Here is a 121,896-nt window from a genome sequence, read left to right on the forward strand (position 1 = left end):
TTCCTTTGAGAATCAAGAGATGGAAACTCCCATGGACTAGCACTTTGAGAGAAGCACAAGAGCCTTTAGTAGTCTGTGTACAAGAAAGGCCAAGTTTCTTACAGTTTCATTCTAAATGATGATCATATTGTAGAAATACTTCATATAAATTCTATTACTTTAATTCAGAACTAATTATACTGTAATGCAACTTTTTCATTTGCGCTGTTTCCTGCAATCCAGGTGTTTTCTAAGCAAAGCACATCTTATGTTGACCGAATTTGTGAAAACTACTAAGCAATATTTTAATGCCCTTGATTAAAGGTCTTACAATTGGTCAGCCAAGGCTATAGCTTGCATTGACTTTAGAAATGCTCCTGGACTCTCAAGAGCAACTCCTACATATCAAGTGCTGTGGATATTAATAACATAGAGAGACATCTTCAGCTAGAGCGCTGCAGGGGCTCCTCACCTGGTGTGGTGGAGCTCTCTACAGTGAGGGTAAAATTCACCTACATTGGCAGCAAATCTTCTTTGCAGGTCACTCCAGCTCCTGATGATTCCCAAAGGAGCTGGGAACCACCCTAAATGTCACAATCTTCCAAACAAAGTGCAGGAAACTTGTCTTGCATGTTGATATTTCTCTAATTTGCTCTGCGTGCCTTCAAATACATGTCGGTGAGCACATGTATATATTATAAAACATACTCCACTGTCCGTTCTTCTCCCACTGGGAAGAAGATGTGAGAGCCAGCCCATGGCAGATGTTAGTCTTGCTGCTTGAACCCTGCTGAAGGGCATTCAGATAAAGGAGTAGTGAACGCTTATAAGAGTCTACGGAAAAGACATATTTCTATCCGTGAGATCAGAACCTATGATGTGATGAATCCCACTAGTGCCGCTGACTCACACTCCCAGGCAGAAGCTCTTCAGAAGGAAAATGAGAAAGAAGAGACCTCAGAGGGAAATGTCAGGGTAGTCATTTTCTCATAGGACTCTTTTTGGCAGCTGGAGATAGTGACTCCGTAATAACATGTTGAAGTTTGGAAGGGGGATTCCTCCGGAACGGAAATGTCCTTAGAAGGACCATTTCCTTAACTGAATTCAAGCCTGTGGGAAACTCTTACCCTATGACAAGTTCTTCTAAACTAGATAGGATTTATATTTATTCTTAAATCGTGTTTTATTTTCGGCAACTCCCCCACTGTGACTAGACATCTCAGAAACAAGACCCTTCTGATTCTCAGAAGCCAGAAACACTGCTAACAAAACTTACTCAGAATTGTCTTCATCAGCTCTACTCACTTGATAACATTTTCTTTCCATTCAGCTATTCCTTTCTCTACTAATTCTGGAACAGCTGTTGTGTATATGAAAATTTAAGACCATCTTGCTGGAGATATATAATCCAAATCAAGAGAAGCAAAGAGAAGAGTTTTCTCCCTAACCTGATTATATTTCTGTTTTATGAGGTTTGGATTTTGCATAGTGAGACTTAGAGACAGGTGCTGAATAAATGCTGTCTTGGAAGAGAGCCCCAATTTTGAGGTTTAATTCTGAGTGTATGTTGTGAGTGTTGGGGTACCTTAGTTTTGTGTCTAGAAGATTTTATTCACTCTACTAAATTCCCATTGTAATTTTTCTCAGCTACATGACTGCAACAGCTCATATTACATTGGGTTGACTGTTTTAGTTTTTTTGCTTCCTCTGCAGACCTTGCAATCTCAGTCTGAGATCTAAGAATGAGACTGGATTCATTCCTAATTGCACACCCTCACAAGAAACAACAGATTTGCCAGTTTGCCCAGTGCCTTCGGTGATATTTCTTAATCTCATTAACTCCTGGAACTCTATTAATGTGAAGTGTACTCATATAATAGACCATTCTGCTGATGATGTGCAATGTACAGACAGCTTCTAGATCAATATTTGACTTTTACTGGTTGTTCAGATTTGGCAGTAATGATGAATGGTAAAATCTGCTGCTAATAGCTGAAGTGTGATTCCACACACGCACAGCAAGGAGCTGACACTTTCCCAGATATTTAAAGCAGAAGCACAATCTAATATTTTGTTCTGTACTTGCCCTAGAAGTCTTCCAGTTTGCACGAAAGGGTGAGAATTCAGTGACTTCTGGTGTTACATTTCCCACGAGACTTCGTTGCGTACACTGACAGCTCTTGGAAAAGCTGCTGAAAATTCAGGAGTCTTTTAACTGATGAAGTGAAATTCTCTCCCAAGCAAGAGACACGCTGGGTCAGCTGCTGTTTTACGCCTCCTTTGAGGACTAAGCAGCAACAAGAGAGAGTTGTTAATACTTTGCCAGCCCTCTGCCAAGGGAGAGGAAAAGCGCCAGCAAGACGCTCCGTGGATGGTGTGTTCTGATGCCAGAGACTGCCAGAGCCTTGGATTGGCAATTTGGCTTGACTCTTACAATGTAATGGGCACAAATCCTAGAGGAAAATGCTCCCACGCTTCAGGTTTTGCACCTGAATTCAAATATTCCCATTGTCTGTGTTAGAAGTCAGCAAGGACGCGATGACGTCCTGTGCTGCACATCGCCACGTCAAATAATTACATTTCAGTGACTTTTCTTTTCAGAAACAAAACTAAAAAAGTCTTTCTGACATGCAACCAAACCACTCTTCAGTGCTTGCATTCAGCTCAGAGTCTAGAGTTCAAATTTATGCTAGTAGACAGGTAATCTGGAGATAGATTGCCTGTAAGCTGGCAAGAACTATTAAAGCAAGTTAAAATCACTGAACTCCCTTTGTTATTGTAGTTGAACTTGGAAAAAAAAATGCTGAATTTTAGATTTGCAGAAAGGTATCTCTGTTTCACTTTTAAGGTTGTTGCTGTTTTTCATAACAAACTTGAATTACTTGCCTGGTAGTAACACAGGCACTTACAGAGGCAGGTAATGTCAAGTATTATTAATAACGATCTCTTGCCAGACTTAATCCCATAGCCAAAGCAGCAAAATACCTACAAGTTTCAAGGGAAAAGACAGTCTACACTTGGTCAGAGCGTGCCACAATGGATATTCTCTGTATGGTTAGTATTTTTTGTGATCCCAGATCATCTGGGAGGGGAAAAAGGGAGTAAAGCTCAGATGCCAGTGCCTTAGTGCTTGGGACTGACAATTGTGCATTTCCTCCTCTCACAGTGCATTTGTACAGGCAGACAACCCCCTTCCCCCCAGTTTGTGCTGTAAAACTCCAGTAAAAATCATGCTGGTGGGTTTTTACAGCACCTCAAATACCTTGCTTTGTATGAGTCTTGGATGAGCAAAGTCTTCTTCGGTAAATTTTCTCTCCTCAATCTTCCACAATAATTGCTTTTATTACACTTAAAACATTTCTGATATGTTCATATAAATATAGTCATACTTTTCTTTTTTTTTTTTTTTTGTAATTTAACGCCTCTAGAAACCAGACTTGGCACCCAACACACGGGCAAGCATTGACATGTGTCTTGTGAGAGCAACTTCTTCCTCTTGAATAAATGCCATTAATGTGCTGGGAAGTTCTGTGGTGATTCATGTCTGAACACTGCAGACCAGGACAGAGATTTAAATGCTACATCTATGCTTAGGCATAGATTGCAACAGGTAACTAACCTGGAAAATGGGATGCAGAGCAATGCGAAAATTCTTGCACAGACTAGACTTCAGTCACTGAATATTGTGTAATAATCTAAGATAAATAGAAATCTTCATTACGGAGCTTAAAAAAGCCTCAGGATGGAATGCACGTTGAACATGATCCTGTCTAATTTCTACTTCGTCAGCTGTAAAATTCATCTCCTCATTTAAAAAAAAAAAATCAAATAAACCAAAGTTTCTGAAATGTATGTTTGCATTTAAAACTGTTTTGCTGTTCATTCTCAGATGACTCTGGAGACATGGCCTGTGTTATAATACCACTTCCATTAAACATTGGAAGCTCAACTTTTTGCAAAAAAATTCACACAAACATTCTGCTCTTAATCTAAACAGAAGGGTTATGAACTGAACCTTCAAACAGAAACTCTCAATATTTGGCTTCTCAGCTCAGTAGCACCAATATGGTATGCCAACTATCATGCACTGTAATTAATAATTGTTGTAAAAAATGATCTTTAAGGCAGAATACCCACTGCATATAGCTTGTCTGGTTTTTTAACCAAATAAGGTAATAGGGCATTTCACTGTTTATAATAGCAACATGAAATACGATGTTTCAAACTGTTAAAGAAAACACATTTAAACTTTTCCTGGCCATTTCCAAGTTTCTTCAACTTCTAAACCAAAACTGGCTACGATTTTCTAGCAGATTTATAGAACCCTCCATTTTTCACTTTTCAAAACACTTTAACAAAACTTCGGAGATGAACAACATATCACCCAAGTTCTGGCATTTGTGCAAGGGCTGTACACACAGTTCAGAAAGAGTAAACATGCAAAAATCAATTCCAGAGAATGACAGAAAGCGGAACTAATTAAAGACGCCCAAGCAAAAGAGATCATTTTCTAAGACAAACACATCAGTGTTTACCACATAAATAAAGCTGGTGCTGTAGTGAATCTGGTGGTATTTATAAATATAGATCTGGCACAATAACGTCTTGGTAATCATAAAATGAATGCTAATAAAATATATATAAAAACTTAAGCCCTACACTAGATGACTCTCAAACTACTGCTTTAGCCTCTTATCAAAATTGAAACATTATTTCATCTCACATCATCCTAAAGCTCTTTAACGATGAAACATTTATTGCCGTTCCCACTTACCACTGTAACTTTATTGACTTAACCAGAGTTGCTTTTAATTACACCAGCCAAAGCGGACAGATTCAGATCATGTAGTCCTCATTAAACATTTCTGGTTTTTTTCTTACGTTTTTCTTACCCCGCAAGTCCAGTAGCTATTCCACAGATGCCAGGTCAGGTTTTTCGCATCAGCTGAGTGTTTGATATTCAACAACAGCAAAGCTACGTGCCCCCAGAATGCTGAAACTACCACCAGCACCCCCCATTTTTCACAACCAGGTTCTTTTAAGGCAAGGAGCACATGTTTATTAGTACTTTGCTTTGTTTCTAGCCTGGTGTGCCACCGAAATAAAGCCACGTGAAGGGAGCAACTGTCGCCTCTGGCACTGGAAATAGACTCCTGTGCACTGGTGCCAAACACAGAGGGTAGAAAACGGTGAGGAGAGATGAATATATGGATGTATAAGAGATTTGTGAGCTCTGTGCGTTCAGATTAATTGTCTTTTTCTGATTCCCTGGTGTATTTCGTTATCTGGTATATCTGAGATTTCTGACTGCTTTTGAGTTTTACACATATCAAATGCATTCAGGAAACACTGGCTCCTTTTAAGCTACAGCTCTAGAGCTCATGAATGAAATTCAGCTGTGCAGAGCAAAGTTTCTTCTGTCATCAATACAAATTCAATATGCAAAACAAAGGGGAAATCTGCAGCAAACCTGCCCAGCACAGGTAAGGAAGAGCACTGTGGCTGGAAAGATTTACTTTTGAGTGTAAGGTTTTGGGTTTGGAAAGTTTAAGGTGCTTTGCTTTGGTAGCATTGTCTCTATCACACCAAGAGTGTCTTTTTATTTTTTAAATTGTCTTGAGTGGAAGTTTAAATGCAACAGCAAGAAAACCAGGTTGTATTCATCATCTGACTTTATTTCTGCTTGGCTGGTTAGTAAGAGAATTTCCTGCCTGCAGGAAAGTTCCGTGCTTTGGAAAGAACACTTTATTTCAAGTTGATTGAAACATTATATGTCGTAGCTGACACAGCGAATGAAATAAAATTCAGGAAGTTTGCATTGCTGCCTGAAATGAAATTTTATCGGACCTGACATCCATGATGTCAGAAGTTTGAGTATTCACAATGGGGCATTTTCCAACTTTTCTGTGACTGATTCCAGTTCAGGCTCTAGTGTCACATTTGGCACCGCGGTTATTTAAGATGTTACAAGGAGCCCTTTGCTCTTTCCCCCTTTCAGAGCTGCCTCCTGCTCTGGACCATCAGCAGCATGGGTGCTGTCATGTTGTGAAATGGTTTGAGGAACTGATTCAACTGAAAACAAAACAAAACTTTTTTTTCCCCCTCCATTTGACTAAGTTGCGTGAGTAGTTTCTCATACGCTTGCAGAGCCACAGTGCAAAGGAAGGAGTAAGGGCAGCGATAAAAGGCCCAGCATGGATTAAGCCAGTGCTGCCACCAAAATGTATTCCTGTGGAACCATAATCACTGTATAATTTCATTATCATGTATGGACTACCATGCTTCCCTAAACCAATGCATCCAAATCCCCAAAGACTTGATTCATCTGTCTGAGGGAGATATATTAAGTACCATGCGTGGATGAGAAACAGATGTTTTGTGTGAGTGTTAAAAATTCCAGGACAGTTTTTACAGTGATAAAGATTGCTCTGGTGTCCTTGGCCACCTTCCCTGGTGTTGTCACTTGTATATTGTTTGGATCCACTGCAGAGATGGATGTTGCAGCCATGTTTAGTGTAAGGCATCTATCAAAGGCATCCCAGAAGTCTAGGGCACATGTGTAAAATACCTGTAGAGAAAAGAGGGAAAGAACATAAATGAAAGGAAGGTAAAAAGGATCAAATATACTTATCGAAGGGAAAAAGAGGAGGTAAACATGAAGGCAACTGTAGAATAATGATTCGTGAAAAGTGAGCAAAACACGAGGATGTCAGGGAATGTTGATTACTGAAGCCCTGAACGAAGCCTCAGGTGATGATGTTCTGCTGGCAATCGTGGAACAGGAACAGTTCTGCTGGAAGTGATGCTGTGTGGTTCAACACAAGAAAAGCTTGAGCTTTTGCAAGTGCAGGAATTACCACTGCTACCAGCACACGAGCAAAAAAATGCCTGTGTCATAAACAGCTGGAGACACGTGGCATAATGCAAGAAAACCCGCAAGTATTTTGGGAATTAAGTAAAAAGAAAGGGGGAAAAAGTTGTCTTAGGCAGCCGTCGGACACTCCTAAACCAACCTGCTCTTCTCAACTCCATTCCACCAACTATTTAAGTGATTGAAGAAAAAGCCCCTCTCACACACCTACAAACTTCATGAAGCCGGAGACTTTTCTGATTTCAAGGGCTGGGAAGTGCAGCTGGAAGCCACTGTTGCTGAGGTTGGAAAAGCCAGGCTTTGGTCTCAGGTTTGCAGGAGGGATGGTCTTTTTTTTGTAGTAACAGTGCCTGTTGTCAGTGATGTACAAGGTAAACATTTAGACATGAGAACTAAAGCACAGACAAGTTAGCTGACTCATATTCACAAGCAAGGTAGTTAATGGTGTGAAAAGGATTCGCATCTCTTGACTCCCTCTTCTGTGTTTTATCCACAAAACCATTGTTAAGTCACAGGATACTTCTGAGTTTATGATGAGTTTAAAGAATACATTACATCTTCAACACATATAAATTTACAAAGGCAAAAGTGTTTTCTCAGTCTGGAAACAATTAGTTAATTAGCAGTTCTGCCTACGTGAAATAGGTAAGAAATACGAAACAATATTTTAATGGCTACAAGCAATTATATTTTCATGTCTACAAATTGGAGGGTATCTGAGCAAAGAAACTTAACAGCTGTGATTACAGAGCAGTCAAATTTATATTTGAATGCAATTAATGCAGAGGGATTTCTAATCCAGCAGTGCCCTGCTCCTGCTTTCCCCAGCCTCCCCAGAGACCTTCTGCCTTTTTTTCTGCACAACCGCCTCTTATCTTTGTTCTGGGACAGATAAATTGAGAATAGAGGGTTACCCCTGCTGCAGGTTTCATGATTTGAAATCCACCAATAAATCCTTCTTAAACGTGGCAGACAGACAGACGAGCACAAAAGTGAACAGGCAGTTCACAACCTATGTGAACACAAAGGATGGGAAAGGCAATTCTGTGCAGGTCCAAACAGGGCAAATTAGCAGGAAAATCTTAACAGTGAGATCTGTGTCACTGTAGAACCATTTTCCCAAGCAGAATAATAGAAGCTTGAAACTTTCATACTTGGATCATCTTCATATGAATGGTAAAATAATCCTCTGCACGGCATGACTACATGGCTAAGCCATTTTAACTCTATACAGGCTTGTGCAGGGCTCAGCTGTGATTTTAAATGAGTGAATATAGTTCAGCACTTGCAAAAAATATATTTCCTCCTTGTGATTGTTATCTGCTGATTTAGGGTCCCATTCAAATGACCTCTCAGTTAGGAGAGTCTGGTTTGCGACCTCAAGTTCACCTGGAAAGTGTTAATTCCTTTGAAAACTAAGTTCTACCGGTGTTTGTTTAGGCTGGGAAGAGGGAAAGGCTAGATGGATAATTACCTTGAGAATAAGAAGAACATAAAAAATCCAGGAAAAAGGAGAGTGCGCCTCAGAAAGCAGGAAAAACCCAGGGAGGAAACTCACAGTGCCCGAAATCAAAGACGAGAAAAATAGAGAAGCTAGAAAGAAAAGTATTCTGTCAAAACCGCTCACTGAAGTCCCCAGAGTGACTCATTTTCATTCATTGCACAAGAACACTGTGTTCCTTTGAATTCGGTTATCTTTTATGAGCAGCAGTGGGAAAACGAATAACAACAGGTCTTTCACATATGTAACCTTACAACCTGACCCGGGATCTTGCAAGGGGAGTAGAGAAGCACAGCAGAAAGTCAGCAGTTAGGAAGGTGAGCAGTTGGAGCTCAAAATATAATAACAAATTGTCCTTCCACCACAGCTCTGCTCTCGGGATTTACATGGTGCTGGGTCCCACGCTCACCCTCTGCACGGGGGCAAATTCCACTTGTTCGTATGTGCAGATGCCCATATTGCAATAGATGGGATCGTGCTGCATTAGGAACTTTTAGATCTTAATTTATATTTCAAGACTTCCTTTTTAGCCAGCTTCACTATGGAAGTGCAAAGAAATTGAAAAGGGACTGGAAATTTGAGTAACATAAACATCGCTGATATTTCTATGGTTTTTTTTTAAAAAAAAAAAAAAAAAGTTAATGGTCCTTTAGCTTAACTTTGCATTTTGGGGGGTATTTGGTATTTTTTTACTTAAAAGCTGGATTGCCTCTTTACAAAGCCAACGAAACAGGATTCTGCCTTCCAAGAGAACCATCTGCGGTCAGAAATAATCCAAATTCTAGCTAGTAAAAGAAATGAGGCAGCATAATATGCACATGCCAGGGATTACTTTCCCAGTCATTTCAGATGAAGGAATGATAAAGCACTGCATTGTTTTCCTTTCTTTTCAAAATCCGTCTCACTTGAGAAGACTATCAAGACTTGGAACAGATTTTTTTCTGATTTACTGTATGTGAACAGTTTCTTGCTCCACTAGCTTGTTGGTGCCCCCTTGTGTTTAGAAGAATATGATAAAGATCAATTGCGTCTGTGACTCTTTTAAGATACAAGATTCACAGAGACAAACTTAAATAATCATACTTGAGAAAGGTATGAAAATTAGGGCAGAGGAAAAAATATTTTTAAAAGCTTTTTGAAGAATTGAAACCAGATTTTTAGCTTGTAATTTTTCAGAATTCTTTTTACATAATATTTCCAAATGTTACCACGACCACTGATAAATTAAAGGTATTTATAAGTTTATAGTAAGTGTATTTTTTAAAGTATTTAAACAAATATTCAAAAATATGGAGATTTATTCTCTTAATTCTGTTCAGGTTTATTGTTCCCATGCATATTATCAATAATCAAATATTACCGTAGGTATCCAAGGACTTGTTTTCAGGTACCATTATTTAAGGTGTGTGGGTTGTCGTGTGCAGGTTATAGAGGTGCAAAGGGAGTTGGGGCAGAATCAGCCCCTGGAAATTCTCTTACTGTGTCACCAATCCCCATTCAGACCTTGTGCCGAGTACATCACTTCGGAGCTGTCGAAATCCTCGTCTTCAAGCGTACGTGTTGGCACCTTCCCATAGAAATTCAACCTGCTGTTAAGATAAAAGAACTGTGTATAGGTACCCAGGTTTTAATTTCTTGTTGGAATAACTGATAAAATAGGTCAAATTTCAAAAGTTACACATGTGGTACCAATGACCAGATCTCCCCCTTATTCTTCCGCAGCAAGACAGAATAGGAAAAAAATCTCATGCTTTTCGGTCCCAGAATGAACACAGAAGGATTTGGGTCAGTGAACATGTTGCCAAACACAAATTTTACTGTGGTCCTGCTTAATGGCAGAAAATTGCATCCATCACTTCTGTTGTGACTTAGGAGCACAGGATGAAGTGTGTCAGTTGAAAAAGAACTGCCAGACTATGGCATCAAGTTTGAGAAGAGCAAGAACCAGACATGGGTTGGGTGGGTGGCAACCACCCCAGCACAATGCAAGAATCCAGCAAGGGAACATTCAAGAGCTGATTTTGTGAAGAAACGCCAGAAATTTGTGTGAACGGATCTATTTCCCACTTTGATCTACCTAAACGATACACACAAACCTTCTCAAAACCCCTCAAATTCAGTTTGCATCTGTGGCCAGCGAGAGGCTGCTGTGAATTGCATTCTCCTTCATCTGGTACCTTTTGGATCACAGTCCTGCCAAAAGTAGTAGTGAAACACTCTTTCTTCTGTTCTTGCAGAGATGTCTCTTTGACAGCCTCTAAGGTGAGCTACAAAAAACTCTCAAATAACAGATTGACACCCAAGTGGTGCAGTTAGAGAGATTTATTAAGATTAGGTGGAGAAGGTGACATTAAAGCTGAATAAACGGTCTGGAAGTCACACCTACCCGGACATGCGGCAACAACTAATTGCAGAAGTTCTACCTTGGCTTAGTCACAGTGAAAAAGATGCCACGAGTTTCCATTTTGGGGTTTTGTACAAACATTTTTATCCCTTCTTGTCCAACCCTCTCCTCTTGTCACTCAGCCTGGCCCACAATTTTGTGGCTTTTGCATCACCTTGGTTTTGTCACCCCTTCCTGCTTTGCCTGACTTCCCACCCTGATTTACACCGGTGATGCTTTGAAGAAAGCAGAGACCTGGGATACGAGAACACACTGGTCCCAGCATCAGCCATTTGCTTTTAAAACGTCAGCACTTTTTTAGTGCATTTGTGTACAATAACAATAGACGTGGTTTGTTACTCTTAATTACCCGGCTGGATATAGACAAGCTAGCTGTATTTACAGATATATTGCTGGCAGGTATGCGGTGTTCAATCTGACCAGGAAACAATCACGGCTGCATTATTTTATTTGTATAGATTCAAAGCACAATGTAAAAATGTCTATATTCTTTCTTGCATCCATTTGATATGCAAAAATATGAGCACGAGGCAGTTCTCCAGGATCAATTGAAACTCGTATCAGCGATACAGACAACCGGGTCTGAGCATCAAGACCGGCACTTATCGACTGCAGGTGATGCTCTGTCTTCCTGAGATCTGCAAACCCTGTCCCATATGGATGATTGCACATTAAATAATTCTTCTTCCAAATCTTCTATATTTCTTCCTTTCTTTCAATACCTGTCCTGCAGAAACACAGAGATTTGAGGCTGGAAAAGTGAAGACAACTGGTTCTTTAACCAGCCCAATCATCCTCAAAATTTCTCATGCAGGTCCTTGGATATTCATGCTTTGGAAAATATTGGTGAATCGCTCTGAACTTGCTCCTGACTCACAGCCCAGGGCCGGATTCTCAGCTCATTGTTCCCTTGTTTCCAGGGAGTCTTTACAAAGATCCTGACTGAATTCATGATTCACGTGTTTAAACCACAAACACCTTGGAGATAAATTGTGGATATTAAAATAGATAATGTAACCAGTTTAAAACAGAAAAAAAAGAAAACCACACCAAAAAAAAACCCTAGCAAACAGCTCTTACCAGCACTTGTAACTGAGTATATGAAAGCAGAGAATTTAAACCTATAATTCGGTGACAGTCATATGTCTAATTTCACTGCTAATGCCTAATGTCCATGGAAAGACCTTGTAATATTTTTGTGTTACCTGGGAAATAATTGCTGGATGTAGACCACTGAGACTTGCACTATCATAATTAAATTAAAAAAAAAGAAGACTACGATCATGTATAATAGAACCCAAATATTAGTGCAATAGGTTATCTGATGTTATACTACAATCTGGTGCAGTTATAACTTCAGGTCTTCACTTATTTATGCAAGTCCTAACTTAAAACTTTCAAATCTCTTTACTACTATCGAGTCTCTGAGCTTTGCAGAACTTAATCTCTAGTGAATATCAAATATTGAGCTGTTTTAGTGGCATATCTGCTGATAACTACTGAGGATATCAGAGTATTTGGGTCCTGGCATGTGAAAACCATTGCTGTTCATGGCAAAACTCCTATTCCTGTTGACGCAGTGTTTAAAAACTTGTCTCTTAGCTGGCTGCTGGTCCATGAAAGATGCTATTTCTGCTGTCTGTCTGCCCTGTAGATGTCTTCTAGATGACTGTAGCATATGGGTAACAGCCTTCCAGTAACCAAGCCACTTAAAGGGTATTTGTGGGAGTCATTGTTAGTTCGTATCTTACAAGAAAAGGCTTTGCTGCTTCCTTTATAAATGGTGCAACAATCGCAGGTTCAAAAAAGAAGTTACAGTGAACACCTGGACTAAATGTCTGTGCAGGGAGATGCTGGCTTCTATAAATGCAAAGGGTGGCAAGTTGAATCACAGGTAAATACTTCGCCCTTTTTTCCTCTGTATGATTCAAATGGTGGTAAAGCTATAAGAGTCACTTCTAGTAAGCAATTTTCTTTTTTTAGACTTCATTGCTTAAGACCCAAGATGCAGAGGCAGGTCAGAGCGTGCAGCTGCAGTTTGCACATGGAAGCACTGTGGGCTGACTTTTGCTTTGGACTGTACACTATGAAAAAAAGAAAAACAAAGATGCATGAAAACTGTTCTTATTTTTCTGATCCTGGTTACCTGAAGCTTCAGTTCAAGAGGATAATTAACAGCTTCTGCTGTTAGCCACGTAGATCAAAGAGAAGGGAACATACGCTTTCACGTCTATGTGGAAATGTCTGTGGACCGACAGACTTGCTCTATAGCAAGAAGGGATTGAGATTAGGAAAAACTTTTTTTTAAGTGCAAGGATAACTGTAAGCACAGCACCAGACTAGTACAGAAGTTTAAAACTGATGATGGAGATCTCATAAAAATAAGGCAGGAAAACTCAGATCAGCAGTAGCCTGGGTCAAATTGAATCTGATAGATCTATCTCTGAGAGAGAAGGATACATGATCCAAAGACAGAGGGTTAAAAAAAAACCTGAAGTGGGCTCAGTTTCAGTCCCCCACCCCTCTGGCCAGTGCAGCTGGGCTGTCATAATTTCCTTCCATGAGTAGTGAGGGGAGAATCAGAGACCAACTGTGACTCACATGGTCTGAGTCAAATCTTCTCTCTTGCCTTTCCTGTGAACAGTTTACAGCATCTTCTAATTTAATTTCAAAGTCCTGGCTGGGCTGTTGGGTGGTGTTACTTCCAACTGTAAATTGCTGAGGGAAGAAGTGGGAGGTGCCTCTAACTTTTGTAAAACGACACTTGGAAACTTCAGCAGCATTAATGGGAATCCCCTGTGCATATACATAGTGGCTGATCATAACTAGCAAAGGCATTTCATGGGCACATGAGAAAGGGAATAGTCTTCGCACAAGCAGAAGTAGGGGGGGTTGTCTTCTGATTTTTTTCTGCTCTTATGCAAAACTTCATTTTTCACTTCTCTTACGTTGTCTAAACTTGTGGAAAATCAGTCATCCTAAATATTTATTCTTAATTTAGGGAACATGTGGTGACCCCCAATCTGCTTCTGCCATTGGCACAGGCAAAGACCTGCAAAGTAGTGGATGTTTTTCACTATAGACATTGTTTGATTTGGTCCTTAAACTGCCTGCAGCTTTGAGTATATATTTGGCATACTAGACGTTACTATTTACAAACAGTAACATTTTTCTCACTCAACTTTGGCAAAACCTTAAATCATAAAAAAAAGAGACTGTTCAGAGAAGTAATATTTAATATAAGCATGAAGAGAAGCACTTGCAAGATTGGAGCACTGATGAAATAATGTTTTTAGCAGTATCTGCTTAATAATTCCAACCCAGAATGAGGCTTGACCTGAATGTACATAACAAACAAAATATTCTGTGCTTTAGCGTTTATGTAGAGCTCATGTAAATAAGTTTATGCAGCCAAAAGTCTTGCCACACTCTGAGGTCCATCTAGCCCAGGACCCAGTGTCTGTCAGGGCTAAGTAGCAAGAAAAAGAGATAAGAAACAGAACATTCTTCCCCACAAATGCCTTTCCAACAACCAGAGGCTTAAGAGCTTACTGAGCTGAAAATTATAGCCAGACTACTTTGTGCAGTAGACACCATTGGACCCATTTTTCATAAATGCTTCTCAAGCTTTTTTAAAAAAAAGCTATGCTTCTGGCTTCGCTTGTATTGCGTGAAAATGCAATGATGCTCTGTATCTATAGTTTTGTTGTATTTACTATTATATATTAATTTATGTAATAATCTTGTGGTTTCAGCATATATGTAGAAAAAATATCTCTCCCTGGTTATATTAATCCTGCCACCTGCTAATTTCTCTGGCTATGCCCCAGTTTCTATATTGTGACATATTCCCTGTTTATCTTTACCACGCTGCCTGTGATTTTAGGGCTCTCTGGAACCCGATTCTCTACCTCGTACACAACATATCCATTACCTTATTTATGCTGGTGTGTCAGTGACAGGCCAGGAGGCAGGGGGACCGCCGCTGTCACAGCCACGGCCAGGCTTTGTTTCACCATCATGTGATTGCGTTCATGCCATTTCGGGTGCCTGCCAGGGATACAGGCTCTTATCTCCGGATGCCCCAGCTGAAAGTGTTTCCCTGGCTTCACTGCGCGCCCCTCAAAAGTGTAACAGAGTTCACAAAAATAGTTCAGAGGCAACTGCAAGGCAGAGAGGTGGTTGGTGGGCTGCTGGGTTTGTTTTGCCATTTGGGATGGTGGGGCCAGGTTTATCCGCAGAGCATGAGCGCCCTGAACGTCCTGAGCCTTTGCTCGGCTCCAAATCACAGGAGCTGAGAACTGCATTATTATTGTTATAAAGGTACACAATCCATTTTGCAGGAGCAGACTGTAAATATTTCCAGCAAGTGCACTTACTATAGGCGTGGATGCCAAGCAGCACTGTCTCCTTCCTAACTGTTAAGAAAGCATTTTTGTTTTATTGCACAGACAGTAGGTTCTCCATCCCTTTACCATTCTTCTCACAAGTATGTGTTGAGATGGCACACTGGGTTTATCACACTCTAAGGAAGAAAACTGTAGCTGGAGTGTCTGTTTCCTATCAGCTCAACCACCTATTTTAGCTCATGCGGCTCTTGAAAAGACAAATCATTTTTCTTCTGCTCTCGTGCGCAGTTTGGAGTCTGGGCGGTCCCGCTGCTCTGTTCTGTCACTTCAGGTGCAGGAGTGGTCCAGCCCTTGTAAGTCTAATTACAACGTCCATACACCAACAGAGGGAGGAGCCCAGGGAATATCGACAGGTAAATGAAATCATATTTGGAAGCAGCACAGAGTGATGGAGGTCGGGCAGACTCCGTCCAAATGCACGATTTTCCTGTTATCTTTGTAGCAGTTTCCAGCAATGGGTTTCACCAAAGCAGCCAAGGGATCTGCTGGAGCTCATCTAGGGGACTGAGAAGGAAACTTGTCCTGCCTCAGTACTACCAGGTGAGGCACGGCCTGCATAGCACACTGAGATCTTTCCATTTCCACTCAAATCCAGACCATGCCAACCCAGGACCTTTTACAATAATACTAGGCGATTAATGTATTTTAAATTTCAGGATACTTTAAAAATAAATGATTGCCCATTACCACTTAAATGCCTGGAATGAGGCAGTAATGTTGGCTTTATTTTTATTTTTTCCATGTGTGGTGCTGGAATACAAGTTTGGTTTCTTAAATCCGGCTTGTCAGACTAAAACTTCCTAAAGCTTGTTACAAAATTATGTCGTTGATCAGCTGGCCTGCCTCTGGCTAGGCGTTCAGTAGAGAATCACCGGCAGAAAAGGTGGCCCTTTGATGCTGTGTGTGTCTGGGCTGGGTTCCTGCTCCAGCTGCACTCAGCGGTTGCTCACGGAGCTTGTGGTCATTACGAGATAGGACATAAGAATGCGCCATTATTTCCAGATTTCTTTGTGTTTCACATTTGTAAAACAAATATATATCTGTTGGTCTTGTGCCCACGTTTGGTTCTGTTGCAAATCTCCATCCAAAATAAATTAATTCTAGGCAAAAGAAAAAGACCGCGTTCCCAAGTGCCTTTGATCCCTGGTTAAGCGGGCTGGTAAGTGAGGCTTCAGTTCAACACAATCTACTTGCCTGCTCTTCCGCTAATATAAACTAATGTGCATTTCCAAAATAGTCAAAACCATACTGTCTTAAAAAAGCGCAAAAGATAAAAAGGAGTAAAAAGATACATAACATAGCCTAAAAGCACCCTGACTCAGTTTCAAAGCCTCTGTGGCTTATATTGAAGTCCATATGTGTAAATTCCCTTTTTTATATCTTTACTTCAATGTGTTTTCTATCCCTTGTGTCAAACTTCCAACCAACCCATGAAAGATGCTTTTACAATTTTAAAAATACGATCCCGCAGAGGCAGCTGAGCCATAACCTGCTTTCCTTCTGGTAACATAAGAGAGCTGAGAGTGGAATTAGGACCGTGATCTAAGCAAGAGCTGGGATTGCTCTCTGTCATGTAGTGGGGAGCCGTGTGCCCCCTGCTACCCCTCAGGACCAGGAGGGTCTGGGTACAGCTTAGCGATTGGGGGGGCTTGGGGGCTGCGTGCCAGAAGCCTGGCAGCCTGCTGAGCCTGTTTCCTTCAGGCAGAGCCCTTGCACGCTCCTGTCTTTACATTTCTGAGGGTTAAGTGCTTGTCTGAGATTAAAAAAAAAAAGAGACAGCAGTCAGAGAATGGTACAGATAAATCTGTGTCAGTTTTGCCAGAGTGGGTTTCTGCAGCTCTGGATCAGGCAGCAAGTTTGGAGGAGCCCAGGGAATCCCTGTGGGGCACCGAAGAGGGGTTTAAGTCCAGGGAGATGAATAAGCCTGGAATCATATTCTGCTTCTGTGCAAATACTGTAACCATCCAGATGGAGGTGTAAAAAGCAAGTGGTAGTTATTTTACACCTTTTTTTTTTTTTTTTTTAGAAAAGTTATAAAATGTAACTTGGTGGTATTCTGAGAGGGCACAAGTTTGTTGGTGTGTACTGTGATATTCAGAGCATCCCTCCTGGGCCAGACCTGGGGAGGGGCAGCAGCCAGCACAGCCTCCCTGGGAAATAATAGAATCATTTTGGTTGGAAGAGACCCTTACGATCAGAGAGTCCAAACATAACCTAAATCTAGTGCTAAACCATGTCCCTCAGAGCCTCATCTAAATGGGGCCCTGGCTGCTGCTGTGTCAGTGTGGGTGGCGGTAAATGCTGTCCCAGGTGGGGCAGTGGGAAAAACGGGGCGGGGGGGGCTGAGCTGGGGGAAGGTCCAGCCTGTGCCTTGGATGAGGGGAGAGTTGTCACCGCAGCCACAACTGGTGGCTTCGCTTTGGGAGCAGACCAAGACGTGGCGGGTTTTTTTTGTTTGTTTGTTTGGGGTTTTTTGTTTGTTTTTTTGGTTGGTTGGTTGGTTTTGGTTTTTTAATTTTGTTTTTGTTGTTGTTTTATTTTATTTTTGTTAAAGCAAAAGGTGTGGGATCTTTTACACTAATTAAAAAAAAAAAAAAAAGGAGCGAGGAAATGGTTAAACACGCTTCATTTCGGGGACTGCCGGGGCGCGCAAGGGGCTCAGCCCCAGCGCAGCTCGCTGGCGCTTCCCCCGGGCGCTCCGCGGCCTCCCCCGCCCGCGGGCGCGCAGGGCGCGCTGACCTTTAAGCGGGCGCGCTGCCCCCGCCCGGCAGCTGCCGCTGTCGCTCCGGTGCCCGCCGCCCCGCGCCCAAGGTCAGCGCTGCCGCCGCCACCGCAGGTAGGCGCGGAGCTGCGCGCAGCGTGCGCGGGGGCGGAGGGGCGCGCTCGGAGCTGCCGGCCGGGCGGGCGGGGAGGGAGCGGGAGCGGCGTCACGGGGAGGGCCGGCTCCCCCCGCAGGGCCGCGCTCCCGGCGGGCCGGGCCGCCGCCCGCCGCCCTTATTTAAAGTCTGGCCGGGGGGCGGCGGGGCGCTGCGCGGTGCCGCTCGCTGGGTGAACGCGCCCTCCCCGAAAAAAAGCCAAGGGAGGTGGAGTGGAGTGGGGCGGGGGGGGAAAGGAGGAAGGGAGGAGGAAGAGGAGGAGGGATCCTGGCAAGTTCAGTTTGGTACCAAGTGGCTGCGGGGCGCGGGCAGGCGATGGATACGGATGAGATCCACCTGCGCAGGCTGCCGGGACCACGTAAGTTGTGCCGCGGCGGGGGAAGGTGCGGGGATGGGGAGCGCTCCGGGGTGCGCTCCGGTCCGGCTGGGAAAGGGGCTCTGGGGACGGCCGCTCGCCTCGGCCCCCCGCCCCCAGTGCCCCGATAAGGGGGTTATTATTAGCATTTCATCGTCTGTTTTTAAAAATCCAGGAGTAATCTCCGCAAAGTAACAGTGAAATCATATAGCTGGCTCCCGTCTTCCCCCTCCCCTCCTGACCGCCCCCCCCCCGCCCCGCAAATGCGAACCACGTTAAAGTCCTTTTTCTCTACGTTAATGTAGTAATTAAAAGATCGTCTAACCCCGGGAAGCCAATCTAATTATGAAAAATTGCTCGAGTACAAAGTCTATGGGATAAATCCTTGAGTTGATGATTGCTGTAAATTCACACTGTGCCACGGAAAAAGAGGGGAGAAAAAAAAAAGTATTACGAAATGAAATGGGTCTGTCTCAGATTGTCAGTAATGTTTTTACAGAACTGGCTAAATCATGTATCTCTGTATCATTAACTAATGTGTGCCGCAAAATAAATTATATATATTGGAAGGGGAAAATACATTCCTTGGCTGAGAAGTTACAGAATGTTTAGAGCCAAAGAGCAGATCGTTTAAATGGTAGGGGGTGGGAATTTCCTTGGCTTCCCTCTAGAAATAAATCACAGCTCAGTGTCTGTGTGCATGCATGTGCACCCACATATGCATTTATATAAAATCTTCACGCGCGCACACTGTGTATATAAAACCTTCACGCACACACATTGGAACACGAATTTTACAAGCACTATTTACTAAATGCATTTTTGTACCAGTTTAGAGACAATAAAACTAGAACTGAGATGCTAACCAGGAACATGCTGGAACACATCTGATTATCCAGCTAAATTGTATACAAATGAAGTAAATTTAGCATGGCACCATTTATAAATTCCATGCTTTACAATCAAAATTCCAAATCTAACTGTTTGCAGCTAAGAATAGCACGGGGAGCCCTTCTCTTTACTCCCTCTTTTTGGATTCCCACGAAAACCGTTATCCTAGAGTCTACTCATTAAATGGCCAAATATTCCACTGGAGTTCAGCCCATTTCGGAAAGAAATGCTGTATGCTCATCAAACTGTAGGCTAGCCAGAGTGCTCAGAATGAAAAGAAAACTATTTCTTTAAATTTTGACACAAACCAGCTGGGCTTAATATCTAAATACCAGGGAACGAGGTCTCTGTGTGCCACTGATTGTCCCATGTTAACTTACTTATTAAAATAAGAAGGAGCTCAAACTTTTCAAAGCTGGAATGCAAGGCAAGTAAAGTATAAGAAGCTGAGGTGTTCGCAGTACGTGAACAGAGATATCAGTAAGAGGACTGAATGATAAAATGACACTGGAAAACTCGACCATTACTCATGGAGCAGGTGGCATTTTATGAGGTAATCACAGGGATAGGGTAAGAGCCCTGAGAAATTGCTTGAGTGGCTTCTTTATCTTTGAGAAACTTTACATAATATTTTACAGTGACATTCTCTATTTAATTTACTGAATCACCCATTAGCAGCACAAACACTGTGTACCAGCTTCATTAATGAGTTCAAGGAGCAGTTTTGTTCTCGGAAGTGCATGTTTGTATTTCTATTGATAACCTATCCAAAAGAGCTTGTTTGTAAAAGCTGCTTATAAGATGTAAACTCATGTCTAATTACCTAGCGGATCAATGCATTACAGTACAAATCCTGTTCAGTTCTCTGGTAACTTACATTATTGCTGGAGAGACATGTGGAGACCCATCCCTGATGATTTTACATGGTCTTTATACTCAAAAAAACCTGCTGTAGACAGATAAGGAAACTTGCTTGTTACAAGGAGTTAGGGAAAATTGGGGTCTGTGAGAGGATGATAGGCAGGAAAACGAAGGAAAGTCCATGCTCCTCTTAGTACTGTCACTTACCTACACCCAAAGTACCTTTTTACTTTTCTCCAGCAAGGAGTTGGTCAAAGTGACCTCAGTACATTATTTTTGGCTCTTTCGGTGGCATGAAAGGACAGGTGTCCTCGGGTACATCTGTGCCCTGAGGACCCAGATGTGGCAGCTGATGCCTGCCGGCTTATTTTATGCCGATTCCTTCCTCGTGTTCTGGGGTAACGAGGTCGTCTAATGAAGATGGGGAGAAGGTCAGAACTGGGGTGGGCTCTGGAGGAAGGTACTAGTATGTTGAAAGGACTGAGGTGATACCCTGGCACTTCAGAGAAAGGCTTGGAGACACTGGGACAAGTGCTCAGGACTCAGGACAGGATTAGGAGCCAAGTCTTTACCTCCTAGATTTCAGCAATCAAAAATCCCCTGAGCAAACATCTGATCCCTTTGAAAACCATGACGGTTTTTTGTCACCAGCTTTAATGTCATCAGACTATTACCCCAGAAAATAAATGTTTTCCCCTTTTTCTCTGGAAGATACTGTTCAATCCAGAGCTGGGGCTTGCAGCACAGCTCCGTAGGTTTCTCATATGTATTACCCTGCTTCCCACGGTAGCACTGCAGCTATTTCCATTAACAGTGAAAATGATGAAGCGTATTAAGCTAATAATTAATCAGAGATGACAAGAGACTAATAACTGTATTGATTTAATTAGGACTTCTTTCCCAGCTCTGCAACTTGCAGTCGTGCACATCATTAACTTAATATTTTAATTTCTAGTAATAACTTATTAATTTCTGGAGATGAACACATACGCAGCCGCAGGTCTGACTTGTACCTTGGTCTGCCAAATAGCTGCGAGAAGCTGTTCTGTACGAGACCGAGAGCAAGCAGGGCAGTTTGTCTGTCCCCGAGAGCTCTTGTAGAGCGTTGAGGTGGTGGGAAATGGGACATTGCGGAGTCAGATGTGGTGGATGCGCCGGTTTGGTGTGTGTAGCTCTGTGGCTGCGCGCTGCGGTCGTACGGGCGTGACATGAAATATGGGGTGAAAGCAGCGTGCCAAAACAGAAGGCAGGAGAGTAACCCTGGGAAGCAGCAGTATTTATTGGCATCGGGGAGGGAAAAAAATATCCCTTTTGGCTTTAATTACACCCTTTGGGTTCTGGCGATTTTGGGAAAAGGAAGTGCTTGGGGACGTGCTGTGGTTGGAAAATGAGGCTCGCTTTAATTTAGGATCGCTTTGGGGAAAAGGAAGAAAGGAAGGGACTGTAGCGGGCATGACAAACTTCAGGACTTTACTGTGTGAAAGGCTGACGAAGGCTGAGTTTGCTCATCTCCCTCCCATTTTAGCGGGGGTACGTAGCACTCCCTGGGGCATGCTTGGCATCTGACACAGCTGGGTCCTCAGCATCCACCCTCCGATACCCAGAGACTTCTCCAGGAGGCAAAGGAGGGAGAAGCTGCTCTCACTGAGAGCACAGCCCTAAATACATGGCTGTATTTCACTGTACAGCAAATTTGTGCCTTGTCGGGAAGGGGATCCCGTTAACGTCTGCACAGAGCTCAGTATCCTGCTCTGGATTATCGAGGTGTTTGTAAATCTTTGCACTGTACCATCGAAAGGCTGAATCCTCTGCTATATCTTAATTTGCTGCAGAGGGCGGTCAGCAGAGGGAGGAGATCTGTGCAAGCCAAAGCATTGAGCATCCTTCAGAGAAGGGTCTGTCTGAGGTCCTTGGTGTTGTCCTTCAGCAAGATGATGGGGAGTTTGACGTACTTAAGCTATAATATAAAACATTCATTTCATGTAGAGTTGCTGGGTCACCGTATAGGTAAACCGTTAGGCTGATGAGCTCCATGAACAGAAACCAGCACTTCTTTTATTTCTTGCAAGCATTTTCAGGGATTCTGACAAAAGTACTTCTGTGCACATCCTCATGTTTTATTATACGTGGCAAGTTAGCGATAGCGGCGTGAAATAGTTCTGCTTGCTTTCAGAGACTACAAAAGCAGTTTAGCTGGGGACAATGTGAGCCGGGATGGGAATATTCACCTTCCTGACCTCACTCGTGTTCGCTGCCAAACTTGAGATGATGGCAGGACTCGCGGTTCTGTTGTAGGTACAAACCCCAAGAGGGGTTTTGACAAATGACAAATTTTCAGGAGTTGGCAGCCTCTGTGCCTTGCTGGGACCCTATCACGGTGTTATTTTCCGTGGTGCCAAGTCATCTTGTGCCAGCTATTAGATCTACGTAATGTAACTGAGTAACAATGCACAACTTTTTCCGGTACTTTGAAGAGCAAAAAGGTAGCGGTGTCTCCATTGTCACTGCAGGGTAATTTATGGTAAATAAAGGCTTTTTAGAAACAACCGCAATGTCTCCCTTGCTCAGGAGGCTCTGAAGGCGCAGGAAGCGAAGCTTCTCGTGCCGGGCTGCATTAGTCACCGCCGCCGCTTCATAGACGAGCCCGCGTGCCCTCGAGGGAAAGAGATTTTTATTTATTTGGTTTAGCCTTTGATTTGTATCCCTCATCCCTCTATTTCTGAAAGTCGTACTACATGCCGGTGGGAGGGCCAGCCCTTCTCCTTGCCCCCTAACCTCCCCGCATCCTTCAGCCTTTCTCTGCAGACAGCTGACCCGTGTCCTCGCCGACATCCTCGCTTCTCCTTTCTTCTCTCTCTTTGTGCCGCACCCCGTGTTCCGCCGTTTCAGCCTCTTTAGCTCTTTCCAGTGCCTTGTGCCTGCGGCTGGCCCACATGCCAGTGTTTTCTCTTCTCCCTTCTTCAAACCCCCACAGTTCACATCTTTGAACCTCCTGCTGGCAGTCTGTCCTTCCAGCCCTTACGGAAACTATTTCCAGATTTGAACTGATAAAAAGACAGTAGTAATGCTAGATCCAGTCCCATTCCTCTTTAGTATCCTCGTCTGCTTACCTTATCTGCATATCTGGATTTATTCTTGGCAGCTCTGTATCTGTGCTAGGACCTGGATGTACGTTCTTGTTCCTATGAGTGGTGTGTTAATAATATATATAATCACTGAAATGTCCTTCCAGACTGCAGCTGTGAAAAACAGAACCTTTTTTTTTTAAAAAAAACCCTGACACTAACACCTATGACCTTTTGCACATGACTGTAAGCACTCCAAGAGAGTTTTAAAACCTGGAATCTGTTATTAAAAGGCTAAGTGGTTTGCAGGCATTAACTGCACTTTTTATATCTTATAAATTATTTAACTTACATCATGACATCAGTGATTACAAGTTATGTGTTCCTGGCTCCCACTCCTGCTGTCTTACCTCTCCCCCTATTTGTATCCTGTGTAGGGAGAAACTTGATGAGTATGTACTAAAATGAGAAAAAGCTTTGTTTTCTAAACACATTGCAAATATTTGTTGTCTCTTGTACATCTTCATTGACGTCAGCTGATGTCCTACTTGCAGAACAAATTTGGAATAAGCAATAGGGATCTGTGTGTTGATAAGTAAGGTTGACAAAGAAAAATTTTGTCCAGGGAGAGAGAAACGAATTTCACGGCGTTCAGTAAAAAGGGCAAAGTTTGGCAACTAAGTTACATTCAAGTGCAGATTCAGGACACATTTTTAGAAAGTTAATAGGAGTGTGAGCAGGTAGGAACTTCAGTGACATCGTAGGGGTAAAAGTAATGAACACAGAGCCCTCTGAATGCATTTTAAAACTCTTCTTTTTACCATGATGTTGCGGCAGTTTTGCAGTTGTTCTTAAGACTGGAAGTTTCAGGCTAAGCATCACTCAAAGTTTTAGTTTTTTACTGCTTTGAAATAAAGAAAATGGCAGAAATGTGTCCAGTGCAGCATTAACAGTCAACGAAAAACCTATTCTGTATTTATATCTGATCATTTGTACTATAGCATCTTGGCTGACGATGTGTACCACAAGATATGTCAATGAACGTGCTTTGCGATTCTTCCCGGATTTTGGCAGGCAAAGATTCAAAATATGGTGTGACTTTATGCTTGTGGTATGATTGCCCAGAAGAAATCTACTGCAGACTGCGAAAGATGGAAGCTTTTATGCAAATACCATTAAATTCATCTCGGTGTGTTGCTGCACTGTTGTCCTGACAAGGTTTTCTCCTGATGAATGCTCGCTATTTTGGCAAGAGGAGGAAAAAGAAGGGATGTGTGGGCGTACTGCATGTACCGCTATGTTTTTGGGAGCTGAGTGTCCAGCTCCATATTAAATGACCTGGTTTTGGTTAGTATTGATGTGGTGTATTTATAGAGAGAAGCTGATCTAGACCTTGAGACCTTTTCTCTTGTGTGTAACCTGGTATGGACACTTGATGGAAGGTGTGTAATGGTCCGGGATGTACCGGCTGGTGCCGCGGTGTCTCTGAAGGGAGGTATCAGCTGTAGGACCACTGAAAGGGTAAGAGCAAGCAGACCATGCCAAAGCAGCTGTGGTATGTGTGGTGAAAACACCCTTTCCAAAACTCGCTAGTGGAAACTACTACATTATTGTCTGCGTCCCGTGCTGCTGGCACGGGGTGTGAGGCTGGTCTGAAGAAGGAAAATGGTTCTCTGTGTGTAGCCTGAATGTTGGTATGTGGTCAGCAAACCTCATCCAGATGCTTGTATCTTGCTGCATACTTTCGAATGTTCTTTTTCTGATGAATGGCAAGAACGGGTTTCTAAAAATAAATTAATGGTTTTCCCTTTTTACTTCCTGGGACTTAATATACTTTATTTATCTATATAGCTACTACTCATCTTCATTCTTCAGCTCACAAGAGTATAAACAGAAATGAGGCAGAGTCACAGAGTACGGGTGTGGAGCCAGGATTTTTCCAGGTTTTTAGCCAGGTGTTGGAGTCGCAGCCCAGGGATCATGGAAGGAAAGAAAGGGGTTGGCCTGGGGTTGTGCCTCAGGGGTCTCGCACATGAAATAGGCAGCACAGAGGAGAAAAGCTGCCTGCTGTCGCTTTTTGCATCTTCTTCCAAGGTGGTAAGACCTTGCAGCTCTGTGCAAAGGGTTAAAAATAAATAAAGAGTGCATTTTTAAGGTTAGTTTATCACTAAAATAATAAAACCCAAGTGACATTCCAGTTAACGATTCCTCTCATACTACCCCAACGTTGATTAGAGCAACATCCAAAGCAACAGTTACTTTAATTTAATCAGCTCAAGCAACATACTTGCAACAAGTTTAGCCTCCTAAGTTACCCTGTTTCCTCAAAAATAAGACCTACCCCCAAAAATAAGCCCTAGCATGATTTTTCAGGATTTTTGAGGATGCTTGAAATATAAACCCTAGTTACAGTTCATTAAAAAAGTCAATTTAAATAGTGTCTAGGCATCTATACATGTAAAAAAGTAAGCATCTTTTGGAGCAAAAATTGTATAAGACCCTGTCTTATTTTCGGGGAAATGGGGTGTGTAATCAGTTCACCATGCTGCTGTTAGTGTGCCCCAAATCAATCATCAGCTTGAACTAGATCTGAAAATAAATTAGTGTTATTGGGGTTTTTAGGAAATTACCTCCTTTCTGTGGTGATTACCTACTCAAATGTGTGGCTGCTTTGTACAATGGTAGTAGAATGTGCTATAATCTTGTTTATTCATTAGACATGTGAAGTATCTGACCTAAAACATACTAGGCATCGTTTTCATTCCCAGAACATGTTTTGGGAGTACCTCTCCTTGTTGCTAAGCAGCACATCTGTATGTTATAATGTACGTGAAATAGGAAAGACGCCTTATAAGGTGTATTGGGCGGTATGGATTTGTGCTGCCTGGAGCTCTGTGTGCACACATAGGTGCGTATTCAGGTCTGGCTAACAGGACAGACTTTGTGTCCTGTGGGAGAAGCGGACTTGCTAACCAACAGAATAAAGCAGAGTGAAGGGCAACATATTCCAGGTTTTTTATCAGCATGACTGATTGTATAGAGAGTGTGAAGTGAGTAATCCTTACGTTCCATTTCAAATGATTAAATGCATTCAGTTCAGCTCCACTAAAAGTCTGTGCACAATATTTGGATGTATCATTTGACCTCCTGCGTAGTAGAAGATAACATAAGATTTCCCTACATATGCACTATCTGCATATCTTTTCTGATTTTGCCAATACATACATTTTTCACATTTTTGTGTGCACCATGTCTGTTTTGCTTCTTATGGAAAGCTTTGCTTCCTCCCCTTTTTTCTCTTCTCAAACATGCTTGTTTAGCTTCATCCTCAGCTATTCCTGCTGTCAGGTTGCCTGGTGAAAGCAGCTGCTTCTCTGAGAACTGCTGCATAGAGTATTGAAAATATTGTCTGTGCTTCACTCTTAACTGTAGAATTAATTAAAAGGAACCAAAGCTTCAAAAACCAATAACCTTCCCCCCTGGATCCGTGTTTGTGGTTCCTTTGAGTTAAATGAAAGTGTTCTATAAGTGGACAGGGACAGTATTTAGTCCAGAATAGGGTGTTGCTTGGTCACGGGTTTCAGGGGATGTGGGTATCGGCACAGTGCTAGTGGGCTTGTGCTTGCAGGCTCCATCCGTTTGTCTGGGAACAGTCTTCTGGGGCTTAGCGTTGACATCGACAGGGACGTTGATTTAAAATGCTACTTCATCTTCACAATCGCTGTCAATAATCCATTTGGCAGACAGCGGAGACCAGCTAAAAGGCAGGAGAGGGCAGCCTAAGGTACGCTGTGAGGACATACCTCAGGCAACAGAGACAACTATTTCTGTGCTGCAGATTTGTAGTTCAAATTCCGTCATTTTGTAGAAACATTTTACTCCGTGTGCCCTGAGATGTTAAGTGATGCTTGGGTTCTCGGAATAGAAGCAGATCCTGTTTCTGAGCGGTTGTACTTGGGGACATGCAGGAGATTCTCCTTTAGTGCCCCTGGTAGGAGTCCAGGTTGAGAGGCAAAAGCTGAGCACAGAATTCATGTCTTAGCCCTTTTATATGTGCCTGAGAAGTAAAAAGTATTTCTTTACGCACTGATCTTAAAGGACTTCATAAACTTCAGTGAGACACTGGGAGAGCACATCAACTCCATTTACATCGCATTCATTTGCTGTCGCAGAACTTCTGTTACATGGCAAGAGTGAATATGTTGAATTTATGGGTTTGACACGCAACAGAAAATAAGAATTGTCATTTCAGTTCACTTGAAACGGATTCAGCTGAGAGAAGATAATACTTATCCAGGACACAGCTGTGTGCATTGTGTAGGTGAGAGTGGAAGAAGCAGGAGAGAATGTATCTGCCACAAATTAAACAGGATAAAATTGTTCTAGGTGCTCCTTCGTTCAGAATTGGAGTTTGGACTATCGGGCTCTGCTTATTCACTCTGCTATTTACTTTGCAGGGGACTACTGAGTGTCACCACACTGGAAAATTTGGCCTAAACGAAATACTTTATTTTTTAGAATTGCAGCTGATCATTTTCCTTGGAGAACGAATCTGGTCTCTCAGACAGGCTAAAAGTAATGACAGGTTATTGATGGCAAGAGAAATTGTGCTCGCTGCTGCCATTCTTACAGTGCTGCAATGACTTGTCTTTTGTGCACTGCAATAAAGTATTTTTAATTAATCATCTAAGTCCATCTGGCAATATAACTGAATAGTTGGAGAATAGAAACCAAAGACTGCATGCTAATTATCAACGGAAGAGCAGGGACAGGTCTTGGTTTAGATTTTTAACATTATGTACCAGAGGCATAGAAATTAAATCACCCTGCACACATTTTCTTCACCAAACATGACCAATATTTCACAATACAGTCTTAATCCTTTTTTCATACATCTATTTAAGGGATTTTAAGAACTATTTAGTTGAAGTGGAGGACCTTTGCATTTCGGGTAGCCTCTCATGAGCTCTGCTGTAGAATTCAGCGGCAATTTTGCCATCTGTCTTCATTTTGGAAGCAAAGCACACGTCTAATGGTACTTGAGGAGTTCAGCATCTCACCAGTCGTTGCATTAAATCTTGAAGGTAAAAATCCAGTCAAAGCAGCTCCTGGGAGGCTGCAATTGATTTTTAGTCCAGCAATTACTCTGTATTGACTGACATGAGCACATTGTCCATCAATAGCAGGAGTTGCCTGCAGAGACTCGCTTGTGGGAAGCTTTCAGGTTTTGCAGGTGGCAAATAAAATCAAGGGCCCTAGCAAACATAGTTCAACCTTAATGTGAACAACCTGATGTTTAAAAAAAAAAAAAAATATTACACACCTTTCATGCAGTACATGAGGTTTATGTACTGTCGTTTAATAATGTAAGTAGGAAAATAAAGATTTCTCGTAACCAGATTACTACAGGGGAATGTCCCTCCTCTGTAGTTTGATGTTGCTGTCAGACCAAAGCAGGGAGCTAATTTCAGCTTTTAGCCTTTCCCAAGTTTGATATCATTGCTCTTTCTGTTTCTTTGCATTGCGTCCTTTTTTGCAGCTGCTTTCTTTTTCACTCTTTCATTTATTTTTAAGATTCAAAAGGAGGAGAGATGGGGATATTACAGAAAAAGAGACCGAACTGGGTAGGGAAAGCGCTTCAGCTCTCCACAGGCAGGAAATTTGAGCTTCTCTGGAACCTGAATGAGTCCTGGAGCAGTCTTGTTATTTTTATATATTTATTTTCCTGTTTGGCTGCCCCGTCTGCTTTTCCCACGTTATCATCAAAGTGGCCCCAGAAGGGACAGTTGTGAAACAAGAAACTATCTGTGAGCAGAGGAACAAAACCAGAGCTTTTGTTAAGCTACAGATGCCTTGGTTTTAGCAAAAACAAACAACTTTAATTGCCATTGAGCATCTGCAAATGTTGCTGCTCTCCTCTAAATGTCTTTTAATATTGGGGCGGGGGGGGAAATGGGGAAATTGAAGAAGAGGTGGCAGTGGCAGCCCCATCCCTTTGAAATTTGGGTTTAGCCACTATATCCGTGGTGGTGGGTTCTCCCTCTTCCTACTCCCTGCCCTGGTCTGGATGCAGAATGGTTTGCAGCAGTGAAACTAAAAGAAAAAATAGTTTCTTCCCCTGGTTCACATGAACTACTCTGAACTGGAACAGATGTGGATGTACAGAACTATCTGCTTACAGCAACTGTTCCATTTATAACTGCAGATTTTCTATTCAGGTCGCTTTTATCATTTTAACTTATTTTCTGTTTCCACATCCTTTTCCACAATAAAATATTCTGAAGTAAATGGGTTTTTCAGCTCACATCCAAAATGTTTGCAAGGACTATTCCTTGCATGAGCTTACAATGGCAGCATTATTGTTCAGTAACTTTTTGCTAATAATGATGTCCAGTAGAGGCAAGGTCAAGTTTGGGTTTGCATTATTTTTAAGATGGGGTTCAGCATATCGCTTTATTACCAAATTAGGGCAGAATCCGGAGTCTGATGTAACGGTGATAAAACCTTGCAAAAGGCGTTTGTGATATCTAACTTTCAAATGGCATTTCTATTAATTTTCTGCTTTGTTTAACTGTATTCAACTTTGGTGTACAAAATAAGTTTGTGTGCAGCCCAGACCAAAATTGCTCCAGTGAGTACAGATAAGAGATTCAAATTCAACCACAAAAATTTGCATGACAGTGTTGTTTTTGCTTTGTGTTTTTCGTGAGCTCTTACTTCAGAGTAAAGTTCATTCACTGCGTGGTTTGATTAAGTGCTCAATAATTAATTCCACAAATGCTCTGCTAGGCTAGAAGGTGAGCCCTGCAGTTCCCATTGACTGGCACCCAAGGATGTGTCCTGAGATGAATTAAAAATGCACATAGTAGTGGTATTTGGTTAAAACTCATCAGTTCTGCTTCTCCCGTTCTGCACTCACCGGAGCGGACCATGTGGCCTTTATTACAAAATTAGGAATTCATTTTTTTAGAGTTACTTCAGCTTCTCTGTTCTCTAATTTTATATGGAAACACTCGGTCGTTTGTATATTGGAGACCGTACGTGTCGAGTTCTTTGTTTTAGTTCATTGCTTTCAGCCTTGACGCAGAAACCAAAAATTTCGTCGAAGTTGTGGAGACAGATAGGGTTTTAATCTAAACCATATTAAAAGTTGAAACCCTCCATAACTGTGGGGTTTCTTAGGGTTCAGCCGTGAACTACCTCATGCACTATCTTGGGGAAGGCCAGAGATTTTTCTTCATAATCTGAAGGCACTTTTCTCTTCTGGTTGACTCAATACCCACTCTCAAACTGGATGACGGAGTCCTGTGAAGCAATGTTGGGGTGGTGTTGGGATGCTCCAAGGAACAGTCTAGGAAGATGGGGCGTCCTGGTACCCCAGGCTATGGATTTTGTCACAGCATTGGGTAAGAAATGCTTTGCTCTTGTTACCTTCACGTTGCTCAAGTTGAATTAAGTTAAATGAAAATAGAAGTAAGTATTCTCAGTATGGAAAAGAGAGTTTCAAATATTCCGCAACAACAAATAGATGAAGAAACAAAAGGGAATTTTGTGCTTAATTTGCTTTTACCGAGGTTAGATGGATAAGACCTCTCCACCTGTCAGGCTGATGTGGTGTAGACAGGTTTCTGACACACAATTTGTGCTCACTTAAACTCTTGTGTAATTGCACCCCCGGGGTGAACCTTCCAGTGTGGAGCGATTCTCCTTCCCATTATCCATAGGCTTTCTATTTCAATAGCTGTAGCTTGCTTTATTTGCTTTGTTTAATTTTTGTTTAAAGTTCCTTCTAAGAAAAAAATAGCAACATTCAACTGCAAATATTTTTTTTTTTAGTCTCTTTGAATGTTTGTGGTTATACTGGTTGTTGCCACCACACGGAAAACTCTTTCACATCACCCCCACGACAGAACTTTTCTCCTGAACCCTCTTAGCGTCCTTGCGCTACCCTTCTGCAGCTTTAATAAGAATTAAAAATTCGTGGGAATGTACCCGCTCCGTAACCACATCAAAGCTGTGGTTGAAGTCCAGTTTTCAAATAAGTCTCAAAGTTGGCCGAATGTGGGTTTTTTTGGTTTTGATTTGATATGTTATATTCAGACCCTACTTGCAACATTCAGCGAAGGCTGGAGGGCAGACACCAAGTTCCCAAAAGATAATTGCTGTCTGAACTGAGGCAACATCTCATTTATCCGTTCCTGTAACTTGTCCACATGAGTTGTTTTATCCTCTTTCACCGAAGCACCACGTAATTTGTCTGGTTTTAATATTGACCAGTAGTAATTCATTAATGTGAAGAATATGCAGTGAAGGAAAATCTGTTTACAGTTCTTTGATAGATCGGTTCCATCTTTGTTCGCATTTGCCAGTTTTATTGACTTCATTTTTAAAGAAAAATAATTACAAGGAGTCTGGTTTTAGTCGAGGACTTTTCTGTTTTATGTGAAGAATGGACAAAGACCTGTCGCATCAGGAGAGTAAAATTAGGTGGGAAAAAATGTTCTTTCCCTTCTAACAAATAAATCAAGTGCTTCCACGGTACAAGAATATACAGCAATGCAACACTAAGGATACTAAGGATAAGCAGACACATCAACAGAGGGAAATCTCTGACAAGTGTTAGGTATGTCACTTGGACATGGGATGTGTCTTAGTAGACAGTCTGTCACTTTTATTCCGTAATAACTTTTGACAAGAGACAGATAATACCGCAGAGTTTATTTTAAGGTAGATTGTTTAGTTTTGTGTCTGTTTTCTTTCTTCCTTTTTTTTTTTTTTTTTCAGGATACTTTCTCTTACCAACAAAAAAGAAATATAGCGCCCCAGCTACTTGTGAAGTTTGGGGATTTGGGGTAAGGAGCTGGTTATATTTAGGAAGGAAGCGCTGGATGCTGTGGGGTGTCAGTAGCTCGGCTGGGGGAGTCGTGTCCCCCACTCCCATCCCTGTGCCATGTGCTGTACCCCCGGAGCTGGGAGGGAGTTTGGGGGCTACCAGGTCTCCCTCTGCGGGAAAGAGATCAGATAATCCTATACAGAATCATAGAATCATTTTGGTTGGAAGAGACCCTCAAGATCATTGAGTCCAACCCTAACCTAATTCTGGCACTAACCCATGTCCCCAAGAACCTCGTCTATATGTCTTCTAAACACCTCCTCCGAGCTGTCCCCAAGGTTTATCTGGAAGAATACAGCTTTTTTTCCTTGTTTTCTTTTCTTTTTCTTTCTGGATGCATGTTGTTCTTTGGTCAGGTGAGCACTTGAGAGTACTTTGGAGTCCTCCTGCGTCGAGCTGTGCAGGTGGAGGTTGGTCCCAGCCCTTGGGTCCTTGCAAGCCCCAGGCTTTCGCTGGCATGACCGAGCAGGCTCCCAAGCCGTGTGGTTGTCCAAAGGCAGATTAGATGTCTAAAAACACAAGATTACCTGAGCGGTACTTGTGACCAAAAGGAGATTTAAACATCAAGGGCTCAAAAAAAGAAAGGGTTTGTTTGTTAACCAGTGCCTGAGCATGCTTGGTGCAGGCAGCTGGTGCTTTGCTGTGTCTTTGCTCTCGCGGCACCGAATGCACCCCAAGAGGTGCTGAGCGCCCCAGGAGGTGCGGGGTGCCCTTGTCTCCCACCGCTTCCCATGGTTTGGAGAGCAGGGATGCAGAGACAGAGCTTGGCAACCATGTGCTGCCTTCTGGGGCTGGAGGATTCAGGACGAGAAGAAATGTCAGAATCCTCTTGGGACCAACATGGGAGCAGAAGGGCCATCCAGAGAGGCTGCACCTGGGAGGAAGGGAATATTTTTTTATTTTTTACTTTTTTTAAAGCTCTTGAAAGTGGGTAAACTTGGGTGATGCTCTTGTCTTTTCTAGCTTCCCATCGTACACAGACTGATTTGTTAGACATCTGTGGTACGATCGATAGATAAGGCATTGAAATATTTACTCACCAAGTTTAAAGGGCACAGAAATTTGCTGTGAGAAACCAGCTGGAGTTCCCGAAGCCCCAGTCTGCCTCCAGACATGTCCCACAGCCTCCTCCAAGAAGGGGGCAAGAAGTCTTAATCCAAACAGAGCAAGGATAATTTGCCCCTGAAGAATTTTCTTTCAGGTTCAAAACATCTGAGTTCCAGGCTGGCTGCTTAAGTGTTGTTTGAAAGGCTGTTTTTGTAAAACACGTATCAAAGCCCTTCTTGAATCCAATAAGCTCTTTGCATCGGTTCATGTCTTATAGCGAGAGTTTGCCAAAGTTTGTGTGAACAAGTGTTACACTTGTTTTTTTCTGTATTTTGGTGATGTTTTACAGCAGTGGGAGTGTGCAGCATAGGATCAAAGAACTGTTTGGTTTTTAAAAAAAAGGAAAAGGTCTGTCTTGCCTCACTGAATTTGTACAGTAGTAAAATTATGAACTGGGACCATGAGGTTATAACTGCAGCATTTCTGAGGCTTTCCATCAATAGTGTTTTGCTTTCCCTCGGCTGTGGTTTTAGAAGCAGGGATCTTACAGCAATACCAGCTTTAGCTCATGAGATTTTGCTCCTTTCTCACCATTCTCTTGCTTGAACACTCAATCAATCATTTATGAGTCTGCTACATGCAGCCATCACCTTTCCTTGGACTTGGTTGCGTTGCTTCTTTCCAGCCCAACTTATGCAATAATCATACAGCTTAAAATGATGATCCTGTTCTTCCTTACTCAACACGTGTAAAACTTAAAGCCAAAACAAAAGTGCAAATAAAAGTGAACAGATGGGTGTCTGCATGGATGTCTAAAACCTGCTACTACACTAAACCTTTCCGAGAGCACTGAAGAGAAGCTTATCCTTTAAACTTTATGAAGGAATAACTTGTAGACTGTTAACTTTTATTTTTCTAGGGGGTGGGGGCAACCATCGAGTGAAAAATCTGTCTGGAGTAAGTGAAACCGGTAGTCTCTAAAGTATGTGTTACAGTTTGGAAATGTCTGCGAGAGGCTGTCGCTGAGAACGGGCCAAAAAGGGAGCCTGAAAGAAAAATTAGAAGGGGCATGGAATGTTATTAAAGCTATAATTGTAAACACAAGAGGCACTCTGATATTATTTCTTTTCTTTAAAATTGCCGTGTGAGTGGGAATTGCTGTCTGGGAGTTCACAGCATGAGATGCAGGAAATCTTTGTTAGAGGAGAGGAGAAGATGCATAGTGTCTCACCAGATGTATGTGTTCAAATAATGAATTTGGACCGTTAGAGTTATGAACTGTAGGATTTCTAAGCCCTAATAGGAGTGTTTTCCCACTCGCTGTAACTCAGCTCCAGTAGACAGGTAATTGATTGAAAGAAATAATGTGTTGCCCCTTCACTGGAAAATGTTTGACTCCTGACCAGTTCTGAAATGCAAAACCCCTGGTCTGCTCCCAGCGTCGCGTAGTGTGTGAACATGGTCCGTCATCCAGCATGTAGATGCAAATGTTTTGGAAAGGGCTTTAGAAAAGTATTTCCACCCTTGTTTTGCTTGGTACCAGCTGCTATTGCACCCTGAAAATAAAATGAGAGCCGATTCCTTTGCCTCTTAAGGAAAGGGCATGTTAAACCGATGTTCATGGTGGTGTGTGTTCAGATTTCATACCCTGCTTGTTTGGGTGCTTTCAGAGACGTTACATGGGATGATGGGCACCAAAGCTTCACCGAGGTCAAGGGATGGGCTGCAGCAGTAAATGAGTGATGTAGGTACCAGGCAGGACCCACCGTGCAGGTCACCACCATGGTCTGTGTCCTGTCACCTGGGCTGAGAAGGTGCCCGTCTCGGTGGCTGCGCTGCCAGCTCAGCGTGCGGGCAGGAGCAGCAGTGGCTTTGCAACGCTTACTCCATGTAATTAAACACTTGGGCAGCACCAGCGTGCAGCAACTGTTTTGAAAATAACACGATGGAAACGTGTCGGGACACTTTGGTGGCAGTAAGCCTGTGCATACTTGCAACTGAGAGCACCCTGTGTCCCCTTTGATGCCCCACTCTGTGCCCTCGTTTCAAATGACCTTAAGGTTGGCTGCGTTAATGAGAGCTGCTGGTTAATTTGCTTAACTGTGAAAAGCTGTAGTTCATGGGGCATGTGTGTAATTTAGGGCCCAGGAGTAGCCCCGTTCAATAGACTGGGTCTGCTCATGTGTTATGCTCGTCCTTGGAACCATTAGTCTTTGTTCAGCAATGTAATTAAAACCACTCTTGATGATGGGGGAGCGAGACGGGCTCTTCTCCATGCTCTGAAGTGTTTAAATTTAATGGCGAATTTAATAAACAGTCCAACAGGCACTGGCACAGATTTTTCCTGAAGGGTAATCCTGCCAGCATGTGCCGTTTTATAGGCTATATAGAGAGTGTCTTAAAAATTTAACTTTATGTTAATTCTTTGTGGAGCTCATGGACGTGTTCCAGTTGTGCTCTCAGTGCCCCCAGCTGAGGCTTTCACAGGAGTTTGGGACTTAAGAATACAGGAAATGTAGATGGGAAATGTGGGGAGAAATTATTTTGTGTTGTTAATACCATTTTCAGAATTTGCATGGGATATTGAAGATTATTATATGATTTTTTTGGTGACACCTGAAGGCATTGAAGTCACGTCATGATAGGGAGAAATGCCACTTTCTGGCTTGGCTGCCAAGCGAAAATGAAATGTATTGCATGGATGTTATTGTTGTATAAATGGAGGGATTGATTGATGGCAGCTGCTTTTCGATTTTTTTTTTAAATTATTATTATTATTTTTTTTCTTCCTGTGGTGGCTTTTGTGTTCACTTCTTCCATTCTGTTGTGCTCTTAGAAAACCCTAAGATGTCTTTTTAGTTTTGTCTCACGTGACTTTCCAGTGAAGGGTGTTATAGAAGAATATTTTAGTGTTAGATGGGAGTATAAGAGAAATGGTATGTTTAGAGAAGCTTGAATGGCTCCAAATTTCTGTCGTCTTGATTTGTGTTGTTATTCCTCATCCTTGTCACTATTGGAACACCAATGCTTTTGGAAATACCTTTTCAATTTGGTCCTACAAGTCAGTTCGTAATGAACCAGACCTATCTAGCCTGAGAGACCTTCACTTGGCACTCACAAGATGAATGGCCTGCTTAAATATGCACAGGTTTATGTTTTCCTTGGGCAGGATGGATGAGCTTAGCCCTTAGTTGTACTTAACTTATTTTGAGTTTCTTTATAAAGAAAACCTTGTAGCCAAGTGGTCAGGGCAGGAGGCAGCAGTCTGACCCGGGCTGTACCCATGACTCAAATTGCACTGAGTCAACAGGCACCTTGGCCAATCCAGGCTGCAAACTGAATTATTAAGAATGACTTCAGTAAAATTTTGCATTTGGATTTAGCTCATGTGAAGAAGTGGTTTTAAAACTGTTTGTACAGGGGAGTTTGAACTGGAGAAGGTTGACTTTTTTTTTTTCCTTCTCTTCTTTAAATCTATGTTTGTGTTCTCCTCCACCATGTATTTATTTTAAAATCTAGTTGTGCATCAACACATTCTCAATCTGAAATGTAGATCTTGGACTGAGATGGTTTAAATGTTTGAACTGGATCCAGTTTTAAAGTACCACAGTTATCTAAGAAGTACATCAAAGTTTCCTTCAGTGTTCATTTCTCATTATTATCTATTCTGGAGCACTGATTGTTTTTCAGTATAATGAGTGTATGTGTTACCATAAGTTCTCTTTCTGATCTTGCACCTCATGTTTACAGACAAGAATCTCATCCAGTATCTATGAAACTAAGTTTTACTACGTCAAAAACAAACTTTTGCCCCAGTCCCACAACTCTAGATATTCAATCTTTGTACTATAAGGTCACTCAAAAGTACTGGTTTGATTTTTCTTTGAATATGGGCACATATGGTTTGGATTTCTATCAAATTCCTCAGGGCACCCAAATGAGTTAATGGTATCTCTGTTCCGCTATGGCAGGTTTAGGCTGACTGTGGCAGAACAGTTGATCATAGATCTAAAATAAATCCTACTGATGCCAAACTGCCCCACCAAAAATTTCTTGAAACCTGAACCAATCAAGTGAGTGTATTTACCCTTCAGCATTTGGTGTTAATTTTGCATGTGGTACTAGCAGCTTTAAATCTTACGTTGTTAAACCAAACTTCTTGTCGCTTTCTGCTTGGAAAAGGATGTGCTCCCATGGCTTAGGATGAGAAACAGACAAGTGCAAAATAGTCCATCTGGGCAGGAATAATTTGCTGGTTAAACAGCAGTTCCTCAGAAAAGGGTCTAGGAGTCATAAACTAAGCATAAATCCACAATATCTTTTGTTCTAGGGAACATGTTGGCACCTGCAATGGATCACGTGGTAATAGATCATGTACTAATTCTGCTCAGGGCTGGAAAAGCATGACCTGGAGTACTTTATCCAGTTTCCAGCATCATTTTGCAAGAAAAGTGTGTATCATACAGCCTAAAGCCAAGAGGAGGGCAACAAAAATGAAAAGAAATCCAAGAAAATACATCTTCGAAGAAAGTAGTGGAAGAGAGGCATTTGGCCAACATGGTTTGCAAACTTCCATTTGGCTTTCTAGGTAGAATTGTTGTTTGGGGGGGATAGTATCCTTTTCCTGGTCTGAGGTGCCCTGTGTTAAGGCTGAAATTCGCTTGTAGCTCAGAGGGAAAAGTCCGCGTTACAGGAGGAGAAAAGGAATAAGTGGGAAACCCTGGGTGCGTGCGTGGCCTCCGTGCCAGCTGCTTTCAGGAACTCCTGGGTCGTCATGTCCAAATCTTTGCTATTTTGGGCAACCACATCACAGAATCCCATTCATAAATTTCTCAAGCACCATTATAAAAATAGTTTGTTTATTTAATTATTTATTTATTTATTTCCCTGTTTTGCTCCGATATGAACCTCATGCCTCTAATGTGGAGCCTCTTCTCTAATGATCATCTTTGAGCGTATTAAGCATTAATGTAGTCACATGTGCACATTTTTTGTTCTTCGTTGCCCTTTGGTGTCTTGACCACCTGGCTGGGGGGGTGGGATAGAGGGTAAGGAAGGAGCAGTTTCCTAACTTAAAACACCCAAGTTCTTTTATTATTGTCTTCTAGAGAATTAAGCTCCTTTCTCTCTATCACTGCCACCATTCCCTTGGTCATTTTGCATGTTTAAATCTGAGTTTGTTTCTGAAATAGGGAGCGATGAGTCCTGCAGGCAACATCCCAGAGAAACGCTGCTGTTGCTCTTTCATCTTTACTGGAAGTACTTTGCCTGATATACCCTGAATTGTCATTTGCCTTTTTCTGAGCCACTTCTCCCAGAGGGATAGTTGTACTGTGATAAGTGAGACATAAGGAAGGAGTCCTGAAGTATCAGCTAGACAGAGCTAGCATGTGATACCTCTGGAGAAGATTGGGAACAGCCTGTGTTTGAGCAGAAACCACGTTCCCCTGCACTGAGAGCCCTGATGGGCTCATAAAGGAATTACAGTCATAGGAAAGATATTTTTGTGGGTGTTCCTTGAAATCGAGAAGTCCGGTTCCTTTTGGGCACAGGGTGGACAGGCAGTGCGTGTGCGGTTTGATCAGAAGGTGTTAGCTGTGAGTTGGTTTGACACTGTTTTCTGCTATTCTGCCCTGAGATCACCTCTGCTACCAGCAGAGACCAGAAGTTCTCAACAGAAAGCGAGTCCCAAGAACAAGATGCAGGTGGCCGTGGGAGCAGAGGAGTGTTGCATTAACAGGTTCTTTCACTATCATGAGGGCGCTCGGGCAATCCGGCAACTTGAAGTTGTTACCTACAGTAAAACAAACATCTGATTGATTTGCAAGAAAAAAGAGGTTTACGAGGTTGTCCCTTAACTGACATGGAAGAGAGGAGCTGATGAGATTTTCTAGAGGTTGAGCAAGAAAAATCTCAGCTGTTTTTTTGGTAGTGAGGGTCCTGAGGCAGTAGTATAAAGGCTCAGAAGATTCTCAGCTAACCACCCTCAGCTCTTGCAGTAGAGAGAATTTCACATCCTCATTGTGTACAACTAATTCCGTTTCTGACAGGTGCTTTGTGCAGGGGTTTAGGCAAGAGATCAGATTTAGAAAACAGAAGAAATGTTTGGTCGGGGGTGGCTTACCACATTGTAAGAATATTTCACGCATTCTGAAAAGTTCAAGAAATTTATTGTCATCAGGAGGACTTGAGCAGAAACAGTCTTGTCTTTGGTGCCTATGAAGTAAGGAGAAGGCAGAACTGTCAGTAAATGGTAAAACCAATAAGTGTCCTTCCACAAACCAGAAGAGACTCCAGCTCAAGGGCAGGACAGACCTCATGCCAGCAGTGGGGATCTTGATGTGGTTTTGGACTGCAGAAGCTCAGGGTCCCAGCTTAACCTGCCAGCCATTGCACCCATGAGCTCTGTGACCCACGAGGATGCGACCAGTGGCCCTCGTCGGGTTCCTGATGATGAAGCAACGAGGCCCCGTTCAGAAGGGCAGAGTTTTAAAAGGTCACTGCTGGGTGGAAATTTTTATCTGCTGAACTGAATCAATATTTTGCAATTTGGAAATCTTACAACCGTGTGGTGTGCCCCAGTGATCTCGTTGGAATAATGAAAGGTAAATGGGTGTCTGCACAAGAAGATCCTCGTTTTTCCCCCCTCTTTTTTTCCTTACACATAGGTTTCCTAAGGCATAGCGTACGTTTCCTAGGGCATAGTAGCAGCACAACCATTGACTTTGGTGCTGCTGCTACTAAGCATTTCCATATTTAAACAGTACTCCAGAATGTTTATTGAAGTGGGTAAGTGATACGCCATCCAAACCTCTGGGAATCGCACCATAAATTTCCCAAATAAATAGGCATAAGGAGAGAAGCCAAACAGGATACAAGCACTAAAATGCCTCAAGATGCGTCCTTTTCTGTCAAACCAGCAAGTATCTGTTTTACTATGAAATACAGCATTTCAGATACAGATTTTCCTGCAATTGGCTGATTTTGGTGCTTGGCTGCTTAAATCTTGTTTAAAAGGTCACAGGCTGAGTCCCTTCTAAGAGCCTGAGGGCTGATGAGCAAGCTGAAAGATTAGCAGGGAATGTACTTGATATTTTCTTGTCCAGGGAGATCCCCACAGAGCGCTGCAGGAATTGTTACGCTGGCTGGAGTAGGTGCGATGAGGCATTTTTTTGTTTTGCCGGAACATCACGTTCAAGGGGGACAGAGCTGGTCTGTAGATATTTTCTCCCGTGAGAAGTGGCACTCCAAAAGCTTTGACCTTGGTCAAGCTGTACCTGTGTTTATACTTGCTCCAAATTTGAGTACCATTAGAGCATCCAGCCTTCCCCAAAATACAATTTTGTGATGTACTATTGTGGGACATTAATCAAGAAGACTTTTTGAAGTTACCTTGAAGCATCTTGTTGGACTGCTTTGTCTGGAGATGTGCCATGGTGGCATTCACAGTCCTTCCTTTGGTCACAAGGGCTTCGTGGGCAAGAACCAGCCCGCAGGTGGGGAAGGCATAAGGAATATGAACTGTTGATCTGAGTTATAAGTGCTTCATGAAGGAATATAGGAATATAGAATCATAGAATCTTTTTGGTTGGGAAAGATGCTCAAGATCATAGAGTCCAGCCGTTAGCCGAACACTGGCACTAAACCATGTCCCCAAGAACATCATCTGTGTGGTACAGACACAAAAATTATCAGGAAAGAAATCATAGTTTCATATCAACAAAAATCATCCTCGTTAAAATTAGGTAAAGCAAATAAAAAGATTCAGAAACATAACGTGTTTGTAATGTTGAAGTATTTCTTCATGTAAGTGTGCAGTTATTGATAGGGGTGATAGGGGACACAAATATCCTTTATGTATGTATTGGTGGTGTACAAAATGCTTATACTCCATCCTATTCTCTTCTTGGCTGCTGGAGGAGCTGCGTAGACAGAAGCTGTTCCTTGGGGAGAAGGTCTGACATATTGCACACACAAACACACAGGGTAGATGGTTTCTTACAGGCTATGAAGCCCAGGAAATCAATTGCATGCACATTTTATCCCAAGCATACCTGCTCCCATATTAGTAAGAAACAAATTTACATCACGTGGAAGGTCATTTTCTTTTTCTCGAGGTTATATTGTGTGAAACAGGACCACGCACAGGCGGGTGATGCTCTGGTGAGGTCCTGCCCCTCTGTACATCTTCACCAAGCAGCTGGTGGAAGGAAGGGGCCCTTGATCTGGACTTGGGCTGGAGAGTGACAGTGTGAAAATCAAAATGTGCACCCCCTAGGAATTTTTTTTTTTTCCAACCGCTGCAACTGGTTCAAATATTTTAAATATCGTATGCCTCTCAAATTAATGCTTCATGCAACAGCTGATCCAGGGTTACAACACCTGTTCTGCCGTAACCACTGTTGCTCTATCACATCACTTCACAGAATATCTCCGATACATAGACAGTCATCATAAAAAATAGCAACAGATATGGGTTCCAGACATCCCAAAGGTTAGTAAAGCAGACAGTTCAAGGACGTTACTCACGAGCTCTCCCCATTAGATTTGAAATCAGTCAGAATGCACCATCTTCATTTATATTTACCTAGTTGTCCTCTGCTCCTTTAAATACCAGTAATTAGATAATTACTGTGGTCAGGAAAAATTACTCTTTTTTCTTTTAATCAGCAATAAATTTATTTCAGATTTACAAGTAACCACTTCAAGGTAATATGTGAAAAGCTTGAATATTTTTTTAAATAATGAAAAAGATAGAGACGATTCCTAAGACTAGAAACCTAGCTGGCAACAATGTATCATCCTGTGTTTTGTAAACTGATGGCACTAACTAACCAACATAGAATATGTGTTATTAAAAAGCAATAAAGTTTGCAAATAGCAGTGTACACATATTTTGACAAAGTTTATGGAATAACAGATGTACTAAAGGACATTATCCAAAGGAATCACTTTTCTAAATATTTTGGTAAGATAAGATTTTTTTTTTTTTTTAATGCAGAGTATTGTTTTTCTAAACGTTTCAATGCTTGAAGATAAGCAATATATTGAAGTTGAATTCTATTTTTTAGGGTTCCATTCCATTGTTTAGGATTTTTTTCACTGACCTGACAAACATTTACTAGATAAATGAGCAGAACATTTTCCTTTTTTTTAAAAAAAAGAGACAGCAAGTGAAATATTATTCTGTTAACCAAAACAAAAAAACCTCCCTACAATAAAACATTGTTTTTAGCTTAGATTCTTAATCATAGTCTAGAGGAAAATAAAGTCCTCTCTTAAATTCTAGAATGAAACCTTGGCCCTCTATAAATAACACAGTTACAACATCTTCCATGTCTTTCTCAGGAAATATGAAAACAAATAATGTTTTCTCTCTTTCTCTCTGTCTGCATCGATGTCAAATTCTTGCTTTTGGCAGGAGTTGCCGGTTCCTTTCTTACCCAGAGTATTTCCAGCCAGGCCATCACCAAACACGTGGGTGTGCTGCGTTTTTGTCCGCCTCATGGTTACATTTTGCTCAAGTCTCTTCACCGTGATGGTTAAAATACCTTTTGACCGTTAATTATGTGGGTGACTCCTTGCTCTCAGATGAGGAGCGGTAAGTTTTCTGTGCAGTGTAAACATTGTTTAAACATTATGTCGGAACTGTAGAAATAATTAAAAAAATCTAAAACATTTCTTGGTGGAGCCTTACATTGTGCAGTCCAGGAGCAGCTGATGGACCATAATGGAATAGGTACAACTTGGGAATTAAAAAGAGTTGTACTGTTTGAAACGATATAATTTTTAGATTTTTGGTTTGGTGGGTCATAAGTTTATGGTGCTCAGAGTTGTTTTCCCAAAGGAGGAGGATTTGTGCCTTCGGATAATCCTGGCTTTTTAGTCAGTCTGTCCACTGTTACAAAACCTACAGGGCAGCCGTTTACACTTAGGCTGGGTCTTGACTGCTCATTTGATAAAGATGTACTAGATAGTAAAGACCATCAAAAGGTCTTTAAGGAAGAGACTTGGTGAGCCTGAGTTCAGCGCTGCTGTCATCATAAGCTTCCCTACCGAGGGCAAAACTGCAAAGAATGCAAATCTCTGCTCAAACATTTCAAGTGTGCCTTTCATCTGGGGGTCTCGAAATGCCGCGTCAAGGCATTGGCCCGGTCCTTCCTCTTGCCGGCACTGGCTTTGCTGATGGATTGGTTTTCTGCTCCAAGAATTTTGCCACCCAAGATGGGACCACGAGGAATCCCAAGGAGGAGTATCTTATTTTCCTGTAGCATGTGTTTCTGCATCCTCTGGCACAGGGCAGGCTCGCTGGCTGGGATGTGGCACCTTCCCAGAGCATCAGCTTCTTTGTGGCAGGCGGATCTCAACTCACTTAAAAACAAGGAGGACCACCTGGTTGCATAGTCACTTCTTAGGTCTTCTGCCTCTGGTATCCCTCAGTTTAGTTCATTAAGACTGGGGAAGGCAAGGAATGGTGTTCTCATGGATAGACAAGAGTTAATAGAGCTTTTCACCCCCATGGATTTGCGTTCACTTGCTCAGGGAAATATTGTTCCAATTGCCAGTGCAACTTCGCAGTTAATTGTCATACAGCAATGTTGCTCTGCATCCAAGTTAAAAGTGCAGGGGTAGGAAGAAAACTTGCTAGAACCAAGCTTTTGCTCAGTGCAGGGTTTTGGTTTTATTTTGTAGAATCATAGAATCATTTTGGTTGGAAGAGACCCTCAAGATCATGGAGTCCAACCACTAACCCAACACTGTCACTAACCCATGTCCCTAAGAACCTCACCTCCATGTCTTTTAAACCCCTCCAGGGATGGTGACTCGACCACTTCCCTTGGGCAGCCTGTTCCAAGGCCTGACAACCCTTTCCAGGAAGAAATTTTTCATAATATCCAACCTAAACCTCCCCTGGTGCAACTTGAGGCTGTTTCCTCTGGTCCTGGTGCTTGTTCCTGGGGAGCAGAGCCCGACCCCCCCTGGCTCCAAGCTCCTTTCGGGCAGTTCAGAGATCAGAAGGTCTCCCCTCAGCTCCTGTTCTCCAGCTGAACCCCCAGCTCCCTCAGCTGCTCCCATCACCCTTGTGCTCCAGCCCCTCACCAGCTCCGTTCCCTTCTCTGAACTCGCTCCAGCACCTCGAGATCTTTCTTGGCGTGATGAGCCCAGAACTCCACACAATATTTCACGTGCAGCCTCGAATAGCACAGAGCTGGAGGCTGCACTGGGACCTTGGACGAATATCACCAACCACCATCTCGCTATCAAATTGGCTCCACCTGCTTTGGCACACCCAGATAACATACATAAGGTGGCACTCTGCCATATGGAACCCGGCCCCACCCTGAGTGACCGGCTCTTTCAGCGCAAACATAAAAGAGCCGCGGTTGCCGAACGTGGTGACTGTAGTCAAAACATCTTTATCAGGTTAGCAAAACCTTCTGAGACATCCCTGCCTAAGCCTGTGCGGTCTCAGTGGCCTTATGAATTTGATGTGTGGAAATTTAAACACAAGTGCAAATGTTACAAGACGAGGACTTTAAATGGGAAAACTCTTTGATCAAGAGCAGCTTTGCCAGTCACTCTATTCTGTGGCCTCAGCCGCAGGTTGCAGTCCGTGACTGGTGTTTTAACAGTAAAACTCATAATCTTTGGATCTTCATTTTCATACGGTTGGTATAAAGAGCTATTTGTAAAAGCCTGATAAAGGAACCATACTTAATATTTTAAACGTATTTGGAGATCTTTCAAAGCTACTGTGCGAGTAATAGACAAAATAGTTCTGTCCCAATACACACTAATATTCTCCCCCAATCTCTTTTTTCCTTTCATTTTACTGTTCCCATTGGTAGAAACTGCCTTTCCTTGGAACGCATGTACAAACATCACTAGCATCGCAATCCTCCAAAACGTAACTGACAGGATTCCCTGAGCACAGGTTCAGTGTATCTTCCATATCCAGTCCATCCTCTTGTTCCCATCACACATATAATTGAGGATATGACATTGCTGGATACGCTCAAGGAAGTCATCAGTACGTGTTTTGGAAGTCATCAATAACTCCTGTAAGAAACAGGATTATGGCCTTTTGTCCTGATGCATTTCAATGAATCGCACCAGTGCTTGTGCTCTCATCAAACAAATATAAAATGCAAAAAAAAATATAGCAAGAATGATTCTGTGCACTTATCAAAGTAACTAGGAGCAGAATTTTGCTCATTTTGTCTATTTTGCTCTGAAGTGCTGTCAAAGTACAGAAATAATTTCTAAAACTGGAGTCGCAATTTGCAAAGAATAGTCTGCATTGGACTTGAGCATGACTTCAATGCTTTTTGTGGAATAGCAACAGAAGAAAATCTGAAATATTCTTTCAGTGTCTGGTAGAAGAGTGCTTGATTTAAGTATTTTAGAAATATGCCTGAAAACAGACTTAATTAAGTGTTAAATAGCTGTTGGTAGTTGGGGGACAAAAGTGCAATTTATCTTGGTGGGGAAGGCTTTGTCTGTTTTTTATAAAATATGGGATTTTCCAGGGTCTAAACAAATGGGCAGTATGAGTCTTGTTGTGGTAGAATTTATATTTGCTGGTCCTTTATGTGCTGTTGAAAATGCTGTTTCAACCCAAACATTCATTTTACTATCATTATGGGTTTTTTTGGTAATTTGCTCTTCATTTTTAGATTCCACATTTCACAAGGGTCGTGTCAGATTAGATGTGTTCAATCCTAGGGCAACCTACTGTGAACAGGGTAAATTAATCTTTAAAAACAAAAATAGAAGGGCAGAAATAGAAATGATGTCACAGTTGTGTGTCCTTCTAACCTTCTTTTAACATGTTGCTGATAATAATAGATCAATAACTTTAAAGCTGTAGACAGCCTTCCAGGAAAGCTGCAGCCCCACTCCAGAGACACACCGTTAAGTCAGGACTGAGAAATATAACTAAGCAATCCCATGTTTCAAATAATCCTGCCGGGAGCTGAATTTTTTCCAGCTATGTGACAGGAGTTGGTTTTCAGACTCGTAAATACTGGACATAAAGTCTCTGAATGGGCCATTCAGTGTAACACAAAGTGCTAACAAAGTTGTCAGCGCCAGCTGTATTAAGGTTCTCCTGCTTTAAAAGTATTTCTATTCTGTATAGATAGCTGTCCTTGGAATCCAATTTTTATTTCACTGCTCTTTTTTCGTTTTTTTAATGGATTGAATCACAATCTCCCGTTTGGTTCATTAAGGTAATACCCTGTACAGTCCTAGGCTAGAGCCAAGTTTTAAAACAAATGCAAAAGCAAAGATGGGCAAGTTCCAGGGTGTCCTGCTTGGTGCTACAGGAGATGAAAGGGGCAGAAAGTCACCTCTGTGGGTGGGTGGACAGAAGATGTCGACGTCCCCGAAAACGTTAATCTTGCCCAGGGGTAGGTCCGTTAATCTTGCCCAGGGGTAGGTCCGTTGCCTTTTACAACCGCCCTTTGCCAGTCAAAAGTATTAGTGCAACCTCCTGCATTTACAGGAGTGCAGCTAACGGCAACATCTGGCTGTTCGCAACTGGAGAGGCGAGGGCAAACTTAAATCCAGTGGTCACAGATGTGGATGTAATCAGTGCTTAACTTCTGGACGTGGAACGGAACAAAAGTTCAGGACGTGTCCGAGCGCTCCTTGGAGAGTAACTGCGGTTCCTGACCGGGCTCTTGGGCTCGGGCCAGCGCCTCGTAAACAGGTGTCAGCGTCCCAAAAAAGAAGTCCCCGCGTTGCCAGCGGTGGGTATCCTCGCTGGCGTTCCCGTGGGAGAGCTCCACAGGCCAGGAGGAATGACCCATAGGTCAGCGATGAGACATGCTGATGGGGTGGCATCTGAGGCTTCCTTGACATTTGCCTTGCCTTATTTTTCCCGAGGACGAAGCAGGGATTTCGGGCTCCAAATCTGACAAGCTTTTAATATATCAGGGAGTGAAAGAAAGAAAAAGAAAAAAGGAAAAAAAAAAAAAAAAAGGAAGCGATAGGTGAGTCGCTTGTGAGAACTCTTTTTTTGTTGGTTTGGGGTTTTTTTTGTCGTCTTAGCCTGAGGATTAACCTGTAGCTTTGAATTTGGAAGATATAGAAAGTAAAAAAGTGGGTAAGAATGTGCTGAAGGAGGATTCTGCTGCTAGGGGGCAATATATGGTAAGCAAAAATGCACTAAGGCATTTTCTCTTAGTATCTACCAAGTTTTTTTTTAAAAAAAGAACCCAGACTCAAAAACCACCTGCTGTATTGTATTGGCTAGCATTCCTTCTGCAGAAGAGCATAGTATAAACAAAACATGCAACCTATATTTATATATGTGTGCGTTGGGTATTTTTACGTATATATCTGTGTTTGTGTGTGACTTTCTCAACGTTTCCTCCCAGTCTCGGGAGGGTCACTACCAGCTCTGGGACCTGTGCACAGAACTCTTACTTGATAATTCATATGAAATAGATGTTTTCAGTTTAAGGACTCTAAACCCCATCCGCTAGTATTTCAGAAGCTTTTGTGAAGAACTGGTGTCATGGCTCCTTTAAAACTTGTTTGCTCAGGCAACTTATCCTGCAGAATTCTGAATTTTTCATCCTAAATTCTATTGCAATTTCTATAATGCAAAAAGATAACAACGCGGACATTGGAAAGTCTTAAATCACATGGTCTTGTAACGATCCTTCTGCCTCTTTCTTGAAAACAACTGGAACAGCTCACTTAAATGTCTTTATGGCTTTTTTGTTCTAGCCACTTTCCTAGACATACTCCCTAAAAAAGAAAATGAGGAGAGATAAGAGGAGCCAGTTATTGATTTCAGGTTGAGCAGTGAAATGTTTGTTTGTTTATTCACATATACTCATGCTGACTTGGTGATGCTTGTTTTAGAATTAGTACAGGATGTTTCTTTAGGAACTACATTGTGTGAAAGTAATTTTCCATTTATTTTAAAGAAAAATAATTTTTGCCTGAAAATATCCAGTGGTTATACATGATTATGACTATAATGGGTTAGCTGATCAAGTCTGAGGCTAATAGCAGAGAAAACACACCCATTTCTAGAGAAGATTTTCCGTTCTGGTTCACCTAGTCGCCGAAGTCCAATAAGAAGCATTGTCTAAATGAGTTAAGGTGCCAAATTCCTATGGTGGAAAATCTATTGTTGATTAATTTGTGTTAATTTTTGCAAGAGAGCTGGAGGACTTCTACAGCTGCAACCGAAGTCTGAACAAAGGAGCAGATGTTTGCAAGTTTGAGGGGGTTTTAAATTAATTTGTCATCGTACAGAGAAATAATTTCAGACTGGCCAGGATATCTCTAATTTTACTGCGGTTTGCAAGGTCATTGTAGCATCTCTGTGCTCTGAATTGCAGCTGGTGGCTCAATGTAGATCCAGAACATCCCAAGATCTCTGGGAAAACTCCCCCAGAGAGCACAAAGGTAGATTGAGAGCTGCTGCAAACATCTGTTTCTACGTCTTCATTTTCTTGCTTTCCCATGTTATCTTGCTCCTAACAAAAAAAAAAAAAAAAAGGACAGCTATTAAAATATTTGTATGGTCACATACCCTATGTAGCTGTTCCTAAACACAAGTGCTGCCTAACTGCTTGTTCTTCTATGCCACCTATGAAAAAATAAAATTATTATTAACAGCAAATATGGGTATTACCTGGGAGTGCCTGTGCTAAGAAAGGTGGAAGTTCTGTATGTGTCTGTTCACCAAACCCTTTCTCAAGCCTGGTCTGTGGTTGGGATTAAAATCGGTATCAATGACTTTTCACCATTCTGCAGTCTTGCAGAATGTGCGTGTTTTGAGACAAGGAATGTGTTAAAGGATTTCATGATATATTGTATACTTGGCAAGGTGTTCTGTGATTCATAGCAAATATTGGGAAATGACAAAGCAATACATAATAAAGTATAGAAATATTGAGTTGGGTCTATGCTCCAGGAATATTAGGAACCTTTTCTGTCTCTAAATCCATGAGTTTCCAACCAACATCAGCTGTGGACATGGAAGAGAAAGGGCTGATTGGTTATATGACTGTGTCAAATACTTTGTGCACCTCTTCGAGTCTTTGTAGTGTTTTCTGGTTAGTAAATAGAAGAGAGTGGGTTAGCTAATGTCAGAAGGCAGCAAAACTGGCATTTTTCATAATGTTCTCCTCTTTCAGTTCTTAAGAAAGACATTAAGATGTAGCTCTAGCTGAATTAGCACATTAATGTGCTTTGTGCTCTTCATATTATGTCTATCTTAAATAAATGTCATAAATATCATAAATAGCTCTGAACGTGAATTTATTTTGAGGTTAAATTATTGTCCTTGTTTAATATGATTAACACAAAACAGATTCGTGTTTTTAAGTCTTTATAATACTGTGTTCCATACCAAAAGATGTTTTGTGTTCCACAACAGAATGCTTTGATCTTTGCCAAATCAGCGTAAGTGAATTAGTGCATTTGTAATTACCAAAGTGGTTTGGATGGCTTTACTTAGTATTAAATCCTGACATCATTTTTAAGTACAGAAATCATACTTGTTATAATTAAGATTGTATCAATAAAGTTCTCGCATCTCACCTCTTTTCCAGTAGCCATAATAAACCAAAATGCTGTGATTCATTGCCTGCCTTCAGTATTTGTTCTTTCCGATATTGCCAGGCTACCGATGTGTAAACAAATGTAAATATATGCTTGCGGATGGGTGATTGTTTGGACTCGCACAATAGCACTGAATCACTTGAGCAGGTCTCCTTGCTCTGTGCTGTGGACTTAACAAATGCTGCTCAGAAATGCAGCCCCAGAGCACGGGCAGCTCCTTTGGACTCAGTGAAGCTTGGACTCAGTGATTTTTCTGCTCTAAACATATTCCTGATTGGAATTTTTAAACTAGCGCTTTTCAGTTCACAGCTCCATTATGAGATATACAAAGTATTCAGAGTCATAGTCAGCAAAAGGTGCTTCTCTTCTAATATCCTCTGTTATCTGCTGAAGTAACTGGGTTTTATTTAGCAAAAGGAAAAAGGACAGGGGACTTTTACAGCACTTCAGCTATTTTTTCTAGAACGTTGTTTCGGGCATTCTTCCAAATAAAAACACAGGTGGTTATGCTTATGAAGTTCCAAAACTTGCTGTATTATTATGTATTTTACAGATATAGAATAAAAGCTTGAATACATAGGATTCTGTAGCTGATCGCATGTGTATCTATTCCCATGTGTTCAGAGAGTGTGTGTGTATATGCGTGTGTATGTTGGGGAAAAGAGAAAGTACACGTGTAGCAAACCTGCTCGTTGCTCCCACAAGACAGCTCATTTTTGGCTGCATCTGTATATTACCCCATAAAAAGCTTCTTTAACTTATTACAAATCATCATTCAAGTGATTTACTGGGTTTGAGGATGCTGCCCCAAGACTGCAAGTGTGGCGTCTTTTCTGAGATAACTGTTTGACAATTTTAAAGAAAAGCCCAAACCAGTAGCACAGGTCTGCAGAGAGGTGGGTGTACATGCTGCGGGCATCAAATATGTAAGGAGAATTACCGCCCAGATTTTATGCAAAGGTGACGAGCCCTGCAGTTCCTAGGAAAGCAGGCAGCTTTAGACAGATTTCCCAGATACACAAACTGAAATCAGGATGCGCAAATTTATGGTGTTGATGAGTTCCAGAGAAGCATGACTATTAATTTCAGAGAAGTGTGACTTTCATAAGAATAATGTTGTCTTAATCTGATAAGCTTGAGAAATGTGACAAGGCCTTGGCCTCACCTTCCTCCTCTGCTGCTGCGGGTTGTTGTCCAAGCTCACTCACCCATGTCGCTGTGAAGAACCTGGACTGCAGGTTCATGCGGTGCCCTCCCAACATTAAAGTTGGGTCAAGTTGCTTGGAGGTGTGTGCGGTCAAGCTCCCGCCACCTCCAGGCACGGGTGGAGATCTGCAGCTGCGTTGGGCCCTTTTCCCATCGTGTGATCACTGTCGTTAAAGAAATAAGTTGTTTCGTGTTGGGTTTTTGGTGGTGTTTTTTGGTTTTGTTTTGGTTTTTTAATGTCTAGTAATAATTTCCCTCCTTGCAACTTGTGTCTGTAGCCTCCCATCCTTTTGCTGTGCACCTGTGAGAAGAATATCTGGCTCTGCCGTGTCTGTACCGACTCAGTAGGTAGTCGAAGGCAGGAATGGGACCCCATCGTTTGCCTTCTTGTCTCTGGGCTGCATAAGCATGGATCTCAGCTTCTCCTCGTGCACGCAAGCCCCCTGACCGTCTTCATGGTCCTCCATTGATCTTGTTCCAGTTTGGCAATGTCCTCCTTGTGCTGGGCAGCCAAAATTGGTCGCAGCACTCTAGCTGTGCTCTGGAAAGTGTAAATAGAGGAGAAAATCGCTTCCCCAGACCTGCTGTCTTTGCTTTCTTACTAACAGAGTCCAGTACACAGCTATCCTTCACCACTCGAGGTGATCGCTCACTTTGAACCTGCCCACCAGGACTCTCAGGTCCTTTTCTGCAGAGCTACCTTCTATCTGGTCCATGCCCAGTTTGTTCTTGTGCTTGAGACTGGGCTGTCCCAGCATAGAACTTCATATTTTTCCATTTTTCCAGCCTGTCGAGACCAGTCAAAGTGGCAGCCTTACCCTCCAGCTTATCAACTGTGCTCCTCAGTTTCACAGCATCTGCCAACTTGTCGGGGAATGAGATTTTCTGTCTCTTCCTTCGACATCATCCCTGAAGTTCAACCAAATCCCAATGGGTAGTTTTCGTGAAGAGGAGTAACCTGCTCTCAGGCTAAGACATAGCTAATTAAAATGTGATATCTGTCCTCACCTCATCATAAGCTTAGTGGCAGCTCTAGGTAGGAGGGAAGTATTTTTCCTGATGGGCTCATTCCATTCAAGTTCCGATGCTGTCTGCTCCAGAAACAGTGTTGAACCAGTTGCAGCAACAGGCTGTTATAATGTAGCTGCTATTAGAGCACGTTCCTCTGGATGTTTTTGTTGTTTGTCTTTTTTTGGGAGAGTTAATTTAGTATCCTTTCAAGGCTAAATTCTAAAATTCTTGCTTTATTCTTTAGAAAAGCAAATTGTGCTCCTGTGTGGTTAAAAAAAAAAAAAAAAAAAAGAGCATAACGCTGCAATATTTTACTTCAATGTTAAAATGAACCAAATCTTGGAAAACTTTGCCTTCTATTGCTTGCAAAAATTCACACATGCAAACACTAGTTTGCATTTTATCAGTTATCTGGTTGTTCAGTTTGTAGTGAAATTTTTACATTGAATCCTTTAGCCCATCTGTATACCCAAATAATAAGTGGAAACAGTACAGGTGTCCAGCAGGTTGAGAGAGAGAGAGAACCTCAGATTTTCAAGACTACTTAAATAAGGACAAAGAGGCTGCAGGAGAGCAGGGAAGGGGTGGGAGCTCTGCCCAAGGGCTCCTTGGCGGAAGGCGGCAGGAGCAGGACAGGTTGCAGCTGGGGGTGGCTCTGGGAGGAGCAAGTGTTGGTATTCAAAGCGTCTTGATGAAATTGTTCCTTTTGTTTGCAGACACAGACAGTGAGTTTCATGGGGTGGATTTTCTGCCGGAAGATCTCAACGAGGCGCCAGAGGAGACAGGAATGAGGGTGAACAAAAAATACTCCTGTCTACCTGCTGAGGAGAAGGGGATCCACATTATCAACATCCGAGCTATTGAGGATATAGGATACGACCAGCACGAGAGTACAGTGAGTAGAGGACTTGCCAGATGTATTATAACCCCTTAGCTTATTTCCCATTCCTTCCATTCCCAGGATGCTCTGAAATCCTCTCCCTCTTTTTCGGAAGTGCCGAGGAGGATTCCCACCAGCCACAGGACATGCAAGTTTAGTGGGGTTTGTTCTTTGATGTGAAGAAGGGATCTTTGTTTAACCTGTAGCCCAAAAAGGGGATGGCTATTCTGAGTAAGCAGTCTGGCAATAAGGCTGTGGCAACCTTTAAATCTCATTGCCCATATAGATGCACCAAAATGCTGGAAAATTCATGCAAAAGCTATTGTTAACGCAGGTAACGTTCGACTAATAATCTGTAGCGCACAATAGAGGTTAGATTTCCAGTGTCATTAATTGTGCCTTGCTTAAATTCTTTAACACTGATTTTAAAGGAAGCTAGTAACATGAATATGACATAACCAACTCCTAATTCTGTTAGGTAAACACATAAAAATGAGTTTATCTGTATGAAAGAATTGACGTGGAGTGGGCTATATAACGCATCTCACTGGGGAAAGATATAAAGCAACACTTGATACATTGTGCATGTGCTTAATTAGGATGGAGAGTGGAGGAATAATTCTGTCAGAGTGTAAACATCCGTCCTGCTGTGATAAAACTGAAATGTCTTTTCTGTGTCTCATTTGCAACTGAAGGGACGTGAGTCTTACATGGTCTAAGTCAGTGCAGCTCCCTCTGTGTCTCAATGTAGCAGCACTGTAAGAAAGGATGTGGCCTATGGGTGCTTTCAGCAGTCACACCACATCCTTAAAAGATAACCAAGGCTGGTCTTGCATCAGGAAGGGAATCTGAGAGGAGCAGCAGCCTCCAGGAGCAGGCTGTCCCCATGGGCCACAAGGTGAGCCTGCAGGGACAAAGGCTGAAGGCTCAATAGAGAGCTGCACCTGGAGCTTTGGAATAAAAAGAGAATTTGGAAGGAGGGGCAGGCTCCTCAAGAGCAATACAAGAATTCTGTGAGGTTATGCAGGGAGAATATTAAAAGAGCCAAAGCCCAACTACAGCTGAGCCTTACTGCTGCTGCTAAAAGGCAACAAGGAATGCTTGCCATAAAAAAAAAAATGTTCTGAATTCAGAGGTGCATGCCATTAAACATGAAGCAATCAGAAAGTAATAGTTATTAATGGCCTTATATGTTGTAGTTATGCTTAAGAACGAAACAGGAATATCTAGATGGGGCACAAACACGAGCAGCCTGTGCCCTGGAGAATGTGTTCTTGTCATGGCTGAATAAGACAGACGCAGAGCAGGGAATAAGACAAGGAATCAGCTCCACGGTGCCAGAAAATGGCTGTATTATTTTATGATATATTTATGTATTTGAAGCAAAAGTTTTAGGTTAAATAGAAAAGAGAGACGGGTTCCTGAAGGAAAAGGAGAGAGAAACAGATAGCAAAGGTATGGAGCAAAACCACGAGGGACTGAGGAGGTGGGGACCTGCAGCCAAGCTCTGCGTTATTGCTACACGCTTGTCTCATTACACGTGTCTAATTACTTCTTCAGTGTGCTTCCCGCTCCCTCCACACCCAGGAAAATGGGGTTTGCTGCTTGGGTTTGTTGTCTGAGTAAAAAATCTCCGCAAGGCAAAAAGGGAAGAACAGACTGTCTCTTAAAGGCATTAATTTATAGTTATGGGAGCTGGGACCTGCCCTCTCCCAAGCGATGTTCAGAGAAGTATGCAAAGTTCTGTAACACTGGGTGGATTTCAATGATGTTTTGGCTATATTGGCTGTGATATACTGCACAGTAAGCTCAGAGGTTGCTCTTTTTATCTGGGGTTTAAAAATTGGACCGTCTTAGAAACAGGTGTTTGCAAATAACTTGGAAGGTGTACACGTCCCAAATGGGTTTTCACCGATATTATTTGCAACTGATGGCCAATTGCTGTTATTTGGAGCACAAGTCCTTTCGCCTACTTGAAGGCTTAAAATTCATCTGTAGAATTAAAAGCCAGGAAACATCCTTGGTCCCTGAAAAGCCACTCCTGTGATATATTTTGTAAAAACAAATGCAAGTCACTAGTAAATTTTTTTTAATGGTCTGTGCATCTCCAAGAGTAGAATTGTGAATTATGCATGAGAAGTGCTATTGGAAGTAGAAATTAATAGTTGTTATTACTTTCTCTGTTTCTGTGGTTGCCCTGTGGAGTTTTCAGATAAATGCTTGGAAATCGAATTGTGTTTTTAAGTCTTACCATTTCTTGCATCTTGCAACACTTACACAGCATTAATTCAAGACGGGAATAAAGCCTTTGCCACCATCAGATTGCAAAGTGATACAGGTTTTATAAGTGGAGGCGGGGGGAAAACAGTGGTGAACTCGGTAAGCAATGAACCCACTTCCCTGGCAATGGTCCATCTGCATTTTTGGCCGCGCGTCCCAACCAGCTGGCTCCCTTCAGTCTGTATCTCAGATGATCTCTTTCTCAGATGATACGAACTCGCAAGGATAGATAAGTGAGAAATGTTTGCACATGGTATTAATCTATTTGGCAGAATTGAAAGGCAGATGTCTTGGGTGGAAAAGGACAGATGATCTTAGTGGTGATTAACCCCCAAAGGAGAAAACCAAATCCACAAAGTAGCCGACTTATGAACTAGTGTGCTGGTAATTAGATTAAATCCCAGTCATTTTATCTATTTATTTCTGACCAGTGAAATCCCAGCTGGCTCTCAGTAAAATTGCAAGTGTTAACTTGCAAAATTGTTCTGAGTAAACAGCATGTGGGGGGCTTGTCCTGTGTGTTTGCTGTTTGAAGATAGGTCATGGTGTGCTCCAGGCAAGAAGGAGTCCTTGACACAAGGATATGGTCTATCTCGTGTCCGTGTTGGCACGTGTACTCATTATTCTTCTCCTCTCTCCTTCTCTCCATGCCCCAATTCCCTGCTTCCAGTTATTAAATTCCCTATCCAAAAATCCAGATGCTGATTGCAAATATGGACTCTACTTCAGAGATGGCAAGAGGAAAGTAGACTACATCCTGGTTTATCATTACAAGAAGTCCTCGGCAGGGAGGACGCTGGCCAGGAGAGTTCATCACAATGATTCAAGCACCCGGAACACCAAGCAGGACCAGCCGCTTCCTGGGAAGGGAGCGCAACTGGAAATGGGGGAAGGCGAACCTCACGTGGATTGCCATGAAGACGACAAGAGGTTTCGCAGGGAGGAGTACGAAGGGAACCTCGTAGAGGCTGGTCTGGAACTGGAACACGATGAGGATGTAAGGAGCCATTTCCAACAGTTAAAGAGAAGGAGGATAACTGGTGGTTGAATCCTGGGAGATGCTGAGCCAGTCCTGTGAACCTGGCTCTGATCGAGGTTACACAAGCTCAGTTCTTTCAGAATTTGATTTCAGTTCTGGCAGTGTCAGCCTCACCCACCGTTTTAATTTGCCTCACAGGAATGAGCTGCGGTGTTACTAACACCCCAACGAGGTGAAGTTTCTTACTTTCCTTGGCCAGGACTCGTGGCACATCCACTGTTGCAACACAGCTTGTTGATGTGTTGCGTATCTAGAAGTGAGGCTTAAATCGCTCTCAACGCTAATCCCAGTTTTGTTGGGTTTACGGTATGCTGTGGTTTGGATCCACTGGTAATTCCAGTTCTGATGAGAAATACCTGATACAGACAGTGACATTTCACACCTCAGTACAGACTTCAAGAGAATTAAATTTGTTCAGGAGGTTCTGGTCCATGTTCTAGCTTGGGCACGTGGGTCTGTATTACAGTTGGCTCTTTCCATTCTTAGATGTGAACAGTACAGCTTGTGACGCCTTTCACCCGTACCCTGAAAACAGCATATTCTATTAAAAGATCATTAGACTATATAAAAAATGGTGTGTGTGAAGTACTGCCAGTGTGTGATTAGTAGAAATAGCCACAGCCATATTAATTTCAAAGAAAGCGATTACAATTAACTGATCCAACCAATATGCCTGCAATTCCCGTGAGAGAAAACATTTATGCTGGTTTTATTTACAGGATCTAAAAGTTGAGATTAAACATCTAGACCTGTGATCAGAGTGTCTTTAAAAAAAATAATCTGCCATCTGTTATTCATAAATTACAGGCATGTATATAATAGTGTGTGTGTGTGTATATATATATAGATAGATATATATAATGAATATATTTTGCATGTTAATGCAAAAAACCCTTTCAGTTCTCTGTCACCCAGGTGAAAATAAGAATTACTTTCCATCCAACTTGCAAGTTGTTGTAGTAAATGGGAAGCCTGCCTGTGCCAAGGCATAGATATTGAAATCCTTTGCAGAATGAAGGTTCCCACCTGTGACATGTAACACAATTTCAGATGATGCAGAAGAGCTCAGGGTTCGAGCCAGGACACCGTAAAAGAGAGAGAACGCTGTCCTTTCAGTACAAGATACCAAACCAGATCAGGGGTGTATAGAGATGAAAGCAAGCTGCGGGGATTTATTAATACATCATCTTCCATATCCAGCACATGCACATAGGGGGAAAAACATGCCATTTTTTGTTGAATTCTTCCTATCAGTTTTCCTAATTAAAATGCATAATGTTCTAATGCAAATATTCACCTGTGTATCTGAGGCTACTTCTTTCTTACTGCAGTTCTGGTCCTTTGAGATCCTGAGCAGCTCTTAGGAGGCGGCTGGGACTCTCTCAGCTTCATTAATTACAACACTCAGGAAATCACACCATTTGGCTGGATGCCTACGATTCAAATTTAACTGGCTTAGTCTGTATTTGTGTCCACCGTCATCAGCTTTTATTTCCCAAACAATTTTTATCTGTTTAACCTTGTGGTAATTGTTCTGGAAGACAATAGTAGTTTTGAGTCACATTTTATAGCAGCTCAGCACAGAGAGGTGTTCGGTGATTGTCCTGTTGTTGGAAACTGGCTGTCTCAAACAAATGGGATTTATCGTGTTGGCAGTAATAGACTGTTCCTTAAATATGTATGAAACACAAGAGGAAAAATAACTAATTCATCCTCATCGCTAACCTTTTCTCTTGCTTTTTTTAAAGACTAAAATCCATGGGGTTGGATTTGTAAAAATACACGCACCGTGGAATGTATTGTGCCGAGAGGCAGAATTTCTTAAGCTCAAGATGCCCACAAAAAAGGTGAGTCCTGACTTTCTTTTCTTTTCCTCTGGAAGGCATATTTTAAACATACGCTTATCTCAGAGTACCTTGCAAATGTAGACTTTTCTTCCCACAAGCGTTTTAAAAATGGTTGACTAACCTGTACACAAAACGAGTCACAAACTCGCTTGGGACAGCAGAAAGAATAACTGGAAGGAGGAATGGAAATGGGGAGTTCCCATCCGCCACTTCTGTGTGTACACCATGTGAATGATTTCATATACTGCCTCATCCTCTCAGTGTGTTTTAAAAGAGAGCTTTCAACTGATGATGAAATTTATGTGTGTTTCGGAGGGTTTTCTCACCCAAAAAGCTAGAGTGCTAAAAATGAACTTTAGAGTAACAGATTGTAGCCTCACTGGGTTTAGTGACTATTAATATACATCGTTAGTCATGTTTGCAGGAGTTGGGACTACTCTACCACAAAATAAATGACCTTTCAGAATATTGGAAATATCATTAAAGAAAAGACAGTATATTTTCATCATGAGCTAAATTCTAAATCATCCATGATAGATAGCTACCTGTTCAGTGAGCACAGCTTAGAGATGGATTAATATTTAAACACGGACTAAGTGCACATCCCGGACCGCAGAGGAAAGTCTATAATGGAGCAAGAGCCGGTCTGAAAGCCCAGTGTCGTTTATTACAACACTAAACCCACGCTTTTGGTTTGGATTTTGTATTAATCCCCATTATTGCCTCACTTACTACCGATTTTAATCAGAAGCAGAATTAGATAAAAAGAAGCCTGTTGCGATTCTGTGGTTAAAGCTGCTTTGCTATAAAATAAAAGTTCTAGTGGGCATTTTGTGGGGTGTTTTTTTTCGTGAAAGAGGCCACCTAAGCCTGCAGGCATCGCCCAGGAGAAGTGATGTGCTTGAGGACACTTTCAGACCCCCAAAGCCTTATTTCCATGCGAGCATCTTCCCGCGGTGAGAGCCCTGCCCTGGATCTGTGCGTAGTTTTTGTGGCTCAGAGAGGGAAGCCTATAACCCGCTTTTGTGACCTGCTAACACAATTCCTGCACTTATTGCTACAGAACTGCAATAAATTATTCCAGATATTTTGGCTTCTTTATATAGAAGAGGGAAAACCCCCGAAACCTGCACAATATTCCCATGAAAGGCCCCTGAGAGAGGAGACCGCGTGTGTTGTTTTTGCACAGGGGCTCCATAGCTCCTTTGTTTCTTTGTCCCGTTACACCAAGAAAATAGTAAATGCCAGAGGAGTGGGTGTCTCAGGAGCCAGAGTTGAGTTTATCTCCACTGAACACCCCAGCCTGATTATTTGGAATCAAATACAGACCATGTTTTGGCTCAGAGGAAAAGCAATAGGCTTCCTCTGCTTGCCTTGGTTTGATTTTTCCCATCTATCCATGTGTTTCTGAATATTTCCAAGAAGGTAAGCTCTACTCCTCAATAGTTTATTCTGATGTATTTATTTAATTGATGATTTATTCCTTACAGTTCACTCTCTCTTATGGATAACCAAAAAGCAATAAACTTTTACTGTTTTTATTTTTCTCTTTGCCCACTCAGATGTATCAGATCAATCAGACCCATGGCCTTCTGAAAAAGATTAATACAGTCATTCAAAAAATAACAGAGCCCATCCAGCCAAAAGTAGCAGAACACAAACCTCAGACGATGAAGCGCCTCTCCTACCCCTTCTCCAGAGAAAAACAGCACCTGTAAGTGAAAAATTTCTGTAAATGTTCATATCAACAGGTTCCAGCCTTCCTGAGAACAGCTAAGGCACCAAGAGTTGTCAGGAAAAATGAATGCAAACGCTTCGTTAGGGATCACTGTAAAGAATATTTCAATTTTGCAGTAAATTTAGGGGTTTTTAATTATTTTTTTTGGCTCTCTTGAGGAATGAGGGTTAGTAGAACCCCTCTGTGAAATCGCTGTGTATTTGAGCAGCTGTTGTGGCATATAATACGTATCTATATAATTATACACATAAACTATTAGACTGTCAAAATTTATGATGTGGTTTACAATAGTCTCTTTTTCTATGTAAAATAAAATGCTTGGTAAAATTTGTAGCCAAAGACACGGGTTGATCGCTTTCAGAATGATTTCATTCATCTGGTTTGAGCAGCTCACGCATGTTCTGCCAGCCAGGCCTTGACGTTGGAAATGCTGTGAAGTTGGTGGCAGCTTTGCCATCGATTTCATATCTGTAAGAATAGCTGTAAATGTGGGTGTAGGGGAAAAAAAAAATCGTAAGGTGGGGCCGGGCCAAAGTTTTGCCTGCCCTGGATTGCTTTGCTGCTGCTCCTCCTTGGCCAGCATCCCAGAGGAGCAGCTTTGAAGGCTGTTTATGTACGTGCCAGCTGGAACAAATAACAGTCCTAGGGCAGGATTTCTTCACTGTATGTACAGATTTTTTTTTTTTTTAGTTTTTTAATGAAGGGGTGCAGAACACTGATAGAGCTGTGTATTAGATTCGCAAACATGTTGATTGGGCCAGTTGATGGATGTGACATTTGACATGTTCTTGCCTGAAACGTGTTTCTGTATTTATTGCATGGAGGATGTTCCTACAGCAAAGGAGGCTGATGGTTCAGAAAAAGCCTCAAAGGTGCTCCATAGCTTAGGCTTGGAAGTGCCTTACACTGTTTGCAGTGGTGGCCTTTTTCGGTGAGACCACCTATGTCTTTGCTGAATAAGGGGGGCAAGAGTGGCCTTACAGGGCTTAAGGTACAGGCAAATTATAAAGATTATTAGGAGAAATTCAAGGCCAGCAGTGATCAGGAATTCAACTTAAATCAGCACCAACAGTCTCTCTTTTGTGCAGAAAAAGACCCTATAAATATATAAACCCAGTGAAACATATAAGCAGCTTCTTTAAAATATGAGAGTTGAGATGGACTTTCTTTGTAATGAGGTTTCTACAAGCTATTCTTTAATGTTAGCTATGAGAGAGCCCCTGGAGAAATGAAAATATTGAAGGGGTCAACAAGAGCAGGAAATTACTGGTGCTTTTCTTTTTTTAACCTAATGGGCTTCCTTCTAATCTTTTAACAGATTTGATTTGTCTGACAGAGATTCCTTCTTTGACAGCAAAACGAGAAGCACTATAGTAAGTACTGTAAATAAATAATGTATGGTGGATAGTGCCTTAGTCACGGTGTTACTAGCCCTTTCACCAGCTTTAGTACAAAGCCTGTTGCAAGTTTGACTTAACCAAATTCCAGGGATCGCCCCTGACATCAGTTATTGAAATTATAAATCAAGCATTTCCACCTTTAGCTCATGTGACAAATAGTGTTTGATGCTAACAGGTTGCTGCCTTTTCAAAAATAATTTGGATCTTCTTTCCAGTTCACAGTTAATCTGGGATATAGTTTATTAGAGGACATATCACCAGAAAGGAGTAGATTTAGATTCTACTGCTAGTTCTGCCACCAGCTGCCTGTACCCCTGTGTCTCATTTATCTTTTCATAACTATAAAATAGTTACAACAATTTTTATAAAATGCTGTGGAATCTCCCCAAACAAATTTCAATGAAAGAGCCAAGTATTTACAGGGAATAATTATAGGGGTTTTGGGGGAAATTCTCTAGAATGGCATCAAAAGTGTCGAGGTTTATGGGGTTTATTTAACATTATTTATGATCTGTATTTAACGTTAAAGTTTACATGAAGCAAATGCAACAAGGACAGAAAATTGCGTCTTGCTCTGCTTGTTTATGCGTCTATTCACCCATTACACTAGTGAGTATGATGTACGTGTACGCGACACTGGGACGGCTGAGCCATTCCTGCCTCCGTGTTGGAGGGACTTTTCTTCTCATAATTAAACTTCTGCAGTTCCCTTACAGAAATAAAGCCAAATACTAGGAATATGATATCACAAAGTATATTTGAATACTTCTTTGTGACTCACAGAAAGTAAAACAGAGCGGGGGAGAAGGTGTAGCCTCCTTTGTAGCCACCGAGGGAGGAATTGAAAAGAGAAGCTCACATGGTATCCCAGGCAGTTGGAAGGGACTGTGCCAAGCAGCACTTGCTACAACATTTTTCAAAGTATAATATGGACTTGCCCCACTCCGTTGCTGCTAATCGGTGCATTGGAATGTGACTGCGAGCATGCTTTTATCTTATATTTAACGTTTGGACGCTAAGTGGCTTTGAAAAGTGCTTGTATCGCAATTATAGCTCGCTTTTATTGCTATGACGATAAGAGGTGTAAGATATTTAACTTCCCTTTCCTGCTTGGAAATTCCAGTCTGGACTCCTGAGGTAGCTCCTCTGTAGTGTGAAGTGCACTGATTTGGTGTGAGCGCAGGTTTATCAGGCTTGGGTGAGTTTGACCAGGGAAGGCAGACGCAGCAGCACAGAAATGGAAGAGAAAAAGACAAACATTGCATTGGTTTCTTTGCAATAAAACATTTCATTTGAGATTGGAAAAAAAACCATAGATTTTGTTTGTCGATTTTCTTTTATATGTCTAGATATATTGTAAAAAAAAATCTTGTGTAAGTACAAGAAACTTAAGGGAGCAAATTGACTTAAAATTCATGACAACAAGCTCTTTGAGGAAGGTAGCAAGACTAAAATGTCACCGTAGGACAAGAGGGTGAGCAAGATGAACTGAAAATGGACTGAAACTAAAGGAGCTCATAGCAGAGGCTCGAAGGAATGGGAGACTTGGGTTGGTTTTTTTTAAAACCGCTTAAGCAACATTGGGCATATAACAGTAATGCTGGAAGCATGTTGCTTTGTTTGAAATCCCTATAAATCACCCAGTAATAAAAGACATAGAATGTTTCCCAGCATCATTTTATCCTGCGTGCATTTCTCTTTGTATTCTTGTTTCTTAAAGTTCTCTCCTGCCTTTCTCCTATGTCTTTTTAAACCACAGTGCAAATATTGACCCTTCCGCCTACCACAAAGTGAACAGGAATCTGGTCACTCCCTGTGAGTCTCTGATGAATAGAAACTAAGCCAAAGACCTCTTAAAAAAAAAAAAAAAAAAGTTATATAACTGGAAATCTCTATATGACAACCATTGAAGTCCCTGAAGTTACAAGACAACAGGCAGATGAGTTTTTGCTTGAGGTTTTGCTTTGCTGCCCAAGAGCATCGCTGCACCGGAGCGGCATGGGGCAAGAGCTTGGCTGCTCAGGCTGAGATGTGCAAAGGTTATTTGACAATAAATGCAATACATCATAAAATAAATACATCTGTTCTGCCACCGAGGTCAGGCAAGCTCAGAAATTTTAAGGTCAGCCTGTGTTAGTCCATTTTTTTAAATAAATGGCTGTGTGCACGTTACGAAGCTCTGCTGAAGTCCTTGGGTTGAAGCCAACTTGCACTGGCAGAGGCGAGGGAAGAGCTGGTCCAGGTACAAGAGGGTTTTCTGATCTCCAGTCAATGTCTAACAGGAGCAAAAATGGCATTTCTGTTACGTGAATGGTTAAATGTAACTCTCCTTCCCCTGATTATCTTGGTAGCTGGCTATTTGGTTAAACATTTCTCTCTTGTATAGATAACTTGGTATGGAAGCCTTTAAGCCCTGCTCTCCTGAATACCATGACTTTTATTAAAGAACGACGACTTCATCAACATCTTGGTTTTGCCAATATTTGAGCTGTACACAAAAAAAGATTGTGCTTTTCACTGGCAGTATCTGAAGTAACCCTTTCTTTTATTTTCCTTCTATAGGTTTATGAAATATTGAAAAGAACGACATGTACCAAAGCAAAATATAGCATGGGTAAGGAACTTTATTCAGCTTTAAGATCAATATAGTATTCAGGTATTGAAAATTATTGCAAGTTGTAACTGGCTGCAGAGTTTAGGTTTTTCCCCTCCTCTCTAAATTGATGTATGTGGATATAATTGTTTTATTTGGAAATTTAATTTAATTAATGGAGCTGTTTTGGAGTTTTTTTCGTATGTGAATTTATAGATTTGACTCTGAATTAAATGGGAAGTGAGCATATACCCCCTGCAGATGTTCGTTAGGTTCTTTGGAGGCCTGGATGGTGATATAAACCAGTGGATAACATGTGCTCTGCGTTGGTTTAGTTTTACACTCAGCAAAGTGGATGAGGGTATTGCCGTGAATTTCAATAACTATAGTGAAAGTCTGTGGATCGGCCCATTCCTTTTAAGCAGTAGCCTCCCCTTTTTATCGTGGGCTGGCTTTTCAGTGACTTGAGTGAAATGGACTTAATTGGTGACTGCCCGAGACACTGTCCTAAGTGGAACCGAGGTTAACTCGGTGGAACGGCCAAGGACTAAGGCGTGCACTGAAAGCTGGCCCATCTCTTAGCCCTCAAAATGGTTTTTGCAAGTCAGTCGATGTGAAGTTTGTATGGCCACAGCCCGTATTTTCAGGATTTCAGCCTTAGGGCTTGTACTCAATGAGCTAAATTCACAATACACCTCAACGTGAACTGCAAATCAGGTCACCTTAAAGATTTGTTGGCAGCTTTTCTTGTTCAGCTGTTATATATTTTATACGTATCGTGAGATATAGATATACGGGGTGTTTAAAAAAGATGGACCCAATTTGAAATCACTGCTGCTCTGCAACCAGCGAATTTGACTATCGTCTCGTTGTCCATACAGGAGGTAGAGGGAGCATTTATTAAAAGGTTACCGAAACTTGATAACTCATTAAATGGTTTGTAAATTTTCGTGTAATTGTAACATGTTTCCATTGTGAAATATGCTGCTTTGAAATTGGTGCCATCTTTTGGAAACAGCCTGTATACTTGAATGTGGGACCAAAGGTAACGAATAGTTAATGGTAAACAAAATTAGATAAGGTGGAAGGCTAAATTCCCTCATATCCAAGTTTCTTAACAGACAACCAAGAGAAACAAATTTAGATGAGAAAATTGCGTGAACATGGGAGACAATGTTTGATAACTGTTGGAATCTGTTATAGCATTTATCTGCTTACAAGCAGTTAAATAAAACAATGGGAACTTGAATTACAGGTAGTTCTGTTCAATATTGACCTATCAGCTGCTTAGAAATACATCAAATAATAGAAGAATAATTATGCCAGAAATTATTTCCATGCTTTGACTTTTCTGTTGAAGTAACAACATACAATGTACAATTGTCGAGTCCTTATATACACTAAATTTTGGTGTTCAGCCAGTATTAACAGAAGCACTGTTTCCCTGTAGCATGGGAAATTCAAATTACTCTGTAACTTTCAGGACCTTTTTCAAGTCTGGTGCTGGATCATTTTCATTGAAAATTACGTATTTGCACTCTTGAAAGGGGAAGGTCATACAGCTTAGTTTGAATGCTTGCCTTGGAGTTGGTTACTCACTTGATTTTTTTTTTTTTTTTTTCCTTTTTTTTTTGGTCCAGAAATGCAAAACACATTAGAAATTAGTTGAATAGGGCAGAGACTAAAGGAAAGTGTTAGGATTCCTGGATCATTCTTATTCCAGAACGTGGCACAGTCACACATTATGTTAATACCTAATAAAAATGTCATTAGGACAGCCCATCTATGGGTCTGCTCAGCATAATTCAATCGAGTCCTTTGTGTTCCAGCGCCAGAATACTGGGTTACAAGCCAGCAAAGGTTGCAAACACATTTGAGCAAACACAGATAATGCTGCAACATTTCTGCCCAGCAGGAAAAAGGCAGCCGCCCAGTAAACACTGCTGTCTTTGTTATTTATTTTGCAAATTTGTGAAAATGCAATTCTGTCTTCATTGTTAAATACCATGTAGAAGTGTACTGTGCAGCTCTTTGGTTGGTCACACAGCCGTAGAGAAATAATTTATCTGCTCACTAGTTGTTTCTGCCAGAAGTATGGAAACATTTGCAGAAAATTCATAGCACTGTGTAATCTTAAATAGGGCTTTGAAAATTAATGATACTGCAGGATAGTGAGCACTCCTGAAGTAGTTCCTCCAGCAGGTGATTATTATCTAGAAAATGTTAATGAACTTGAAAAATTCTCATTTCAAGAACAATCAAAAAATGTCTCGATGAACCTACAGCAAGCTGTTTGCTGGTTCATAGTCACTGTTCCTTCAAATCCGGTCCCCCTCTTTTATTAGCAATGAGCTGATGGACAGCATGGAGCACACTGTTCCACATGGTTTTTCTTTTCTTTCTCTGAGTCCTTTTAAATTCTCCATAATGCCAGTGGCCAGAGGTTTTTTATTGTTCTTATTATTGGCATTAATCAGCTCAGTCCTGCACAAAGACAAGTACTTGGCTTAGCTCTGATCCAGCACACAAGACTGGTTCCTTGAATCCCCAAACGTATCTTCACGGATAACGCGACACCTTCCGACATGGGTAGCAGTCCATAATTGGAAGTAGTTTTATTAATGCCAGCAGCTGCAGCAAGAACATTAGCGAAGTGAATGTGCTACAGTCCTCAAAGGTCCAGGTCAGGCCAAGTGATTTTTGGGAATTCAAAGAGCCCCTCACCATTGTGCTCCTCCAAACTTACACATTGACTACTCCCAACCCACCTGTAATCTGGCCCCAAATTAAGGAGCGATACCACACCTGGGAAGGCAGGATTCCTCCAAGTCCCTTATGCCACATACTGATATAGATGAAGCACTAATTGCTTTCAGCCTCATGCATGTCACTAATAAACGGATGTGTAAACAGGGAAAGGAGAGGGAAGAAAGAAGGAAACTGCCCTTTTAAATAAAAGACGAAAATGTGGTAAATATGGTAAGTATTACGCCAAGGTCTTCGTAAAGGCTTTCCCTACAATTTCTCTGATCAATCTGAAATCTGAATTCAAAACCTTGTGTGGATGATGCGTGCGTATGTGTGTTCCCGTATGCCATCAATTCCAGCCATATTCTTCTTGTGATCGAGCCTTCTGCTACACACTTTCAAATCTGCGGGCTTGCCCTTAAATCAAACTGACTTTTCAGAAAATGTGATTTATTTTAATGGCTAATTTCAAGTCATTGGCTTCTAATTCTTGATTCTCAAATATATATGACTTCCTCTTGCTCTCTGCAGTTTTCTATTTCATAAAATGAATCACGTTTAATAACCTATATGATTAAAAATGAAACTACATGGAAAGGAATGAGATGGCAGAAAAATCTTTATCTGACCAAAAGACTGTTATTTTGAGGGAAATCTCCAGGAAGGATGATAAAGTGAGACTGTCTAGCCTCAAAATTGTAAATAACTATTACGTCTTTATTTTTCAAGGGATCACCAGTCTGCTTGCCAATGGAGTTTACACTGCTGCGTATCCTTTGCATGATGTAAGTGATCTCAGAATATATTTTACGTGTCTACTATCTGACACCGAGAAACCCTTAATGTGTTATGTATTAATGGCATCACCCCAAACACAAGTGTTTCGGGTCCTGACTTTCTGCTGACTTGTGTCACGACTGCAGTGAATTCTGCAGGTTGTTTCCATCACTCTGCTTGCTTTTAATGAATTCCCCACCTCTGCTCTTACTTTTGATGATGTTGACTGATGTTTTAAGGTAACTTTAGAAGAATTGTTTTGGTGGCTTAGCAAATGAAATGCTTCTGTTATTTTCTGACCTGCTCCTGAAGTCCCTGGCATCAGTGCTAGGAAACATATTTATTGTGGGGCACCAAGTGGCTGGTTCCCTCATCCACATCTCCCTGGCATTCCCCATGGAAATACGGAGATGTCAGTGACCATGTGGCCGTGGGATTGGTCACCACTGGAGGAAATACCATATGCAAGAACTTGAAATGACATATTTCATGGGCCTGGCTGTGACTGCAGATCATCTTACTGATGAAATCTGCTTTTGAGCAGTTTGGTAAGAGGTCAGAGTACGGTCAGCTCTAGCGTTCACGGAGAGGATTAGAGAGAGGTGGGGAATTTTGGTGGCACTCGCACCCGACCTGGGTATCCCCATCCTGCCAGAGCAGAGCGGGAGGTGCACAGCAGTTGGATGCTGATGACATTTGTACTCAGAGGTTCACGGCATGACTAGAAATGACAAACGCTCTTAGTTTCTACCCTTACAGACAGGCCTGACAGGTGTCAAGGGGACGTGGCAGTCGTGCTGCTCATGATGGGTGTGCAAGGGCCATCGAGCCTGGTGCCGATTTTCCGGCGTGGGATGTGAAGATGAAGCGTGTCTTCCCGGTTTTCTGCTCCCCTCACTCGTGCTGGTTTTACACAGGACCACGAGTGTTTTATCTCGATGTAACTGAGATCAGAACAGCCTCTTTATCTGCCTGATGTTTATCGTAAATGTCAGGTACTCCTAAACGACAGCAATATCGCTTAGAAATCCAGAAAGGTTAAATAAACTTCTTTGCATGTATTTGTCTCACGCCTTTAGACAGCTACTGATAGTCTTGCATATAAGTTATTTGTTGTCTTAGTTTACTCCTTTATCGTATTTAAAAATAGCTCCAAATTCAAACCTCAAATCTAATCAGCCCTGAGTGTTTGGAGAGTCTGGATAGGGATCAGTGCTCTCAGCTGGTCTCTTCTCTTTCAAGTGGACTGAGCTGAACCCCAAATACCATGGCAATACTGCATCCTTTCCCTTGACATTTTTAGGCCACCTTTATCACTTATTCATTCCTTTTTCCCCAGTGACAGACATTATTACTCTTCCTTAATGTGCCTGATGACAGAAGACAAAGTGTGCGATGACAAATGACCTCCTAAAATACAGCATTATTTTACAGATTGCTTTTTCTGGTTTTGATGCATTAAGTGAGTGGGATACATGGGTATGCAAGATGCATAGCAGCTCTGGGCACAACTCACTGAATGACGCAGATTTTCTTTCTTTTTTTTTTTTTTAAGGGTGACTATGAAGGTGAAAACGTTGAACCTAATGACAGAAAAGTAAGTTGATATAAAGGGCATTTAACATATTCGCCAGAGTCTGCTGTTGGATTCTGGACGTTTGCTAAGATTTCACAGAAAATACCACAAAAAGGCGCTAAATGCCAAGCAGCAGAAGTACAGAAGTACTTTCCGGTGTTGAAATTTGCCCTGATGTGGAATGCAGTATGGATATGTATAAATTACCAAGCTTGATAATGATTTATTTCTTGCCATGTTGGTAAGAGTATTGACAGCATTCAGATATTAACTCCTGCCGAAGTTCAGATGATGTATTTGCAGGCCAGCTTAGTTATATTCTGGCATCCGTATCTGACACAAATCCTGCTTCACTCCACGGCAAGTTCCGATCTCAGCACCGCAACCTCGGGTGAGTTAATGTGCTGCCGATCTGGAGTGTGAGGATCACGACTGGGTGGAGGGGAGGACGGAGGCGGTAGAAAACATAAATTGGGAAAGGTAAAAATTGAATATTTATAGAAATGAGACATTCTCAGCAAAGCTGTAATGGGTGCTGTTCAGGCAGAGACTGCCCTGTGAATGCGTTACTGATGCATTCCATCACTCCTTGTGTAAGTCTGTGGTTTAAATTGTGGTTTTATTGTATCTATATTGAAAGACATTTGTTTAATGTAGTAAAATGAGTAGGAATTATTCTAAGGAAATACTTCTCATAAGAAAAAGCAATTTTTTGACCCTTTGCAGAAATGTTGATTTCTCACATTCAACGTGCTGCTACTACATCCTTCCGATCACACTCCTCTGGAGAAGATAAGCCTTTTTTCCATGTATCAGACAAAAACTGAAGTAGAGAGGTTGCAACCAGTTCACTCAGGAGGAGCTGTTGAATTGGGGTCCCATGTATGTTGGGTCTTCAGACTTGAAACTTTTGCCTTTCCAGAGAAGTGCTGTGGACCAGCGTGGACTCAGGCTGTAGGAAAAGCAGATCTAAAACCCTCCAAGTTGGTCACATCAAAATGAGTACCCAAAATTAAAGGCACGCTGGGTCTTAAGGTGCAAATGGCTCATCAAAAGACAGCGGCTGTTATTCCCCCTCTATTGATTTGTGTTAAAAATACCACATACCTGTCATTTCGTTATTAAGCAACACATTGCTCAACCAAAACCAGGGTGAAAGTCTGTGTTTTCTCAAAGCATCTGGATTATCATCTGTTACTAACTTTTCAAACCTCACAAATTCACCCATGTGTTTGGAAATGTTTACCTTGGCTTTTGACTTCCAGTTCCCTCAAATAATCTTTTGGTGTGTTTTGGCACATCTCTTCTGGTTTCTTGAAGCTTTCTTTAATCTAATCCAGTGCTAGGCCAGGCTTGTGCCTTTTTTTAACAACAAAATTAAAGATTTGACGCATGGAAATGAAGTAAATATTGAGGGCTAGTGTGCTGGTCTCCTCTAATCATGTCTTTGAAGCTGTGCTTTGAATATCAGGCTGATAAATGTCAGGATAAATGAGGTAATTCATTTATACTTTAACCACAAATTCAGTTTGAAGTGCTGTACAAATCTGAAACATGGCACTGGTGCAAAATCTTTTTAGCTCAGTATTTTCCTGATGTGCCTGACCAGCTTAGATCCCAGAAAAGGGATCTAATTTCCAGCACAAACTTAGCATGTAAAAATGAAGTAAAAAAATCATAAAAGGAAGAGTCTTATTTAGTGTACATGGATGTTGAGGTGTCCCAAATCATTAATTGTTTCCCAGACATAAGCAGCTGGCCTTGAACTTTTGGAAAACGTGATTGAAAGAAACCTAAAGCAGAATGAAATAAAATTTGCAAGAATGTTGGTTTTTAATAAAGGCTTGCTTTTAGGTTTCAGTTTCTGCTCTTACTATTGTAAGAAAACTAACAAAGATTAACGATTTTGGGTTGCAAAGGGGAAAATCCACAGTCCGCTTATATTTTTGATGTCGTATTTCTAGAAAAGTAAAGAAGTTGTATATTTTTAATTACCCGAACCGTTTACATGAGAAGTACAGCAGTTCAGCGTGGAAAGTTTGTGTTAATGCTTTGGCAAGAGAATTGCAGAACTGCTCTAGAAAGGCTGTTCTCTGCCTGAATTCTGTGTGATAAAATGTGGGAATGGGCAGGGGCCAGTCTGCCCGTCCTTGCTTTGCTGCATTTCGCCAGAGAAATGTAGGAGGCTGACACATGTCAAGTTTCTCATGATAAAATAACCTACCGATTTAAGCAATAACATCCTGTTTGGTCTGTTCTTCAATGAACAAGATGAATAATGTTGCCCTCCCTGTAATGATAACTGGTTTAAGGTCTTTGTTCCCCATTGCGGTTTCCTCCATAGCTGAGCTGGTTGTGCAGCCTTCACCCACCCACAGAGGTTTGTGTAACCGAGCTCTGAATTTTTCTGCCTTTTTTTTTTTTTTTTTTTTTTTCCTTTTTTACCCAATATTCAATTAAAAGAAATACCTTGACAATGATCGGTTCATGCTCATACATTTGAGAAAGCAGTACAAGAGGAAAAAGGAAAAAGATCAGGTTGTTGCCAGATGAATTAATGAAAACAGAAGTGGCCATCAAAGCATCTCCGTGAAGTATCAGTAGCTGGTCCAGGAACATCCTGCTACCAAGGTTGTGTCACCGGGTCAGAGCAGGGAGAGAAGCAGTAAAGGGAGACACAACTTCACAAGCAGATGTGAAGCTTCTCTTCCCCTTGTCCCATGGAGGAGGTGACAGCTGGGTGGCCAGTGACCCCACTTCATCTTCTCCAGTATTTTTTGTACACACACTGATTTCTTGTTCACTCTGTTACCTGATCTGAATTAAGAAAAAAAAAAAAAAATCAGATCTGAGAAGTGCTATTTATGTATTTTATGAAGTAAAGGATAAGTTGAAGGTCTTGGAGGAACCTATTTTGGTGAGGGATTCAATTTCATAAATCACTAAAGGGGATAATTTCTTTCCTTGGCCCATATCCTCACCAAAAGGATGAGTGAAAATCATTGTGTTCTTGTAGTTAAAGCTGAAAAGCTCTTAAAATGCAGTCTTGGACCTTTGCACAGCTCCTCCTGATGGATCCCGAATATTAGTACAGTGACAACAAACTAGTTTATTCTAGTTTTTGCTGTCTTGTAACTCAAAGCATATTCATCTTTCACATCCATTCTTCTAGATATTTCCTACAGATCATAAAATCAGGATCTCTCCCCATCTGTGCTATAGTTATCCGTCGGTCCCATTGCTGAAGAGCATTTTAATGTTCTAGAATTTATCACTGTATTACAGCATGCCAAACCAACAAATTTCTTTTTAATACTGAATGCAGACTGTGTGTATTAGCAGATGATGTGTTGAAACCACAAAGTGGTGAGACCAGATCTGCCGCGCGAGCTCCACAGTTCGCTGGGACCGAAGGAGAAAACACTCGTGTACCCGGCGCTTCAGCGTTCGCCTTCCCTTTCTGTTTTACAGCTCCTGTGCGAGGAGTGGGCGAGCTATGGGGTCTTCTACAAATATCAACCGATCGACCTGGTGAGGTGAGAGCTCAGCCTTTCACATCTTGTTTCCACGGGGCAGCGCTGGAGCTGTGCACAGCGATGCTCATGGACTCCGGAGAATGAGAAGTTTGCTGGGGGAAGAGGAGTTTTCTGTGGGTTTAGAAACATAGCGATGTATCCCACCTAGTGTGAAAGCTTGCGGGAACATATTTTTAATGAATTTTGTTTGCTTGTGGCAAGAGCTGTGAGGTCCTTTTTAAAGAGGATTAGCTCACAAGAGGTCCAAAGATACAAATTTAGGCAGCAGAAACACCGGGGAAAAAATGACTAGTTAGACTGATTCACTTTCATAGTGCCTCTATCTCTGGATTTACTCCAAGCATCATGAGAGAGTCCTCTGAGAAGAAAAAAATTCCCACAGGTCATCAGATCTTACTTTCTGCATGCTTAATCCAGCTGTGATTTGTAATTTTAGCCATGTTATATTTTAAGAAATAGGAAACATTTCTCTCTCTCAATTCTTTTTTTTTAAATGTATTTCAGAAAATACTTTGGAGAGAAGATTGGACTATATTTTGCCTGGCTGGGAGTTTATACACAAATGCTCATTCCAGCTTCAATAGTAGGGATTATTGTTTTCCTATATGGCTGTGCCACCGTGGATGAGAACATACCAAGGTAAAATAAATAGATAAATGGATTCTGTTATTGGAGGCTACTCAAAACTCAAAGTAAAATGTTACCTTTCTCTAGAAATGTCACTAATATCTGGAGTGAGCACAGCTGGGACTGTGTCTCCCAGTTTTTAGGGCTTGTCCTGTGCCACCCACAGCCCAACACCCCAGTCTGTCTTTGCTGGTTGTGGCTTCCCAAGGTTTGTCTCCCAACTGGAGTTAGCTGGGGTCCAGTGTGTTCCCACCGCTCTCCATCCTCTCACCCCACGCACTTCATCCTTTGGAAGCTGTGCTTAAAATGAAGACACCTCTGCACGGATGGGGATCTTGCAGTCCCACCAGTTTCTGCTTCCAGTAAGCAATGGGACGCTACCAAGGGCAGCAGAACTGCTGCATGTTTCTAAATCGTTAGCATTTATTAATATGACTTGTGGAGTTTGCATTGATGTACTAGAAACAATTCTTGGCTGCTTGCTGTGGCGTGAGGGTTTTTTTCCTAACTCAGATCATTATGTTGAAACAAGCAACAAAATCCTGCTTATGATAGGTTTTAGTGCTTCCCACAATAAAATGCTGAGGAGGGCATTGTGTGATATAAGGATGAACTGAGAATATATGTGGCTAAAATAAGCAATTGTGGTCAAATTGACAAAATCTTGATGTCCCACTATTTTTAATTTTTTAATGAGTTTCATATTATAATATTTTAAAGCCCTACGATTTTGTATTATTTACCCTGCATGCAGCAGCATCATCTGTAGATGAAAATTGCATCATTTGTACAAGCATAAGCACTGAGTAACAAAGCATATAATGGATATCAAAAAATAGATATCTTCTTTTTGTTCATTAAGATTGCTTTGTACTGCTTCCAACAGCTGAAGCAAAGTCAAAGGGAGGGTCACTGTTGCTATTTCGCAGATGGAGTGCAGAGAAAATAAATTGGTTGAACTCCAGTCTCTTGATGCTCAGCACTTCCCTTGTACTTTATCTATTGCTGTAGTTAGTATTTCAAAACAGGAATGATTTTTTTTCTTTACCACCCTCAGCAATGAGGGTAGTATCTGATGGTCCTTCAGACCAGAAACAGATGCTGAGCAGAGGAGAAAAGATCATTGAAGCATGCAAGATGGAGCTGTACTGACCGTGCTTTTTCCATATCTCGTTGCTTCGTTGCAGTATGGAAATGTGTGACGAGAGAAACAACATCACCATGTGTCCCTTATGTGACAGAACGTGCAGCTACTGGAAGATGAGCTCCGCTTGTGCGACTGCTCGCGCAAGTCATCTCTTTGATAACCCTGCAACTGTCTTCTTCTCGGTCTTCATGGCTCTCTGGGGTAAGAAGATGTATGCCTTCATGTTAAGTTTTTAATTATTTAAAATACAACAGGAAGAAACAGAAGAGATAAAGCAGTGTATTTGTACTCAGGAAGTTAATTATATAAAGAACCTCTTTTTTTTTTTTCTTTCCCATGAAACCGCCACCCCCAAATTTATATTCTGGACTGAAGGCTAAAATTCAAAAAGTTCCTCAAGATGAATATCAAATGAAATTGTTAAGCATCTGTCATAAAACTGCTGCGTGGTGTGTCGAAATTTCATTAACAGGATTGCACAGCTTGCCAAAAAAAAAAAAATCTATTTGCAGAGCCAGCTTCCACTTTAGAACATTACAGAAGAAATGTATTAATGTACTCTGGGGTTGAGGGGAGGGCTCCGCAGGGAAGTGTAATGGCCTTTGGCGTCTCAGGACAAACCAAGATTGATTCTTGAGTGTGCTCGGAGATGCAATTAAGTTTATCAGCAAGCAGACATCATGCATGTAGACCACAAAGAGGGAGCTGAGGCATTATAGGTATTTTTTTCTGATGCTGACTGCTCCTGTACTTTGAGCACATCACTTAAGCTTTCTTGGCATGTCTGGAGAACTTGGTTAAAAATACTAACTCTCCCATGAAATCTTTGTGAGAGTGTCTGCAGGAATGGTTCTAGAGGGGTTTTCTCCTCTGTGTTGGAGGAGGGATGGGGACCTCCTTGCTCAGGCACCGCAGCACCGGGCATGGGGTCCCTGTTGTCCTCACTGCTCATTAAGATAAATGGGAATTGATGGGGTCCAAAGCCCACGTTTGTGACTGGGAGTCCGATATAGAAAGGCCACAGAGAACAGGGAAATGTGCATTATTCCCCCCAGCCTTGATGTTTGATAGCCACGTACTCCCAGCATCAGTGACCGAAGCACAAGATGATGTTTGCCCCTCCTGTATGCCTTGTTTTGAGTCAGCAAACAACCTGGTTTGGATTTTATTTAAACCTAAAACCCTAGCCCAAGTTTTTATTCTACTATGCAGGGAAGCATTTTTACATTAACATTCCTCTGAACTGATTTTAGTGCAAACCAACGTCATTTAATTTAGAGCAATGCCTTTTCGACCGAGGTCTCCATTTGAGGCGACTGTTTTAGATGCAGTGCTAAGAGCTTGTTATCAAGTACCGTAAGGAAAAGGATGAGGATGGTCCTGCCAAGGGAATTTGGGAACACCGGGGAGTCGGGAGTGCCGCAGGTTTGGGAGGAAATCTGGGAAGTGTGGAGAGGTTGAACTCGACAGGCTTCGCAGCAGAGCACAGGGATCACTTTCTTACAGATCATCTTGCTGTGTAGGATAGGGAGAGAAATGTGATATACCCCAAAGCAGAATGTGGTGTCAGAGACTTTAAATAGTCCGACTCTCTCACATGGGGAGTCAAGTATCGCTTTCAGTCTCCCTTATTTACCATTATTCTGAACGCCACGTGGATCGCAGTATATAATGCTCTGTTGTCCAAAAAGTAACGCCGTTTGCCCCCCTTTCCTTAGCAAACAACTCTGGGTGCCTCCATCCATTTTTTACATTTTTAGGCAAAGTAAGGTAGACTGGCAGAAGCCAGTTCCTGTGCTCTCCACAAAATCAGGCATAATATCTGAGATAGTTTTGGAGTGGGATGTGAAATTCCTCAAGTTCTTTGGGGTCAACAGAAAATTTTTTTGTGGTACAAATAAATGTTGTTTCAAAATGGTCTTCTTGAATTGAGAAAATCAGAACTTTTTTTACATAGTTTTGAATTCACATTTTGCAAATTTCATTTCTAAAGGATTTGTTCAAATTATTGTTTTTTAAAAAATGAAATGAACACTTTCGTTTTTAAGGAATCTATTACCAACAAAAATTCTCCCTTTCCAAATGTAGGCACACATACAGTCTCCAGTGCCATTTGTGAGCACCTCTGCGTGTTATGTGAAGTTTTCTTTGGTGACCCAGGGCATCCTTAGCATAGCAAGAAAATTAGCCCAAGTTCAGGAGTATTATTGTGAGCAATCATTTGGCCAAGCTTTCTCTGAATGGGGGCGGGATGGTAACACCCTGGAAACTCCACTCACACAAGCATTAAAACAGCTATAGCACCAAACTGAGCTCCAGTCAGAAGGTCAGCATTAAACATGGACCGTGGCCCAGTGCTGTTTGGTATTAAATAGCATTAAAAATGTCAGAGAATCCAGATAAGATCATCTGGACGGTAACCTTTTGGAATTTTTAAGCTCTGCTTATGCTTATGGGCGCAGATGTAATATGGAAATGCAGGTATGCTCAGCAAAGTGTTGGTGCATCACCACCTGGCCAAGGGCTTTTGCAATGAGCTGGCTGTGTTTCAGGCACAGTCCGTTCATTTTGCGCTGTTGTCAGCGCCACGGAAGGATTTCTAGTAGCACTGAGAAACGACGTCTCGTTCATTTTCCGTATTTCTCGCTGTACGTGGGAGCTGCCGACTCCGGTGCGAGAGCTGCCGGCAGCGGGGAGCGGGGAGGCAATTCCAAGACCATGACACAGACCCTCTTAAGATACAGCTACGGATTTACAGGAAGCCTATGGCTTGTAAAGGGGCTCAGTTAGAAGTTCTGCACGTGAGATTTTCATGTGGAAGGCGAATGAATGTCGTGACCGCCGCCTGGTTCCAGTCATGGGGGTGTCCTTTCCCCCCCATTCAACTTTCTTACCCTCTCCCTGCCTCCGTTTTTTCTGGATACGGATGTTTCTGAGCACATCTGTTAATACTCACGATGGGGAAACTCCCCTGGGAACACCATTTCTTGGTAGACTTGCCTCTTTCATAATCACTTATTTATTATACAGCACTGGTGTATTCCCAGCATCTAAATATGTCCTCTGAGAACTTGCTCGGTCTCAGAGACAGACTGATATAGACCGAGATCATTTGTTGGGACTCAAGAATTGCTGTCGTGAGGTTTCCTTTCTGTAAGTCTTCTCCATCAAAAAGAAAATGCCAGTGTTTCTAATGAGAAAAGCCCTTAAAGGTTTCCTCTTTAACAGCCTGGCCCCCTGTAGCTTTCACACGGGCAAGAGTATTTGGGTTTGGATGTGACAATTAGAGCTAACCATACTGTTACAACCACTGGATGGATGTGATTATAATAATATCAAAAGGCTTTATCTTGATATCTTTGAGGGAATAATTATCCCACAGGTTTGTTTGGAATTATATGCAGACGAAGATAACAATATCATTAGTCACCCGTAAAAATATTTAAATAAGTCTGGGCATCTGACTTTCTGAAACCCCTTAAAAATTGTAAGCGTCTTTCTACGTGAAGCTGTGGATATAACAAACACCCTTTCTTTTAGCTTCCCTAGGTAACAAGGTTGGCTCCCAGCACATCAGTATTTGCCAGATAGACGTTACCGTTGAATAAAAGAGTAACAAAAATGAAGTTAACCTGGCTCGGTATATGACAGGACATTGCACTTGCTGAGACCTTTTGGAGACAAGAACCTGCAGGCGATGCAGAGTGTGGCCAATGTGCCTCCTAAGACAAATCCCAGAGGCTGATGTGATTTTTTTTTTTTTTTTTTTTTTTTTTTTTGGAAAAATGTCGAAATAATTGTTAAATTGTTGTTTCAGCTGCCACTTTTATGGAACACTGGAAGAGAAAACAGATGCGTCTCAACTACAGGTGGGACCTGACTGGGTTTGAAGAGGAGGAGGTTTGTCCCTTCAGTTCTGACTTTGATTTCCACCGCGGCGTTACCGATAGACGTTGCCTCATGGGGAACTGCTCTTGGGGTGGTTCCATCATTTAGAAGAAAGGAAAATCTCTGTACATGAGCTGTTAGAGGTTTTTATAGCAAGGGTATGACTAGCCTGTCTTGTTGCCATAGAAATGTAATTGTATAGCCACCAAATCAAATTTTTTTAATGTGTGTAGTTAGGTCACACCTAGCAGCGTAGGCATGGAATATACAGCTCAGACCTTACTCCTGGGCCGATGTCAGGGTGCTAACAACTGAGGTCTTAATTCATCTCCCACTGCTGTACATCAGAAATGAATGTATTGAAGTTGATAAAAGTTACAGCGTTATGAAAAAGCACTGAAAAATGCCTGTTAACTTTTAACGATGCAGGATCAAGCCCTGACTTGGAAAATACCAAAGAAAATATTGCCAGACATGTGGGCTTAGGGTATTGGGAGGGACACAAATGTGGAGGTGTATTTTTTTTTTCGTTTGCTAAAAAAAAAATAAATATCGCTAGCCAGGCTTATACTAAATGTGCTGAACAGCGTGAAGGGGAAAAGGGCCAAATCTGTATGAAATAAAGGTCTTAAAAATCGATGAAATTTTAGAAGGAGAGAAAATCCTCAGCCAGCTGAGAAGCCATATCCCTTTTTTGGTGGTTGTTTTTAATTTTTTACAAAAAAGAAAAATACCTTCCTAGATCATAACGCAGTCCAGTCCCGGCAGCCTTGCCCCGGCTGGTACTGAATCCCGAGGCGATGGGGCGTGCGGGTCCCTTCCATTTTCCCATCCTATGTCACGAGTCATGATATGAAAACCCCGCTGCGGGATCTGAGCTGGGACCCGTGGGTTGTACGGGCGTTCGCCACTTTGTTTGCCGGCCAGCTGGCTTTATTCTTTACTGTTGTTATTAAAAGAAGTACAACCGCCCTCGTGATATCTCTGGATGTTCTAAATAGATACACAACAAATATTGCTCACGTGAAAGCAAAACCTCACCAGCCCTGGGTTTAACGCTGTGCCTGCCACAGTTATTGTTCCCCTCGCCCCCAGAATCTTTCTGTTCGAATTATCTCCTCTTAATATGTTTTAGCTCCTCCATAATCTATTTAGGCCAGCAGCCTCTCTGCCCTGCGCTTTGCCAGATCGTACCTATTCTACTGGGAGAGAATATAGGGATTTATTTCCTGGATACTATACTGCTCTTTTATTTTTGGTTACTTGTTGTTAGCACACATGAAAGTAGAAAGGATTAACTGTATCTTTCCGATGTCTGTCCCCTTCATGTGTGAGTTCAGATCTCTACACGGCTAAGACAGCAGCTGTTAATAAAGTATATTTTATTCTTTGTTTTGTATTGTCAACTCTAGATAGATGCGTTTAGCAAAGAATTTAAGCCCCTCCTATTTCTAATTTGACGCTTAAGCTAGTATCATGTTAAAGAGTCAGGGTTTCAAGTGGTATACTAAAACCCAAAGTCTCTCATCTTCTGGTGTTTTTAGGGACACCTAGTTCATAGAATAATTACAGTAATGTTAATAAATGTTGTAGAACATAAGAAGACTGATTTTCCCTGGTAGTGTGTAACCATCCACTGTACCTATGTTTATTTCAAGTAATTTTTTAAATATTAATCCAATATGATCTGCAACAGTTCAATAATCAAATTTTTTTGTTGTTGTTCTCTTGTTTTTCGTGGGTTTTTTTCTGGTTTCCTGAAGGAGGCAGTCAAGGTTTGGAAATTTTTGGTTTTTTTTCAATTGCTCCTACCTTTTTCATTACATGCCTACTGATGAATGCCATCGTTTGATCTCCACCTCTTCTTTTTCGAGCATCAGATTTTCTTTAGATCTCCCACTGATTGCTTTGCCTTTACACCCTCCCCCTCTCCACTTGTTCAGACTTTTTTCAGCTCCGTTCTGTTTCCCATCTGATGCGTAATTGTGAATTCTGAATCTCTTGCAAACGCGTAATTACCACAAATTCCGAATCCATGAATCTTTCGGCTGTCTCTTACTTCTGAGTGTTTCCTACACCCTCTCCTTCAATGCACAGGGGTGATCGGTGGATGTTGTCCAAGAAAGGATTAGGGGAAAAAACCCCAAATGACAATTTTCTGGGATCCCAAAGCCAATTATTTTGCATCCTGACCGCAGATAACTGTTGCCCTTGTGAGCTGAGCACTACTGAAATGACGGTTAATGACATGCAAAATCTAATTTTTATCAAAACAATAAGCAATTAAAATCCATGCTCTGAACCACGCTGTCTGCAGGTTATGCGTTAAATTTAATCTACAGCTGCTGCTGTAGAACTGCAAATTATACAGGATTTAATATTTTTTTTTAATTACAATTGACTATCAATTGACATAAATGACATACCAAGCGAATTAGAATTCTGTTAGAAAACTTGGAAATGATCAGGAAATCGCCCTGCAAACAGTTCATATGTAGCTGATACAGAAAATAAATAATTTTGCTTTTTATTAAACATGACTTATTTCACAGGATCATCCAAGAGCAGAATACGAAGCTAAAGTTTTAAAAAAATCACTGCGAAAAGAGCACAAACATAAAGAGGTATGGTAAAAATATCCATTTGTTTCACTTATGAAAAACTTTTTAAAAGGAGGTTGTTATAGCAGGCACTGACCCAAGAATAAGAAATAGGTAAAAAATAGTCACTGCACTTTGTGTTTAAATTCCAGATGTCCTCAGTCCTAGCGTACATGGGACACTCAGTGTATGTCAATGCACCAGGCCCGATTAAGTCTAGAAATGTCTTTAATTTTAATAATTAGGTATAGGAGTGTGGCTTAGGGAAGCTATTTGAGCCTTACTGAAGGGGCTCTCCTGTTGGGCTAACAAGTCAAGTTTGCAAAAACTGTAACAAAACGTCTTCTTCTGTGCTAGTATAAGTACCTAAAACCTCTCAGGAGAGGTTCCCTGTCTTGCTAGATGTTTTTTGTAAATAAAAATATTACTAGAGCATTAATGAAGAATACTAACACCAATTTCCTTGCCAAATCTCAGCTTTGACAATAACTTTCTGCCTTTTAAAAACGTAACTTCCATTTTATTTCACTGAATAAGGTGGCGCTCACTTCTGCTTTTGACTTGCTCTTTGCATCGCGGTGAAAAAGGTGCTGCTGGTCAACCCGGCGGCACGAGCATCTCACCAGGGGACAGTGCGGTCCCTGGGAGCAGCTGCAATTCTTTCCCAGACCAATTTGAAAAATCTCCTTTTCTTCCCCACATATCGGTTTCCACCCTACCAGAGGTTGTTTTCCTCCTTCACTGCAATTTCAGCTGTTTGTATGACCGCGCTTTTAAGCAGAGAAGTAAACGCTCCGGCATAAACAAAATCTGTCAGCAGAAATTCCTCTTCTGTATCTGTTGCCAGTGGCATAGGAGTGTGGAACCATGCCCTAAATTGGAATTTTATGAAAAGTCTACAAAAATACAACGGCGATAACCATGTTAACATTAAATACGCTTAAAGAGACAGCGTACGTATAGATTGGACGGGCATTAAACTGAATGTGTCCGATTTTGTCACGTGCTTATACTTGAGTAACGTTGGGCCCCTCTTAAAAGATGCCACAAAGCTGATGGTGGTATATTCCCATTAATCTATAGGATGCAGCGTGTAATAGGTTCAGCGTCACGTGCAATTCCTTACAGCACTGCTTTAAAGTCCCTTGCAGAAGAAAAGGAATTTGGGTTGCTGCTATTTCATCGGCTGGATAAACAATGTTGGAACACAGACTTTATCGTAATCTCCTAAAAACCTGCGACTCTTCGTACTTTTGGGTGTACTGGGAATTCAGATCTTAAATGTTGAAGACTGTAGGGACAATTAATGAATAGTGGCCTCCAAATATTGGAGTACAAAAGTTGAGCAATTAAGAGAGGGGTTTTTTGTTTGTTTTGTTTTGTTTTTTAACAGGCTATTTATAACTTTTTGGGGTTGCGTTCAGTTTGGATGTTACTAATTTGGGAAACGTGAGAAAAGGAGTTTTTTTCTGAAAGACTCGGTAATTATCTTTCATTGGGATCTAGAGTGTTAAAGTTCAAATTCAACAGTTGTAAGACAACTTGGAAATCTTAAAGAAAAAAAACAGCTAAAGCTAAACCAGAACTTGCTCATATTTTTTTCAAGAGAAGTCCAATTAAAACAATTTTTTAAAGGAAAAACTTTTTTGGCATTCTTTACGCATGATAAAGGAAGAAGAACGGCACAATCCTAAATTTAAAAAAAGAAAATCCTTTGCAGCATCACTTGATCTACCCCAGGATTTGGGGAAAGAGTTTGTCTTTTGTTGTTGTTATGTTTTATTAACCTAAAGCTGAAACACAAAGCCTTAAGCAAACTAATAGAGCATTCACTTGTGGCTAAATTGCCGTGTACACCGAGTCCGTAGAGAGTACATAGATTAATTTAGCAGTGCTTTGTAATGCTTTATTGCCCGATCCTTTTTTTGTTTCCTTTGACTGCCATCAGAAGCATCGATATTTTCCAGAAGAGACAGCAACCAAATGGAGACAAAGAGTTAAGACAGTCATGGCTGGGGTGAAATTGGTTCTTTTTATTCAAACTTATGAAGAAACTCAAATTATGAGTAATTATGGAAGACACAAATCAATTTGGTTTTGGCTGTTGAACCTTTGTTTAATATTCACATTCAGTTCTGGGTTTCTTCCCCCTTCTCCCCTTGTCTCTTTTGCACTTTTGGGGACACTTTCTATGCATTGGGAATGGCACTGCATGGCTAATCTTAGATTTACCGTCCCAGCTTGACGTTACATTCTGCAGTGGAGCATGGGCCATGTGTTGAAAAGAGTTGCTTGCACTTCCCTGAGACAACGTGCATGGAATAAAAATAGAATTTGAGTAATATTTTTATGTTGGTTATAACGCGTGCGTCATCTTCTGCAATGTTCTTTTTGTTGTTTATTTTCTGGTGTTTAGAAACAATTCCTGGCATCAAAGTTTAAGACTTTAGATGAGCGATTCTGTTCTAAATGACATTTTCATGGCCAAATTCAGGCAGTGGCTAACTGGATTTAGAGTATCCTATAAAGAATTATTATACATGCACATCTCAACTCCTAGTGGTGTGGTCCATTGAATACCACATGGATAGTCAGGTATTATAGTTAAAAATCACTCATATTGAAGGAATTTTGAGTCTTATCACACAGCACAAGATCTTCCCTGTCAACTGTGCATTGGAGTTAGTAGCGTATTTAGTCTATATTTCAGTGGACAGTTGTGCGACTGCAAAGCTGCAAATATTAACTGGAGAGGGAGAGGAGAAGAAGGAGAATTTTCCTAGGGAAAGCAAAAGAAAATATTTAACAGTAGGAGAGATCTTCCTTCATGGTTTATGACAGACTATTTGTGTGTTTCCTTCAAAAAGTATATAGAAAAATCTGGTTTATTTATACTCGCAGTGCAGGCGCTTGACCAATTTGGACCTCGATACGGAGTAAACAATTTGCCTGTGTGGAATTGTAACTGTAAACACTGTGTCTTTGCATCTTCTAACTGGTTGTGTATTTGCTAGCCTTTTTTTTTTTTTTTCTCCCTCTCTTTTCCCCCCTCTCTGTTTTTGTCATGCGCAAAGTCACACGCTTCGTCTTTATTAAATTTACCCTTTCTCTCCCCAAATTTTAGACAGATAAAGAAAAGCTGACGTGGAAGGATCGTTTTCCAGCCTATTTAACCAATTTCGTTGGCATTATCTTCATGGTAAGACCACCCAGCAAAACTTGAAATTTATGTTGCCAAGTCATTGTATAGAACAGAAGTGTTGGAAATGTTAGTGAAACCATGACAGGCTTTATTGGATTGATGTGGTTTATAATGACTTTTCCCCAGTGAAAAAATTCAAGCATTTTATTGTTTTATAATGTAAAATCTTCTAAAAAGCTTAAATTTCTACTTTGCTGTCACTTTCCAGTAAAGACATAAGAATAACTAAATAGGGTAGGGGCAAAATGAGGGCACAGAAATGGAAATTACCACTGTCATTGGTGGGACAAAACTTAAAAGGTAGAGTCCCCCGATAAAGTAGTCAGGAAGTAAAGAACAGCCTCATTTTTATACCAGACTTTTTTGAAAGAAATTATGTGACCAGTTGTAATCCTGATTGCAAGGATTTTTAATAAATCGGTCAAATTTGGGGCTATACCATATAACAGGAGGATTGCAAACAGACCACTTAATTCAAGTAAAAAGTAAAATTCTGATGAGAACAGCCTTTTTCCATTTGCTGATAAAGCATCAGCATTTAAAACAAATTTCAAATGAAATAATAATAATAATAATAATAATAATAATAATAATAATAATAATTCAAGACATGGAACTGATTGGCAGATGGATAAAAAGGCTTAAGCCCTTTCCAGACGTAGAATACATCAGACTAATTCAGTTCGTTTTTTGGGGAGGGGCATAGGAATTATGGTTTTGGTTTGGTTTTTAATACTTGTGGTTTTGGAGAATGGAAATGCAGTAAATCTGATCTTCTCAGCTGAAGAATCAGAATCACATTTTAAAATTTAAGCAATGAAAAGTTGAATAAAATTTTGCGTGCCTTTACGTTGCCAGGAAGTGCGCGGATTTAATCAGATTTAATTTCAGTTTGGAATTATGACAGCGTAGTGAGCCCGGGTAGGGTATTTGAAGGCCTGTGTGCAGATTTAAGCTGAAATGCTCCCCTCTGCTTCAACACTGACTTTCTTTTATAATAAATACCATGTATATATGCTGTTGCTGTTAGGACTGAAAGGAAGCCCACTGATATTTTTAAAATAAACAAGTAATTTACATTTAGATGCCTTTAAAAAAGCCTTTTGCAGGTGATAGTGGCATCATTATATGTATTTTTTCACGTGATGATCTAATTGCTAGTAAAAGAGGGTCTTTTCCCATGGTTCATCAAAGTAATCGGGAGCCTTAATGCAGAATTGGGTTGACTCGGGATGTGGCCCAGAGATCCCGTTTTTAAGGTCATTTCTAAGTCCCCAAGGAAAGTATTTATGGTTAAATCTTTCCTAAGAGGCTGTGCTGTTCTTACTCGCAGGTCGGGCTGACGTTCGCCATCGTGTTCGGAGTCATCATCTACAGGATCTCGACCGCGGCGGCGCTGGCGATCAGTTCGACCCCCTCGGGCCGCTCCAGCGTCAGGGTCACCGTCACGGCCACCGCCGTCATTATCAATTTGGTCGTCATCATCATCCTGGACGAAGTATACGGCTGCATCGCAAGGTGGTTAACTCAGATCGGTAGGTTTAAATCCTCGGCTGATATTTGCTATAGAGCGATTTTAAATGGGAGGACCCAAATGACTGGCTTCGGTGTTTAACTTCAAACTGGACAGCAAATGTGTAGCTAAAGGTCTAACCAGCTACTTAAAAATATCAAAGCATACGTGGATTCAGCTTTATTTTTACAGTTTTTCTTTCAGCAGTGGGTAATACTAATCACTAATCCAGTTGTGGACAACAGGGGTACAGCAGAAATTCCTACACCTAATCTTGAACTTCACTCTTCTATGTCACAAAATTGCAATTTTCATTTTCTGCCATTTTTTATTTGGCATAAAACATGTCAAAAAATAGAAAATGGTTGAGTAGAAGATGATTTTTTTTTTTTGGAATAATTTCCAGAAAGCATCAGTGACAAAGGCTCCAGAAATCTTTTCAGATAAGTTCTTGTCCATCTGCAAATGATTGTCATGGAGGTCAGCCAGATATAGAATGAAATTGGAATTATTATTTATACACATCCGAAGAGTGGGATGCTCAGCAAATTGACCACTGACCTCAGTGGGGTCATATTGCTTTATATATATATATATATATATATATATATTTGCTATAAATATATAACTCTTTGTTTAGAAGATAGCTGATGTTTTCCAAAGTCCACATATATATAAGATCTTGAAATGCTGCAGGTAGGATAATTCCTTAACGTTTCTTATCCATGTCACATTGGTTCCAGAGGTGCCAAAAACTGACAAGAATTTCGAAGAGCGGCTGATTTTTAAGGCTTTCCTGCTGAAATTTGTCAATGCCTACACACCCATTTTCTACGTCGCTTTCTTCAAAGGCCGGTGAGTGATGCAAAAGGGTTTCAGCTTGTTCCTTGTGAGAGCTGTGGCTGAGCTAAGACCATACTTGGATGATAAAGTAAATAGTTTAAAAACTCAGTATTAACCCAAAAACTCTGTGGCCTCATGGGATAAAGCAAGGACCTGATACTTTGCTGTTTCAAATTAATTAAAGCCATTTTTTAAAATAACTTTGTACAGTCAGATACATTCTCACATTAGGCTATTTACTGTTGTCTATTAATCACTCTTAATTTTATATCACAGCAAGTATCATTTCTCTTCTTGCAACCAGCATGAAAGCACAAAGCTAAAATAAATACCCTGTGGGGCACGTTCTGACTATTGCAACAGAAAGGAGGATTATTCTAGAGAATTTCCGCCAAGACGTGCCTGTAATATTGTGGGGCACAGGACTTGCAGTTTTACTGGGTTGTTTACTCAGTATATAGGACTTTTTAAAACCAAACCAAAGATAATTTTTCACTTTTTCAGGACTAAACGTTAGGTGCTCCCACTTATAAATGTTTGGTATAAATGACTTTAGGAATTAAACGTTAAAATTATAAAATACATATGAAGTTTATAATTCTAACCATTGTGCCCTAGATTTGTTGGACGTCCAGGAGACTATGTCTACATTTTCCATTCTTTCCGAATGGAAGAGGTAATTGCATTTTTACCCTGTGATCACCATCTGCCACAGGGACGCAGCAGATTCTGACTGATGTTTCCTCTGTCCACCCCAGTGTGCTCCAGGCGGTTGCCTAATGGAATTGTGTATCCAGCTCAGTATTATCATGTTGGGCAAGCAGCTGATTCAGAACAATTTATTTGAGATTGGCATCCCGTGAGTGGCAACTTTTTTTTTTTTTAATATGTGTTTTTTACAATCTGTGCCATACACCGTGTATCTACTGCCGCTTGATGTGGTTCACAGGCTACCTGCAAGATTTTTGCACTAAAACCGTGTGTGCTCTATTGCAAGTACCTGCGTCCTCGCTACAACTGCATCCAGCAATGCTGATATATTTGAAAAGTGTTGAGTAATCTATTGCTTTCCTAGTGGTCAGCAGGAGCTGTAATACTGACCATGCAATTCAATTATAACCATGTTTCAGTACCTGTATATGCTGATCCCTGATACTTTTAGCGTATTGTGGCTCTTGCACGGTTTTTATGAGAAAAGGTGTGGAGCTTCTTGTGTCTATTAATGTAAAATAACTGAAAAATGGGCGCTGTGACCGGAATGGCATGCTAACTGAATCATTTCCATTTCCCCTAGAAAAATGAAGAAATTTATACGATACATGAAATTAAAGCGTCGGCGTTCTTTAGACCACGAAGAGCACATGAAAAAAAAGCAGCGTTATGAAGTGGACTATAACCTGGAGCCTTTTGCTGGACTCACCCCTGAATATATGGAAATGAGTGAGTGAGGTGGAAAGAAGGCATTTTAAACCATGATTATTCTGACTAATTGGGATGGAGAGCTGAGGTTTTTGAACTGTAGATTCAGGGGACAGTGGAGATGAGGCATAACTTAGTGATTAAAGTGTATAGTTTCAGACTGTAGCATATTTCAGCCAACCATTGGCTGCTTCAGGGATTAATTGTGCTCTCAGCTATTCGCAAGCCCTCACTTGACCATTATATTTTAGATATTTTCTTTCAAGCCCATGTGACATGTCACTGTCAAGTTTCAAATGCAAATGGTTAATTCAGATGTAACAATATCCATTGCGTATTCTCACATCAGATTGTTTCTGTTTCCTGAAATGTGGACTAAATCTTCTTAGAGATATATGTGCCTATAGACCAGGTTGTACTTGACAGGTCACGTTTTTTGTTTGGTTTGGTTTTTTGGTTTTTTTTTAAGGAATGTATTATGTTGAGTTATATGGAATTTAGGCACTGGATATCAGCTCTCCATCGCTGCAGCTGTACAGCTACATTTCTTTTCCTACTTTCAATATTGGAAAGGCTGAGAACTGTTCAACATAGTATCAGTAATTCCTGAAGGATCTGTCTTTAAAAAAGCAACTCTAGTATTTAGAGGAAAGACTAGGTAAAAATGGTGAATGATGTATACGAATACAAAAAATTAGTATGTGCAGTAAATGCAGAAGTGAATTAGAATATCTGATGACCTTGATGTTCAGAGTAGTTGAAACAGATTGACATTTAATGGTACAAACTACAAGGTCATGCTGTCGGTTCCTAAAAGTAAGAAAAGGTGCCATTCCTGAGATCAGCATCTGGAAGTGACAGAGGAAAAGGAAGATGAGGCTCTAACAGTAGCATGATGAGTATGACATCAATGTGATGTCCTCACCAAACAAAAGCAAATCTGATCCCTGGTTGTAGGTAGCAAGTTATTCACAATAAAGGCAGAGAATCAGTCGTGTCCTTTTTGAAGCCTGTAAGTTTCTATACTTCAGAAGAGAAGGCTTCCAGGGGGATTAGTGAGGGCTAAAATCCTGCTGGGTGGAGCATGGTGAGTTTATGTAGAACTAACGCTGTTGCTGCCGTAATCCTCCTCCTTCTGATCGCTCCTGTGCCAGCCTTGCCCATGGCAAAATTGTTTTAGGAGCTTCTCCATCCTTCCAGTTACTTTGCTTTGCCTTTTGCAAGAGGGGCAACGGGCCCTTTGATGTACAAATGGAGCAGCAGTCAGGCAAACCATTCCTGACACAGAAAATGAGATTCAGTCTCCCAGCACGTGTTAGAATTCTTGATAGAATTTGGGAGGATGGCACTGATGCGATGCTGCATTGCATTTGATAAATACTGACCAGAGCCATTGAAATGATTTCTTTTTCTTTTCAGTTATTCAGTTTGGGTTTGTAACTTTGTTTGTTGCATCCTTCCCGCTGGCACCTTTGTTTGCGTTGTTGAACAACATCATTGAAATCCGTCTAGATGCAAAAAAATTCGTTACTGAGCTGAGGAGACCGGTAGCAGTCAGAGCAAAGGATATAGGTAAGTGCACATTGCTATTGTTATCCTTGTTTGTTTATTCCTGGATTGATGGCAGGATATTATTATGCTGAGTTAGTTTCATTAACAGGAAGACATTTATAGGAAAATTCAAAACATTAGACTGTGGCTTAACTGTGAACTGTCATAACTTATTGAGGCTTTACTTTAAAATAGAAAGAACAGCCCTTTAAATTTAGATTAATATTTTATTAAGTAAACAATAACACTTTTCAAACCAAAATGATCAATATAATAGTGAAATATTTCACGTGGTTCTGCACATCAATAGTCCTTCCTAGCAATGCAGTTTTCTTGCAGAAGTAAAAATTTCTGCGTTTAAAAACCGTGGACTGGGCTGGAGAAATACACTTGGGAATGCGAGAAGACTCCAAAGTCTGTGGGTAAATGTGTCACTTCGTCCCTACTCAGCATGAATGTCGGAAGGGTGAAGCTTGAAAGCTGCAGTGGCTGTAGCTGGGACTGGGCTCTGCGGTTCTACGGCGACAGCAGAGCAGTCCTGCCCTGCTGCAGGGGTGACAGCTGTGGGGGTGTGCGATGAGGAAGCTCCTTCTCCCAGATGTTGGTTACTTATGAGTACAAAGGTCGTTAAAATAATTGTTTGTATTATAGCGCCAGTCAGCAAGAGCAGAGAAGTTTACAATCTGTTCCCAAGCTCGGTGTTCCTTCTGGTGTTGTGCAAGCAGAGCTTTTCCTTAGGCTCAGCCTTGTGCCCCAGGATCATCCTGGAGTTGAAGGACGCGTCGTGTTGTCACGCTATTGCCTTTCTGGTGACATTGCTTTTGGGGTGGTTTGTGGCTGGCTCACTTGATGCTGTGGACTAAGGTTGCTGGTAGAGATGTTGACGGGGGAGGTGCTGCTGTTTTTTTAGTTTTTAGATGCTGTTAATTGCAATTTATTGCAATTCAACCCCACTCTTGGTGGGTGAAAGAACCCCACTTCTTTCAGAGACATCCTGAAGGCAGAGACTCTGAGATGGCCACAAAGCAGACAAGTTTTTAGGGCAGGTGCCAGCACAATCAGTGAAGGGAGAAGGTCCCACCTGCCAAGGGCAGTGGGTAACCCCCGGCACCAAGCCGAGGTCTGTCTCTGCTTCCAGAGATGCTGTAACACCTTCTCCTGAAGGTCAGTTCTGTGTATGCTGTGCCAGAAGACCAAAGCCATTTGAAGTATGGGTTAGTTAGCAAGCAAAGCATTCAGCCAGGCTGGAGAACTCTTCCAGGGGTGTCATCCTGTGTAAAGCCTCCTACATCTTCCTTCCCCTTCAGACCCAGACTAGGAGAGGGGCTTCTCAGGGCTGTAACCATACGGACCTGGTAGCAGACCTGGATTTTTCCATCAAGACTGAATCTTGCGGCTTGAGTACTGCAACGAAGGGGAAACTTTCAAGCTGTCACTAATGACCTGGAGACTGTTAGGCCAGGCACGAGGGTGCACGACCACCTACATTGAACCAGTACTTTGTGTAGACTTCAGAGAAGCCCTTCCCTGAGGAACGGGATGTGGAGATGGGGAAGGGGCAGAGTTGTGGGACTTGGTGCATCACCCTCAGACCAAATCCAGAGGGGCTGAACCCGAGTCAGTATGGGGTTGATTTGCATTACATTTTATATGCACAGAGTCCACACGGAGGAAACCCCCATCTGTATGGTTTCCAGATGCAAATGGAAAAGTCCCATCAAGTGGCTCCACTGGAGCTTTGCTTTCTTGAAACTGAGATGGGATAAATAGTGATGAGAAGGTGTAGAAACGGATTCAGGTAGATCCTTCAAGCTGGTAGGCCAGTGTGTTCTGCACCGTGTGTGTGGAGGTTCCAGCACCTTATCTGTAGCTTATTCTCTTCAAGCATTTGAGAAATTTCAATGAAATTTCATGATGTTTTTCTTTTCTACCTATACCAGCATTCCTCTGTCTCGCACTTGCCTTCCTCTTCCTCAAATAAGCTTTTAGTTTAAACAAAACAAAAAGAAAGGTGCCTAAACATAGCTTTGGAAGTCAGAATTGGGTGCTCTTTGCTTACAGGTCGTTAAATTAATCTCTTATAATTCGTTCTTTTTTATTTAAAATATAACTCTAGTTTGGCACAGTCATAAGTGATCCTAACACTGTTAAATAAAAATGTAATTTATCTAATTTTAATAACTGGAACAGCATTTACATAGTTGTCTCCTTCCTTAGGAATCTGGTATAATATCCTCAGAGGCATTGGAAAGCTTGCTGTCATAATAAATGTAAGTAATTCAGCATAAATAATATTTTAATTCAGTAGGCTGGCTTTTCCATTCTGCTCCATTAGTTTTATTTCAGCATAAATCCCTTAATCAAGTGAAAGTGTATGATTTAGAAATTTTCTGAAATATTAGGGAGTCGAATGCAGAGTTTATTTTAAGTTGTAGTAGTAGCAAGAATATAAAATAGTAAGGAGTCATTGCAGCTTTTTTTTCCGAATGTTTTCATAAAAGAGTTTTGTCCTTCAAACAAATAAGACCATAGCTGCTTACTTTTGTTCTTTTGCAATACTATAACCAAGATGATGATTTTTTAAATTTCAGGGCTAAAACCTATTTAGGGTCTTGTAGTCAACTGGGTATGAATTAGTTCAGCTCATTGGAGCAGAGTGTCCCTCTGTTGAAAATCTGGTCTCTCTGAACTGCATTGCTCTGAAAATCCATGGAAATATTTTTTGTTTGCTTCAACAGTGAACATCCCAGCCCTTAGAAAACTTTAGCACACCTTAATAATATATTCATTTATGTGCTTATCTCATGTTCTACATGAATAGACATCCACAATGATCATCTTCATTGCACCCCACCTGGGGAAAGATGAAAAAAAAAGCTGAAAACATGTTTGCAATGCAGCAAAATATTGGCTGTGCAGGACTCACAGCCACATGTCCATGGGCCTCTCATTTTCTCACCGTCATCTAGCCTGGAAACCCCTTTGCTTTGCCCACAGATGTTTATTGTGCTAAGGCCAAACCATTCTTTTGGTTATTTGCTATGTTGCCTTAATTTGTCTTTACCATTTCTCCTCTTTTCCTTTGGAAATAATTTCTCTATTTTTTTTCTCTTCCATGTAGTCTCTCTCTTCATCATTACCCAGTGTTATTTTTCCATCTTTGATCTATGTACTACCCCTCTTTGTCATGAAATAAGTAAAACATTTTGTACTGTGTTTGTTCCACATGTACATGAGCTTTATGCCAGTGAGAATGTTTCATAATAATGATAAATGAGAAAGGCTATACTTATGAAGAACTCAGCCGAATTGGCTGTCTTGCATTTTCTGTCTGGTATTTTTAGAAAATCTTTTTAAATAACGGAATAAAATGCAACTTTTCTGACCATAAAAATAAAACTTGGCTCGGTCTGCTCATCCTTTTATCTTGATGGAGTTAAAAACCACACACAATTAATGGCCTTCTGCAATGCCATGAGAATGTAAGGAGTCAATTCGCTGTCACTGCGTTGCAGAACAGAAAAGTACTTGGAAATCCATCAACTGGACCTTATACAATGCACCAGGGACAAGATGTGACCGGGGGACGGGGAAATGGCGCCGTGGTTTCCGTTCCTCTGGCGCTGGGGGCTACGGTTGCTTCATCCTCTGGGGAGTTCAAGTTGTTGCCCACATAGAAATCTCAGCGTGGAACTACTCCGTCTAATAACCTGCAACTCGGGGCAGTAAGCAGTAAATACCGCCTTGTTGCAGTAGTGAAGGAAGCGGTTGGGTCACCATCCCTGGAGAGGTTTAAAAGACGGGTAGAAGTGGCGCTTGGGGACACGGTTTAGTGGTGGATTTGGCAGTGTTGGGTTAACGGTTGGACTCGATGAACTCAAAAGGTCTTTTCCAACCAATTCTATGATTTTTAGGGCTCCATGCCTTATTTTCTGAAGCAGTCCCCGAGCTGTGCAAGTTGTTTCGGCAAGATGTACTCGAGCATATGATTAACTCCAGCCCTGCCTGGATATTGCGCTCACTCTTTACTCTTGTGGCTTAGGCATTTGTGATCTCATTCACATCCGACTTCATTCCACGCCTCGTGTACCTGTATATGTACAGTGAGAATGGCACCATGCATGGCTTCGTCAACCATACACTATCCTCTTTTAATGTCAGCGATTTTCAAGCAGGAACAGCTCCAAACGACCCCATGGATCTCGGCTACGAGGTTCAGATATGCAGGTACTCTCTTGAATGATAACTAATTTTAAGTATTTTCACAGCTTGACTGAAAATGGGACAGTTTTTTACATTCCTGGGGAAAGTCCTTTGTATTTTCCATACCTTTTTAGCACCTTGGTAGCCTTTTATATCAGATGCATCCATTGCCTTGAATGTTTTGGCTTACGTATTAAACAACCACAACACCTGAATATGCACTACTGCTTATTTGGGGAAACAGAGATACCCTCTTTTCCCCGAAAATAAGACAAGGTCTTTTATTAATTCGTGTTCCAAAAGATGCGTTAGGGCTTATTTTCAGGGGATGTCTTATTTCTCTGTGAACAAAAATCTATGTTTATTCTTGAACAAAAATCTATGTTTATCCTTGAGCAAAAAATCAACATTTATTCAAATCTAGTCATGTCATCACATTCTAGAACATCATCATAACTCTCCAAGCCCTGAATTCCATCATGAATTTCTTGTGACTCTATTTCCTTTTTCCATGTATGACAATCCACTTTTATTGATATTCATGAATAAAAATCAACATTTATTCAAATACATTCTATTGTGAATTAATTTTATTTTTTTACACGTATAGCTGCCTGGACACTATTTAATTGACTTCTTTTATGAACTGTAACTAGGGCTTATTTTTGAAGTAGGGTTTATATTTCGAGCATCCTCAAAAAGCCTGAAAAATCACGCTAGGGCTTATTTTCAGGGTGGGGCTTATTTTCGGGGGAACAGGGTAAGCATTGTTAAATTCGATGTTTGTGCATGTAAAGATTTTTCTTATTACGTATTCCCTTTTTCGGGAAAGGAGATAAATAATGATAAACAGCACAGTGATGCTTTAAGGGAACAAAATTATGTTACTCTGGTGTCATGTTGTTGTATCACGTTACTGCTATAATGACCATGACTTCAGAGTACACCTCTTTTTTTGTCCAGTTTCTATAGCAATTCCTGATGAGAGTAACATCGTCCTTATCTGCCGTGGATCTTAAGACCGTATTCCGGGGATTTTTAAAACATTTGAAAATATGGAGCCCTAATTCTTTCAAAATGTTGACAGGATGCTGTGGTTTTAAATTTAATGTGTTTTTCTTGCTCCCATTTCTAACAAGTTATTGTTGATTAGTTCATAGATTTTCTGTAAACCACAGCTAAGGCAAAATTCTCACCTTCTATTTTTATGGCAAAATTTAGCTGTGATCTTTATGAACAAGGAGAACACCACGTAGTATAACACACTTTATAGATCTGAGATTAGTATTTTTGTCCGTAAAATTAGTCTGAAAAATATATATATTTTTTAATTAGTCTTAAAGTAATTTATCTGAGCTGTGTAGTTTACTCTTTTTATGCAGAATTGATATTTGTACTAATGAGAGGCTATTAAGATTGAAGACCTTTAATTTTGAGTGAAACCTGAAGGCTGTGGGAAGTTTTCAGCTGTGTCTTGTTTCTGAGAGGTTAAGACAGCATCACACTGTACTACTGAACTTGCTTTTAGATGCTTTGATTTATTGTTCAACTCTTTGATAGTAATTCCTCATTGTGCTAAAACTTCTGAATGACATCACTGATTTACGGAGTCTTGTTTTGCAGATACAAAGATTATCGAGAACCCCCATGGTCTGAAAACAAGTATGACATTTCAAAGGATTTCTGGGCTGTCCTAGCAGCAAGATTAGCGTTTGTGATAGTTTTCCAGGTAGGTTATACTGCTGGCACTTTTTATACGAGAAAGAAAAAGAATTATCATATTTCTTCAGCCACATAAGGCAAGACACCTTTGGAAATAACTTATTAGACCAAAGAAAATATCCTCTTTCTCATTTTTTATTCGTGGAAAAGCAAAGAAAATTTCCCATCCTCATTCATCCTCTTCCTCCCAGCAGCCAGGCCCAGAAATATTCCCAGTGGAAAAATTCAGCCCCAGGGATTCCCTGAATGGGTTTGATGCAGAAGCAACTAAATGACCTCAGTGAGCAGCGAAGCACAAGGCTGCTGCTAAATACGTCCCACCAATTTCTCCAGTAGGACATAAATGCACTAAAGCAGCATAAATTTAATCCAAAATCATTTCTAGACAGAGCCAAGAAAGGAAATTTCCAAAATTTTCCCAGTTAGCACTTAATTCGCATCTGAACAAGAAGGCAAAATCTTGTAATTTTTCACTAAATGACATTATTTGATCACAAGAGTGATTCTGGTTATGTGACACAAGTGTTTTCAGTCTGCCTTATCTAAACAACTTGTTTCAAGACTTTTATTCCTTTTTTTTTTTTTTCCCCTTTGGTCAAAATGTGTACCTTTCTGTGAAAATCCTCCCTTTCATTGAATCAAGGTTTTTCAGTCAAAATGTATTTCACCAACTTCCTTCATTTTACGTCTTGCTATTTGCTTTTGCCTTTCTGATGTAAAGCTCTTAAACCATGTACCAATGGCAGTATTTCCTTTTGATTTCTACATGGCTGTGACAATATTTGTACATAAATCCTAGAGATTTATGCCATTTTTCTCTACTTGAAGCATGAAGTTGAGGTAGGTTTGGTTCAGTATCAGGCTGGCAACACGCACTTGAGCCCAACAATATTGTCCTTTCTTCGTTCTTCCTTCCCAAGTACACCAAAAATGGCCCCTTCTCCTAAGGTCATTCTCTCATTTGACCTTGCTGACATTTTCTCACCATTTCATTTTCAGAACTTGGTCATGTTTATGAGTGAATTTGTTGACTGGATTATCCCAGACATTCCCAAGGACATTAGTCAACAGATTCATAAGGAGAAGGTTCTCATGGTGGAGGTCTTCATGAGAGAAGAGCAAGGGAAGCAGCAAATGCTAGAAACCTGGAAAGAGAAGGGCAAGAAAAAAGGTGAAAACTGTAACAATCACAGCCCCAGACTCTCCAGGAGCCACAGCGGGAGCTTGTCCTCCTGCCACTCGTATCCTCTCGATGTATAGAAGAGGAGGGCATTGCGTACGTCGGGGCATTCCACTGATACACAAGCCATCGCGTCAAGGGCAGGACTCGATTCATGGACAACCTGGTGCATGTAGAAGGATGCTGCTGCCGTTCTGCTCCCATCTTTGTGAGAAATGCTCTTCTTGCAAACATGGAGGACCACGTTCTATTTCTGATAATGTTGTTTTTTCTTTTGCACAAGCAGTAATGCAGGGAATTTTTATATTTCATCGATAGATAACACTATTGACGTTGGTGTGCATTAATAAATGCAGGTACTTAGTACGTCTTGATAGAGATATTCTCTGAGAATTTGACCTTTAGCCTGTTAATTAACTAACTAAATAAAGGTAAATTTTAAGTAATAATTATACTACTAATTTAAAATATTTTTGGAACCCCAGGCTTGAAGGTCCATGGGGTACGTAGATAACATATATGCAAAATCAGCTTTAGAGTGTGCCCCGGGATTCCTTTTGGCAGGAGAGAAGCCACGTAAAGCCCACCAGGCTGCCTTGCTTTCCGAGACAGGGTTTAGCTCTGCTGGCAGATCCGTGTTTGAACCTGCAGGTCTAAAACGAGCTCCTGCTCAGCTCTGGCATCACACGTGTCGGTGGGGCACTGATGGCAATCTGCCGTGTGCCCAAGACCTTCACCAGGGCACTGCTCTCTTCAGAAACATCAGAAAAATGAATCTGGAAAAGTCCCTTTTTTTAAAAAAAAAAAAAAATAAATAAAACAACGACTGATGTGGATGAAGCTACCTCGGTGCCCCAGGCTGCATTTGAGCGGAACCCCAGCGGCTCCTCGCTCGTGGCCACGCAGCAGCAGCACAATTTTTTGGAGATCCTCCCTGCAGGTCGATGATCCCAGAGCATTTTGTTAAATGCCCTGAATTCCCGAGCACGCGTAGAGCTGCCGTGACTCGCACCGCCCTGCCTAGAACTCGGACACGGTTGTTGCTGAGGAAATTCCCTTTTTTTTTCCCCCCATTGTTTTAGCACATCCCTTTCTTAGCCCGTTTTTAGTCTGTAGCCCTCGATCCCTGCAGGAGAGCGGGATCTGCGCCCGTTTTGCACAGCCAGAAAACGGCATTTCCCAGAGGTTGTGCCGGAGGAGTAAATCCAAAAAAAAGTCCCACTTACTGTCTTCAATAGAAATTTTGCCTGCACTGGGGCTACAGGACCAGACCCTCACTTAGTTACAGGACTTTTCTTTTGTCTTAAAATCCTCTATCTTTTGAGCTTCCTTAAAGTAATAAGTCTCAAATCCTTCCTTACGATGCTTAGCGAAATCCCATCAGTTCAACTCTTTTCGAGCATAGTACATTTTAGTTTTGCTTTGTCAAACGATAAACTGCACTTCCAAATAATATCGGTGCAATTAACCTCATTTCTTTTATTGCTTTGTCTTGTCCATGGCACTTGCATTACAAATATAAAACTGAAAAAAATAAAATAAAAAGGAAAGATTTCTTTAAAGTCTAACTACTGTATGGTTTGTTACAAAACCAAACGTCAAGAGACTGTTTTCAAGAGAAGTTAGTTATTTCTTTTTTCCTTTTCTTATTTTCTTTGCCAAACTAATTTAAAGATTAATGCTAGAACTTTAAAAGAAAGCGATATTTAGCTTTTGATATATTTATTTGTTTTAAAGTATGTGATAAACTTGATATTTTTCTGGAGTCTGTCCAAAGAAGGTACCAGAAAAGAAATTATGTGGAAGAAAGAAAATGGTATTAACCAAATATTCTTGAAGCTTATTTAAAATATTGATCCAACCAAAGATTTTTATTAATAAAGGGCTTATATTTTGTTAACTCTTGTTTCTGTTGTATTTTGACTTGCAGGAATGTCACTATTTTTTAAATTTGTAACTTATGATAGCTTACTACTGCAGGGCCAAATCCTGCCTGGTTTATTCACGCAAGAAGCATCATCCCTGGTGGTGTTTACCAGCTCAGGCCCACTGAGAGGGAATAAATCAAGCAGAATTCTGCCCGTACATCTTGTCAAAAAAGCTTCTTCCTCTCATTCCTCAGTGGCCCAAAAGATCCAGAAGAAAGGCAAACGTGAACTACCTATGCTGAAGAGAAATCTTAGGGGAACTTCCTCGAAGGCAATTTCAGCTGTAAATACTTATCCAAAAGTATTCCCAACTTAATACTGACATTCCTGTAAATGGTAGAGCTATATCCTGAACACGTACTTATCAGAATTTTTCATTATTTGCTGAAATCATTAAATAGTAACAGTTGCTTATACTTTCTTTTGTACAGTAAATTGTTTGAAATGGAATTTTGTATATAAAAAACTGTATTGCTACTTAGACAACTATAAAACTCTTTCATGGAATCATTTTTTAAGAAAAGCAAATATATACTAAATCTGGTTTAGTTCGTTGGGGTTTTTTTTTGTGTTCGTTTTTGGTTTGGTTTGTTTTTTTCTTTTTCTTCGAACGCTTGTTTGAAATAAATGTAAATATGCAAGAGTTTCTCCTGTGGGACGGGTTCTGTTCCCAACCCTCCTTGTGCTCTTGAGTGTGCAACCTCGAGTACTGTTGGATTTGGGAAATAAGAGTGATTTGTGTTACAGTTGGCTTAAAACCGGACCCGCGATGCCCCTTGCAGTGCTCCTTGTGTGCTCAGACAGCAGAGGCCAGAACAGAGATCCACTCGCAGGTCTCGACCGCTGCATTTGTAGATGTCTTCCCAACAGCGTTGAAGGTAAATCTTGTGTTCTAACAGCTTTAGACACCCACTTTGCGATTAAATCCCACCTAAGATGTGTCTGTCACCGGGACAAGTGGGACCTGTTGCCTTGCGGGACCTGTACAAGCAGGACCTGATGTGCCATTTCCAATTTTTCTCCTGCTCCCATTTAACTTTTCTGTGGGAAGGCAAAGCATGAAGCTTCGTACCGATTCCCCTTTTCTAACCAGAAAATTTTAATGTTCTAATTAATGAAATTTAGATAAAAGGTGGGAATTCTGTTCCAAGATAATGGATATGAAAACCAGAAGCAGGTAAATCGCTGCCTAGTCCGTAACTGGTTTGGTTTTGTCAGTTCTTAAAGACAAAATAGCAGATACGAGCTCACTAGATATAAGATAATGCCTTCCAGAAAGAGATTTGCACTGTGCTTGTACTTTTCATGAAAAGTTTTTTTTCATATTTGTGATGCAAGTAGAAACAAGTTTTGTTTTTACCAATAGCAAATCTGAGGCAGCAACATGCTAATAAGGATTCACTGGAAAAGGGGGTCCGGGGGGGGGAAGTTAATACAGAGAAGCAGGGATCTGGATGTGACCAAGAAATAAATGAAAATAGCTCGATGTGACTCTATGGGCCAGGTGTGGTGGAAGACAGCAATAATTGTATTTGTACAAATACACCTGGATTCTGTATTGATTTGGCAGTAATTCCACAATGCGCATTCGACCCCTTCTTGGCGGGCTTCTGCCACAGAATTTTAAGTACAAAACCTCGTTTCCCAGCCCCGCTCTGATCAAAGAGGGCGGGGGGGGCGGAAAAAAGCGCCAAAACCTAATGTATCAATTCATTAAACAGGAAAATCATTATACCGGCTTACTTAATCCAAGAACAAATGCAGACAGTAGGAAAGCTCAGAGCTGGCAGTGGCTGCACAGCCCATTGCTAAAATACACTATTTGCTTTTTGCTGCCCAAAGTTTGTGGCAAAGACCCAACTTGAGTTGGTGCATCTGAGGAGGAAATCATAGCCGCCCTGCTGCAGTGCCAGTACAAATCTGAATCTTCTGGATTTCCATGTCACTGTGTTTCTAAGATACTGTCTTACAAATATTTTGCAGTCTTAAATAGCTAAAGGATGAATAAGTCTCAAGTCAAGGCACAGATACGTTTCTATTTTTAAACCCTCGGTGCTCTCTGGTCCTGAGCTGTTAATGATCTTTTTGGCTGTTGTGATTTCCGATCAGCAATAATAAAACAATTTACTTTTCATCTTGTTACCTCAGGAGACTGAACTCTCCCAAAGTTTCATAGATCACTTGACTCCATTTATATTTTCCTATGAAGTTTTCAGAGTAAACAACTCTCTTTCCTTTTGGCCCTGAAGAAACCATGTCTTAAAATTTATATGGATTCCATTCAAACTCTGGTTCAATTCTTTTCACATTTGAGTACTATTTATTCCATGACCAAACAAAACATGCCATTTTTAGTACAGCAGAGAAAAACCAAAGTTCTTTTTTTAACCTCCTCCTTTTTTTTTCAGCCTAAAAAAGCTTTCTGAAGAAGCAACTAATTATTAATGTGGCTTCTTTTTAATTTTAAGCTCGCTCTTTATTTTTTAGTACTGTGCATGTCGCCTGATTCAAGGCCACCTGAAGCCAAAGAAAATATTTCCTTCGACTCCCTTTGACCACAGCGCACTTTCGCATGAGACAAAGCATTGCTCATTGAACGATTGGTTCCACTTATAATAAAAATTTGTGACACATACTTTATGGTACTTTTATAACCCAGAGCATCAGCTAAAGCTAAAATAATATTGCTGCAGGTGACTTTTGTGAGCAGGAAGAGTTGTGCATGCCGTCGTCGTAGTTTCCACAACATAAAGGCTCAGAAAATCAAAGGCGTAACAGGGTCATGTGAACTTGGTTACAGGAGTGTGGAGGTTTTGAGGTCATAGCTTTCATCTCGCTTAGCGCCACCTGCGAGAGAAAATTCATGCCGAAATGGGAAAGGTATCCATCACAACGGTCGTGAGAAAAACAATCAAAAATTATTTGGAAGAGTGCTTGTGATGAACAAACTTAAAAGTGTACCAAAGTCTGGTTTTCAGGGCAAGAGTTAAATGCAGGTAGTTAGGCAATCTTTCTCAGAGCAGAAGAAAAGGTTATTCCCTATTTTTACTTCTAAATGAAGAAAGAGTGGCCACGTTCTCGAGCTGAAATAAAAGAGACAGAGGCAAGGGAAAAGGTGCAAACAGGGCAAGGTGGAAGAAAAGGCTTTTGACTGATGTTCTCAGATCCACGTTAGCTGGCAGATCAGCCACCAAAGTTGTTTTTTGGGAAAGGGAATTGCTCCCGAAGCCGAGGCCAGCTTGTAGGCAGGTTATCAGGGAGCCTTTGCCAATGGTTTTGTAGCGATGTGCAACCTCATCCTGCCAAGTGGTGCAATGCTGCTGGCCTTGCCTTCGGATGAAAGCTGAAGGGGTTTGGTCCTTTGGAAAGAAATGGATGAAAAAGGAGTAAGAAAGGGCGTCAGTGAGGCCTTGGTGACTGTGTCTTCACCGATGTACAGAACTGCAAATAATTCCATGATCCCCGGAAATAAAAAATAAACACTTTCTCTAGAACACACTGATTTTTAACGTGGGTCAGAACAATTTATAAACTTTCATGCAGCTTCCAACGCTGGTCGGTACAAGCCCTTTGGCTCTGTAGTAGGTGAGTCTCCGAAGCCCCAAAGACAACGTGCATTGTGTCATCATGGCACGGCGATCCCAAGCATGGAATTCCCATGTAATTAACTGAGCAGCTCCCATTTCTTAATGTATTAATCTTCAATATCCATCTGCAGGTAAAGAAGGGAGGTAATTACAGTAATTAACCATGGAGCGGGAAAGTAATCAATCTTAGCAGGCTGGACTGCTCCAGGTTTGCCGCAAGAGCTCTCAGGTGTGTGTAGCAACTGGCTCTGCGATCTGGTGGATTCTGGGCCAAGCTCCTGGAATTATTCAGGTATTTTACTCTACTCGGGCACTGTTGGGAGCGGGGGAGCAGGGAAGGAACAGTCAAAGTCCTGAGAATAATTTGACGTGAACTTCAGCTACATCTTCCTGGCTTCAAAGAGCAGAAGCAGTAAAACCAAGAGTCAGTTCTGAAGTTCTACTAAACCTCTTCGCTTTTGTCTTTTTGAATTTTACTTCCAAAACCAAACTTTTCCGTGTCTTTACGATGCTTGTCTTTGAGCTCCGACCAAAGTGAGCTGTGGAGGTAAAAGAGTGGTCACCTCTGGGTGGTCTTGTAGGTAAGAAACGCTTCGAAGTTGCACTTGGCAAAGCTGTAATACAGGCTAATTCTGCTTTAAAAAGCCTCACTCACTCCAAAATTGGTGAATAACAGCAAACCTGTAGGTTTATATATAGATCTGAGAGACAAAAGAGGGTGAGCTTGTGTCTGATCTCATGTCGAAAGTCATTTAAGGTCGATTGAACAAGAGCTTCTTGGGAAAAAAGAAAGTTCAGTATGTGAATTTTTTGAGGGTAGGCAAAGCTGTGGTATGTGTAACCTCCTTACTTCTTCTAAAGCACACAGGCTATAAGGAAAATATATAAATGCTACATACTGTATTATATTAATCCATTCTGCTCTCAGTAAGTCATGCCCCTCCATAGACTTTTCAGCTCTGTGAACACATGCAACAAGTTTCCATTATGTTGGTGTGTGGAAATGAATTCCAAGTTGTGGCTTAAGACTAATTTGTATCTGGTTCAGACTGCAACGCTGCAGACTCACTCAAATCAAAGCATTTCTTTGGAGAGGAGAAAAAAATACTTCCTCCCCTCCTAAGAATCAAGGGAGGGGCATGATGAAACCAGATTTGCTTTCTTATTTATTATATCGAAATCCCTATGCGTAAGTAACCGAGTCATATCCTGTGTCACTTAATGCTTCCATAAAACTATTCACGTTTTAAAAGGAAATGAGTGCTGGGATAATAACTGTGCTGTGTTGGAGCAGACAAGGCACTCTCGCTCTAATCGGATTTGAAAAAATCCTTACACTTCCCAGCTTCAATGACGGTGAAATAATGACTCAGGTGGAAAATAATGTATTGGCGTGTTCTTGAAGGGAAGAAGAAAAATCCACTGACCTTTCTTCTAATGGGGAGTTCTATCGCCAATCTCAGATACCTAATTAATACTTGTTTTTAGGAAATGTGTCCTCCCCCTCTCTTGGTTTGTTATTATCTCCAGTCACTGTAATGAGCTCCCACCACCTGAGTTCAGCTCAGAAACGAAGCAAATGTGGCCAGGCTCATTCATCTATATTTATTACAGTGAAATTTTAGTAACTCCGGGAGACATTTATAGGTCGAGATATTTTCTGGTCTGTGAAGGGGCCGTTCTGCAGGCTGGATGCAGAGAAAGGTCACATTTTTCACACCACTTTCATGACAATGACCAGGTCCAAAGCAGAGCCTGTTAACACAGAAGAGATTAGAGCTGGAATATTCACAGACCAAAAAAAGAAAAAAAAAAAATCCTGCTGCTGCTTTTTTAACTGCAAAGAAATATAGGAAGGATGTACAATAAGGAAAGGGGGAAAAACCCTTTCCTTAGGCGGGAGGATAAAGTCCTGTGGTACAGGACTATTTGCATGCTTGTAAGAAACTGCAAACTAGTAAAAGATTTATCCATTTTCTGCAGAAGAATTAATTTTAAGTTATCCTAACCTTTTTTTATAGCTGCTCAGAATATTGTGTTTTCCAGTGCAAAGAAGGAGGCTGAAGAAAAACACCTCCATTTATTTTCTATCCAAGAAAATAAATCTTAATGTGGTAAGTATTTACCTTTTCATGTTTTTATTGGGCTTGGGAACTGGCAATAGAGCAGCTGAAGAAAATAAAGGACAAATTTATATACTCTTCAGAAATTAATTAGCATTAGCTTTCAGCAACCAGAACCACTGGATTATTGCCCTGGACAAGCAGCAACTTCCAGTTCGTATCTTAATTTTATTTGCTTCATTCTCAACCAGTCACAGAGGCCACTGTGTGGTGGTCCCAGTATGGGCTTGAGAGTCAATGGGTTGGAGCGAGTGTTGGACTCACAAATCCCTTAAGCCCAGAAGTTCTTCACCACCCTAAGGGAGATATTTTGCTTTCAGCCCCACGCTGGGATCTCTATGCGGCACTGCTGCCTCTAAAGAGATCTAATGGTCTTTCAGGGCTCTTTGGGGAGGTTTTTTATTCCCTCTCTGGCTTATTTCACAATGACATTCCTGTGCAGACAACCCTCGTTTTCTGTTTTCTCTGTTATTCTGGTTTTTTCAAGGGCAAAACGGATGTTGCAGAGCTTAAGTAATAAATATGGTTTAGAGGAATGAAATGTGCTGGTCTAATATATACACAGAGCTTTATTGACATGTGAAATGTTTGTCTGAATGATTTCATACTTACATGGTATGATGAAAATTCACTGCAAAAATAGGTAAAAAGTCAAGTCAGAGGTTTTTAGCTGGAGAAAATAAACAAAAGTCTACAATTTACCCTTCCCCTAAAGTTAAACTAACTTCTCCTGCCAACAATAACACAACGGAACTATATCAACAGAACTATATCAACACTTCTTCTGTTTCAATATTAAGTTCAAGCATCTGTTAACAACTTATTGCTTGTTGTTGTTGTTACTTGGCCAGATCTTTTATCTGTATGCAACCGATTCATGCCAGAGTTCACTTGCTTTTCAATACTTATTTGCTTTTCCCACACTCTGCTTCTCATTTTCTCTCTTTCAGCCCACAACAATTTAGCTTTCCTTATAGGCTCTTTTGTCACGGGCAGTTTTTTCTTAGGATTCTAAGTCTCTTCACAAATAGTTTCTTTTCTGGAGCACGTCTTTCTATGCTAGACGTTATAGCAACAGAGGAAATACCTGATCAAAGAAACATGGACAGATCAATTCATACGCAAAAGAAAAGGCAGAAACTGCCATTTCTTTGCCAAAAACGTGCATTGTAGGATTTTACAAGCAATGGATGAGAGGCATTGAATAAGTATATTAAGGAATTTTATGGAAACCAGTTTATTCACCATGGGAGTAAAAAAGTAAATGAACAGAAAACCTGTTACCGCCCAATTCCACCGGTAGGGAGGGGGTTGCATTTTTTTAATATTGCTCTGATCTTGAAGCCAACAAAGAAAACCCAAGATGCTCCTAATTCCCTTGAGAGAGAATGGCAGTAATAATATAAGAAGTGTGCAATTGACTGACCCTCAAAAGAGAATCAATGTCTCAGTACCGAGACAGGATTCATTATCTAGTCTATGTCCAGAAGTTTGTCCAGCCTGTGTCTCAGAACTGGCAGGGAGGAGAATTTTAAATTTGCGCTGGGTTATTTGCTGTTGAATTGTGTGATAACTTAGAAATCAAAGCTGCTTCATTTAAAAATGCTGTAGTGCCTAAATACTCCAGTTTCTACGGACTCGGGCAACTCGAAACTGCAACCTATTGTGTTTCTTATTCCTCCCTCAAAAAGGGGAGAGTTCTCCCCTCCCTGGCTGCAGGGCTTTTGGAAGCACCACGCAGAACACCTGAAGGGTGTGCATCGGAGTACAGATTTCTCTTATAGTGACAGAATGCTTTGAATTCTGACACCACCTCCACTGTATCGATATCCCCCTTTTTGCTTCCCCTTGCTAAAAAAAAAGAAACAAATACCCTTTTGACAATTCTACCTTCCCCTTGACAATCAGCCAGTCTAATAAGGACCATGCAGCAGCAGATTGTCAAGAGCCAAGCTCTCCTTGATTCCCGTTTCTGCCTCTGAAGACACCCATTGACTATCTCTTCATCCTGCATATTATTTAAAGCAACTATCCCATCAAGTCTGTGAAGATATAGTCCTGATTCATTGAGAGAAGGTCCCACAAAAGCCCATCCCCTGCACTGTACAAGCACGGGGGCAGAACTTTACCCTCATCCAACAAGACTCAAAGAACAGCAGTGATTTACACACCAAAGGTAAGCAAAGTACATACAAAGCAGCGGGTATGTAGCGCAGAACAAAAGCGAAGATGAAAAATACATGTATTAACACTGGAAACTACCGGTGTGTGCAGCCCTCGCTGTGGGCTTTGGAAAGGAGAGAGATTTCTTTGAATATTAGCACTATTATCTCTGATTTGAGCACGCCAGGTACCCTGCTGAATTAGCCACGTTGCAGCCAGCATCTGAAATAGATTAAAAGTAGTTCTGGTGTGTCAGCAGCCGGCTGCAAGCACATCCCTCGGTAGGGAAAAGGGGCAGGCTGAAAAGAGAAGGCAGGCTATTAATATTTACGGCAGGCAATTTGTCATCTCGAGAGTAAATCGCCTGAGAGTAATAGAGAAAAGAGTCATCGCGGGCGGACTCAGCCGTGTTAATGAGCACTAATAGCAAATGAGATTAAGTCAGAGGGGTTGCAGCTCCCGCACAGACTGTCAGACGTTTCCACAACCGCAGAGCAGATCACAGGACGATGCCAGAGCAAAGACGAGGGGCCAGGCAGAAATTTAAGTTGCCTCGGCTAGAAAACACAAAGCATCTTCCCATCCCAGTCGCCTTCCCATCCCAGTCGCCTGCGGTTCAGTACAGCCACACGCATTTTACCAAAACGTTTACTATTCAGGGCACGTGGGTTAATATACTGCTTTTAAAAGCAGCTGTTAATATTTAATAAAACCCTCCCAAGGAACCTTTCAGCCACCCCACGTTTATTCAGACCCCACCAAGGGCGGCCGCACGTTTCGCTGTTTTGTGTCCGGTCTCTAACTGGGTGTTTGTCACCTGAATGTCCTGGTGACCGTCACCTCACCAAAGGCTCCAGAAATTCATCTTTTGTTGGCTCTCTTTGCCCTGTTCCTCCAGCAAAGACCATGAAGTCGAAAGGCTCGGTGTGCGACACTCCCAAGCTTCGAGCTCCCTCTGCAGCCTTTTGCAAGGAATCATCTTGCCTCAAGAAACCTCTAAATTATTTGGTGAGGAGCCCGATCAGCCATGGCACTCCCACTTCTGGGAAACTTCCACTGAAATCTGAGCTGCTCTAATAAATCATTTCAATTAAGTTTTATTCCGATGTGGAGCGGTTATGATCTGTTGACCTTGGCAAATGCTTTCTTTGCCAAAGCCCCGTGAATTGCTTTCAATGGAAATAACTAGAGGACAGCAAGTTGCTCGGGCGTTTTCATCTGTGAACGTGTCAAAGTAGAGTTAACGGGTCAGATTCAGACGTAATAAAAGCGGCTACTAAATCACTATGCCAGGCACTAGGAGTGAGTTTAAAAGCATTTAAGCAATGATTTATATCTTAATTAAATGATGATTTGTATCTCTTAGTTCCACATTCGTTACCAATTCAGACTCCCTTAGAATTACAGTGATGTGTGGAATCGCTTTCGCGCCTTGTCGTCCATCAGTGCTGAATCTGGCTGCTAAGTTCCTACGAACACATTAAAATCTCAGTTGCTATTTGCTTTCAATTGCATGTCAGGGGATGGAGAACGAAGGTATAAATTACGCAGATTTTGACTTTCTTCACATCGACCTGTCTCTGAATCCAGCCAGCTGCCATCACCGGGCAAGAGCTACGCACAATGTGATTTTGTTCCTCTTGTTTCACAGAGTCACCTCCCTTGGCAAAATTAAAAAAGAGATTTTATTTAACTGGATTTTATACTTGTATTGTCACTGGGGTTCGCATCTGCTTTCTAAGTTAATCCACACTTTGTAAATATATTTCTCCTTGGCATCATACCACCCTTTGTATTAATGTTACTTCCTTCGGTTTTAAAGTCTATTTAGGGCTGCAGAAAGAAAATTCACCTCTCAACCCAGGCGCATCTCATCCCAGCTCAAATTCTTTGTGCCAGTTCCTCTCGCTGTTTACCATGAGACCCTGCAACTGGCTAATTCCCAATTTGCAGTATTTAGGGACTACACAAAAATCCCTCTTTTAAACAGGTTTAATATTTTATCTGAGAGACTGGGAATAATATGTTCATTAGCTGCTTTTCAAGGTGGGCATGATGAGATGACCTGTCATCTTTCCTGGATGAGGTATGTGAGGGTGGGGGAAATAAAAGGAGGCTGGAGTCCCAAATTTATTTATTCATATAACCTGAGAGGATTTTATGGGAAACAAATCTTGTATTCAGTGTGAAATACGCTGCAGACGCACAGATGGGCTTCATGCGTGTAGCCAGTTCCATGTACCATCTTCCCTGATCACGTGTAAGAAGAGCTCTGTGCAACAGACTGAAACAGGGCGCTGAAAATCTCAGAGTTTTATCTCAGGAGGGTTTGTGCCTGTGGGAGTTTCAGGAATGTTTTGGAGTAGTTGCTGCTCGCGCTGGAATGCGAGACTGGAGATGTGGAAAACGAGAATGCTAAACTTGTGTATCTGAGATAGCAATCTTTTTATGACAAGGACTGTCGGTTTGTGTGTTGCAACAATAATAAATTAAGGGAACAATTTAGTAATGGGGTAACTTGGGGAATCAACGTGCTGGCGTTTACAGAAGGAATGAGGAAATTCCAGAACCACCTACACGTGCTGAGCAGAGACACCGTCACGGTTTGTCTGAACTCCAGGGACCTGCAAAACGATGGGATGAACTCAAACTCTCCCATTTAAGGAAAGTTCACCACCTTTCACCTTGTATAAAAATTGCCTTCAAAACACGGACACTTTCCGTTTGCCCTATTTCTTCTCTTTTAAAGGTCAGGAGATGCTTCGTGTCACAACTGATCTGGGTGGGGAGCAGCTGCTGGGGCCGCAGGAGAAATCTCTGTGTCTCTTTGGGGCCACAGCAGGAATCTGTGTGTCTCTTTGGGGCCATAGCAGGAATCTCTGTGTCTCTTTGGGGCCGGGCTCTGCTGTGGCCTTTTGCCTTCCCTCCACCGAGTCCTTTCATCCTTGTACTGAAACGGAGAAATGAACTTAACGGCACAGTCAATTCTACTGTTAAGTGGCGTTCTTTATTTTATCAGCGCTGGGGAACACTGGGGATCATCCTCTGCAAGTGCTCCAACGACTGGAGGCTCTTATGTTGCTTATATTCACATAATTATTACATATGCATTACAATTTTTGAAAATTTTGACATACATCTATACTAAAAAATAATTGATGTTAGTTATAATTTACTTACATCTATTAATTATTAAATCTAAACTAAGCACTCTGCTTCTAAACTTATTTATTACTTAATCTTCTGTCTCCCTCTTGTCATGCGGAAGGATCCAAAACTTGAAAAACATCCCCTCATTTTGCAGGTGGCCAGAGAGCATTTATCGTGTCAATTGGTTGATGATGGGCACGTCTTTTGTGATTTAATCACAGCATAGATTAATTTGGCAGCTTCTCTTCAGTACTTCCTTCCCTCCTTTTGAAAAAAAAAAAAAAATAATAATAATAAATAAACCTCGTAGGTTTAAATGCCTCACAAAAGGCCTAATAATTCTGTATTAAACCCAAAGAACGCACAAGAAAACCCCGAATAAAACAAAATAAAACCCAAACAAAACAACACCAAAAAAAACCCAAAAAACGAAACCAAAAAAGCAATAAAACAAAAAAAACCTACAAAAAACAAAACCAAAAATACCAAAAACCACAAAAAAACCCACAAAAAACACACAAACGAAAACAAAACACGAAACAAAAAAACCCAAAAAAACCCAAAAAACAAAAAAAACCAAAAAAAACAAAAAAACCAAAAAAACAAAAAAAAACCCAAAAAATCATAAACCCCCCCCCCCACCCCAAAAAAACTAAAAAAACCCCAACAATGGAAAAAAAAAAAAAAAAAAAAACCAAACAAAAAAAGTCTACACACCGGTGTGCGCACACCCCCGCGCCGCCATCTTTACAGCGGGCGGGGAGGGCGGAAGTGGCCCCTTTCACGTGACTTCCGGGCGAGGCCGCTGCGGGCGGCCGTTCGCGCTTCGCCATCGCGGCGGCGCCGGGGCCGGGCTGGGCCTGGTCCGGTCTCCGCGGGTCTCCCCGCGTTCTGCGGCCTCCGGGGCCATGGATCCCTTCCTGACCCTGCTGCATTCCTTCTCCTCGGGCCTGCTGGAGCAGGAGCTGCTGTCCCTCAAGTTCCTTTGCCGGGAGAAGATCGGGAAGAGGAAGCTGGAGTGTGTGCAGAGCGGCGTGGAGCTTTTCAACCTCCTGCTGGAGCAGCAGCTCATCGCCAGGGACCGCGTGGACTTCCTGGAAGGTTTGCTCCGGAGCATCAAAAGAGAGGATTTGATCTCGCAGCTCAAGCAGTTTGTTGACGAAGGGGAGGTCAGTGCTCCTGGTGACCAGCCAGATGCGCACGAACGACGTAGGTGGCTTGGTTTTGGTTTTTTTTTTCTTAATTCCACGCCGATTTTAATTCCCCCCGGTGTGTCTGAGCAAAGCCAGCAGGGCTGCCCTCAGCCGAGCCCTCTGCGAATGGTATTTCCACTATGAAATGCTGCGTGGGACTGTGTTGTACCCGGGAGACGCGGCGTGAGGGCAGCATGTGAGGTTTAGGTGGGATATTAGGAAAAAAATCTTCACTGGAAGGGCTGTCAGGCGTTGGAACAGGCTGCCCAGGGCAGTGGTGGAGTCACCATCCCTGGAGGGGTTTAAAAGGCGTTTAAACAAGGTGCTCAGGGACATGGTTTAATACCGGAGTTGGGTTATGGTTGGACTCGGTGATCCTGGGGGTCTCTTCCAAGCAAAATTATTCTATATGCTGCAAACAGCTTTCCAGGGTGGAAAAATCTTCCCTTTTTTTATTGAATGGTCATTTGGAAGTCCTGCTGCGTACACAGAATTTTGAGTATGTGCAGCAGCTTTTTGGGCATGGTGCGACCTTCGGTGTGTGTGATGCAGCAAGAGTAGAAGCATTTTGCTAAGAAAAAAAAACCACAACAACAAACCTAAAACTGTCTAATATTTCTTAATAAATCCATCACTAACTTGATATATTTCTGCTATTTTAGGTCTGCAGAAGGCAGCTATTGAGGTCATATGTGAATACGTTGGGAAAGACTGGAGAATGCTGGTGCGGAAACTTGGCGTTTCTGAAGTGAAAATAGAGAGGATAGTAGCAGCTTATCCATTGAACTTGCGCGAACAGCTGTTTCAGTCACTTCAGGAGTGGCAGAAGTGGAAGGGGAAAGATGCCAAGGTGACCGACTTGATAAAAGCCCTTCGGGGCTGTCGCATGAATTTGGTGGCCGACAAAATTGAAGAGGCGCTCTTGCGGCTGAACGCCGGAGCCAACTGAAATCAACCTAAAAACTAAAAGTGCCTTCTACTTTTCTGAACCAAAATGACTATCGTTGGTTCTGTTACTTATGCTGCCATTAATTTATGTGCCTTATTAGCTTGATTTGTGGTCAGATGAAGAGTAACATAAGAATAAATTCCTTTTAGGTATTGCTGTGTAATTCAATACTTCCTTTAAAAGATTTTAACTTTCAGAATGCCTAAACTCTGTTTTTGTAGAAATTCTCACACTTTTGTTCTACAACCCACCTGAAAACAAGATTTCCTTTACTACGGCCACTTTTCAGATACATCTTCTCTGGAAATACATCCACAGGACACTTCTGAGGGAACTGCAACTTAAAGTTTCATGGGGAGGTTGGATTTTTGTGTGTCTTTGTGGCTTGTTCGTAACTGTAGTGTAAAAGGGGGAGGAGTAGACCATTTAGCTGCCCACTGGGTTTTGATTTTGAGTAGTATAAGAGAATGTCTTCCATAATTTGTCAAATACATTTGCTCTGTATAAAAGGAGGCTAAGACCTCAGGCCCCAAGACAGCAGTGCAAGATTGTGGTGGCTTTTTCTTGGCAGAAGATGTGCCTGGGTTAAAAATTAACTAGTTGAAATCAAGTGCCTTCATCATCCTGAAGGAAATGTTCTGAAATTATCAAAGAAATTGTGTGTGTGTCACAGATGTTTACAGCAGCCTCTTTTTACTGCCGTGAAGGTTTTAAGACTCTTTACTCGGAATCTTTTCATAGTTCATATCACAGAGTCTGGTCCTGTCTGCTGAAAGCTGCGGTTGTCTGTGCTCTTGGTAACAAACGTGTACTGTAACAAAACCAAGAGAGCAAATTGGTTTCTTCTTAGTGGAGGAGTGTTAAAGCCTCCTGAGAGCAAATATGTAGTACTGACTTTCCTCTAGTGATGCCCTGTGAGAATCAGCCGTCTCTTGGCCAGAACACAGTTTGTTCTCTTCAAAGGTCGCTCCAGATCCAATAGCTCTTCCAAGCCCCCTGCAATTTTTTGAAACCACATTTTTGAAAGTGGTCATAAGCAGCTTGTAGAGGAAAGAGGATTTATGAATGAGACCAGATTCAGTTTTCAGCTTTAATTTGGAACGGACTTCGAAAAATGGCCTTTGCATCTAACCTAAGACTGGAAAACTTGCACAAGCGCCAAGACATGCAGGGCTGGAGAGGCCCCTGGGGACTATCCCCTGTGCGAGGGGAAGAGTTCTCCAAAATCATCGTTGCTTGAATGAGCAGGATTGTTTGTCGCTGCAGACATCCTTCTCACTACATCAATAGATGCTTGAAGAGGAGAAGCTTCTTTTTTGCTACTGTGTGGCTTTTAGCTCCTTTCAAGTTGTTATCACATGGTGCCATTACTGTGGAGGCCGCGTGTCAGCGTGTGACAATCACTGTTCTGCATAAATGCTGTGGCATCCACAGTTGTCGAGTTTTGTTGCAGTTGGTGCTCCTCCTCTAGACTATGACACTTGAATACTTGATCATAGTTAATGGAAACTGCTGTAATGTGAACTTACCTTTTTATTAAGGTTTTTCCTTGGATGATTCTCACAAGTATCTTTCAAATTGTAGTGTATTAAGTATCAGTGATTGTGTAGAAGCAAAGGGCGGTGGGTAATACAGAAGTGTCCACGTGTCACTCTCTGGGCAGATGCAGTTCTCTACCTACTTGCTCCAATATTTGTCAGTGTCAGTTGTCCACTCCAGACTTTGAATAGGAGATACTGAGCTGCACTTCGGCTAAATCACTAGCTCAAATGTTCTGGAGGTTTTTGTTTATTAGATACAGTCTTCATTCTACAGTATTTAAAGAAAACTGTGGCTTCAGACTTTTTTTCCTTCATGCCTCTGAGCAACCTTGGTGAGCAAAGCAAAGTGGAGTTTCCGAGATGAATTATGTGGTGAAACAGCTCTGCAACAGTTCCAAGTTCAGTCTGTCCAGTAACGTGTTTTTCTAATCCACTTGAAGTAAGTCTTCTGGTTCACAGAAAATACATTTATCTGGAATATGAAAAGTAGTTTATTGCCTACTGCATATAATCAGGATATTTTAAGAATCAGCAAGAATAACTTATTTGTTGTAGCCAAGCGCTCATCGGCTACAAGAAATATTCTGCCTCAGAAAATGAAAAACTCTTTGTTTCTTTAAGGGTTTGTACATAGTGGGTGTTTTACTGCATATAAAAGTAACAACCTAGACTGCATCAATCTGTTCAGTACCTCAGGGCCAATAAAAAACTGGTTTTATTAGAGATTTAAAAGTTGATTGTGAGAGAACAAAATCAAATGGAACAAAGGGAACAAAAACTTTTTATTGTGAGGGAGGGTTAAGGGAAAAGGCTGCAATTTGTAAGGAAATGCGTTGCAATCCAGTTAGCAATCTTGTATTTTCAATTAAAATTTGAATATTTTTATAACTTGGATTAAAGTTTTCTATTGTATAATTTTGTGCACGTTTCATTAAAAAATACTTCCTTAAAAACAAAAGAAATTGGTTTTTGTTTGGTTTTTTTTTTATATTATGGGATTGCTGTGTATGATGAGTTCTCTGATTGGGAGAAGGTAAATGTTAAGGACACAGGAAGTGTAAGAAAAAAAAATTCTCAGCCAACCCTTGGGAGCCTAAAACTGAGCTGCAGAGAGAGGCCCTGGGTGAGTAAGTGCCTTCCAATTGTTTGTCAGGCTGTGGTAAGGATGTTGTATTTGTTTTACGATTAATTAAAAGCACAGCTTGTAGCTTATTCTAAACCTCTCCAAGCTTCTCAGAAGTTAAATTGATAAAGGCGCCGGTGTTCTGTGAAGGATGTACCGGCACTGAAGTGTTAGTGCGCACTGAGACAATTTAATTACTCATTTTATCAAATAATGATATTCTGCAAGAGTATCTGCTTGTGAGCAATTACTGAAACCTTTTCCTTTTGTTGGTCTCTTGAGATTTGCTTCCTTACAACCTTGAGATAACAACACATCAAACCATAAGAGTATAAAGTGTCATCTCAAGAGAATTCTGATTTTGGAGGATTGTTATTCTGCGTCGCTTCGCTGTCCCTTTCAGTACCTGCTGCCATTTCCTGTGATTTTTGAAGATACCAATTATATATTGCATATGAAGTTTTGGGTTTGAATTGCATTGTTTTAATTACAGAGTTACAAGAAGTTTTCTAGACTCGTAATTAAAATTCCTCTTACACAAATTAATTGGCGTGAATATTTCAAATGCAATGCTTTGTTTTCCGTTTTCTCCCTTCCCCACGCACAAGCAGCTGTATTTCTTCCAGCCTTTGTTTCAGTCCTAAAATAATCGTCTGCTCTCTGAAATCTAATTGCTTCATTTAATTGTCTAACGCAGAAAGCTCAGTAACACATGCTGTATCTCTGAGCTCTCTCTGGCGCTCAGCACGATCTTCATTCATGTTTTTTGGTTTTTTTCAATTTAAATTTATTTCTAATCACCATCTTTGTTTCTTTCACAATTCACAAAAGGTGGTTTGTGCTGTTCTTCCTATTCCCTGCATGAATCACCGATGTCCTTCAAATGTGTTCCAGCATGGCAAATATTTTTCTAAGCTGTTTTCCCTCGTTGATTTATTACTTCTCTTCCCTGCCAGTGTTTTTATTGGAAGGATGCACCGGTAGAATTATAGAAACTAATTCACTGTTTAAACCGTATACTATAGAAATGGCAGTAGTGGGGGTAAGATGAGTGAGTTTCGAGTAAAAGTTCAAGAACTTTTGAAGAATCTTAGTAAAAATTTTCGTAGCTGAGGGTTGCTTAACATGAAGAGAATGTGTTGCAATGAGTTTTGGGAATGGTAAGTTTAGAGGAAAGGAAGCACAGATTTACTCAGCAGCCGGGAAAACACGGATTAATGCAGGCATCTGCACGGGAATCTCCGGGGAATAAACTTACAGGCCCTCTTAATGACTAAGTAGGCAGAAATTCCACCCACGGAACTATTCCTGCTACCGTTTCATTCTTGAGAGCATTATGCATTCATTTCTTAGAGTAAAAATAAAATAACGCGGGTTTGTTCTTGTAAAATATGATGTAATATACATTACTCAAATATCTTCAGTTGGTAGCACTGATTGAATTTCAATTCGGTAATTCCTGTGATGTGATCGGTGCTGGAAGTTGAAAAATTTTTCATCGTTTTCCAAATATATTGTGTGTGCGGTTCTTCTTGTGCGGATGGTAACGCAGCTTTCCTTGCTTGCTGCTTGGGGTTTAGTTTGTCGAAGAAAAGGGTAATTCTGTGTTTCTGGCGGGTCGCAGAACTTCAGGCAGCTTTCAAAGGAACCAGCTATTGTAGCAAAGTTTGGGTTTTTGTATGTGTCCTCTCAGACTCTGAAGAGATTCGTGTGTAAAAAAAAAAAAATATATATATATATATATATAAAAAAGAGGGTTTGAGGATTACATCTCCAATACAATGTAGAAAGTGCTTTCGCTAAGGAAAGCAGCTTAATGTCAACTTTGTATGTCTAATGTTTCAAAAAGTTATCAAACTGGCATTTTTATTTACTTCCTAGTGTTCCAGTTCTTGTGCCGTGTGACGTTACACAGAGAGAGAATTTGGACCATTGTCATCAAAGATGTAAAAAACATCCAACTGGGATTTTCCGTGCCAGGCATTTTATTTACAGGTGAGCCGGGTTTTATAGAACTTTCACACAAAACAATAATTTCACGATTAAAAATGTTCACAATGTTAACAATGTTGTGGGGTGTTTTTTCTTTTCCGCTTCTTAGCTCCATTATTCCTATTGAACCCAGCAGGACTATAAACTTCAGAAAATAATTTGCGAAATTGAATAAGTCAGCACTTCTTGTTGTGGTCTGACTTTTTAAAGGGTTTTAGCAGCTATTCTGTAAGTGCACACACTACCTGTGGCAAAGATTTGTCCAAAGGGATGTATGAAGGTTCTGTACAAAAGTTGGTGAGTGATTTTCATGTAAAAACTTGGTACCAGATTTTATATACAGTGAGTATACAAACCATGAGAAAGGCTTGGTATAAAAATTAAGCTACACAACTTCTCTTGTCATTGATGTCTTGAGATTTGGAGTATTTACACGCTTTTCACTTTAAAGTTCTACTCAAAATTAGCTCATCTTTTTCCCATTCTTTTTCAGAATTTGTAATATTTATTTTAAAAATATTTTTAAGGAATAACTTCACACATTTGTTATTTTTTTTTTTTTAAAAAGTGAAAAACTGAGGTAAATGCTTATCTTTTTTTCCAACCAGTGGTGTCCCTGCGAGGTGCTTCCTGTCGCTTCGAGGCGTATTGCCAAATCTTGATTAAAAAGTTGCAGAGAAAATGTGAATTTAAAGGGTGCAGCACCTGGCAAGTCGAGGCCCATGGTTTCTGGGATCTAAATATTTTCTTTCTTTTTTGTGTGTGTGTGTGTGTGCAGAATTTAGTCACAGGTTCCTGGCTGTAAAGTCCCTAATGTGGGAAACCCTGGTCAGCCTGAATTCCCCTCAAGCCATTATTCCCATTATTCCCATTATTCCCATTATTCCCATGGCAACCACCGCACGGGGCATGTGGCTGCAGCTCAGTACCTTCTGGCTCTCCCAGCCAGCTGAATGATGTTTGGAAGCTGTTCCGTATTTTGCGATTTTTATTGCATTCTCCGGTCAGTGACCGTGTCAAAAATCCAAGCTCCAAGTGCAGGAAAAGAGAATGAAATTTCTTGGCTGGATTCCCTCCGTTCGGTTCCACCGCCCCATTGGGACAGGGCATGCGAGAGAACACAGGGCTAAAAATTAAGAAATTTACTTTCAATGTTTTCCTAACCACCAGCTTAGCACTTGGTGTTCCCATTTCTGTATCCAGCTTGAACAGTAAAATTCAAGCTTGTGTGTCTAACTGCATGTTTGCGCATGAAGTAGCTAATATATATGCAGATGAATTAAAACTAATTAGAGCTAAAAACAACAGTGCTCCTTTCTAGCTAACGGCTCCTCGCAGCTCTGTTCCATACCATCTAAATAAGTTATTCACTATGGACCTGCTCATACAATTTTCTGTAAAAGTTATTCTACTTTTTTCTTTTGTTTTAAATAGAACTCTGATGCTAAAGAACATCATGTCTCCATATGGTACGTGTGATTCTTTAAATTCAAATGTCAAATGCCACATCTGGCCTGTGAATTTTAGGGGATATTAAATGTTACGGTATATGTTAGACGGCTGTATGCATAAGGCCCTTCACTCCACGCAGTATTTCTTCCTTTTGTTCCCAGCCCTGACTCACTTCAAACCTTTATTCATGTGACTGAATGAGTGAATACAAATTTAAACCCCTTAGTTTCGTATTAGATTAACAAAATAAAACAGTAGCATGAGTAAGGACCTTACCATGAGCAAGAGGCACCCACAAACCGTGAGTTTCGGTTGCAAGAGGAGCTCTGTAGATGGGACCCTCATTTTCCGTCATTTTCCATCCTGCCCTCAGTCCACAAATAAAATGTGGGGGAAGGAAGGTGTCCAAGCACCAACCAAGATGCCAAACCAGCCTTGAGCTCCTCGGCAGACGTAAGTGATACTCGTGCCCCCAACTAAAAGCAGCTGGAGCGTGGTGTAGGATACCCCAGGCATGATTTCTCCCTAGGAATATCCCCTCACGTTGCTCAAAGTGGGAACGGATGAGCGAATCCTCATCAAAGCGTGAAATCCTCCGCCCTAGAAATTCCTGATTCTCCAGCAATTATTTTACTGGATCAGCTACCGAGTGGTGTGAAAGGACCAGATCACTTTGCAGCTTGAAAGCCAAAGGCAGATTTCACCTGTCGTTACTTCTGTGAATCCAGGTTTGCAGAAGCGTCTTGACCGAGAGCATCAAACTCATCTTCACCCAGGGCCACATCAGCCTCGCGGTTGCCTTCAAAGGGCCAAATGTAATTTTACGACTGTATAAATGTAACTACTCCTACAGCCCTTAAAATTATACGGATCAACAGCCTCCAAGTCGATACTATCGCCCAAACAGCTGAGTGCTCAACCAATTTTAATATCCATCAACACCTTTGAAAATCCTGAATTTACCTTCGTGCACGTCATGTCGTCTATGCGTTTCCTAGGTTAGTACTCTTGCTGTTTTGTAGAGTATTATTAGTAAGAATACTTGCATTTTGGTTGAACTGTATCTTTTACAGGTGACGTTAAAAAATTGGTGACTCAAATAGGGTTGTGCAATGTCTTCTGTCACAAGAGGCCCCAGCAGCAAAGTCCGATGCCTGTTGCTCGGGTCTGTGTTCTGGGGAGCTCAATTTGTTTTGTGAGGTCTGAGAAGTCCCCACAGGCTAATTCAGAGGAATTAGAGAGAGAATTATGAGGAAATTAGATCATGGTTTCTTTTATTTAAATGGCACATGAAGTGTCCCATCGGCTTGTCCCATTTGCTCTTTTAAAAGGTTACTTTCACCCCTTATCTCCCTCCCACAAACTCACCCCCTCCGCACATCATTCAATGTTGAATAATTGTAACACAGAAGCCTGAGGGAGGACAAACACTATTTTTCTTGGTGGTTTGAAGAGGACTTGGGCATTTCTTGAATCACTTCTAGTTATTCAGACAGCCTGTCCCAGTGGGGTTTAATGTATTCAAATAGGATACGACAACCTCAGCGAGGGAAAAATGGGCACAGATGGAATTGCCACAGTTCTGTGAGCCTGTCAGGGAATATCCTGGTTTTGAGACGTTATCACATGTCAAATGCTACAGCAGCAGTGGCTGAATATCTATGGGCATGTGGCAGGTAGATGCTGAATACTGATGCAAGGAATATTACTGTTTGTACACAGCTTGCAGATATATTGGAATCAAACTTGTGCCGTGCTATTTCGGTGAAAGGTAACTGGACGGTTTATTATGGGAGACAAAGAAAGCGTTAGACACAAAAATGACATGAATTCCAAATCCTGACGTGCTTGTGTATGTGCATATACGCATACATCTCCCTCTGTGTGTGTATATAGTGCTTGTATACATACGGATACATACACACACCCTTAAGTAAAGTTATTTGGTGTAATCTGGAATACAAGACTTTCCTGACAGGGCTATTTCTCAATAATGCTTCTCAGACTTACATCTGTCACTTATAAACGGTATATGGTCTCTGTAAAGAAGTATATCCCTATGACAATCTCCAGGAACAGTCCTAGTTTTTTCTAGAAACAACTGTGTTTTATTTCTGGGCCAAAACTAAATATTAAGCACAAATTCAGGGCCAGCTGCTGCATCTTCAAGAGGCCGAGCAAAAGCGATTTTAAGCCGTCGTTTTAATGTTGCAGATTTAAATGCACGAATTGGCTTAATTCCCACTATACATTAGAGCAGTCATGGGTTACTATAATTTTCAATATTTTCCTTCAATCTAATGTTTTGGGTCAATACAAAACCTGTGATGCTGACATTAACCCTCTGTTCTCCTCCCTTTTACTTCTGCTCTTGCTGGCAGCAGCTGTAGACACCAAAGAAATTATTTAACAGGTACAGCGTGGTTTAGAAATTATAAACCTGACCCAAGTAAATAGAAGAATCCTTTCTTCTCATTCTGCAGGTACTTTCATGGTGCCCTTAAATGATTATGGCAGAAAATAGGTGAGCCACAGGTAAAAAGTAAAAAGAACGTGTTAGTGCCAAGTTCCTCGACGGCTTTTGTAGACTGAAACTGCCAAATTAATCTCACCTTGGCTAGACTTCTTATAAAATTCCATATGTGTACGAAGAAATGTTAATGATTCCTGGAAGTTTTAGACATCGTCATTTAAAATTGTGTAAGGGACAAAGGGAAGTTGTAAGTTTATTTGGATTAGTGAGAGGATCTGGCCTGATTTTGGAGTTCTGATTGATCGGTTGTATGTAACACACAAAAGGAAAAAGTGACCAATATTTCTCCAGCTCTTTGCGCAAAAGCTTAAGTGTATTGTGGCAGCTTAACTTCCAGGCCTAAGCCAGAACCTGTTCGTGAGTCAATATTTATATTGACTCTTATAAATGTGAATTACAATGCAAACAGATGGTGTGGTCAAAGGGTCTTTAATATGAACTGTGTTCAGGAGAACAAGGAATTTGGCTTTGAAATAAATTATTTGCCCTGTTTGTTACGGCGCAGATGAACAGCATCAGGTCTGCTGGTTTTTCTGTTATGAGTTATTCCGTTTTATATCTTACATGTGGCTTTCAGACATTTCCTCAATGTTTTTTTGTTATTCTCACTTCGTTTAAGCATTAACTTAAGACAACGACAAGGCTTTTTCAGCTTTTGTCCACCCTCTTAGAAATAATGATTTCTTAACCAAGAGCAGGGAGGGGACCACCTTTCACAGCTTCTTCTCTTTTTTTCTCTTGCAAGCTACACACTGTGTAATCTTACTTTCAGCAGCTAGATTGTAAACGACTTTTTTATTTAATAACTGCCAGCATTAATTCATTGTAATTTGACAAAAGCTATGTAAACGCCTCCATATAAAGGAACGAGGCATTCGGGGCAAACAGAAAAAGGCCAAAAGAAAACTGAAGTGACTAAGACTACTATCTGGCACAACGTAAGGACAAATATTTTGTTGGTAGCTACGATGAGTCAACAGAGCACACATGAAGATCTCGATGGCAGCTGAGGACACGCTGGATCAAACCTCAGGTGATGGTAAACACATGATGCTTAAACTCGAAGAGGTGACCCACAGGGTCAAGGAGCACAACCTTCTTTCTATTATATATATTTATATTATATAAAGTCTAGATTCAGAGCTGGCAACACGAACTGTGGTGTTCGTGCTCGTGAATGTCCGTTTTCGCCGTTATCCCTGCAGGATGCTGCTGTGCAGTGGGTGCCTGTCCACCCCACTGCTCTGCGGGTACCACCGAGCCAAGCATCACCTGGGACCTGGCACTTGTGTCTTCGGGACAGACAGAAAGCCGTATTATACCAATATCAAACAGGAGGTTAATATAATTAATTACAGCAGCATAAGCTCCAGTTTCCAATGTAAGCACTGCTCAGTAATAGCTATCCGAAGCTGCAAATGTCTTGTTCTGTTCTTAACAGCAGATATATCTTTTCTAGAAGGGGGTGCAGAAATTTCCCTGAAACAGGTTTGCAGGGGGGAGTAAGCTGAAAAATTCAGTCGACTCATTATTTCTCAGAAATATTCCTGGCTAATATTGGAAGCCTAATTTGCCTCTTCGACTAAGTTTCAGTTATATGATTGAGGAATTGCTATCGAAGTCAAGAGAATTGGGTATTCTTTCTAGAAGACATAAGTATTGTATATGACATTTAATAACGTTGATGGAGAAGATTTTACTGAAGTACACTGCCTGTATAGCTGAGAGGAGAATTACTGGTATTTAGAGTCTATATACATATACATTACTGGTATTTAAACTCTATATACATATATATACATACTGATTGCACCCTAAACTTCCAATTCCAAGGGCTGCAGAAGGCATTCCTCAATTTTTAAATCCTTCACATACTCCTTAAGCTGAGGAGAAG

At 41.2% G+C, this 121,896-nt stretch overlaps 2 protein-coding genes across 6 annotated transcripts; both read left to right on the forward strand.

The window, feature by feature from the left end:
* The first annotated feature begins 17,963 nt into the window (after positions 1 to 17,963).
* ANO1 (anoctamin 1) lies at positions 17,964 to 98,716 on the forward strand. 5 transcript variants are annotated; one of them, XM_065635473.1, is made up of 27 exons: positions 18,312 to 18,398; positions 42,574 to 42,753; positions 52,676 to 52,854; positions 55,790 to 56,116; positions 57,907 to 58,005; positions 59,568 to 59,719; positions 61,062 to 61,116; positions 63,706 to 63,757; positions 66,650 to 66,715; positions 67,214 to 67,269; positions 68,817 to 68,858; positions 72,309 to 72,373; positions 72,878 to 73,012; positions 74,188 to 74,348; positions 77,965 to 78,047; positions 80,588 to 80,659; positions 83,760 to 83,834; positions 85,171 to 85,372; positions 86,094 to 86,205; positions 86,812 to 86,869; positions 86,952 to 87,052; positions 87,488 to 87,633; positions 89,032 to 89,184; positions 91,381 to 91,433; positions 93,206 to 93,390; positions 94,990 to 95,095; positions 96,088 to 98,716. In XM_065635473.1, the coding sequence occupies exons 2-27, from the start codon at positions 42,720 to 42,722 to the stop codon at positions 96,346 to 96,348; spliced, it is 3,030 nt and encodes a 1,009-aa protein (XP_065491545.1). In that variant the 5' UTR covers positions 18,312 to 18,398; positions 42,574 to 42,719; the 3' UTR covers positions 96,349 to 98,716. The 5 variants fall into 5 exon arrangements, with proteins under 5 accessions (XP_065491548.1, XP_065491544.1, XP_065491546.1 ...); XM_065635476.1 differs by lacking the exons at positions 18,312 to 18,398; positions 42,574 to 42,753 and adding an exon at positions 17,964 to 18,000; XM_065635472.1 differs by lacking the exon at positions 42,574 to 42,753 and having other exon boundaries at positions 18,103 to 18,398.
* An 11,294-nt stretch (positions 98,717 to 110,010) lies between these two features.
* FADD (Fas associated via death domain) lies at positions 110,011 to 113,821 on the forward strand. The gene is made up of 2 exons (XM_065636162.1): positions 110,011 to 110,428; positions 111,075 to 113,821. The coding sequence occupies exons 1-2, from the start codon at positions 110,128 to 110,130 to the stop codon at positions 111,359 to 111,361; spliced, it is 588 nt and encodes a 195-aa protein (XP_065492234.1). The 5' UTR covers positions 110,011 to 110,127; the 3' UTR covers positions 111,362 to 113,821.
* Positions 113,822 to 121,896: the final 8,075 nt, after the last annotated feature.

This window comes from Caloenas nicobarica, chromosome 5 (genome assembly GCF_036013445.1).
Source record: "Caloenas nicobarica isolate bCalNic1 chromosome 5, bCalNic1.hap1, whole genome shotgun sequence".
NCBI classification, from domain to species: domain Eukaryota; kingdom Metazoa; phylum Chordata; class Aves; order Columbiformes; family Columbidae; genus Caloenas; species Caloenas nicobarica.

Excerpts from the sequence above, each read along its gene's own strand:
- ANO1 (XM_065635472.1), top strand. The coding sequence starts at position 18,356 with ATGGATACGGATGAGATCCACCTGCGCAGGCTGCCGGGACCAC. Across the intron at positions 67,270-68,816 it reads CTGCGTATCCTTTGCATGAT|GGTGACTATGAAGGTGAAAA; the intron begins GTAAGTGATCTC and ends TTTTTTTTTAAG. Across the intron at positions 95,096-96,087 it reads CGTTTGTGATAGTTTTCCAG|AACTTGGTCATGTTTATGAG; the intron begins GTAGGTTATACT and ends TTTCATTTTCAG.
- FADD (XM_065636162.1), top strand. The coding sequence starts at position 110,128 with ATGGATCCCTTCCTGACCCTGCTGCATTCCTTCTCCTCGGGCCTGCTG. Across the intron at positions 110,429-111,074 it reads GCCAGATGCGCACGAACGAC|GTCTGCAGAAGGCAGCTATT; the intron begins GTAGGTGGCTTG and ends CTGCTATTTTAG.